This window comes from Sceloporus occidentalis, unplaced genomic scaffold (assembly GCF_023333645.1).
Source record: "Sceloporus occidentalis isolate IW3139 unplaced genomic scaffold, rSceOcc1.0.p SCAF_16, whole genome shotgun sequence".
In the NCBI taxonomy this organism is placed as follows: Eukaryota; Metazoa; Chordata; class Lepidosauria; order Squamata; family Phrynosomatidae; genus Sceloporus; species Sceloporus occidentalis.
In genome coordinates, this window is record NW_028316996.1 from 11069755 (window position 1) to 11191650 (window position 121896).

At 39.5% G+C, this 121896-nt stretch overlaps 2 protein-coding genes and 1 pseudogene across 2 annotated transcripts; 2 read left to right on the forward strand and 1 right to left on the reverse strand.

Moving 5' to 3' along the window:
• Positions 1–936: 936 nt before the first annotated feature.
• On the forward strand, positions 937–1632 carry LOC149303031 (DNA-dependent metalloprotease SPRTN pseudogene; annotated as a pseudogene).
• Positions 1633–4779: 3147 nt separating this feature from the next.
• Positions 4780–46582, forward strand: LOC149303032 (tetratricopeptide repeat protein 37-like). Its single transcript, XM_089481804.1, has 40 exons — positions 4780–4869; positions 5448–5591; positions 7039–7130; positions 7460–7535; positions 7640–7780; positions 8486–8584; positions 9564–9672; positions 12635–12775; positions 12919–13020; positions 13216–13355; positions 14365–14451; positions 15265–15368; positions 16568–16694; positions 18096–18275; positions 19552–19676; positions 21918–22171; positions 22264–22366; positions 22861–23037; positions 23266–23401; positions 24415–24493; positions 25014–25075; positions 25178–25234; positions 25728–25796; positions 25973–26047; positions 26488–26629; positions 27143–27236; positions 28031–28108; positions 29064–29188; positions 29851–29974; positions 30549–30770; positions 31317–31389; positions 31521–31574; positions 31659–31770; positions 33463–33591; positions 33968–34092; positions 35183–35341; positions 37552–37704; positions 38334–38461; positions 42263–42386; positions 46505–46582. Exons 1-40 carry the CDS (start codon positions 4780–4782, stop codon positions 46580–46582), a joined length of 4689 nt encoding a protein of 1562 aa, XP_089337930.1.
• A 2656-nt stretch (positions 46583–49238) lies between these two features.
• LOC149303033 (protein FAM81B-like) lies at positions 49239–120565 on the reverse strand. Its single transcript, XM_089481752.1, has 8 exons — positions 120249–120565; positions 63569–63806; positions 60574–60692; positions 59168–59297; positions 53514–53620; positions 52454–52589; positions 50565–50760; positions 49239–49372 (listed from the first exon to the last, which is right to left on the reverse strand). The coding sequence occupies exons 1-8, from the start codon at positions 120563–120565 to the stop codon at positions 49239–49241; spliced, it is 1377 nt and encodes a 458-aa protein (XP_089337878.1).
• Positions 120566–121896: the final 1331 nt, after the last annotated feature.

Sequence of the window (121896 nt, forward strand, 5' to 3'; positions counted from 1 at the left end):
GAAAAAAGAACAAAAACCATCACCCAGAGTAAGGAAGGACATCCCTAATCGGCGTAGGGTTAGGAGCTTTTAGGCAGGAGGTGTAGAAACCCAGATGCAGACAGTCCAAATAGTCAATAATCAGTCCAGAGTGTCAAGGCAGGAGGCACAGGATCATAATGGATTAACAAGCCAAGGTAGTGGAACAGGAGACAGAAAGGACAATCCAGGTAGCAAGTCAGAGGTCAAAAGCCAGGAGGTCAAGCAAGACACCCCCCCCCCCCCCCCGGCCGGCCGAAATCTAATCTAAACGGCCGCTGAGTGCTGATCTTTAATACTTTTTTTCTTTCTATTTAATATGGCAAGCCAATCTGATTCTGGTGATGCCACTTGGTTATAGAAAAAAAGAGGTTTGATACTCAGGAGGTACGTAAGATTGAACATTTATTTCTACGTGTGAATTTTGTTTCTTAAATCAAAAAAACATTTTATTCATAATTATTCTATCTTCGTAAATATTACTTATATTAAATGATGCCTTTTAGATACAAAAATCGCATGAAGCGAAAGCCCTATCTCTCCTTAAGGGGAAAAAAACAATATATAAATTATGTGGATACAAAAAATAGCAAAAATGGAAATTGCGATTGAACAAGGTAAAAAATGGCGGAAAAAAAGCTTTGGACAGTAGGGTGGGAAAAACCTTGGCCATGAAGGTCATAGAGTGATGCAAAGTTGGTTAAGTTGAAGCATTCAACTTTTTTGCAAAGTTTTAGTGAGTTTGTGTACGCAGCTTAGTGCTGGGCGAGATCACCACTATGCATGGACATCAATAACTCACTATGACATCATAGTATCATAAGCTTCTACTGTCATCCCATTTGCTACTTGATTTTTGTGAGAGGGAGCTGTTGCGGTGACAGACTTGATTAGTTGTGGAAGCTTTTCCCCAGTGCGATGGATTATATAGATCCTGAGTGCTTATCAGTTATCGATCCTGCTTGGGAGGTGCTGGACCCAAACCCCAACCTCCAGGAATTGTTCATGTCACTTAATCACAAGTTTTTCAAGGGAAAGTTGATGTGGGTGGAAGTAAAATGGAGCCACAGGATGACACAAAAAGCCGGGCTTTGTCGCTACAAGATAAATGAAGACCTGTGCACTATTTCTATCAGCAAGCCACTACTAAGCTTGAGATCAAGGAAAGATCTTGTTGAGGTCCTTCTCCATGAAATGATTCACGCTTACCTGTGTGTGACACACAAATACAAAGACGAAGGAGACCACGGTCCGGAGTTCTGCAAACACATGGAGCGCATAAACAACATCACTGGCGCCAACATTTCCATCTACCACAATTTCCATGCAGAGGTTGCTAAATGCAGAAAGCACTGGTGGCTCTGTGATGGACCCTGCAGGGCTTGGGGGCCAAGGTTTGGCTTCATAAGGCGGGCAATGAATCGGGCACCCTCTGCTCGGGAACGTTGGTGGTCACACCATCAGCTTACCTGTGGGGGGACATTTATTAAAGTGAATGAGCCCAAAAAATACGTTCAAAAAGGGAGGAAGAGGAGTTTCAGTTCACCAACCGCCACTCCAAATGACAACAGTGGCCATGAACTGCCCAGCAAGAGGGCCAGAATGGACAAATAATTCATTGCTATGTGATAACATCTATACATACTGATCAGCACATGGTTCTCGTGCTACTTAGTTACTTGGAGTTCTTGATTGTATTATATACCAATAAAATTGTTTAAAACCCAACATAGAACATTTCTATTGCATTCCTTACTATAGATATATAGATATATAGATAAGTGCATAAAGACAGGCATCTTTAATAATTTTGGGCTCACCAAACATTCTCAGCGCTAAGGAAAGATGAACAGGTGGTATTGGGTCAACTTAGGTCCAAAAGAGAGAGTCCCTCATAAAGAGGGACACTTGGGAGGTATGATTTATGCGATACGTTAATTCGCATAAATCATTACATTTCCATTAATTTTCAGTACTGTAAGAAAACCATCTATCTCTGACAAAATTGTATCTACAGCAATAAAACACACTTTGATACCTAAAACTACAATTCAAACGCAATTGAGATCGTTTCAAGAGTTACCGGATCATCACAGCAATACCGTCCAGAAAATACATGACAGAAATAAACATAATGCTTAGCTGTTTGGGTATCGTTAACTGACAAGCAGCTCTCGTAGACTGGCAACAAAACGATTTCGCGTTTCGAAGAAGTTTGTCCCAGCCGCCTTCCTCTAGTTCAAGCCCCGTTACGGTGTCACATGACCGGAACAGCGCGCTGAAGCTATAAGGGAAGCTGCTGACAGTTCTGAAGTAAGTTTGGCGGTAACGGGTTGGAGTCGCTGAAGGCAGTGGCGGCGCTAAGTTATTCCTTGTCCCCTGACGAATTTCTAAACTGCCGACTGCCTACCGGGAAGCTGGGAGATTTCCCGGTGGACCGGCTGATCTGGGGACCGGTGGATCATTAAGCCGTGCGGCGCGATGCCTCTGACAGTGGCTACGCTCGCTGAGGCTCTTCATCCCGCCCCCTTGAAGACGTGACGCTTGCGGGGGCGGGCTCACACGGTCATCAGAGCTCCGAGTGCAGAGCAGGCAGGCAGGCAGGCTGAGGAAGGAATCAGCAGGGAAAGAATAAATACGGTATTGATAAAATTGTTGCGGGTAGGGCTCTAATCAATGTGGAGTGGACATATGTTAAATCTAAATAACACACTAAAGGGGGCTGGGGCATAAGTGCCCAAGGCAGTGGGGTTAACAGTAAACAAGAGAGGGCTGGATGGGGCATTACATATAAAGCAATACTAAAGGGGTTAGTAACTAAAGGGGGCTGGCTAGCGATAGAGATGGGTGGAACTGAGCCCAGCAGGTGCATGACCAGACCCAGGAGGGATGTGGTTGGGGAGAGGAACACTGCCCACCTTACCTAAAGAGCCAACCAAAGGTTTCATATTCTCCCCCTACTCCCCATATACATAGTGAGAAGGGAGAGGGCGGTATATAGTCAGAAAGGGGTAGATAGTGAGAAAGGGGGTAGTAAGAATATTGAAAAAAATAAAGAGTGAGCTAAAGAATAAATGAATTAGTCTGTGGATAAATTCTGTGAATGAGGGAGAGAATGAATTAATGTGCGGATGAATTGTCTGAATTAATTAATGTGCAGATGAATTGTCTGAATGAGGGAGGATGAATTAATGTGTGGATGAATTGTCTGAATGAGGGAGAGTACTAATTAGTGTGTGGATGAATTGTCTGAATGAGGGAGAGAATAAATAATTATGTGAATGAAAGTGTGAATAAGTGAGTGACTGACTCTAAAAGTGTTTGTGTGTATCATAGATGTATAATTGCGGAAGGGTAAAGATGGCACTTGCAGGATGTTTGAGCCTTGGGGACCAAGATGGTTTATGGGACAAAGATAGCATAGGACGGACTGTTTGGGGACAAAGTTGACTTGCGCTGGGCTATTTGGGGACAAAGATGGCAAATCGTATGTGTGTTATCTGGGTGCTGGTCAGGTTCTATGTGGGCAGTGTGGATGCCAGAGCTGGCTTTGGGTGGTGCAACCTGTGATCTATGCCTGTAATTTAGGGGTTTTCAAATATACCTTTAATGCCGTGTTTTTATGTGAATTCCAATTGATCTATACCTGCAAAGCTGGGTTTTTGTTCTGTAGATCCATATCTGCTATGCTATGTTTCCAAACATTATTTATTTATACCTGCAAATACAGGGTTTGTATGTCTTATTCAGTTGATTAATACCTGCAATGCTGTTTCCATGTATTTATTTGATCTATACCTGCAATGCTACGTTTCATATATTATTATTGTATGGAGGCGATCATACAAGGGTGTGGGGACACCACATTTATCTATACTAAAAGGGTGCTGGCTGGGGCATCAATAAACAAGGGGCAAAAACACTAAGGGGGATATAAACGACAATGCAGGGTGAAAAATCCATCCTGATGTAGATTGTGTCCTGCTGTTTGTGTGTTTTTGGTTATCAGTGTAGGGTGTGTGTGTGTGTGTGTGTGTGTGTATAGGTGTTGGTGTGGCAGAGCCTGTCCTGGTGTGTGTGTTCGGGGGTGTCAGTGTGGCAGAGCCTGTCCTGGTATGTGTGTTTGGGTGTGGGTGTGGCAGAGCCTGTCCTGATGTGTGTGTTTGGGTGGTGTCGGTGTGGCAGAGCATGTCCTGGTGTGTGTTTTTGGGTGTTGGTGTGGCAGAGCCTGTCCTGGTGTGCGTGTTTTCTTTTCTCTTTTGTTGCCTGAATTGCATTTTAGGTATGTATTTCGCTAAAAGACAAGTTTGTTTTTGAATAGTTTTGTGTAATAAAAATATGTACAAGAATTTCAGAATAGATTGTATATCTATGATTGTCTGCAAAATCCTTGAATCTTCAATAAAGAAATTAAATTGGAATAAAAAGGCTCAGACAGTATAGATGCGGATGTGTTTAGAGAGGATTATTCATTTTGTTTAGTTGCGTGGATGCATTGTATATGAATGAGTAGGTGCCCTTACATGAACTTATAGCATAAACAGCTCAAGAAACGACAGGCAGTTTGCCGTGAGTATTTCTGGAATGGTCTTGTGAGATTGGATACCAAAGCAATGCTTAGTAATGTGTTTTCATCTATTTTTTGTTGGAGTGGGGGGCTTTTATTTAATATGCCTTCCAGACAAATGCTACTTTGCTTAGTAAGCCAAAAACATAACATTTTGATTTGTTTCCCCCTAAATGTAGCACTTATATATAATCATGTCGAGTAAGGAAGTGAAAGCTGTGCTGAAGACTGCAAGAGAAGCAATAAGAAATAAAGACTACAAAGAAGCACTCAAGCAATGCAAGGTAATTCCGTTATATGTCCCACAATATGAATGTCGCAAAAAGTGACACAACCAGCCTGTTCTTTCACCAGACATGCAAAACATCATCAAAAGATTTGGAAATGATACGGGTAAATCAGGCTTGCGGTCTGGTCAGGGACGCAGACACAGTCAGCAAGGTGCCTGGAGTAGAAAGAATGTTTCCAAGCTAACAGCCAACGCAGATGAATGAGAGAAGAACTCCACTCTCTTTGCTTCGGTCATTTAATGCAAAGAAATCGGGAACCAAACAGGAAAGATACAGATCGGATAAAAGCTTGACGTGTTTCATGCTTAATTAGCACTTACTCATGACATTAAATGAGCAAAGAGTGCAGAGTTTTTCTCTCATTTATTTGGCTTCCAAATGATGGCTGTACTGTACCGTGTTTCAAACTGAAGCATGAAGTATGCTTCTCACAAATGCAGGTTGGCCTTTCATTGAAAGCAATGGCTTGTGTGCCCTACTTTAGTAGGCAAAATACAAAACGCATTTTAATTAAGGTTGGCATGGTTCCATTAATAACAATTTTGCGATAATGTAATATTTTTTCAATACAGGCAGTTCTAAAACTGGAGAAGAATAATTACAATGCCTGGGTGTTCATTGGTTTGGCAGCAGCAGAACTGAAGCAGCCTGATCAAGCCCATGCCGCTTATAGAAAAGCTACGGAGATTGAACCAGAGCAGTTACTAGCATGGCAGGTAATATATTATGCATTCATGATAAATCCAAAAACGTAAAGAAGCTTCCTCTGATTTTGCTTATAGTGAAAATAAATCAGATCCTAGTACATGCAAGTAAGCAAGCCTTTGGAATGAAGGTGCGTGTAGATCCATTGCATATGTAAGGGTAAAAAGGTAACAAATGAAGATGCGTAAGTCTGTGCTTTTTATTGATTTGGGTTCTTTGAAACAATAATGTAAAGGTGATTGTCTAGTTAGAGAAACTATTAACAATTGACGTGTCAGGCAAGTCACGTAAACGCACGCCTTTGGGTTACACAAGTGTAGAAAGCAATCAACAGCCTCTCTTTGTTCACATGGTGTTTAGCATTGAGGCATCCAGCAACACCCAAAAAATTTAGCGAACCCGTTCTATCCTTCCTAGGAGTGATTGTATTCACCAAATTTTAAGGCCAGAGTCTAAAAAAGTGTCTTGGAGGCGATCAGTGATCGCTTCCTAAGCTCAGCCAGTGTTGCTGAAGTGCCTCGATATCTAGTCAGTAGTCCCTTTTGATCACTCCTAAGAGCATTAGAAAATGCCATGTAAAAGAGGGATTCTGCCTCTAACAAAATGATGATGTGTCCAGACCTTCCTCAGGACTCTAAGCTCCTCCAGCAGGTTCACTTACAGGTACTGCAGCCACCCATTGAAGGTGATTGGAGCCCAACTCACTAATTCCAAATGTAGCCCCCAAACAAACCTATGCATGGGTGGTATCACTCAACTCTACATCTTGCTGAACACATATTGGGGTGCCAATTTCCACCTAATATACATTGTGTGTGTGGGGGGGGAAAGACTAAGTTGGTGGTAGAATTAGTGTGTGGAAAGAGTTAAAATACTAGAATTTGAAATACTCGGGGGGGCTAGTTTATTATTTTTATTTTTTTAACATACATGGTGTGGTCGGTGTAATTTGAATTGACCAGCCTCAAAGATGTCCCAAATAGGACATGGGGCAGTTGTCAAAATTCCAAGCTGAAAAAGAGATGCACATGTCCTAAATGTGGCCTCCAACAAACCTATGCATGGGGTGGTATCACTGTACTCAGGAGATGTTGCTGGAAAAAACATAAACAAGTTATGTATTTCTAAACTCAGGACAAATATTAGAATCTGGTACTGATGATATGATCAGAATGTATCTAAAGGGAGCCCTTGTCCTAAGAGAGAGAAAAACAATATATAACTTGTGTGAGTACAGTAAATGAGAGATGTAGCTAGAATGAGATTTCTTGCTTAAAAATGTAAAGATCCTGTTAAGTCCATTCTAGTGCTTTTTTACCCTTTTGAAGACAATTATTTCCAACTATGGAATTTAGCAAAATTTCATAAAACCAAGTCATTGTTATGGGCCTGCATATTGTCCATTCAAGATATCGGTGAAATCTGGGGCCGATTATATAAAACACTCTACTTTTGCAGGGTTTGGGAAACTTATACGAGAAAGTCAACCAAAAAGATTTTAAGCAGGAGTTGCCAAATGTATACCAGAAGCTTTTGGAACTTTACCTGAGGTAAGATATACTTAGTCCAGTGCTTTCTAGGTGTCCTTTCATTGCAGTCCATGTGCTTTGCATATCTTTAATGGTTTATAGGTATTAATCTCCAGCAAGGCTGTAGCTACGACAGAGCCTTGTGTTGAATCTTGTGACTCCCTGGAATTTCTGTTTTAAATAGCACATTTTTCTGTTATGGATTTCGTTACACTTTGGCTATGCTGATTTCACAGCAATTGTATGCAGAAAAAACCCAAAAATACTTTGGGAAACCTTAATGCATTGTCTGCCATATTTTCATTTCTACCCTTGCTCTATAGTAATTTGTCCTCTCAAATTCATTCTAGTTCTGACAAGCAAAAGTGGTATGAGGTTTGCCAAAAGCTTGTAGAGCTTTATCACCAAGACAAGAACTATTTGAAGGTACGCACCATGTTTCTAAACATTTCATTTTAATTTGCTGCTACAGACAAATACATTAATTTGGGCTTAAAACGTGATTCACTCAATTAAATCTGTAATGGCAGGTTGCTCAAACATGGCATGAATTCATTAAGATGAAGCAAGATGAAGATGTCAAGAACAGTGAACTTTATGAGCTCTGGAAACGGATGACTCTGTTATTGGGACAGGAGGTGGAGAGCCATGACCGTGAAACACAGCAACTGGTAACTGAAGTCTCCTTTACTTTCACCCGCATACTGGCACCAAGCTGAGGACTCTTTACTGATCATCGGGAGTATGTTTAAAGAGACACTCCAGCCATCATATGTGCTTTACCTTCTGTATTGTGTTTTCAGTTTTACATTTATTTTTATTTATAATGCATATTAAAATACTCACAGAGTACTTTAATTTTCATTATTTTACAATAAACTGTAAAACTGTAAATTCAATTGTTGCAGATAGTAGTGGTTCCTGGTAACTGTTCCATTTTTTTTTTTAATACTTTACTTTATAAAGTATTAAAAAACCTCCCATACTCAAGTTCTCAAGTACCCACAAATAATATAGAGTTAGATTTGTTTAGTTTGGCAATGTCCAAATAAAATGTTGGTAAGCAGATCAACAACTAATTACAAATTATACAGTGATTTTGTTTTTGGCAAGGATACTTGGAAACAGAAAAAGAAAAACCTGTTGGCTTTGCCATTATTTTTTTCCAATCACCATGAGATCCAATATTCAAACTATTGAATTTTTGCTAAGTTTGCAGTTTTTATTAAGTTTTAGGATTTTATTCAGTAAAGGGCATGTGTTAAGCCTCATTGCTGTTATGAATTTGATAAATTGAGCACTTAGTTATCCCGTAACTACAATCACACAATCCCACCAATAATATTATTTTGTTCATATTTTAATTCTAATTTTAGCTAATAACTGCATTTGAAAATGCGATTTCCTGCATGGAAGAGGTGCCAAGTGAGGAACATAGAATGCTCTATCAACACTTCATTTGCTGTTTATCTAAGGTATAGCACTGTATGTAAACTGAAATAATACTCCATAAATTGTCATAGTAACTGTTGGTGGCCCACTGAGAATGTGTTTGTTTCTGTGGAGAATACATTCGCCATTATTTATTCCATAAATACACTCATGCATTTCATATATATATATATATCTCTTTCAACCAACTGAAGTATAGAATATGGTATATAGTATGGATTCAACTAGTTTATGAAGGTTATAGAGTGGACACTAAATATTCATATCATGGCCCGTACAGAACTGATTTTAGTGTCCAGCAGCCAGATGTCTATAGAGCCGTCCTTTTCCTTCTATGCAGCTCCTGGTGATCTCCTGCGTGTGTAGTGAACCCTTTGAGCCCAGACCTAGGGTTGTATGTTCATTGCTCGGGGTTTTTAGTATCAAGAACCATAAACATCTTTCTGCCCTCGCGAAGCACTGTTTGGTCCATGTTGTATCTGTCACCACATGTTCTTGTGCCACTCAGTGCTGGTTTACTTTCGACACATGTAATAGCTTTTAAGAATCACTTTGAAGAGAAGTTTTAGAGTTAACCTTTTTCAGTAGCAGTGTACCAAATTACCATGTATTACCATGAATTAAAAATCAATACAATTGATGAAATATCTGAAATGTTAAAGACTGACATTTTGTCTCTAATCTTTGTAAGGAAGTGCTCTTACCATGTTGTAAAACGTAAACATTGTATAATGTAAGTGTTGTAGTCTATTATCGTGGCTCAATCTACTGGACAAAAATACAAAATTATACTAAATTGTGGTAACAATAGGATGTCTGTCTTAATCATCATCAGGACCCTCTGACTAATTAAGGTCTTTAGTGAAAGGGACTTCATTGATGTAAGCAATCATTACAATAACGCTCAGTGTAGTGTTTGGATTTGGAATGTATAGGCGTATATTATATTTTTCTTAGAAATCCATCCACGGGGCTGTTCTGTATTTGTGTGTTCTCTTGCAGCTCCCTTCTGAAGAAACAAAGTTAAAGGAGATGTGTGGCGGTATGGCTTCTTTGTACCCTTCCCTCTGTTACCCTCTAGAAGTCCTTGCTTTGCTCTACATTAACTCTGGTAAGCTGTTTAACATTTCATGCAGCTTTTGTGTGTTTTTTTAAGTCTTTTTTTTTTATTAAGACCAGATAAGAACAAAAAGTCAAAGGAAGGAATAAAAACTGTAAACATTTAAATATAACTGATGACATTTAAAGTCCAACGTTTACTACCCATGCCACTAAATGTTTATTTGCTTTGCTTTTTTATGGGAAACCATGATAGTTCAGAAGAGTACCTTTCACAGAAACGTAGGTCTTGAAGTTCAACCCTTCTACCTATCCTATTTTTTGAACTTTGCCACTTAATCATCCTTGACTCCAAAAGGCAGTCAGATTTCTCTGTAGGAAGCTGTAAAATATTAATGTTTATTCCAAAAATATATAGGCATCCATTGTATTTGATAACACTGCCTCTCTTGGCAGAGAATTGCATACCTTTATTTTCTTTACTGTAAAGAATCCCTAAAACCTCTTGTTCTTCGTATAATTTATTCATGAACAGGTCACTGGAGCAATCTATATTGTCCTTACACATATTTATACAATGTTATAATTACCCTCTTAACACTCCAGTTTTTCTAGAAAATATAGATGCAACTTTTTTAGTCTTCCTCTTTGTAACAAAGATCTTCCGTATTAATTTTGAAGCCCTCCTTGGCACCTTTTCTAGTTCCACAATGTCCTTTTTGTAAGGTGCCCGAAATTGCACTGTATGTTCAATGTGAGGTCTTACCATTGAGTTATAAAGAGGCAAAGATGATATCCTTCCGTGAATTGATACCCCGTTTTATAGATGTCAATGTCTTATTGGCCTTTGCAGCTGCTGACTGACATTGTGCTCTGTAGCTAGGACTTACCTTTCCCATAACGCATAACTTTACATTTGTCTGAATTGAACCTTATTTGTTACTAGCCAGCCCAGTCCCCCACTCAGAAGAGAAGAAACATCCGAGTTTAGACTTAATTACCCTACCTAATTTTGTGTCATCAACAAACACTGAGACTTGGACTCCTTAAAGAGAACATTTTAAAGGAAAGTTGTGTTTTGTAAGTCAGTGTGTTAAAATATGATAAATTGCAGATGGAAGCGACGCGCTGCTTTATTATTGTCTTTCCTGAGCGTGTCCACGTGGATTTATTATCATATAATATTCCTCAATGTAGCTTTTGCTTTCAGTAGAATAATGTCCAATAAAGGCCTCTGAGGAGCTCATTAACCCATTCTGATACAGGAGACGCGTTTGTTTCTGTTTTGTTGCAGTAGAGGAACATGTTGTCTGGCAGTGGAACGGTTAACGTTAGTAATTTTTTTTTCCTGCTGGCATTTCCTTTTCTGTGTTTTAATATAAAAAAAAATACGGAACGATTCCCCCACCCTTTTCTCCCTGAATTTCTTTGTATTATTTCGCTTTTCTAAGACCGCTTGTGAAAAGGAACATGGTGTACCAGATCAGTGGAGGTACTACTCAGGAGAGCTATTAGTATTAGCAGGGGATTGGAAGACAATAGCGGAAAATTACACATGCGCGCCACTTTACCCTCATGTTAGTGTCTGTGATTGCAGGGCAAAGAATAGACTTCAGCCAGTCCGTTCATACAGAAGAGTGCGGTAAAGAAATCCAGGTCGCGGTGACAGAGTAATCAGACACTGAGCTTGTATTTATTGTTCCCTCTTGATTCATAAGCTACAATCACAGCTAAAATGTACATTTCTTGAGCAATTTTAAAGAACAAATTGTCATCCACATGCACTCGCGCTTATGCTGAATTACACACTATGTGAGTTATTAACATTTCATTTGGACGTTAGTGCCACGTTTCTTAATGTATTGGAGGAAATTAATTTGGTATTGAGCCACTTGGCTTCCCCTCTGCAGGCGTTCAGAATGACACTAAGCGTTGTGCAGCTAAAATAAAGTACCTGTCAGCTACTGTTTTTATGTAAATATTTTACTTTACTGTACGTTTACCATGACTGATATATTAACCCCTTAATGACAAAGCCCGTACATGTACGGGCTCAAAATGCATTGTTTTCAATGGGTTTAGGGACCGCCCATTGTCTTTAAGGGGTTTGAAAAAAATGGCACAAAGCTTTGGGTAGGCTTAGGGTCTCCTCTTGCAGAATGAATGTGCTGGCCTTGCATAAAGCATAATGTTGTTGATTCATACTGATTTAGCTATACACTATGCAGGGCCTGCAGAACCATTTTTGCAGGAGAAGACGCTCACCGTGACTGACCCTTCATAACGCCTAGCTGAAGTCAAGGAGCTCTCCAAACTCTTTGCTCAATGAATACACCCAATTGCACAGATCTAGGCTTTACTACATTGAAGTCTAAATTTGGGTATATATTTTTTTAGCTCATCCTTAATCGATGAAATGCATCAGTAATTGTGTGACGGGGACTAAGTGAGCTAGTAGAACGTTACAAGATGCTGAGACCAAGTGCTTCATATAAGTGAAGGATAATTGTTAGGTCAGGCTAATGCCGGATTGTATGATCAGAGCCTGAAATGTTCTTTAGTGTTTGTATAGGACGTGTAAAGTGGTGTGGGTTTAACTCATTGACTTCTTTATGTATAATGAAGGGTCCTCTGAGTGATTTTCTGCTGTGGGGAGAGCTTGGCTGGCTCTGGATAACATCTAGTTAAATCATTTAGGTGTCTTTAATCTCTCCTCACACATTGAATTATGCATTATGCAGGGCCAGCTGGAGAAACTTGCCACCTTGCGCGTGATATGAACCCCCTAAGTTTCCTCAACCATCACCTGGCTACTGTTTCAGTTTAATTGCTGATGCTGAATCATACTTAATGTCCCTGGCTTCTTCTTAGATGAACGTTGTTTCTGTGGTTTTGGCAAAGTGTTCCATTTTCTGTGATTAGGCGATGAAAAGGATGATGACCAAGTCTACCCCCTTAACCCAAATAATGTTCTTGCTCTCTTATGTAAAATGATATTCCTTACTCTGTTACAGAGGATGTAAGTGAAGAAGCTTGCCGGTGTTACAGCAGTCTGGTGGAACTAGAACCCTTGAATGGCGCAGGTCTCATTGGTGCCGGCATCAAAGCTCTTCATGATAAAAACTATGGAACAGCTTCTGAAAACTTGTCTCAAGGTATGTTTTTGGTACTATCTGAATATAAGCATTGTAACTGTCTGGCAGAAGAGAACCTACGCTTCCCGTTACATGGTTGATGCTTGGGATCACATTGACTGATATGGCAGCTTTGGGTAAACTCTGCTTTATTTTCTGGTCAGGATTGCAGAAAGTGAGCTCCTGTCCTTCTGCATGGTGTTATCTGGCAAAGGCCGAGCTGAAAATACATAAATCTGCCAAGGCTATATTATCCTGTGACCAAGGTAAGAAGCTTTGGAGATTTCTACTTTCCTTCAATAATCATGAGGGAGCACATCCAGCCCTTAATCTCTACTAATTTCTTTACGTTAGATTTGCGTAGCAAAGACTTAATGTTTCCTTTAGTTTTAGGAACTCTTTGTGCTTCTGATTATTATGTGATGTTTTGGGGACAGCCAATGACTTCCTTATCTCTCCAGCTATTAAAGCTTTGACACAGGCCGAACCATCATCTAGAAGCATTCTGCAGAAAAATACAGCCCTTCGGCTGAAGGCGGAAGCCCTAGTGGAAAGCAGCGATTTGCACAGTGCTGGTGAGGCAATCAAAGCAATTGAACAGGTATCTATAAAGTAGAGATTATCAGTAAATGGATTGCTTTGGTTTAAAAATATGGCCTGCCTCGGCATATACCGGCATATGCATTATGTTCTGAATGTACACATTTTCCTGTATGGCTTTCAGAACCTATTAATATCAGAAGGGGCCGTATATTGTAGAATGATATTCATGTTGATGTGAAGTGGTTAATATGGCTACTCTTACTGGCATTCTCATTAGTAGGTTATTTTAATTTGTAATCCCCATTAAGTGAGCGCATTAAATGTACCTTTTAAAAAATAAAAATAAAACAAAAGATTGGAACAAGTAGAGTAAATGTGACTTTTTTATAGTATAGTAGAATTAGAGGACGCTTTTTACTTGTCCCCTGCGTTTCCATGACTACAACTACAAAAAAGTATGAAATAGTTACCGCAGTTATACTTTTTTTGTGAACATAAAAAAAGCTTCTGTGTGACCTTCAAAATCAGTGGCTACAATGGCTTGTCACAAAAGATCTGATCCCATTTTTAGGCATCACGTTTAAAAGTTCCTTTTCTGTTTTTAGTCCGTTTTATTTTGAGTCCGTTACTAAAATATTTTGTTATTTTTTCATATCTTATTTTCTGATTAAATATGCTCCTGGCATGTATGCAGGTTGAGTTCCCACTGAAGTCAGACAGTTTAACGCGCAGCCTTGTTACATGGCAGCCACTCGTTTCATTTAGTAACCACACACTTATACCAAATCTCGCAGGCAACGAAAAAAAAAATGCAGTAAAACGTACCGGAGCTCATGCAGAGATGAACTGTGCTGTGCGTTTTATGTGGCGGTAACGCTTTAGGGCACCTGAGAGTGGAGCCTTGCATTGCAACCATCCATTATTTGCCTAGACGAATATGTAATTTATAAGTGCTAACACTCTATATTGCACTTTAGTGCTTAAATGGTCAACATTCTGTCGTGTAGGAAATAGTTTTTTTAACTAGTTATTGCTGTTTTTAATATGGAACCTTTGTGTTTTCCTAGATCTCTGATGGCGATAACGATCCCGAAATATGTGCTATAAAAGGTCAAGCGTATCTACAAGAAGGATCCGTGGATCTGGCTTCACAGGTCTTTTTCTCCTAACCTAGCTGCATTTAGTTATTACACGCCTTAATGTTTTGAATAATTGTCAATGTTAACATAATGTTTTGTTGATGAAAAAAACAAAAAAGCAGCCACTTGTAACTTTGCTACATCTCAGCTGTATGGTTTCTGTAAATGACACTTCGGTAAGTGAAGTCCTTCTGCTTCACATTACACTTCCGTTGGTTCCATATCCAAATCGATCCTTTCTACAAGAAAGGACCTGGATTATATGTAACATTTTCAGTGATTAATTACGTTGAAGACACAGCACATCATCTGTATCCAGGGTACTGGGAGCGTTGTAGATGTAACAAGGCAATAATTGCGGTAGTCTCAAAAATGACTGGATGCGTTTGATGAGAGGCTTGTCTGTCGGTTTGGGTTCATGTGCCATTTACACTGCCTTGCAAGTTTTCCCTAATTAGTTGTATTACAACATGGAACTAAAGTGGATTTTGATTTCATGTAATAGACATTTACGAAACAGTCCAAATTGGCAAAGTGAAGAAAATAATTATTTTAAAAACATCCTAAAACATAAAAAATATAAAAGTGGTGCGTGCATATGTATTCACCCCCTTTGCTATGAAGCCCCTCTATAAGATAAGTTAAAGTCCTCCTGTGTGCCATCTAAAAAACTAATTGTTCCAAAATCACAGGGGGCAACAGTGTCAGAAACCTATTGCTACTGATGCTTTTGATTTAAAAAGTATTCTTGATGCAGGCATGTTTTTTTCATATTTTGTGTGTGTTTTTGTTATTTATGTTATCTCATTTTTCTATTATGTATTGCAGATTTTAAACAAGCTTAGACACTCATACCCTCAGCTGGCAGAAACATTTTTTCTTGAAGGCCAACTTTATTATTATCAGAAGAATTATTCTGATGCAGAGAAAAGGTATGCGGTAAATCCTGTCCGTATGATACTAAATAGAGGTCATTGTCATGCCATGGCTGATATCGTAATATAAATAATGCACAATTATTATTATAATAATTATAGGGGTGTCCAACCTGCGGCCCTCCAGCTGCTGCAGGACTACATCTCCCATACTCCTCGGCCAGCCCCTTAGCTGAAAGAGAAAATGATGGGAGATGTAGTCCTGCAGCAGCTGGAGGGCCGCCGGTTGGGCACCCCTGTCCTAGAATGTAACCCCATTTTGAGTAATACGTTAATGACTGAAAAGGAAAAAATGAAAGTAGAATTAGATGTGTAATTTCTGCAGTGATGCAGGAACAGTATTAGCTTCAGTCAATCAATCCACCACCCAAAATCGCAAACACAAACAATGTTTTATTATCTAACTAGACATCCAATTTATAACTAATAATAAAAAATATATATAAATGATGTAAACGGCTCAATCACCCCCTTCGTGACAATTGACTTGCCAGGCATGTCATAGAATTGCATACAGTTGGTGGCAATTGATGTGATGGTGTTAAACCAGCATAAGAATCGATCAATAATTGAGGCAATTAGCAACACCAAAAAATCTGCAGGGGCGCCGTGTGATGGCTCTCTGGAGCCCTACTGCTGAAAAGAGATTAAGAAGCTCAGCTGGTGTATGTAGATAACTTCCACGCAAGTGTCCTTTTGTTCAAGCATCTATATTGTTTTGATACAGTAGCTTGCAGTACTATATGTAAGAACCGCATAGGTAACAGAACACCATGTAAAATACCCTGGGGTGTTTAGTTTGTAAAAATATATGATGGGGTAAATTAAATTGTCCTGGCAATTTAAATTCAAAGAAAAACTCAAATCAATATATAATTTGTGTGGGTACACTAAACGAGTAAGAAGAAAATTACAGCTAAACACAAACACAGCAGAAATGTTATGAAGGGTACAAAAAAACTGGTCACAAAGTGGTCAGTAACAGGAGCCTGTTGGAGGGTGAGATCACGTTAGGATATATTTGTTTCTTATGATTTGGCTGTTTGAAAAGCAAACATTTTGGGAGTGCAATTTACTTGATTGCCTATTTATAGTGAAATAGACAGAACTGCCTTATTTATCAATACAAATAGCCAGAATGCTGGAGCATTTGTTAAAGCTGTTAACAGATTATATTTAAATGTATTTTTCTTCAGTTTTCAGCATGCAATTGAAAGGAAGCCAGAAACTGCAGTCTATTACTACTACCTCGGGTTGACTTATTGGTATATGAGTGAAGAAACTAAGCGAGACAAGACAAAAGCAATTACACAGTTCTTGAAGGTAATTTTAATCTAGATTTTTTTTTTGAGTATACCAAGCAATTGCTTTCAAAGTTTGCCATAAAACCCCAAGATTTTCTTCGGTGTTAGTGTAAGATGTCACTTGGCAACCAAGAGCTAGTTGACGTATATAGAAACACAGAATTTGACCGCAGATAGGACCCATTTGGCCGTTTTGCCCATTTTCCATGCTGTGAAGACTCAAGCCTTAATCAGTCCTTGGTCTTGTCCTTCAACCACCGCAAATTTTGACAAAAGTGCAAAATGATTGCTACCACAAAGTTTGACAAAGACTGGTTTTAGAATTAGTGCATGGAAACAGTTAAAATACTAGCATTGGAAATACCCTGGAGTAAATTGGATGGCTTCAAAGATCTCCCAAATAGCACATGGGGGCAGAATTACTAGATTTGGAAAAAAAATGGTTTTGTACTTGTAATTATTGTTTTTTAAAAAACCACAAAACATTGGGTATTTCTAAACTCACAACAAGTAGTAGACTCTACTTAGCAGGTTTTTTCATTTTTGGATGAGTAAAAGTCAGTCAGTTTTTCTTTCACCATATTTTTTTTTTTTTTTTTATAGTAAATTATATGATACAATTAGAATAATGACATCTAAAGAGAGCCCTTCTTGTACTGAAAAAAACCGATATATGACTTGTGTGTGTTCAGTAAACGAGAAGAAAATTACAGCTAAATACGAGCACCGCAGAAAGGCTAAATTCCCTTATTGTATTAAAGTTTAACACTTCTGCTGGGTGCCCATTGAACTTATCTACCACCCTCTCGTTAGCATAAAACCTGCTTAGATTGCATGTAAGCCTCTGTCCCTCTAGTTTTAGATTATGACCCCGCGTGTTAGTAATAATATGATATGTCAGTGAAGCCTCACAACGAATAAACCTTAAGCGATCTGCTCTCACTTACAAAACAAAAGGAACCTTGTTTTTACTAAACTCTGTTACATAGAAAGCTAGTTAAAATCAATTCTGATCAGAGAGTTCTCAAATGGATGTAATGAAGGTCCAGATTGTGCTTAGCTTTTACTCCTTTGCGTTTTAAGTGCCTGGACCTAAATGGCTGCATAACGCATACATATTTTGCCAATTTAACTGTGGGTCGTGCTGGGCTACCTCACCAAATCTGGTGCGTAGCAGCATTCATTTCACCTGAACGGTGAATAGGAGTCCGTGTATTTACTGTTAGTGATAGTGTATGTTCAGGCAATAACCTTATGCTCTCTCTCTTTTTTTATCTAAAGCATCTACAATAGTGAGACTTGAAAACTTGAATTCCTTGGGAACTTGTACTTAGTAAAGCCCTATTTGTATTTAGCAACAACGCCTAAGTTTCTGAAATGCCTAAATCTACTACTTGTACTTTTATTAAATGTTTTTCAGTCTGCAAAACTAGACCCGTATTTGCCCAAAGTGTTCTGTTACTTGGGCCATTACTACAGAGAGGTGGCTAGCGATAAAGGCCGCGCTCGTGGCTGCTATAAGAAGGCGTTTGAGCTGGATGGGAACGATGGAGAATCAGGAGCTGCCGCCGTTGATATCAGCATGGAGCTCGGAGACATGGTATGTCCGTTCTTTGCCTCTCCTCTTTACAATCGTTTCGCTGCAAGATGGTGAAATAACTTTAGCAGAGCTATCATAAAACTAATTGCTTCTTACAGAGGGGGTGAGATTATGCGTCTTCATATAATCATTGCATAGAAAGCAAACATTTGGGACAGATGTTCCTACGTATTTGTAGAATAATCAAGTTTCTTCTTTGGACAAAGCAGCAATAAGCCCACCATTTCTTTTGTGAGAGAGAGAAAAAAAGAGCTTTCATGTTTCCCATTTATTGCATAAAGGCAGTCATTTTCCATTATTTTTCTTTATAGTAATGGACCTTCAGGAGTATAGAAAAGTGTTTTTAAAGTACTTGGGTGCTCTGTGTGCTGCATCTTAATCCAATAAGCCATCTTTTTTTTTTTTTTTTTTTTACATACAACAAATTGCATATTTTTTTTAAATCTTTTTGAACTCATCCATTTGCTCGCAAATTAAGCCAAGTTAAAATGTATTTTTAATGAACAGTGTATGTAGTGCATTAAAATATTTGCAATAACAACTGGCATGGTTGCATGGTTTATTTGCGGATATGTGCGTAGCATGCCCGTCCCCATTGCATGTGTATACAAGTACAAAACCCAGTGGTGTAGCAGCAGCTACCGGGGTAGTAAATGAGAAGCAAACGCTGATCCCTGTAAATGCAAAACAGATATTAATGTCCTTTTACTGCGGTGTCAACAGTAATTTCTCAGCCTTTTGGCTAAGATCAAGCGAGAACCTGTCAAAGAGGAAGAGCTTGGAGCCCCGAGGTTCGCTTAGAGCCCCCTGTCCATGCCCCAGGGCACTCAGTGGGGTTAGAACATCACCTATTTTGTTGCGCACTAAGCACTTCGGGGCCCATCCAAGAACGTTTTATCTAAACGACTGGGCATTCAGAATGGAGCATTTGTATATGGTTTTTCACAGTTATTTTTTTTACAGTTTGCACATTTGATTTTAGAACAGTATTGTCTTTTTTAGCTCTTATGTTTCCCCCCTCGATCGAAGATTCCAGTGGTCTTTCCCCTTTTCGAGAGTGACCAAGAGTTCGGCCCCAGAAGATTTGGGGATTTGGTTGCCACCATGGCTTCCTCGCGTTTTGGCACCTTTTTTCCACTTTTTTTCTTCAAAAAAAAACAAACCAAAAAAAACCCCAATCAACAGTATTTACCAACGTGTCTAGTTATTTAGTTCTCTCCATTTCACTGGCTTCATTAGAATGTACCTGAAATACTGTCTCTCTTTTACATTGCAGGACAGCGCTTTAGCAATATTATCCGGCGTGACGGGAAAGGCAAGTGCAGGGTCTGCGAAATGGGCCTGGCTCCGACGGGGTCTCTTTTACTTGAGGGTCGGTCAACACTCAAAAGCAGTATCGGAGTAAGCAAGTAAAATATGACTTTACACATTGCGCTCGTAGCGTTTGTAAATATATTCATTGGTGATATGCATGGGTTCCTCGAATTTGATTTATTGTTAATAGAACCAACGTCATTTTATTCATTATCGTTTAATGGCAAAAAAGCTTTTTTTCGTTTTGTGGGCTTCTGGTTTATGTGCCCTTATAGTGTTGGAATAATTCTCTTCGCTTAGAACATGCAGGTACACTACCATTTAAAAGTTTGGGGTCACTTAGAAATATCCTTGTTTTTGAAAGAATAGCAAATGTTGTCGATTAAAATAACATGAAATGGATCAGAAATACAGTGTAGACATTAACGTCTTCATAGGCGTACAGAGGGCCTTTGTCACTTCCATCACGCCTGTGTTCTTATGGCACGTTGTGTTCGCTGATTCAAGTTTAAGTTCAGTAGGCAAACTGATCGTTAGAAAACCCTTTTGCAATAATGTTACACAATTTGGATTTCCATGGAAACAGGAAAGTGACCCCAAACTTTTGAATTATGTGTGTATCGTGGTTCTGTGAGACGTTTGTCAGGAGGTTCTGATTTTTGAGTGCTAATCACTTGGCAATTTGGTCAGAAAAGAAAGCTTGGCCTTTTTATGGCAGAACAGAACCTTGAAATAAAAAGAATGCAGCATTTTACAGCTTTAGTAAACAGCTTTTTTTTTACTGAACTTTTACTTGGCATCGCTTCAATAAATGCCCAGCTGTTTGTGGCAGATCTTTGTAAAGGTCTTCATAACCAGTCATCTGAGGATTACGTAAATGTTCAACATATTTCTAAAGCAATGGTCTAAGCCGGAACGGTACAAATACTTAGGGCTGCATTTTAACGCAAGTCCATTAAACTGAACTAGTCTCTTTGGTCACTGCGCACGTTCACAGCCCATGGTCAAAGCCTAGAAGGTCAAAACATAGATCTGAGGCAGGACAGCCATCAGAAATACCGTACAGACACAAGGACCCCTTGATCATCTCACTGCCCTGCTTTATGCTCTCAAGGGGGCCACAAGACCCCAATCCACAGGACCCCTAAAGCTCACAAGGGACCAGACACAGGAAGCAAGCCGTGGGGGCCCAGTCCCATGCAATGGGCCACAAAGGCCAATGAGGGGGGTCATGCTTAACCAGACCTCATACTGGTTGTACTCCCTGATGGCTGCCCTTATCTGAGGTTATTGGTTCTCTGATTCAGAGGAAATCCATAACACGTCTGGCTCACTCGCGAATTGAGAAGTTTTAATAACTAACAGCACAAATGGGCCAAACAGTTCTAAGAGTGCGCTTAACATGGGGCCAGCTACAGCAAAGTGTTCCACATTCTCACTTTAGCAAGTGGTGGTCAGCGTAAACGTGGCTTCCTTGAAGCATGTAGACCCAGATGTGTGTGTCATACATATACACACGCTAACAGTGGCTCAGTGCGGCTGATTAAAGTTTCATTGCATGGATGGAATTATCGCATGGTGTTTATGGAGAGGCCAGATCTGACTTCTGTAATTTCTCAGAAGAGTGACATTCACATTTTTTTTGCCTGACAGCAGGAAATCATTGATTTTAGCGGCAGCACGCTGGCTGGTTATGATTGGGCACCAGCGGCCATTTAAAGCCTGGATTGTGTATGAAGGGGGGAGGGTTAATGCCATTAAAAATAGTCTCTCATCGAGCACTAATTGCTGCAGCTTTTGTTCTCCGTCTTACTCTGGGGCCTTGATAAAAGCAGGGTGTTTTGATCGATATACAAACATTAGCGGCTAGGCCTGTCGTCCGATTCCTTAAAGGCGCTGTCCTATTGCACTAAACGTTAATTGCGCTCTCTGGCAAGTTAAGCAAATAAACGTTAGCAGATCAGTCATTTTAATCTTCCTTTCAAAAGTTTAATCACATAAAGACAAAAGGAGTACTTTTTATGAAACCTTCTATGGTAACGACCTACAACTGGTTTTGTCCCCTAAGCATTCTCTGAAAAATATGACTGACGTAAAAAATGTTATGACTGAGCAATTCTTTCAGGGAGGGTTGTAGGCATTCAACAGTATTATGAATATTGTTTATAGTGCTGGAAGAGTGTGTAGAACGACATCTTTAAAGGTCTTAAACAATTTATGTAGACCATATTTTTCCTATCGGTAGCCCTTTTAATGGCAAGGTCCTAACGAGTCTTTGATTTCCAAGCAGGTTCTCCGTGCCTAATATCCCCTTCTCTTCAAATGTAGCTTTCACGCTGCGCTGAGAGCGGACCCCAAGGATGCAAACTGCTGGGAATGTTTGGGAGAAGCGTATTTAAGCCGAGGAGGTTATACGACGGCTCTGAAATCCTTCATGAAAGCCAGCGAACTAAGTCCAGACTCCGTGTACAGCATGTACAAGATCGCATCTATCAAGCAAATCCTGGGGACATACAGAGAGGCAATAATTGAATACCATCAAATCATAAAGACTTCTGGAGAATATGTACCAGCGCTTAAAGGTAGAGTGAAATGACGCATGGAATATTTTTTTCCCCAGCAGTGTAATATTTTGAATTGGAGATAACCTGTAGCTTTCCTTATTTGTTCTTAGGTCTAGGTGAATGCCATCTAATGCTTGCAAAAGATGCTCTTGGGGACTTTTTGGATGCAAAGGCAGTGGAGTGCATAGAAAAATCATTACAATTTCTAACTAGGTTAGTTCAGTGTATATATTTATGCATTCTGTTTATTCTGCAGCACATGTTTCTAAGATCAATGTTGAATTTCAGGACATCAGGTTGTGTAAACATTTTCAGACCCCTTGCTACAGCTTGCCTACTATGTGATATTTAGCTTTAGGCTCAACTTAGAAACATCTGTGTCCCTGTGCTAGAGACAGAAGAAAGAAGGAGAAAGGAAGAGGGGGATGAGTTTATTCACTAAAGGGGGAAGTTAGTCACAACACCCCAATCCACAAAAAGTGCCATATGGACCTCTAAAGCTCACAAGGCCCTGATTTACTAAAGGGATTCTCAGCCACAAGACCCGAAGGGCAAACTTATAGTGGACGTGAAACACAACTTTCCCTTTAGTCGGTAAACCTCAACAAAGAGAGTTAGAGAGAGAAGATGGGGGGTAAAGAGAGAAAAAATTTTCTTTTAATGATGGTCAAATAAGATGGTACATAAATGTGTGTTTGTTTTTCCAGAGCCGTCCAACAACGTCCTGACCTTTCGTGTTTGTGGAAGCTACTTGGTGACGCCTGCACTTGTTTACATAGAGTTTCACCATCCAAAGTCAAAGCGAATGTCCCTGGGGCACTGGTTGGCCAGAACGAGGGACTACAGCTCATGGGCAAATCAGGAATCCTGGAACTAGGGGGGAGGTAGGAAGGTCTTACTTTTCTTTTTAAACATAAAACCATGTGGGTGCCAGAGTATTTACGCTAAAAGAAATGTTCTGATCAGAGAAATTAGTAACATTTGAGCATCTCTACAGTCATAATTAGGACATTCTTTGGGGTAGTTGCTTTTCCGGAGTAGCTTTTGTCGCACACATAACGTTAATGCTGCAGTTCGCTGATGAGCATGTTTCTGGATGATTGTCTTTTTAGGTGTTATGGCCGTGCACTCAAACTCCAGCCCACAGCGAACCTGTGGTGTGATCTTGGCATCAATTACTACTACCAGGCACGGGACTCCGACATTATAAAGAGTAACGCTGATGGCTTATTGGAAAAATCATTGCAGGTAATTATGTTTGTGGTTCCTTAATGGGTTTTATCATACAACAAAGTGAGTTGTAGTGTGAGATTTCATATTTGGTGTGCAACTTGGAGAAAACTACAATGCTATTCCATGGAACCTCATTATGTATCACATGGATACATCTCATGGAATGCCATTATGATATTTAATCAAAGTATCAAGCGTTTGACTAGTAAGTAACCCCCTGCCTTAATTTCCCCAAGGACAGATGAACAACAGGGGATAAGGTGCACTTGCCTTAGGGCTCCTAATGGACCTGTACGGCATAGTAGTACTTGTAGTGCTGGGTCATGTGGGAGCCGATCTGGTGCATCTCTGTCTGGAGTGTGGTCAGCTATGCCAGAGGGCGTTTCTTTTTTCATGTAACAAGGTTGCCCAGTAAGACTCATTTGCAGCCCATTGTTGAGGCCCCTAGGAGCAGACAAAAGGGCCAGAGTTGCTGTGCCATGATCCTTCCCCCTACGGTCACAGGATGCAGAGGTGCTGTGCTGGTAGGAGCTTGGATTGATGTGTATAGAAGTGTGCGTTTATCTTTTATGTAAATGAAAAGTTCCATAGCTGTAGAAGGAAATATGTTATAAAAGTGTTGCCAAAGGACTCATCTTGATGGCTCCTGAATTTTTCCTCTGAAAAAACATTAATTGCACTCTGTAGTATGGTGCGCCAAATAAACCTGTTAAGGCATTTTATTATTTCACCTGAAGCCTTAATCACATAAAAGCAGCAGAAAAACTTTTAAGAAGCTTTTTGCGGTTTCTATGACAATAAGCAGTCGGTGCCTGCATGACGAAAACTATGACTGAGGGTATTCAGCAGATGCTAATGCTGCCTTTTATTTAAAAACACTGTTTATTTCAGCGCAGTAGGTGGAAAAGCACCTTTAAGGAATATTTCCATTCATCGCTGCCTTCCTTTTTTCCTTCAAGAAATTTGCTGTCGTCTGTCCAAACAATAGAATCGAGTAAGATTTTTTTTCATTTTTTTTTTTTATTCAGTGTGTTAAAAAGGCCGTGATGATGGACAGCGGTAATTACCAGTACTGGAATGTTCTGGGTGTTATTTCTTCCTCCAAAGGTAAGTGACAGTCTGGTATTTTACAGAAAATACAAAATTGCTCCTAAAATCCCTAAACTCAACTTGAGGTACTTCAAATTTTTTTATTCCCCTTTTTTTTTATGGCAGCAGCAGTAATTAGAAAAAGCCCCATAAAAATAGCTTTTACATCAGTCTCTTAAAACAAGCACCCGGAGTTGAAATTATCACAGCCTTATACATGTTTTTCAGTCTTTTTATTATTACTTTTTTTTTTTTGTACAGTTTCTGTTTAAAGTACAAGGGTAGGGCGTGATAAGATTATTTCTCTGATCTTGTCTATATATATATATATATATATATATATATATATATATATATATATATATATATATATATATGTGTGTCTGTAAACACCATGTTTCATTCATTCACACACACACACCCACACGTGCATGGGACATGTTTATGTTTAGCTGACTCTGGAATCTGGTGTTTGTTATAGAGCTCACCCAATCGAAAATGATCTGATCTTAACTTCACGTAATCCGTGTTTTTCCAGGTATCAATAACCACGCTTTAGCACAACATGCTTTCGTCAAATCCATCCAATGCGAACAGAATGTGAGTGCTCCGTTTTGTGTCCTAATTATATTGATTGCTATTTAGTTATTCAAATGGTTTTAAGGGGCAGCATTGTAAATTAGCTCTCCTTTTACTCCATAGAATGTTGCGGCGTGGACAAATCTGGGTGCCTTATACCTGGTCAATGAGAATATTGAGGTAAGGAAGCCTCCCGCATGTATGAAGAACGTAGTCGTGTTTTTTGTCATCTTTTTCAGCAATCGTGATTGCCATAAGACTCCCAGAGCTTAAGTAGGTAACAAACTATCATTTTGAAGCAACATGTATTTAGGTGAAATTTCAGAGCTAACGCCATGGCAACCAATCTTCCTGCTGCTTTCTCCACTTTATTGCTGTTCATTAGTCACTAGTGTTTCTCAGACCCGGTCCACAGGATTCATCTATAATTCCAGGTCTCATCGCATGTGCAATAGTAGGTTTTAGATCCATCTAGGTATACGGGAGGACATTCTAAAATATCAGCTCTTCCTGCTTTGAAGTGACTTCGAGAGGTGTTATCATGCCTGTGTGTTGCTTTGATGTTGGCATAAATGTATTTTTTTTGCAATAGATTGAGTCATTGAAAGCACATTTTTTATGATCTGTAAGCAATTTGTTGTATTTTAATGCTGCATGTTCATTTTGTGTTCAGCTGAGCCACCAAGCCTTCAATGTAGCTCAGTCCCTTGAGCCATCTTATGTGAGGTGCTGGATCGGGCAGGTACGTCTTTGAGACCGAACCTTGTTATTGTCCTTTGAGACTTGTAGACAGAATGAATCATTATTGATTCCCTGTAGCAGTTATTAACCTGATTAGTCGTCGGTTCAGACTATTGCTGTATGGCAGATGCTACAGGTTAGTCATTTGTTTTTAAATATCATTTTCTATTTCACTAGGCGTTGATAGCAGAGGTTGTTGGAAGCAATGAAACCATGGATCTTTTTAGACACACCACGGAGCTCCTTCTGCATGTAAGTCCTTATTGCCTCAAAATCTCACATTGCTTAGGTTAGTAACCCAGTCAATATTTTACTCTGTATTAACAATATTTTATTAATTAATAAAACCTGTCAGAGCATTGAACCAAAGATAAAAGTACCCAGGTGATACTGGAACTTCACAATATGATACATTTTGTCAAATGCGTATGAGGTTTGATTGGGCCCAACATTTGGTTCCCATGCTCTTATTAGATTATCGCCCTAGACATTTCTGCCACTTTTACTTTGATGTTACTATCCAGAGCGGTCATAAATAGAGAATTTTAAAAAGTCATTCTTTTGTCAAGAACCTTTACATATAGCATCCTGCTCCCCTCCGTATATTAGATTCAGGTCAAAGACTGGTTTTAATTCATAACGCCCAATTTGTTTCCAATTTCTCAGTTGAGATCTTTAATGTCGTTATACAGGAGGAGGGCGCGAAGGGATACGCACAGTGGGTCTGTACAACCCTTCAAGATAAAAGCAAAAGGAATACGGATCTGTATCGTTATGGCATTGTGCAGATGAATGCCGTCACTGCCGCACACCTCGCTTTATCTAAATATACAGGTAACTAGAAAATGGTACTTTCTTACTGCATTTCTTTTCTCATAGAAGACACTGGAACGTGGAACGGCAGAGTTCCCTGCGGGAAAATATATCGATACGATTTTAAGTATTGTTTTACTATTGTAATTACAACTACTACTATTCTGACTCTTGAAACACCTACCGATTTATGATAAAACTATTTTTATGACTGTAAGGGAGCAGCAATACTAACAGCTTGAGTTGTCGCGTTTAAGGTGTCCCCTGTGGGGTGACCGAGTCTCCCCTAAGGCAAGAATTGCCACGTTAGCCATTTTTCTCCTGGCAGGTATAACGCGTACATGTTGCCCACCAGTACCGGTAAAGTGCTGCCCCTCTGAGTGTGGAACGTAAAAAACTTACGATGGCATGATGCCAATAAAACACATTTTCCTTAGGTGATCTGTTCTGCTATTCCAAATTCTATGGCGTCTCCCCTTTTATGTATGGAGCTTCATGTATATGTACAACTTACGTTTGTCTCTTCCCTGGCAGAACGGATTCGGGATGACCATGCCGCTTTCTCAATGCTGGGCTATTTAAGTGAACATCTGAACTTGAGAATCCAGGCCAGGGAAGCTTACGGCAGGTATAACAAATCCAGGATTAGCTGATGAACGTTATGTCTCCTGTTTGTCATTTTGTTTAAAGTCCTACTTTGGTTATGAGAAAGAAAATCTTTAAACAAAATCTGAAATATAAAATCTGCACCTTGGTATTCATAGATACACCAAATCTCTGCTGTAATACGAGGCCGATATCTAATGTTTCCTGAATTACCTATTCTGTATTTACTTAAAAGGACATAATTATGTATTACAGAATGTCTTAGAGAAAATGCAGTCAAATAGATTGAAGAGACCTCTGAGGTCTTGAAAGTCTTGTATGGCTTTACATCATTGCCTCTCTTCATTGGGCCAGTGGAGTCAATGATGTGTAAAGCCATATAGACTTTCAAGACCTCAGAGGTCTCTTCTTCAGACATTTCTACTAAGGACTACATTTTTACTTGGGCCAATACAGTTATAGATTTATCTATAAGAAGTTTGTGAATGTTGTTATAAATAGATAAATGGTACATTGTGTGCCATAGGCAGATCTCTATATAATCTAGAGCCATAAAATATGAATTAGCTATACTTCTTTGTAGAGTTTTTTTTTTTTTTTTGGCAAGTACACAAGCAGAATGAGTTTGCTACTTACCATCAAACACGTGAATAAAATGTCAGTATTGAGCATTGATACTATTATTACTTATGTGCTTGTCAGGGTTACTACAGTAAAACCAGCTCAGATTCCATGTCAAATGATTATTATCATCGCTTTGTTTTCCAGTAAGCCTATTTCTGATTAGATTTTGTTCTCTTATTCCCGATGTTAAAGGGCCGTTTCAATTCTTCATGGCATGGAAGACCAAGTGAATTATAATGTTGCCCTTCGTAACTATGGCCGATCACTATGGTAAGAGCATATGTATCAGGGGGGAGCTGTGGATATGGAACTGATTGTATGGCATAGGAGAAGTTCTATGGGGTTTAACCACTAGGTTATGGCTGAACTGTGTGAGATACATTAACCATGCAGTAAGTGACCCCCTTTCTGGAGATACTTTGTTCGTCGTGTCATAATGCATAGTTAATGGGTCGAAATAAAACACATCAGCAGCATCTCACTGTTGAGTCGGCAGGAGTTTACAAAAATGATCCTGAACATATATACGTCCTGATCCTGACGCGGCTTATTGTTCATAAACTCTTGTGCAGAATCATCCATCCTACATCCATTGAAAGGGACCTCTCAGCCATAACCAGATAGATATCTTTCAATATTGCTGTTTTCCATATCATTTTTACTGTGATTGCAAACATAACTTACGGCTCGCAGAGATGCCGAAGGTGTCTCTTCATCTATCATGTCTTCCTAGTTTAGAGATAATCGTCATTCCGTGTCTGCCAAGCTCCATTCCAGTTTTAGGCAGGTTATATAATACAGGTCAATGGGGTTAGCTCTAAAAGACTGCGGATTTAGCATCATTTCTGGGATCTAATCAGTTGTTTTTTAACACGTATTAGAGCTAATAGCCATGTGTTAATGGAACAAATTCTTAATGGCATTTGAAGGAGACTTCATGGGTAACATATTTAATCGTAAAACCGCATTCTTCTCTTTCATTTTTTGTTTGATTTATATATTTTCTATATACATAATACATTTGAATCCTTCACTACAGATTCATTGTATGCCTTAGAAAGTTCTAATTATTCCTCCTCTCTGCACCCTCATGGTACATTAAAGGGATGTGCAGACTGTTAGTAAGCGGTCTAGTGATCGGCGTGTGACGGGGAAGTGTTTGTAGTCTGGCAGGTGGGCAATTTAAAGGTTACAGTAAATACAAAGTGAATGTGTTATTTCCCAGTGCTACGGGTCATTATGACGAGGCCATCCAAGCCCACTCGACCACCCCCCTGACTGAGTTTGATGACCTCACTGGGATTGCTCTTGCGTACTTTAAGAAAGGATTATTACAGGACAGCATGAAAGGTAACATCTTTCTTAAATCCAGTTTATTCTAAAGCGTCTTTTTATCTTTTTTTTTTTTGCCAGACTGCAAATGTTTTATATTCTTGTGGCTGTACATTAAACGTTACCTGAAATGTATGTGGCTGATGGCGATGGGAGTTGTAGTTTGCCATACCCACTAGCTCCTTAGAGGTAATTCAAGTATTTGGCTCCTCTGCAAGAGTGAGAAGCATATTTGCTGTCCAACGCCCAAAAAATATTCAGGCTTGATATTTAAAAAGTGGGCCATTAAAATACGGCATTGCATCTTTATTATCTGGCTTAATATGTTGAGTCTCCTAATTAAACGATGTTTGGAGATCGGTACCTACAAAATGTATAAATACAGTCAAATAGCGCAAGTCTATTTTTGTAAGGATTCCATTAGGGAAAAGGTCTTAAGCGACGTTGGGTTGTCTCGCACTAAACAGGATCACATTTGTCCGATGGACCTCAATAACAAAGCCAACTTTAGGATTTCTAGCTGTTTTTCTAGCAATCTAGATAAACTGTACTTCCAGCAACCAGCCGTGCCTGCCTAGTTTGCCTATATCCAAACTGAAGTAGAAGAGACAATAACTTAGAATGACATTGACCTTAATAAATCTTTCTTGCGTCCATTCTGTTTTTCTGCTTGTGAATAGCATATAGGAAGGCCTTATCCATTGCAAAGTCCGAGCAAGAAAAAGCACATATCCTCACCGCACTAGCAATAATCGAATACAGGCAAGGTGAAGCTGAATCCTCAAAGACTCTTCTCTTCAAATGGTAAATGGATTATTAAAATGCAAAACCTACATCATTTATGGACCAATGTGCACATTATCAAGTTTATGCCTTTTATAATGAAAAAATGGGGCCAAAAATAAAACAATACCTCCAATTATGAGCACCAACTGAGCCGTATCCGTATAAAGAAAACCAGACCTCCAAATACAGAAGTGTGAATTCTGGACACGAACGGAGTACGTAGGTCATGGCCGGCAATCACAATTTTATTTAACATCTATGTAGAATTATATTAATTATAAAATATGGTGTTCCCAGTAAGAAAAAAAAACGGATGTTAACAAAGTGGATGAATAATGTCCTGTTCCAGGTGACAAGATGTTACCATTCATGGCAGCTTCATTGCAATGAAAACTTATATATCATATTTCAAACTTTAAGCACAAATATTCTGCCTTCTCCAAATATTTCTTTTTCTATAAAACAAATGTATGATAAAAACTACTGTATTTTTAAGCCGTTTTTAGCCGACTGTGAATTGTTTAATAATGTTTGGCTGGCACCGCTGTGTCCTTTGCTGTCATCTAACACAACCTTTGCTTCCTTCTTCCAGCTCTGTTTTGAAGGAGCCAAGCATTGAAAGTCTCCAAGCTCTATGTGCCCTTGGAGTGGCAAAGCGGGACGTAACTCTAGCCACTGCCGCACTTAATGAGCTGCTCAAACACTCCCGGGGTAAAGACAATATCTATGAAAGATGTCTGATTACGTCTGCCATATACATTTTGCAGGGAAGATATGGTGTGGTACATAGACAAGCCTGCAAAGCAGTACACAGGTAACCTCTCTCCCTCATATCTTCTGTATATGTATATGTGCGTGTGTATGTGTGTGTTCCATCACAATGAAGTTTGTTCCCTGCCCATTAGGTTTGGCCAAAAATGTGGTGCCCGCATTGACACGCGTATTCTCGTTCACCCTAACTTACATTCCCTAATTGTTTCCCTATCTTCTCTGACGGCCACTACCGCTTCTGCCGGCTGACATCACCGGAAGCGCCGCCATATTTGCCCAAGTTAGGGCAACGTTTAATAATCACCTTATTCGTGTTTTACACAAAAAATACATAAATTCTGAAGCCACAATGAGGCATGTTCACTACAAACCTGATTAGCAGGGCGCGCATAACAATATAAAGTGTGTGTGAAATATTTACTTGAAAAAGAAATGCAAAGGTGAATAACTAAACTGTTTCCCAGCTGACCGTGCTGTCAGAATGTCTGATGAATCCATGTTTGCTCATCAGTTTTGTGCTTATTTGCTTTTGTAAACTTACATTTTGCAGTTAAATCAATACCAACTATAGCTTCTCAATCTCTTTCAGTCATCCTGGAAATCCTCAGTTGTGGTCGTTATTGTCTAGGCTGGTTCCCCGTTATGCTCCAAGAAATGCAAAGGTAAGACCTTGGTTTGTTCTAGGCTAAGCTCTTTTTTTTTTTTTTTTGCATTAACAAAAATAATTATGATCCTTAACAATATGAATGGCATTCTAGTAGGTAATATATTGATTAACATTTTTATTCTGTAGGGTGGAGCAGTTGCTGGGTCCGTAGCTCATATTCTTAACTTAAGTCAGGCGAAGGTAAGGTAATTTCCTTACTTTATGGTAGAAAAACACGGTCCGTCACATCGCTTAACCATACTCCCTTATCATTCCTTCGCTTAGGAATCCTTGTTGTATGCAGCAGTAAATGAACTAGCAGCTGGAACCCTTAGCACTGACAACGAGAAGAGAAACCCTCTGAAGATTTTGCAAAGATCAGCTCGTTACTTCCCAGGTAAATGCATTTTGTTGCCGTTGTAATTTTTTACACGGGAAAATGTGATATTAGAATTGATTGCGAGAAGTCTGTAGTGGGATGCTTTCAAGATGCTACTCATTCATGTAGGTCATGCCATAAAATATTGACGTAATATTAGCTGTTCATCTTTTATTTCAAGAAGTAAACCTCAGTCCTTCATATTTCACCTGCCTATTATACCATTTACTAGTACCAACAGCTCCAAAATATACCAGTTTGGAATCTAGAATCTAACACAGACTAACGGGCATGGCCAAAGGTGAACAAACCTGGAACAAATAAGCGCCTCTCCCGGAGATAAAGATACTGCTCTAGAGGCTAATAAATCCCTGCCCATAGCCTCAAGATATAATCTAAGGGCATCCAGGTATCATAGTAATGGAAGCTTCTGGCGGGTAGCCAGGTGGCATAAAACGCAGGTGGAAATTTTACTTGGCAAAAAAAGGAGTACAACGTTGCAATCGCAGATCGCAGACAACTTGGTATGCAAGTATGCATTAAAGAGATACATATACCTTAATTGATATCAACAGATATTGAAAGGGTTGCGTAGAAAATGGACATTACACACACATGTTGTGAGGAGCTTGAGAAGTGGTCTGCGCTGCGGGAACGGGCCTCTATTTATTAATAATAATAATAATATTATATATAACCTCCTTCGTTTGGCACGCTTCTGCCCTCTTGTGTGCATTTTTAGTATAACGATTTAACTCATGTTTGTTTTGATTTTCATTTTAACCTCTGCATATCCAAGGGCTTTGGACACATTGTATCCAAAAGAAAAGTTTACATTTCTTCTGTTTGTTTTTTTCAACAGTGAATACCGTCTTTATTTAGATGTACTTTATATATTTACCCATTAATTACTATGAAAATAAAGTAATACATCCACCTTACCAACCTATAAATAATCCTGCCAAACAATACAAAGGAACAGGGGGGAAAGCTGCCCAAAATATTGTGATCAGAACTAATATATTGTGATCAGAACAGATCAAATTAGTTTGTATCCCAAAAATGAACTACCTCTCATCAGCTAGACTGACCAGCTTCTAACCCACCCTTGGTGTCCTCCCCACTAACCTATATCATGATCAGAGTAAAGCAGGGAAAGAGATTTAATACAGGGATCTATTTCCACGGTGTCATGATGTACTTAATGTGATCTCAAAACCACAATGTAATAGAACATCATTCAAGATAAGAATGGGTTAAAGCCCTCCTAGCAGGTAACGTTTTAAGGTGGTGCTTATTGTAGACCCTCATCTTCTATATTTATATTTGTAAGTGAAATAAAAGTTCTCAAACTCTTTTCAGAATCTAGATTTATTGTTTTTATCCCATGTCATTTCGTTTTGTAACCCCAGTTCTGTGAGTTTGGGTTCGGCTAATTCTCGTTGATTGTAGAAAACGTGTTCGCTGGCATCCAGACTTGCTTTGGGCTCGCTTGCCAGCTATGGGGAACGATTGCCTCCATTAAAACCAATAGCAGTAAAGTGGAATAGCAGATATAATTACCCAGTCTACAGTTCATTGATCTGGTAAATTTGCTCAAATTTCAGCCTAATACAGGCATTTAACAAATAAACATTTTTGCATGTACAATATGTATGTTTTCTGTCAAATAACGTTAAATAAAATAAGGTTTATTGATTTTCTTTGCAGATAACCCTGCGGTATGGGCTGGATTAATGGCTGCTTGCAAAGCCGAACACGCCGCGTCCTTCCTCAGAGACGTGCCGGCCAAAGAGCGTAATATTAATACGGCCCTGCTGGTCTCCGTGAAATCAAAGAGTGAGTATTCACTGACGCAGGACAAACCTTTCAAAGGGCTGTGTGTGTCACCAAAGGTCATGTCGATAAGCCCTATCTGATAGCGGCGAAATAATATCCTCTCTTCATGCCGAAGCCCAAGTTCTGTCATTTCCATCCCGCCACGCTAAGTATCCGTATTATACAGTTCATTATACGAGTGGTTTTATCCCATGTCGCTGCTAGATTTTAGATCCATGTTGTAAATGTTCTGTCGGTTTATTTGTAGCAGTTAAACTCTATCAGTGGAAATGAGGCGGTGTAACGCTATATCGTTAACACACAATATTTTTTGGGGGTAAATATCAGCATCAGATATTGCATCCACAAAATAAGACCTATGTTTCCGCATTTTCAGCCCAAACAATAAAGAATGTGCCCATAAATTACGTCCAGGCGCTGGACAACTGGTCTTTGTGTCAAGCTGTTTCCACCTTGAAGGACCAAGACAGGATATCAGAGGCTGAAAGTCTGTGCAAAAAGGTATTTTATGGGACGTTATCCTGCTAGCTGCATAATATTTCTTTTACAAAGCTGTTCTTATCTAAAGTGATTTTACATCTCCGTATCCATTAAGTATTAATACCCATTTGTAAATGCCTCAGAGGGTATGATTAGAACAGAGGAACGTGCTGGCTGGTGCGATCAGTCGATTCAATACAGTAGATGCTCCGTATTATAATATGAAAAAGGATCATATCTGCATAAAATCACCCCATAAATAAACATGATCTTTTTTGCTGATCATATGAGTTGTTCTTAATTCTCATTGAAATTCGTAGGTAAAACAAATCTCTCACAACTGCCTGAGCGTTAGGTGTGTTCAGTAAAATATTACTACTAATATTACATCGAGACGAACGTCAAAACATTCCCAGGCACCGACAACTCCGTGAGGATCACCCTGTGTGCGAAGTCATAACCCTCTTAGACTCTCCCCGCATTATTTTAACACACTATACACGATCATCAAACTTAAATAAGTACAGCTTCCAAGGTTTTTCTGATCATTCGCAGACCTGTAAGAACCGTTTGGCCCATCTAGTCATCCCCTTTTTTGATGTAGAGACTCGGACCTTAATCAGTCATTGGCTTTGTATTGTATTCAGGATAGCGTTATGTCTATCCCATGCATTTTTTAAATTGAGTCACTGTATTACCCTTTTCAAGCTCTGCTGGGAGGCTCTTCCACTTATCTACCCCCTCTCAGTAAAGTAAAACTTCTTCACATTACGTCTATACCGCTGACCCTTAAGTTTTATATTATGACCTCTTGTTCTAACGTTGTATTAAACGTCTAATCCCGTACCCGTTCAGTACTCTGTATCATTAGGCTTTTCACAAGGTCCCCTATAGAAACTCCATGTATTGTTCCAGGGATCTTGATATATATATTTTACTAGTCAGACCCTACCCTTGACGAAGGGGGGGTCTCATGGGCTTCAGCCTATCCTGCCTATTCTGATTATCTGTGCCATGTTACCTGTATTTATAATATTTGGTGAAAGAAAAACTTTTGATATCTTTTCCGGCACTGAAAATGAATCCTGATTTATTTTCCTCCTCGTTACAGGCTTTGCAGAGCTGTCCAGACCAGCCATCTTTGTTTCTTCTCTTGAGGCAGGTGGAGGCTAAGCAGCTCTTACGCTCCCGCGCTCAACTCCCTGAACCTGTCCTAGAGGAGCTGAAGAAAACTGTGATGTCCGGCGCTACTTCGTACACAGCTTGGCATGTGAGATATATACTTTATACATTATACAGACAAGATGTATTCGCTTAATGTATTATACAGGGTCAGCCATTTTTACGAGAATGGTTTGAGAGTTTAAATGTTGCATCTCACATCCAAGATTAATAATAATTTATTGGTTTATATAGTGCTCTTATATTCTATATTCACAGTTTGAATAAACCCCTGTATTTTCTGTAATACAAGACTTAATATTTGTGCAAAATCCCATTTTTATTTTAACCGTTTATAATTAGGAGTATCTTTCATTTTGAGGAATGTGTTGGGTAATAGTACTTACGACCTTCCAGGGATTGCCAGTAATTCAGGCTCAAATTTGCAAGTCTGTTACACGGTTATTCATTTTTAGTGCACCTGATTAAATCACCTTTTTCGAAGCAGGTATTTACTTTGTGACGCTGTGTGTCGAACTTCAGTCCTTGAGGGCCACTAACCCACCCATAACACAAAGTGCCACACTATGATATTTTCTTCATTACAAATCCCAAAGCTGGCCCTGAGGACAGGGTTTTATGTGTAGCTTACTGGTAGAGATACAATGAAATGTCAAGCTCAACAAAGTTAAGTGAGAGTAGACCCCAAAAAGGTCGTCGTAAGGGGTATAATCGGTTAACTTCCCATACATCATTTTTTAACAATATAAAATGTTCTCATTCATAATCTTTGTCAGCGAGACTTAATCGTCATGTGACACAAAAGCAAGCACTGATAGATTGTTGCATTGATTACTGAAAAGTGTCTTAAAATGTTTTTTTTTTCTCAAAAAGGATGTTGTTTTGAGGTATGTAAGCAAGGTATCTACTTTAAAGCTTCACTTTTTAATGACAACTCTACTTTTTTAATTATGCATTAGGACGTGCCATCCCTGGAAGGGTTTTTAAAAGCCAGACCAAGCTGGCCCTGCATGCTGCATGGTTTATTCAGTGAGTTATTAGAAAGGTCTAACCCCAGTGGGCATCTGTTGCAGGAAGATCTGTTGGATCTGTGAGGTTCCTTTAATGCCAATGAACTATGCATTAAACAGGTCCCACTCAGCGTGCCACAAATAGCCCTTTATAATGCATTATTATGTACAACGTTAGCCGGGTGTTTCACTGAGAAGCTCTTTGCTGAGTGAATAAACCAAGGTTTCCTTGACATCTCTTATCCCATATGCGTTTTACTAACCATTCTGTTAAAAGCTGCACAGTCATCTGCAGAGTTTCAAATTCTCTAGTTCAGGGCTTGACACATTTTTTTTTTAAATCTAGGAGCCAGCTAAAAAAGTTAGGAGCCAGGACTTTTTTTTTGCCCTACACTCACACTTTGCCCCAGCACTCACTTTGCCCTGCACTTACACTTTGTGGGCGGTGACAGCCCCGTTCAGTGAGGAGGGTGGGCGGAGCCGCCGGCAGCAGCGGGGTTGTCTGCATCGCACAGACGCCCACTGCTGCCGGAAAGGAGGATCCCAGTCCCCTGCAATGCCGCGGGGGATCTGGATCCTAAACCCAATTATAGGTTTGGCTCACAAACACCTAGGCACCAGGACAAAATTATCAGTCGCCATGGCGACCTGGGATTTGTCGAGCCTTGCTCTGGTTATTTATTTTTTTCATAAGAATGTAATGGTTTTTATATAGCTTTGTTTGACTCGTTTCCATTGATACACTAAAGTACTAAAAATATATAGGGGAAGTACAGCGCTCGTAGAGGAGAGAAGAAAGCTACAAACCAAATACTCAAGGTGGTCTCCCTTAAACACACCGAAAAATAGAAAAACTAGTTAATAGAAATTAGAGTAGGTGAGCTATGGACAATATAAATGAAGAAACCTGTTTTTACACCCCGTGATTCAAAGTTAAAAAATGTATACTTATATATAAATATCAAAATTCTTCTTTCCTATAGTACTTGATGAGCTTTGCAACTAATATATGACTACGTGTGACTTTACAAAAAGCTAATAGATTGTAAGCTCACTAGAGAAATCGCCTCCTGTACCAGTATGTCTTAATGCGCGTTAATGTTACTGTCAATTTTTGTATTATCAGTCTTGTTAATATTGTTAATTTTCACTCTCCCCTATTGTAATAACATAACAGATATCTGCAGGCACTGATTTTTATTATTTATTATTGGTTTTGACCCTCTGGCGGTAGATGCGTTTAGTGAAGCGCAGTATGAAGTGACGGCGTGTGTTCCTCTAATTCCAGTGGTTAGCGGACGTGTACCAGTGCCAAGGCATGATGATGGATGCAGAGATGTGTTATAGGAAGAGTTTGCAGCTGGCATCACAACAAGGAAGCTGGAATGGGAAGCTCTCCAGCCTTCTCCGCTTAGCTCTTCTTGCACTTAGAATGTGTATGGTAAGAAATACAGTCTAGATTGTTTTATGTGATAATAATAGTAATAATAAATATTTCATTTTTAAAAATGCATGTTCACTTTACATATTCTGTGGGAAGCACTTTGTATCTAAACCTATTGCTTTTTGCTGGAGCTGACACCCAAGGGACTGCTAGTTATTGACTTCTGTGAATGCTGTACCCACTTTGAACATGACCCCGCGCCCACTTTGGACATGGCCACACACACACTTTGGACATGGCCACACACACACTTTGGACATGGCCACACACACTTTGTGACAGACATCACCCAAGTACACACAGGGTATTTGGGATTTTTTTTGCATTTATAGAAGTTAAAGCCAGTAGTAGCATAAGTGCGCCTCTTTGTTGTGTATCTAAATAATGAAGATAAAGTGTCACAAAATTACAGATAACTGTATGGAAAAATATATAAAGTAGTGTGTAAATTGCATTTTTGTTTGAAGACTAATTGAGAATAGAAACACACTAAGTATTCTTTTACATGTTGTTATTTAGACCCAGGTTCCTCTTTGCTTATGTTATAGATGTGTAGCTCTATCATATAGCAGTGATGACCCCGGTGATATGAATTATTGGAATATTTGCATTTTTCCATTATGTAGGCGCAGGATGCTGACAGTCGCTGGCCGGCACTCCTTCAGGAAGCCACGAGTGAAGCGCTGAAAATGACTGCATGTCCTCTCGCCATCCTTCTCCAAGGACTACTGCAGTTCAGTACCAAGGGCTCACGGTGAGAAACTCAATTGTTTGTCCTCTGGTCAGTAGCCAATACTAATTGGCCCCTTTCAAAAAGATGGGCCAAGCTGATGTGATGTGTGGGCTTATCAGGACAGGAGGAACATGGAGCCCAGCTTAAACATCTCCCCCCGTTCTGTCTCTGGGTCTTCGTGCATCTTAAAGAGTGCTTGTGAATACTCTGCCTATCCTGTCTGTAAGTCTGGTTCTCATATGGGGTCTGCCTTACGTCCACCACAGCTGGCGCACCTCTAAATGACCCTCGGCCGGATCATCGACAGCATATTTAGACCGAGTTGCAAAAATGAATAAAACAAGAATGCTCCTTTAAATAAAAATATGTAACCAGAGTTCTAGTTCTAGGCTGTAAACATAACTTTTGAGAGGGCAAAATCTAGCATGTTCATATTTTTATGTTGTAGTATTTCCCTACATTTATCCGTCAAGCATTATCAGTTAACCTCCTTCCCCGGCTGAGCTCTCCAACTTCTGAGAAGTACTTAACGATCAATTTGAATTACAGCAATAATACATGATATTATATAATGACACAGGTAGCTCACATTTTGCTGACAAGAACATGTAAAGTGCCCTACAGAATGTGGGATGCATTAAATGACAGAAGGGAATGCATTGTTTATGCATTTATACATCCCACATATTGCAGGGCAGCACTTGTTGGCAACCATGCATATGCATCATGTAATCATGAAAAATAACTGATAATGTGTGAAACCAAAAAACAATGTAATACCATTAGAATCTGATGCTGTAAGACCTGAATATAACTTAATATATAAGTATAATATAATATATGGAGTGTTCTGTGTCACGCCAGGTCGATTTTTTGTTGCCACTATGCTGCTTCCATTTATGGTAAATGATGATTCAGATAGAATGGATAGATACAAATATAATCTAGAATAATTAGGTTAAAGACAAACAATGAAAGTTATATAAATAAAGATAAAAATCTAGCTGATCAACACTCCCTTCCTCCTGGTGTCAATGGACGCTGAGAAGGCCTTCGACAGGGTTTCGTGGGCCTTCCTGTTCAGAGTCCTCGAGAAGCTTGCCATTGGCCCCAGGTTCATTCAACTTGTTCGGGCTCTGTACTCCTCTCCCTCTGCCTATGTCCGTGTTAATGGTACCCTCTCCGACAAAATTGCCCTGGCTAATGGCACCAGGCAGGGTTGCCCTCTCCCCCCTCCTCTTCCTCCTATCGCTAGAACCCCTGGCCAATGCCATCCAGGCAAATCCTGCTATCACTGGCCTATCGGTGGGGGGTGTGGAATACAAACTTTCCATATACGCTGTGTCTGGTCACAAATCCACTTTCCTCTCTCTCGCACCTTACCTCTGAGCTACACCAGTTCCACGACCTATCCCAATATAAAATCAATCTGTAAAAGTCAGAAATTCTGGGTGTATGTGTCGCTCCCTCCATTAAAACGCAGATACAATCTGTCTACCCTTTCCGGTGGGCGGATTCCTATCTAACTTACCTGGGAGTTCATATCCCGGAGGACGCTGGTGGAGGTAAATTTCGCCCCCCTGCTATCCTCAGTCACCAAGGATCTTAAGAAATGGTCCTTCAACCACATCTCCTGGTTCGGGACGGTCGGAGTCCTTAAAATGAATATCCTCCCGCGCCTTTTATATCTACTTCAGACTCTTCCAGTCTATCTGACGCAAGCGTATCTTAAGAAATGGACCAGGACCTTTACGGGTTACGTTTGGTCCAACCGTCCCCCTAGGTTGGCCCTCACATACTTGATTGGAACTAAGGAACAGGCTGGCTTGGGCCTCCCGGACGTCGAGGGTTATTGGGTCGCCTCCCATCTCCGGAGGGTGGCGGAGTGGATGTCTTGCACCCACAAACAATGGGTGCTTATTGAAAATTCCCTTTTCCCTTTGGATATTGCCGCCATCCCGTGGCTACCACGTCACCATAGCCGGCCTGTTATCCCTAATCACCCGACCGTCACTCCAACACTCCGCGTCCTTCAGAGGACCCTCGCCAAGTACCCCCTCGCGACTTCCCCTGGCCCCTTGTCCCCCGTTTCGTCTAACCCTGACTTCCCCCTCGGCCTTAACCAGGCAGACATACAGTTTCTCCTGCCGGCACAGGAGCGGGTGCTCCGGGCTTCCCACCTTTTCACTGGGGAATCGGTCCGCCCCATCTCGGACTTTATACTTACCACATCCAGTGCCGGCACCGGAAGTTGTATACGCGTATTGCGTAGATGTCCCCCGCTGGCCCCGCAAGACACCCGGGAGTCTGCTCCGGTAAGTGAGGAGGACAGTGGTAGCATACCTCGGGCAGGGAGGAGGACAGGGGTAGCATATCTCGGGGAGGGAGGACAGTGGCAGCATATCTCGGGCAGGGAGGACAGTGGCAGCATATCTCGGGCAGGGAGGACAGTGGCAGCATATCTCGGGGAGGGAGGACAGTGGCAGCATATCTCGGGCAGGGAGGACAGTGGCAGCATATCTCGGGGAGGGAGGACAGTGGCAGCATATCTCGGGGAGGGAGGACAGTGGCAGCATATCTCGGGGAGGGAGGACAGTGGTAGCATATCTCGGGCAGGGAGGAGGACAGGGGCAGCATATCTCGGGCAGGGAGGAGGACAGGGGTAGCATATCTCGGGGAGGGAGGACAGTGGCAGCATATCTCGGGCAGGGAGGACAGTGGCAGCATATCTCGGTGAGGGAGGACAGTGGCAGCATATCTCGGGCAGGGAGGACAGTGGCAGCATATCTCGGGCAGGGAGGACAGTGGCAGCATATCTCGGGCAGGGAGGACAGTGGCAGCATATCTCGGGCAGGGAGGACAGTGGCAGCATATCTCGGGCAGGGAGGACAGTGGCAGCATATCTCGGTGAGGGAGGACAGTGGCAGCATATCTCGGGCAGGGAGGACAGTGGCAGCATATCTCGGGCAGGGAGGACAGTGGTAGCATATCTCGGGGAGGGAGGACAGAGTGGCAGCATGTTTTTTTGGTGCTTTTTTAAAGAAATATATACGGGGGCGGCCTATATCCGAGCCAATACGGTATATAATATGGCATTTTTGGAGACTTTGGAAATTATGCTAGCTTGACTAATATTCTTTAACATGAGAGAGGGTGGTATTTACCCTTACACTTTTGTATATAAGCGTCAGCGTTGGCTGTAATCTTTTTTTCCGGAACATTTTGAGTTAATATACTTTACTACATCAGTTTTGTATCTAATTTGTTGACAGAGATTGCATAGTTTAAGCTGGTACCTCAAATAAAGGTATCTTAATCACTTAGACAATGAAGAGCAATGTAAAGGTGTAAGTCGTTGCACGCGGTACAAACCTTGCCTACCGAAAACAGCATCATCGGTAGTTAATAGCTGGCGGTTTTATGTTAATGGGATTTTGAAACTTATGTTGTATCCACAGTTGGAAGAGCACAAGCATTGCGTGTGAAGTAGTCATAGATGTACACAATGCTATAAGGATTCTCTGCCAATATTCTGAACTTGTGATATATGTATAGACAGGTAGATATATATATATATATATATATATATATGTATATATATAATGGCATATGCCTATAGAAAGCCTAGAAGCATTTTAACATATCCATTATTAATCTTGGGAAACAACGGTGGTTATATGTAAAGCAAGAATATTCCAGGATATATTGGTTGCTATGGTGAATGCTCCACTTTTGTTCCAGAATTGTTCTTTCCACATAGCCCCCAATGTTTGCAGTGTTAAAATACTGAGTAGTTAATTGACCCATTTGTCTTTTCCTCAGGAAAACACGTCAGCTTTTGGAGAAGGTGGTCTATCAGAGTGCCTGCAGTGAAACGGTTGCATCGGTTGCTCGGTGGTACCTCTTGAGGCATTTGCATGCCAAAAACGATGACATGTTAATTGATGTAAGTCTCTGTTCTTCGTGCAGTGATTGTTCCTGACATGTCACTTTTGTAAAAACATCAATTAGCTGTGTCGCTCCAATATGTCGTGCTCAAACAGCACAAGACGTTATTTCCAGGAACCTTTCAGCTGCTCGGGATGTGTTAATCATAGTTAACATTTGTCAACGGATTACTTTTTTTTAAGCTGGTCTTTACATTTTTGGTGGTTTGTTTTTGGGGGCTTTTATTTTTTTATAGCTATTGTTGGCGGTTATTAAGAGCAGTTCCAGTACAAAATTTGAAAAGATTTCTTGTCATAATGGGAACCTGGTCCAAACTCCAAGAGGATCCAATTTATACTTTCCTTTTTTTATAGATGACAGGCTTTTAGCTGGACAACCTCCGCTTACCCCAGAAATATATTTAAAACCAGGGATGCACCGATATATCGCTGGCCGAAATATATCGTCCGAAAAGGGCATTATCGGCAAAATGCCAAAAAAAATAATAAATAATCGTCTGCAGGGGGTGGGCTGCTTACCTGCGCGTTCAATAAAAGCTATGATTGAGAAAAATATTTTGTTTTTATTTCCTTTTATTTTCCAACCTGCCCCCCCCCAGTTATGCACATCTGCCCCCAGGCTTGCCACTCTGCCCCAGAAATGCCTTATACCTCCCTATATGCCACTCTGCCCCATAATATCTCTGGAGGCAGAGTGGCACATAGGGGGTCAAAATGCATATCATGGGGCACAGTGGCATATAGAGGGTTAAAAGGCATATCATGGGGCACAGTGGCATATAGGCGGTATAAGGCATTTCTGGGGCAGAGTGGCAAGCCTGGGGGCAGATGTGCATAACTGTGCAGGTTGGAAAATAAAAACAAAATATTTTTCTCAATCATAGCTTTTATTTAAAAAAATAAATTTACTGGTAAAACTTTTTTCCTATATGGTCGTCTTATATTCAGGCTTTTTCGTTTTTTTCCTAAATTAATATTCAGATTTTGGGGGGCTCGTCTTTTAATCAGGTTCGTCTTATAATCGAGCAAATACGGTGTATATATTTATATATATATATATATAATTGTTAACAGCAATCACACTGCTATCATGCACAGGCATACCTAGATTCCAGCATGTACTGGCTGTTATTGAAATCACACTCCTATCATGCCCAGGTTCTAGCATGTACTGGTTGCCTGGGCATGATAGGAGTGTGATTGTTGTTAATCATATCTATATATATATATATATATATTAATGTTGTTATTGCATCTTTTGTCTCATTTTGGTGTGTTACTTACTTTTAATAAAGTGTGGTAATTTTTCGGCAGTGGCTGCTTCCTGACCGCATTCCCCCAAACACAGCCATAAGGAGCATGCCTTCACCTGTCCCAATGCATTCTCCTCTCATGGTTGGGTTCTGGGTTGAAGTTAGCTGAAGGCCGTCTATTTGACTTGTGCACAGCAAGCAAAATCTATTTTTTGTTTCGGTTCCAACCATTTGGCTCAGACGAACTTCGGGGTTTTTTTTTAAATCAGAACATTCAGGGGGCATTCCCAAAGGGTGAGGTCCCCGACACATTCTGGACTCCCCTTTCATTATAGAAGTTAAAAGAAAGAGTTAGGACAGTTAGAGGTGCAATAGTAGTAGTCCACCGGGGCCTAGGCAGGCAGACACTGGCAGATGCTAGACACATGCAGCCCCATGGAGCAGGACTGTACTTCCCCAATATTGCATATTATAATATCTGGTTTTGTGATCAGTATTTATTTATAAATGAAGAATAATATGATGAAAAGCTAATAAATATCAATATAAATATCAACTTAAATTACAGGTTTGGCTGGCAGTGTAAATGGGCAACTGTTTTGAACTGAAACTCAGTCGCACTGTGTGCAAGCCCAGTAAAATACCTAGTTTTGTCACCAATATTTATTTATCAATAAAGCATAATAGATGATATGATAGAAAGATAATAAAAAATAACTTGTCCACAAATTACAGGTTTGGCTTCAAAATCAATCAACTAAACTCAGATACAGAGTCTCTCCCACGTTACCTCTTCAAAGAGAGCCAAAAAGGCTTGTAATGGCGGCTACGCGTGGCGACGAATCGTGACACATTTTTTTTAGAACTTTTGCAGGTCGCTGTTGTCAGTTTCATCGAGGATCGCCCTCGTGTTCTTTGGGAAAAAAATCGAATGCCATCAGAATCTGATGCTGTAAGACCTGAATATAACTTAATATATGGAGTGTTTTGAGTCACGATAGGCTGTCTTTTGTTGCCACTGTGCTGCTTCTGTTTAGGGTAAATGATGATTCAGATAGAATGGATAGATAAAAGTAATCTTTTTGTTAAAGTGTTATACAATCAGCCTCCAGCAGCACATATTTACAATAGTGCTTGACAGGCAATTTTCGTTAAAAATAAAGTTTTTTTACGAAAATAAATGTGCCAGTCTACCGCTTAGGATTTTGGAACGTCGGTTTGCATAGAATCCCTCTGAAAGGAACATGGATGGTTTAAAAAAAAACCAAAAAAAAAAAACATGAAACTGAAAATAGTAACATTTCATATGAAGACATACCTTGTGTAGTTAGTACATTAAAATATTGAATTGCATTTAAACCGCTGCATTTCAAATTAACCCTTCTCGGGGCATCCAACAGCTGTTAAAGTAACAGATATAATGCTTTTAGGGCTGCAACTAACGATTATATTAGTTGGCCGATTATTTTTCGATTAATCGGATAAAAAAATTAATGTACATTTTTCATTTATTTAAAATAATTTAATAAACAAACAGGATGTTAAAAACAAACAGCAGAATAAAAAACTGATAAAAATGCATTTCTTGCTTTTATTTCCCAACCTGCCCGTTGTCCACATTTGAGCCCAGGCTTGCCACGCTCCCTCCCAGGCTTGCCACGCTGCCTCCCAGGCTTGCCACGCTGCCTCCCAGGCTTGCCACGCTGCCTCCCCCACATATGCCTTATATACCTTTTATATGCCTTATACCCCCAGATATGCCACTGTGCCCCCAGATATGCCTTATACCCCCAGATATGCCACATACCCCCAGATATGCCACTCCGTCCTCCCCAGATATGCCTTTGACCTCCAGATATACCACTCCGTCCTCCCCAGATATGCCTTTTACCCCAGTATGCCTTTGAGCTCCAGATATGCCACTCCGTCCTCCCCAGATATGCCTTATACCCCAGTATGCCTTATACCCCCTGATACGCCACTCCGTCCTCCCCGGATATGCCTTATACCCCAGTATGCCTTATACCCCCTGATATGCCACTGCACACCCTGGTATGCCTTATACCCCCCAGATATCCCATAGTGCCCTCATAGATTCACAGACCCGTTCACAGCACACTGACACAATACTTTTATAAATAAATACATTAATAATCTTCACTGCCCCCAGGATTTAGATTCCCTTTAATTTGCCCCCCCCCCTTACCTCTAACTGCACCGTAAGTTAACTTTAATTAAATTAACCCTAAAGACCCCATCAACTGTAGCTGCCCCTAAATTAACCCTAAAGACCTCATCAACAATAGCTGCCCCTAAGTTAACCCTAACGATCCCATCAACCATAACTGCCCCTAAATTAACCGTAAACACCGCATCAACCATAACTGCCCCTAAATTAACCCTAAACACCCCATCAACCATAACTGCCCCTAAATTAACCCTAAACACCCCATTAACCATAACTGCTCCTAAATTAACCCCCACCTCCCCTAACTTTCTGCAACCCAAATATTAATTTTATACTTAGATGAGTTCCTGAGCCATGTGGACGCTATAGGAAATGGGCGGGGCCAATCATGAGTGGGACTGGAAGAAGGGCGGGGCCAATCGGCAGAGTAGTAACTGCTGTGAGTCACACTGAATGAACTGGATTATAAAATGAGGGGTATTTTTCAGCATTTGCTCTAAAAATAAAAAACCCCCCCTCATTTTATAATCGATAAAAATCGATATAACTAATCGATAATGAAATTCGTTGGCAACGATTTTCATTATCGATTTTATCGATTAGTTGTTGCAGCCCTAATTACTTTTGATTTGTATGTCTTATCCACTAAAATGATTTCTTTTTTTTTTTTTTGCAGGTACTTTTACAAAATGCCAAAGCAAAAGGAGATGACAGGGTTCTCAATCTGTACAGTCAGCTTGTCGCAGCCTCGTAATTTCAAAATCTATCCAGGCTGCACTTTATCACCCAGGACCAGATGAACACATTTTATGGGGAGCTGTCACATCCCAGATAACTCACCTATAAGCCTTAAGGGGACACTCCAGCCAACATATGCGTGTTAATGCATATAATAGCCCAGAGGTCCCTTTAAATTTCTGTCATGTCCCTTTTGGAAATGCATGGAAGATTCTGCAGAATCCCCCCACATTCAGGAGATGTATTTGGATGAATACATCAATTTACATGTATTACATTAGCTGCCAGTTAGCTCCAGTGCTTGCTCATGAATGCTGGGGGTCTATTTAATGGGAGCACCTTCCTGCCACTGATTGGCTGCTCGAAGAAACCAATCAGTGACAAGAATTGTTGGACCATGGAGGAGGGGCTGCAGCCTGTATGCTACATATTTACGATATTTGTGATAATGCAGAGCAAAACCACAATTGTGTTAAAACTTATTTTGTGCATTAACAAATTGCCCTGGCTATGGCTTTGATGTGTGTACAAGCTTGAAAATAAATATCTAAATAAATGTAAAAATGGCAGACAAAGCAATTGGTTTCCAGTTTTGGTTTTATCTAAGATGTAGCACTTCCCATTGAAGAATGGTCATCTGAGGACAAGCAGCCAAACTAGTGCTCAAAACTTGACTGGTGGGAAAGCCTGGCTGGCTTTGGAGTGTAGGATGAAGTCCATGGGGACCTAATATGGAACAATCAGCCCTACACGCAGTACATTCATTGAACACGCAACTAGGACATGTTACTTCCCCTGTCTACAATGTTATTTAGTGGTTTCTCATATGACTTCTGATATTTCATGTTGCATAGAAAAGAAGTGACACTTTTTATTTTAAACATCAGTCATTTTCCAAATCGGTAACTTGTATTTTTGCGGTAAATCTAGTGCTGTCTGGTATCCTAGTAAAGCGTAACATCACAGAGGCGTGCTGTAGAGGAGACAGATAAAGTGATGTTTTAGTTATGTAGCTGGAGGTGTTTTGGAGGAAAAAAGGTCAGACAAGAATTACTATTTTGGTAAATTTTTAATGACAGATGACAAGTTAGTTGGCAGGATGCTCGACTTCCAAAACCTTTAAATGCATATTGCAGTTCATCTTTAAATCAATCCAGATTCTTATTGCATTGCAATTCCATGTGTATGATGTTTTTTGTTATTTTTTTTTCTCCTGCTTACATTCTCTGTTTGGTTTTCAATCAGTAGAAACCCAACTCAAATTTTTCTTAGTTAAATGAGACTCAATTTATGGGTTTTCAACTTCTTCAAATATATGGAAAGTTAGTTCGAGGCAACTTGTCTTGATTGGCTTTAGAAAAGACTATAGATGCAATGTCATGTAATTACAGTATAAAGTTGAAGACGTTTTCACCTTAAAATATCAATCACATTGTAATATTCTGTTGCATATGGAATGTGAAGCAATGAAAAATATGTTGAACATCCGTGCCAATAAAAATATAACCTGTAAAGTGTGTATCTCTGCATTTCCAATCTACCTGGTTTATATGAAATATAACATAATTATAAGATAATATTATTAGATAATTAAATTGTTTAATGAAAAAGAACACAATTATTAATTTCTCCACTGCAAGCTATCGTGTTTTATTTTTGTACCTTTACGTTTAAAACAGTTTCAATTTCTTGCTTAGCTTCATGTAAATGTATTAGGAAAATTTTAAAATGTCAGATTTTTTCCCCTGTTTAGAAGTCTTCCCACTCATTTCAATTTCTCAGTGATCTAAAATTTCTTGTCACTGTTAGGCGGCTTCAAATGTCAATCCTTGACAAGGCAAACTCCCATTGATTTTATTGGAAGTACTTACTGTCACTGACTGACAACTCAAGCAGCCAATCGGCAGCAAGAAATTTAAGTACCTTGCAGAGTAACTTAATATGCAGTAAATACAGATAAATCAGATACTATAGGATGTGTTGTCTGATTCCACATAATTCTTATCCTCAAATGAAAGTTAGTACCAGAAAGTAAAACATCTCAGTATGGTTTGACTGATATTGGATATGGTTACCCCATTTTCATTTTTTTTTTCAAAAATGCATTTTAAACCAATTCTACACACACCATAGTGTTTTATTGACTAAAGTGGAAGATGTCATTTCAACGAATGGACCTCACTATATATTTTGAAGGTCCAATACGTGTGAGCTTCTGCTGCACGCCGCATCCCTGTATAATGCACGGTCAAGTTAGTGTCAATTCTTCAAAGTCCCCCCGCTTATTGATGAGCGCATTATGCAGGGATAGCTCAGCCATTGTTAGCGAAGAAACTTGTCAGAGATGATCCTTCATTGAGCTGAATGAATTCAGTTGAACCCGCAACAACTTCAAATTTCTTCTGTGAACGCCTGCTTTACTGAATAAACCTCTGTTTTCTTCCTTCAATACAATCCAGATAATATCTAGGTGACTGATTCACTTTTACAGCATCTACTATTTAGGTAACTGATCTAATTTATTTCAGCTTTAGGATCATCTTCAGCCTGGACATAATCTTCCTATACTTTTTTTTTGTATACGTATATTGATCTGGATTATTATTTAGTCTATTCCTTTCTCTCGTGTAATTTAATGCACCAGCAGCTCTAAATGAAACTGTCGGACAATCTCAAACATCCTTCAGCTCAACAATCTTGCGTCTGATCTGCTTGATGTCTTTCTGGACTTTCTTGGACTCTAATTTCACCTTTGTCTCTTGTATTTGCTGGAGGGAATTAAGAGACTCCTGTATTGCTTGAAATCCTGTTAGAAAAGAAAATATTAGAGGGAGAAAAAAAATGCAATCATTTTAACATGTTAATTTAATTGTACAAAAGGTAGCTGTATGCGTATTAAATGTTACAAGAAAGACCCGTTTTCACTCTGCAGAGCATTGTTCTTTCCTTGTAATAACAGCAATAGTTTGTTCTTCCGGACCACCTCCACAAAATTTAACGCATATATGTTATTTAAATAAATTAGAGTTACTCATTTGTGCCTGCTCACCTAGTACGATGACTGAATAATAAATAACAAAGCGGGGGAATCAGCCGTTGAATATTTATTGCATGTTAAATGTTGTTACTTAAAATCACAAAGATAATGAGTTGCTGCTCCCTTATATGTACCAATGATCGACTAAGGACCCTTTAATAAACTCAAGTAAGTAAAACTACAGACTACAGTATATCAAGCAATAGGACAGTACTTATAAAAACTATATAAAGAGACGTAATGTAAAATAAATCTTAATTCCCTGTACAAAGAATGAGTCACGTCCTACCTAGGATATTCAGCTCTTAGTCTCTACCTCTCTCTCCCTCTCCCTCGCTCAGTGTCCCTTATAACTAATGTTAAACAGTTTGTATATCACGATGTGTGCATGCAAGCTCAGCTTTTGGCTTACATTTATTTTCACTTCATGAAGTCAGTACCCAGAACTGGGCAGTTACAGGTTATGATCAGTGGGCCCAAGAAATAAATGACCCTGAGCTTTATTCGATGAACAGTCAGCCTCCGTGATGTGAAAATGTCTCTCACAAAGGCTAATTTGTTCTTTCAGAAGGCATAGTTAAACAGGGTAAGTTAAAGGTTTTCATGGCGACCCAACTGACCGTTTAGTGAACATGTCCCGCTGCGGTTGACCGTTGGGATCCAAAACATTTTGGCAAAGGAACATATACCTGACCGTTCAGTGTGGATGCAGATCTGACATATTGGTAGCTTAGCCTGCTGTACAGGCCAACAGGCTATCACGGTTTAACTAGTATTTGAGATATGTCATATACATAACAGTATATAAAGAAGCACAGTATTATTTGCTTGGTGCTGTTGAATATTCCTGGAGAAGTCACATATATGTGTATACTGGTATTTGGAGGAGGCACAGTGGGCATCATACAAGTCTTCTCATGTAACCTGGTGCGTTAAACCTGCCCTGGGCTTTATTACTTACCTGCTCTGTATTCACTTTTTATATTCTGCAACTCATCCCAGATTTCTGCTTCCATTTTGCTCATTCTTGCACTCATTTTGTCCTCTGCGTGTTTGAGCCTGTTCAGTTTAGATTCAAGTTTATGAATTTGACCCTTATTGTCTAATTTTTCAGTAAGATGATGTAAATTCTCTTGAAACCTGTTGTCTGTCGCATCCTGTAAAATACATTGAGATTTTTATTTTTTTTTAAACGAATTGTAAAATCAATTGAGGTCTATTGATTTTTTTTTTCTATTCAGGAAAAATATCCTTAAGATAGTATGCTTCTATAAAATCAACAATGTCAAATCTTTTAAAACTAGGAGATTATGCATTCTTTAAGAAATAGTGACAATATTAACTTCCTCCACTGGATTTAATATGTTTGGTAACCTTTTATTTTAGAATTACAGAGCACCAGGAGATTCTGTAGCGCTATTACACTATTACTTTAGATCCTGGAGGCAGCAATCAATAAATGCGCAGCCCATGAAAATCGTGGTCACAATAACATTTTCTGATTTTCCTTTTTTTTTTTTATTGTGTGTGCTTTAAAATTAGGTTAAGTTAATAAAATGACAGATTTCTTGTTATTTATTATTACAGCTTTGGATTCTGCGTTAGATACATTGACAGTAGATAACAACCTTTTCAATTTTTCATATTTCAAAAGTTTATCCTAATGATGCCAAGAATGACAAATAACATGTCAAAAATCAGATTTGTTTTGATATTTAGTATTTCAAGAAACACAAGTACCAATCCAGGTGAGTCACCGGCTCTGAAAGGGTATTATTTATTCTATTATATGATCCCCATCATACTAATTTACCTATTTCTCCATGGAGTGGGGGCAGCGGGTACTGGAATTTGACAAATTGTGAAGAAAATGTATTTTTAGCGAGCGCTTACTGCTTTGCCTGATGCAAAAGCAACTTTACAAGTTGATGTGCATTAGTCTTCAGGTATTAAAATATATTTAGCACCATAAAAGAAAAAGTATATAGTGTTAACTTTTTTTTTTTAAAATAAAACAGTGACCTTCCCCTAAAAGAACACATTCCTATCAGTAGATGATAATGTATACATAATATAATAAAATAGTATCCTTGCATACTAGTTTAAAGTCTTCAGTATATCCATCACAAAGCAACCAGTAGGTAGAATCAGGAAAAGCCCACATGAAACGTGTGTTGCACCCTCCAGTGCAGTGTGAGGCTGCAACACTAAATGTCTACTTCATCCTGTAGGTCTCGTCCGCTTTCCAGATCTTCTCCTGAGTCCGTAACGTCGCTTGATTCTTCAGCAGGGTTCACTGTATATCTTCTTATAACTACGAACTTTACAATGCTGCAATCTTGTATACTAAGCTCTCCTTCACATACACTTTGATTTTTTTTTTTTTTGTATTGTATTTTTTTTTTATAAAAACACTGTTACTCTATATAAGCTTTTCTCTTTAATATTGATATATATATATATATATATATATATATATATATATATATATATTGTAATAGTGGAAGACTAATGCACGTCAATGAATGTTCAGGTTGTACAGTACCTTTTGCCTCACATATAGCACTAAGCACACGTTATCACTACAAATACATTTATTTCACTATTACTGTTTCCATGTGGGGGAAACACACATGTTTAGGGCTGCTGCTGTGTGGCATAGAGGCTGAGTTACAATCACATTTGTTTGTTTTGTTCAATTGTGCTGGACGTCCTGAAAATACACTTAAGAATGTTTGAAGCCTACCATTCCTCTCTACTGGGCTAGTATGGGTGAAAGGATTTTAGGGGGATATTGTTGTCCCATTCAATGTAGTCTCGTCATTTTTAGAGAACATATTGCATTCTTACCATTTTCTCTCTCACAGAATTAAGAAGCTTTTCTATATGTTGAGCCTGCTCTTGATCAGACCTTTGTAGCTGAGATTCTGTCCACCTCCGCTGATTTAGGATTTGGTCTTCTATGTCTTTAACTAGACCTCCAATTCTAGGAACCAAGAGATGCTGTCAAATTCATTATAGGTTTTATATTCTCTAAACAGCTCAGAAGTAAGGAAGTTTTAAATATTTCACTTTTGACATGTATCCCTGCTAGAATCAGTTTGGGCTCAGATGGGGATTTTCCAGGTTTGTGACTTAAGGTGGACTTCACCACAGCTAGGGTGAATCATAAAACCATAATTCAATTCAGGACTGAAACGCCTGATACTCATATATTATTATTTAATGTTCAGCATCTAACAGAATCTGAATATATAATTCAGCTCTTATATCTACCAGTGATTTCAGCCCATGTACAAAGTTTCCGGTTTCGCTGCTGTGATCATTGTATAAGAAAAAACACTTAAAAAATACTACTCAGCACAGGCTGCACAAAGCTCTTTTTATCTTTGATTCCATGATAGATTTCCAAAAAACATGCTACAGGTGGTCTAAAAACAATGTAGTAAGGTGGGACTTGCGTAACATTACATTCGCAACTTTGATCACAAACACTGGGTGAGGAAGCATAGGATTAGGGATATACTCTAAATCCTGCTTTTGTGTAACTACTACCGGTATATATATATATTTTGATAGAGTGTGTGTGTGTGTGTGTGTGTATATATGTATATATGTATGTGTATGTATAAATATATAAAATAATGTGTCTCAAAAATTGGTTGGAAATGTCAGTTAAGTTATTTTGCAAGAACATTTTTCGAATACTATAGTGACTCAGCCATACACATAAAATATTGTTATAATACAATAAAACAATGAGTCTGGCTATAAGTTGTCAAGACTGCTAAAAAGTCCAGTTTCCTTATTTAATTGTATTGATTCAGTTTCTTGTTTTATGCCAACCAAGTCATTAGACTGAGGCTCTTATTTCTGTGCACAGCAACATTAAAGTAATTAGAATACATACTTGATTTCTAGAAGTTGGAACTCGTGGTGCTGCTTCCCTTGGGCACTCTTTACTTTGCTGCTTTGTTCAGAAATGGACGTTTCCATTCTTCCTAATAGCTGCATTACCTAAAAAAAATTCAGCAGGGAACACTGTGTTAAGCCAGTCCATCAGTTCTTACATTAACTATGCATCGCTTACTCTGAGCACTCAGGAGACAGATTGCATGGACTGAGGTTGATTCCGCATTTGCCAAGGGTATCACAAACGCTGCAGAGGTTTGATTAAATGAGGGCGACCCATTTCAGAATTGTTTTGCTCCCTATCACGTGTCCATACCTGTCCAGACATGGGGTAGCATTCTAGTGGAGAGAAGAGCATTAAAAGTGATACCTTTTATTGGGACAATAAAAGTTGTAGACACACAAGCTCTTGGGACCTCGGAGATTCCACCTCTTCGGCCCTGAAGGCTTATGTGACTCTGATCCTGGACAAGTACGACTGTATGTTCTACATGCTATGAAACTGAACGGGGAGTGAGATAAAGAACGGCAACTTACCTAGAAGGCAGCATTAAGCCTCCTGACCGGAGGGTCTGATTGTATAGGCCTACAGAACGTGGCATTTGCAAATGGATTCAATGTAAGATATCCGGCACTTCATTCATCTTAGTGTTTAAAATATATAAAAAGTCTGTTTTCTTAGCGAATTATTCATAAAAGGTCAGTGAACTAGTTCGTAAACTAAACCCAGATTATGCACGCTCGACTATCAGTTAAATCAAATTATTGGTACCAGCAATGAATGCGTGGCGTTGCATACGTTTTTAGATTGTTGCATGATAACAGGCAATTATTTAGTCCAGCATTGTTAACGTGTGTTTCCATAATAAACGTTTTCTCTAGGTATATATGGCATTTTCAGCGAGCACGCAGAAAAGACAGGAACGCAATGCTGACAACCTGTGTATTATGCTACGAGTAATAAAAAGCATAGAATCTGCTGTTAGAAATCACATGCGCAGCAATTTCTACTAACATAGGCCAAGACCTTTAAATGTGAACCCTGTTCTGCTAATTCCATTGATTAACGTGGTCACATCAAGTATCATATCCCAAATTAAAATACACAGATTTAGCACCAATAAAATAACATTTTACAATTACCGTATTTTTCGCTCCATAAGACGCAGTTTTTTTCCTCCCAAAGTAGGATGAAAAATCAGCCGCGTCTTATGGAGCGAAGATGCAGGCAGGCAGGCAGGGAGGGGGGGGCAACGATATACCGTATTTATCGGCGTATAACACGCACTTTTTTAACTAAAATCCGGAGCTTAAACCCTACCTGCGTGTTATACGCCGATAAATCCGGGGTCGCAACTGAGGCAGGCGGCGGCGGCCGCCAGCAGAGGAGTCCTGGATTTCTGCCAGTCAGGGGGGCCCAAGGGGTGCCGAGCGGTTGCTGAAGACAACCGCTCGGCAACTCTCGGGCCCCCCTGCCTGACAGATATACAGGAATCCTTTGCTGGCGGCGGCCGCCACCGCCGCCTGCCTCAGCGCTTCAACTCCTGTGTTGGAAGCGTTTGTCTCGGGTGCCGGCGCTTTACGCTGGGCGCCGGCATATGACGTCAGACGCCGGCGCTCAGCAGTGAAGCGCCGGCACCCGAGACAAACGCCTCACGCTTCCAACACAGGAGTTTAAGGTAAGTGACCGGGGCGGGGGGGGGGAGATCCTGAGAAGGGGGGGTTAGGGAGTTAGAGGGGAGATCCTGAGAAGGGGGGGTTAGGGAGTTAGAGGGGAGATCCTGAGAAGGGGGGGTTAGGGAGTTAGAGGGGAGATACTGAGAAGGGGGGTTAGGGAGGGAGGTCTTACTGTGTGTGTCTTACTGTGTGTGTGTGTCTCACTGTCTCACTGTGTCTGTGTGTGTCTTACTGTGTCTGTGTGTGTCTTACTGTGTCTGTGTGTGTCTTACTGTGTGTGTCTTACTGTGTTCATAGCTTATTCAGTTATTGTAATAAATATTTTAGCCCATTTTTTAGCTCAAAATATTTTTTCCTTTTTTTTCTCCTCTAAAATCTAGGTGCGTCTTATCAGCAGGTGCGTCTTATAGAGCGAAAAATACGGTATGTATAATACAAGAACGGCTCCAACCATCTCGCAGGAGAAACTCACCGGCTCTGTCACGCATCAGTGTGTAGTATGTTTAGCCTTTTGGAAATTGCTCTAAAAATTTTGCTCCAAGAATCAAAAATAGCTCCTACCTATTATCATTTGCTTTGACCTTTCACGTACTTAAACCCCGTCAATAAGTCTCAACAAAGAAATCCCCGTATACATCTGCATTCCCTATGTTAAAAGCACAGACGCACTAAACATCCTTTTTTTTTCTTTCTTCTAATTACACATTCTTTTTGTCTTGATCTATTCTTGGCGTAGGTTACACATAATTATTGCTAGCTTGATTTGACAGAGCTGTGTGATTGTATTCCCTGCTTTTTGTGACTTGGTGAATCATCTTCCTCCTTGGGTACATTCCTTAATAATGCCGTTTGGCTGCGTGCTTTAAATCACTTTTTCGGTTTGAAATAATATGAAATCTAGATATATGATGTTATTTTTAACTTTCTCCATTTCCCCAACTTTCACAACTGCACACATTCTGACAGATGTATTTATTCTATAAAATATTTATAGAGGAACTGCCTGCAGCTGGATCACTGAGTGACTTAACAAAAATCCCAAAGGAGATCAAAACTGTCCAATATGCCAATATGTCCAAATCTGCATATCCGATTAAAATCTTTAATGTCAAGTATCATGAAATAAAGCAAAATTTAACATGTGTCGGGTATCTGTGTATAGCTGAACTCAGAGCACTAGTGCAAGCTGACTGTTGATTTAATGTGAGGTATAGGATAATGTTCACAATTGTCCCCAAAAAATGAATCCATAGCATAACAATAGAAGGTTAGACATTTACCCCCTTCTTCTGCGGATATAGGGCATTCTTACCCGGGAATGGCGTTGTAGCTGCGTATACATGACGTTTGCACAGCGTCCTCAGGCTTGTATAAGCTTGGATGTACAACACACTGTACAGTGCAGCGGCAGAGTGACATCTACACCTGCACTAAGAGACGCAACCTCTGGAGAAGCCCCTGGTAGTGAACTCCCCCCCAAATCACTTTTAAATACCAATGCATTGTTTTCAAGCTTTTAACATGGGATTGGCAGGGCTGTACATCTTTAACAATGGAGATACTGGAGCAGGAGCAGGTGGGCCTTTTTGTGTGTCATGCAATCTGGTGGATCAACATGATGGATTACAGTTTGTCTTAAATCTATACTGGGCCCAAACAGTTTTTGACTATACTCTCAGATTCTGAAAGATCCCGAGGCTCCTGCACTGGAAAACGTCGGGTAGCGCTGTGCATGCTGTAATTTTGAGCCACTTTTTTCATGATGACATGGAACGTCATGGAGAAAGTAGCAGTGTGTGTAGCCCTGTGCACACTGCTACGCTACTACGGAACTATTTGAATGGGTTAATGCACTATGGATGGTACTGGTGGATATGGCCGTTATTAAAATGATAATTTCTCTTTATCCTTCTTCTCTCTCTCACTTTCTTCTTTTAATTCCTTAATTTAAGACTGGCATAGCATGACAAGGCTGTTATATAAATTAGATTCTTAATGTGAAAAAGATGCCTCCTTTCTAAATTAGTTTTAGTCCAACTTCCTACAAATCGATCTGTGGGTTGTGCCAGGGAAGGACTCACATCTCGCTCCAGAAATCTACTGAGTGATCATATAACGGGATAATATAGGAAGCTACAGTATGGGTGAGGGGGTTATATGTATCTGATCCGATCTGCCTGCCACTGATGGAATATTTCCTGTTGAAGTGTGTGGCTTCCTTATCTTCCCATCTCTACTGGCTTTGTGCTTCTTATCCGGTGAACATCTTTATATAATGGCTCTAGTTTGCCTGACATAATTTGGCTGACAACTTGATAGAATTGTGACATGTTTCCCTTCTGTTCCCTTTTTTCTAAGCATTGGCAGCTCTCATACATTTTAGGTGCTTAAATATGGACAGATGTCCGTTTGAAAGTGTTTCCATTTAGAATCCCAACTCACAGTTTGTCACATTAAACGTAAGGTTAAATTAGTGATTTTATTATTTTTTGGCCTCTCTATGTTACGATTTATATCAAATACAGAGCCTGAACTGTTGCATTTTTACGTGATTTATTTGCAAAGTTCCTTTTTTTGTATCTTTGTCTACATAAGAACATTAATGATCAATGTATTAGTTTGCTATTTTTTCCCGTATCAACCAGTTAACAATTGTATTTCATGGTGAATCTTTGCATTGAGTCACAATTTATAAGAAAGTACAAGTATGAATGAATACAGTGTGATAGCCATTAACTTTTGAAAGGGGGGGGCAACTGGAGCATAATGTAGGTTAGTACCGACAAAAACCTAGTGTTTTCTCCTTTTGTTCCAATAAATGTATTTTATGATGTTGTAGCAGTTGTTAGTCGTGATATTTTTTGGGTGAATTTCTCTACACCACACTGAGCTGTTTCTTTACGGCAATGCTAATGAAGTCTGTCCCTCCATACACTTTCATTAGCCATAGTGTCCTAATGGGTACCAATGAGTTATTGTATTGTTACTAAGATTGGATTAAAATAACAGAGCTAGAATACTGTATACCTAAATAATATATTATTAAAAAACCAGAATCGTTTTAAAAAAAATATATATATATATTCTTGAAAATTTATTTTTAATCTTATTGCAAAAGCCTCTGGTTATTAAATAGGAAAATAACATATATGGAAAGGTGTACTCAGAGGAACATGGTCAACTGCAGCAACTGGACAAAGGCCTGAAGTGAGTAAAAACATGACCTGAATCCTGATGCGAACACACTTCCATACAATATTAACCTTAACTAGGATAAGTAATTCATACGGCCCCTAGGGCTGTGACCTATGTTCCATTCTTTCTATTTCATACTAATTTAGTTAATAGTTAATGTGTACATAAATACATATTTGTAGCTGAATGTAATAGGTCAGAATATACTCCCCAAGGTTTGTCAAAACACCTACTATCGGTCATATTTTTTATTTGGCCATCCACTGCCTTCTCTTCTCCTGGAAATTTCATCTAGAAGATTGATGACAGCCCCATAATGACTAAGTCAGGATTGGCAGTAGATTAATGCCAAGAGAATGCTAGCTCTAAATAAGAACAAATCACGGGGAAAGGAGGTTAAGAAGGTGATCTTGCAAATAATAGTGTACATGATCCAGAATCTGCCATAGCATCAGGGCTTTACCAGGGCACCGTGAAAGTGTTCGCTATAAAATGATAATGAGATTATTAAGGCTGGGGTTCATGTAGAGGAATAATGACATGCTCAGCCCCCTCACTGTTACAGGGAAGCTCCATACACTGCAACATATGGCGGCAGAGCCTGCAAATTGTACACACATCATTAATTTGATGAACAGGGTACAAGATCTCATTTTCAGAGCTCGGCTTCAATGTAAGTAATTTGTTTTGAAGTGATAAATTTAGAACAGCAGTAGTACTTTCCAGGATTTTCATTCCCCTTTCCATCCCCAGTCATCCCTTCCCTCCTCCCGCTCGAACCTTAACATCGATCTCCTTCATATGGGCTTCTAATGCAGCCGTGATGCTTTGGACTTCCTTCTCTTGGGCTCGCAGCTCGTGTTTAGTGACGGCCAGATCTCCGGATAGTTTTGCTATGCTGCCATCACACCTGAAAGCCAAGAAATATACAGAAGAAAATATACACTTTATTTCTCCTGGGAGCCATTTTACTTTAGGCGTCCTATTAATAAAACATACCAAGGTGACGCAAAGACCATAATGGTAAAGGTGATGAAGCAATTTGTCTGCCATTTACCATTAAACAAACAATGCCAACTACAAAGCAGGTGGTAAATCTCCACATAAAGTCATTGGTTTTCACCTAATCAAAAAAGAATGAATTCCAGAAGTGATAAACATCCATTACCGTTAACCGAAAGCCTCCCTGACACAAACAAATGTCGACTGAATTAACTATCATCTTACCTCCTTATCACATTGCCCATGAGCTGCGTGCCCATCAATTACTTTAACTGCTGGAAACCATCCAACGTTTTCTTTAAAACAGAGATTATTAGCACGTTGCTCTGATCTCCACTAGGCAACTTGGAGCCCTTTGGAGGCAATTGTGCAACTCATCTATCCGTGTTGGTGTAGTGATAAATGCAGGTGCTTATCCTTTTAAGCTAGGTAGGTCGCTAAAACAGGAGGAGGCATGTATTCTGGGATTCGATATCACGGCCTGGCTTCAACAAACATTTTTTAAAAAGTGTCCGTGCTTTTAATTATGCTATTGCTCTTCTAGACTAAAATCTGGATAGGTTAGTAAGAAGATATAAATACACCAGAGGTGCCTCCATGATATGATTCTGGTAACCCATCATCCACAATGTCACCTAAATAATGTGTCAAATATGGTAGAAGGGTTTGCATCGTGTATGAGGATATGATTTACAAGAACACAAAAGAGATCAATGCAGTGGATTCTGGGTCAATAGACCCTTGACATTTTCAAAATAAATTAACTGTAAAAAAATTAAGCATTGTTGTGGATTATTATTTTTTTTTTAAATTAATCCTTGGTATTAACTAAATAAAACTGACATATATAAATAGTATATATATCGTATATACAGTATATTAAATTTATTTACTAAGCCATCATCGAGAAGAAGTAAATGACTGCTACATGAACAAATCCCTCAATGCCACTTTGGCTATCCTACCTAGTAAAATGTTAATTGATGGAAAAATGCAGTGAAATTCAACAATTCACTTTTTCTAACCAGTAGCTGCAAATTTTAGATTTACTGTAGAATACTAAACACAAATTATGCTATAAACAAGAACTTTTCTATTTTTGGAATAAAGCCCACAGTGAAAGGGAATCTGAGACGATAATGCACAATAATAAATGTAATGATGGAATTTCTGTGGTTGCCGACCTTGCCACTCGACCACGTAGATCACCGATTCCATGGAGCTGTTTTTTGTCCAGACTTTGTACAGCAAAGCTTGTTCCAGTACTCACATTATCTCTGGTGTGGATCTGACTTTCCAAAGCCTAAAAAACAAGTACGCAGAGGTCCTGAACTGCTCAACATGCAAGAAATTTTGTTTCTCAATGAATTGAAGTTAATAAAGTGTTAATATTTTATTTTTTTAAATTATCAATATTGCCGTTAGACGGTATATATATATATATATATATATATATATATATATATGTATGAATAAATCAAATTAAAAGACTCCAAACTACTTCATGGACATGGCATGTACTGCAAGGCTGCCAACTTGTTTCTCTGAGTTATCCAAACAAAGTACAGATTGATACCATGAGCTCCAAGTACATTTATTCATTACATAGTAAACCCTCTGCCCCATCCTCAATTTCTACACCTCGACATTTGGTGCGTCTGTTATCGGTGTGTATTTCTTTTGGGCGACGGTGTAAACAGGGTGGAAATAATAACTACATCTGTATTTTTTTAATATGTAATCATGCTCTGTGTTAGACTCCAATGTTTTGCAAGGAACTACTTCCATATCAATAGTTCTCTAAATGTTTTGCCCATTTGTAGCCATTAAAATGAGTGCCAAAAAAACACTCTGGAGACAGTATAATGAAACAGAAAGTAATCCTAAGTATCCAAAGTATATTTAACACATTTTGGGCATATATTCAAAAAGCGTTTTTAAAAAAGATCTTAAAAAGCAATATGCCACCCAGGCCTATTTGTGAGACTGGAGAATAAGTTGGCACATAATGAATTACTCCATAATTAAAGGGATCTTTTATTTACTTTGAAATATCACAACGTTCATAACGCTTGGGAATACATGTACACTATATGGCCAAAAGTATTGGGACACCTGACATTACACCAACAGGGAATTAATATGTAGTTGGTCCCAGCATAGCATTGTACAAAATGTCTTGGTATGCTGAAGAAAACACACCAAGATAGTTTGGACAATGCTATGCTTCCAACTTTGTGGGAACAGTTTGGGGAAGGCCCTTTTCTGTTCCAGCATGACTGTGCCCCAGGGACCACAAAGCAAAGTCCATAAAGACGTGGTTGGATGAGTAGTGTAGTAGTGACTGATCCGTACAGACCCCTGACCTCAACCCCATGAACTGGAATGGAGACTGTGAGCCAGGCCTTTTCACCCAACATCAATTTCTGACCTCACGGGTGCTCTACTGGATGAATGGGCAAAAATTCGCACAGAAACATTACAAAATCTTGTGAAAAAACCCTCCCCAGAAGAGTGGAAGCTGTTATAGCTGCAAAGGGGGGACCAACTACATGTTACTGTATTTAGAATGAAATGTCATAAAAGTCCCAGTTGGTGTAATGGCCAGGTGTCCCAATACTTTTGTCCATATAGTGTATATGTCTATATATCGGTAGCTTCAGTGTGTCATGTCATCAAATGAAATTAACAGTTTTATAAAAAGTTAGCAAATGTTATATATATATATATATATATATATATATATATATATGAATGTACACACATTTTTACAACAGCAGAAAATATAGCTGTTTTGAAAGTATTTTGACACATACCATTCTATTATATATAACCAGACATAACTTTTGATACAAAAAGTCTTTCACAATCCTGATAGCCTTATATTTCTAACTTTCTTGTTTTAAAACTTGTCTTTTACTTGCTGTTCTGTTTATAGACGTTCATCTTGGATAGAACAAAATGCAAACTGACTTATTGTTATTTTTAAAGATTGGTAAAATGATTCAAAAATAAATCATGTTCTGCCTGTCACTGCTGATGCTCCTGGTCTGAAATGTCTCTTGTGGTTCCAATACACAATTTTTGGCACAGTATATCTTAATATAGCTGGCAACCAATATAAGGATGAAAAATGGCCTCACTAAAGTACAGCAAGAAGCCTTACAATGCATTAACATATTTTGCTGCTAAAGCTTATTTTTGTTATTTATTGATGTGGCAATCTTGTTTTTAGTATAAATATTGACTACATGTTGATAACTGAGTACACCCCCTACATCTACTACTAAAAGATACCAGGCAGAGCATATCTGATGATTAGAAGAAGTGCCCACAATGACTGAATAACTAGCTTGACCCCTATTTTTTGCTTTGGTTTAGTTTGTGTCCACTAAATTACATCATCAGCAGACATTCTTCTACAATATGGAGACATTATATTTTTTAGCTCAAATGACAGACTGAGTTTAATGGCTTTCCTTGATCCCAAAGTAGGAATGAGAAGTAGCCTCATGAAAGCAAAGACCGAAACCTCACAGGCATTATTAGATAAAAAGCTTGTATAACTCAACGCAGAAACAGAAACCAGCCTTACTCTCCAAAGGCGCTGGGTTCCTGTTGGCACTGGCCAGGTGATACTGTTGATAATGGGATCTTGCAAATATTTTAAAATTACATAGTTGTTGAACGTCAAAGGCTGGGTGATAGAAACCAGAAACAGTAGATCTTTGCAGCATCCTTCGAGACGTACACTAAGACCTGTACCTGTGAAAGTCAGTTGTGATTGTGTCCGTACAGTCTGGCTAGTGTCTGGCTTGGCTTATGCCCAGCTAGTATCGCACCACAGCCACAGTTAACGCAGTAAGGTTAGTGCTAGCATGAACCCACACAACTTGCCTCTCAGAACTCCCCTAGGCAATTGATTCCCCTAGGCAAGTGACCAGTTTGTCCAATAAGAAATCCCCCACGGGCACTGTGGTGAGCACATACGCAACTCAATTCTATTTCTACCATCTGACAGATTCACCAAACAACATTGAGGTTAACTAAGAAATTTCTTTAACCGTCAACCTTTACATCAGGCCAAGCCCCCTCTTTTGTACCATAATCAGTCTCTGGTGAATGACTGTTCATTAGATATACCAGAGCCCATACCTTATACTCTCTATACTATAGTACCTCGATATCTTTGCTAAGTTGCTTGACTATTTGTGTGATGGTCTGCATGTGGTTTTCAAGTAGGCGTTGTGCCATAGCATCCCACTGACTCCCGCGGTTTCCACGCAAACTTGAAACATCTTCCTTTATCTTGAAACCCTGTTCCAAAAGCATGGAAGTGGTCTTCTCCTGGTTAAATAGCCTGTCTTCTAACACTTCCACTCGAGCGGCAGGGATTGCTGGCAAAAATGACTGTCCCCTGTAATAAACAAACACGTTAATGGAGCATACTGAAAAAGGTGCTTTGATCACTGATAATAGTCATACGTTATCACGTGATTAACTGAGAGTAGATTCATGATTTGTTCCCTCAGGGATAGACTACTCATGACAATGTTACACATTTGTGGTATTGGCCCCCACAGGCATCTAGGTGATTAGGCATGAGGCGTGAGTTTAGACATTGATACAGATTATACATGTTCAGTACATATAAATGTAGCCCACGATTAGTGAAAACTCACTCTTGAGTTTCCCAAACTGTATAGCCACTTGGCCATATGAGGTAACATATACACTGATCAGCCATAACATTATGACCACCTGCCTCATACTGCGTAGGTCCCCCTTTTCCTGCAAAAACAGCCCTGACCCATCGAGACATGGACTGCACTAGACCGTTGAAGTCCTGTAAGTTGCAAGGTGGGGCCTCCATGGATGCATCCTGGTGCCGTGTGTTCTCCATATAAGCGACGCACCCGGCCATCCACGTGATGTAAAAGAAAACGTGATTCATCAGACCAGGACACCTTCTTCCATTGCTCTGTGGTCCAGTTCTTATGCTCACGTGCCCATTGTAGGCGCTTTCGGCAGTGGACAGGGGTCAGCGTGGACACCCAGACTGGTCTGCAGCTACGCAGCTTCATACGCAACAAACTGCGATGCACTGTGTGTTCTGATAACATTATCAGTGTTGTTCACTTCACCTGTCAGCGGTCATAATGTTATGGCTGATCGGTATAGTTTTGCTAAGAAACTGCAGAATTATAAAAGTAAATGCTTCCTGTACATTTTATGTATACAGGGAGATATCATACAAATATTTAAATACGTAAAGGGATTTAAAATATACAGGCTGGAGGTATATTTCAAAAATTTTACTTTACCAAGAGCATAGCAGATAAATGGAACAGCCTCCCATGAGAAGTGGTAGAGGCTAATACAATGAGAGAATGTAAACGTGCATGGGATAGGCATAAAGCTATCCTGAATCTAAGACAAGATCAAGGACTGATTAAGGAAACATGAGCCGACTAGATCGCTTTAGTTTGAGGACATTTAGTCTGGTTAGTGTGGATAGGCCAGAGGGGCCTCCAACTGGGATTATCTGTTTGTAAATAAAGTCAATTTGCCATAAAAACTGTTCCTAAACCTTGTTGCCATAGAGGACCAAGCTTTAAGTGAGTGACTTTAGTGGCTCTAAGCTAAGAGGTTTATCACTATATATATATATATATATATATATATATATATATATATAGTGTATATATAACCATGTTTTATGGGCCCCAACTATATGCACCAACTAAAAATATGAGGGTGAATCCTAAAAGGTGGAAGCATTTGCTTTTAGGTGGGTGAAGTTATTTTGGGTATGTGTTGATTATTTATTGCATCTATTTTCCCTGCTATATATTATTGCACAGCTTTGTGTTATTGAGCAATACAACATTTTAAGTTCGCTCTGTGTCTGTGGTTATAGCTAACTTAAGAATGTTCCCAACTGGATCCAACGTCATCATCTATACCGCGGATGCCCAGCTGGGTGGAGGCACTGCCTCGCCATGTACCCCATCTCCTAGGTAGCAGATGGGATAGGCATAAAGCTATCCTGAATCTAAGACAAGATCAAGGACTGATTAAGGAAACATGAGCCGACTAGATTGGGCGAATAGATCTAATCTGTTCGAAGATTCTGTGACTCCTAACAGGAAATTAGTAGGAAAATAGCTACTAAAATGTGCACCAAACATACCTATCAGGGTAGGTTAAAAGCTGCATGGGGTTTTCTCTTGACATTTCAACGGCAACTTCACTTAAACGTATATCTGAAAGAAAAGAGCATAGAAGATGCTTCAGTTAAGCAGTTACCCGGGATCTGACTGCGGGTGGGAGTTATATTTGAGTTCATGGCATCGCTGCCTCTTAATGTACCCATAGACACGCAAATGTGTTATTAGCACATTCACAGCGGCAAACAGACGGATCCGCGGGCCACCTATTTACATGCAAAAAGATTTACTCAAACAAATGACGACCTGCACATTCACACAAACCAACCACAGAAATACACACAAGGTTACAACGACACACACGTCAAAAGCTGCCGCCGCAGACCTGCTAGTGAGACAGAAGTAAGCCAGTACTAGCAGGGCAATAACCATACATTATCGCACGGGGACCTTCTCATGCATGTTATATGGAGACTAAAGTAAAATAGAAAAGATAATAGAGTGATAATGGGTAGCAAAAAATGTACATTCAATGTGTATATATATATATATATATATATATATATATATATGTATTACCTATACATACGTACCCTATGTGTGTGTGTGTGTATATACACACACACATATATATATATATATATATATATATATATATATATATATATATATGGAGATAGATGTATAGTTGAAGTCACACATTTTATATACAACAGAATTGACATAAGTTACATTTTGACAGATTGTAAGCTTTCCTCTGGTGTTCGGGAAAAAAAGTATTTTGTAATCAATTTACTTTTAATTCTAGGATAATAAGTGCATTATTATGTAATATATATGGGATATTATGAATTCTACAATAACAAGTGCATGTTTTATTTTATTAAAATTATTTAAAACAAACAGTGTCTTACCTTCTAATCGGTATTAGCAATACTCCAGTGTGTTCCAAGATACAGATCTGGGGCAGGGTCTGCTTACAGCGTTCTTGGCCATTTTACTAAGCAATATCCTAGAGACTTAAATCTTAGTAAACAAAGTAACCAAACATACTGAGAGCGGTGAATGTACAACCTGTGCCTAATCTCAATTCTCAACACCCCATTCAGTGAGCTCCTTACTCACAGATCAACTCTTAAGACAAAAGTCTTTATATAAGTTCCTGTTTTAGGTCTTTAACTCAAACTATCCGCCACGTTAATTCAGATCCATGATTACTGCTTAGGTCTTGGGATTTTTCCATATCACGGCACGGCTTTCACACCCCCTCTTCGCACGGTATACTACTTTTGTGTACTGCCGTTACTAGGCAACAGGAATTCGTGGCACTTATTTGGTTGTGCATTCAGTAGCAGGTTAGACTGGTTAATAATTCATTCCTTAATTATTTGAACACCAGTCAAGCATTGCAAGACTATGGCATTAACTCTCTAGCCGCTGAGTCCAGGTTACTACGGCTCTAGACTTTTAATAAGTTTTAATAAATACACTTTGGAATGGATCGTTGTTACATTTACAGCAGAATTATTTTAAATAAATACCGGTATATATCACTGATTTTATCTCCTCCATAGGTTACATGTTTGTTAATATACATTATGGGTATAGAGTTAGATGTATTTCTGGTAGTAGAATAAAAACAGAACAATTCGTCCCATCTAGTCGGTTTATTATTTTCAGCCGCGAAGGCTCAAAATCTTCACCGGTCCTTGGTCTTGCCTTATATTCACAATAGCTTTATGCCTATCCCATGCATGTTTAAATTACCTCACTGTATTAAACTCTACCACTTCTGCTGGGAGACTGCTCCACCTATCCACAACCAACACAGTAAAATCAAGCTTCCTTACATTACATCTAAGCCTCTGACCCTCTAGTTTTAGACTACACCCTGCACTAGAAAAAGGGAAGAAAACTAATAATATGTCTTCATTCAAGCGGTAAATCTTTCCCGTGGGCTCCTGATCAAGGTTATAATATGGTATTTTGCGTTTGGGAAATCTAATATATAACATCAGACATATTTGGTTTTTCTTATTTTTCACATATTTTATTCTCTCCTCCGTTTACTTCATTCTAAATATCATCTATGTGCCACAAAATGTATCCAGCATTATCTCATTATTTTGTTAATTGATGCACACATCCTTATAAAAAACGCTGCATCAATAGTAGAGCTTCTTGATAGATTACACCATTTAAGTGTTAATGCGAATGGGAACGCTATTAAAAGTGTGCAGCCTTAATGGAACACAAGAAGCTGGCTTTGCTTCTTTATCTAATTAATTATTTATATTTCTATTGAAACTATATAGGTGAATAACAAAAGGATTATCACCTTACTGTGTGTGGATCAGATTCTAATCATTATCGGTTGGTAATTCTGTTTCTTTTATCTATAATTACCAAAGTATATTGAAAACCCGCATAAAATGAGCCCTATAAATGACAGTATGGAGTGTTATGTATCTACGAGAGTGAGGAGAAAATAATTAGAGGCTGTTATAAGCGCTTTACTACATTTGTGATTTTATGATGAGGTCCCCATTTTTGCCTTTTTAGAATTTCATTCAAGGCCAGGGCCGGCCCGACAATGGACCCGAGTGGGGCAACTGCTCCAGGCGGCACTTTGGAAGGGGCGGCACTCTGCTGAAAGGTAAGTACAAGGGGGGCGGCAAGGACGCAGGGAGAGGAAGGGTAGATAATAGGGGGGGGCGGCAGGGACGGAGGGAGAGGAAGGGTAGATAATGGGGGGGGTGGCAGGGACGGAGGGAGAGGAAGGGTAGATAAGGGGGGGGGGCGGCATTTTAAAATTCGCCCCAGGCGGCATTTTGCCTTGGGCCGGCCCTGTTCAAGGCAAACACACAAACTACGAAAGAATAGATCTGGCTCCAGCCTTGGTGGAGACGCCAAGCAGGTTGATACTGTAACCCAGTGAAGAATCCGACAGGGTGCTTGGAGTTTAGGGTGCTTTCAACTTAGCACCATATAGCATGATGATGAAACGATGTGGTTACAGGAGCAGATGGGTATAGGTCAACTAAGGCTTAACGAACAAACTAGTTCAGAGTCATCTTAACCTTTAACTGTGATAGGAAAAACTTAACTTAGAATAGATGTGGTGAAATTGGGCAAAGCATAAAAAACTTATTTTTTTCAAGTATTATGTCACACTTGATAAAGGGAGGTAACTTAATATTATTAAAAGCTTGTTCTAAAGTCTATTAAGAAATATATCCCCAAAACTGCAACACTTTAATTGCACTCTCCGGTCCAATTAGAGATGTTAATGAAGCCTGCAACACGTGCAAGAGATCGACACAGAATCAGAGAGACTGTTGAGGGACGGGGCCTGTATGTGTTGCCTGGAGAAGGTTTTCCAGAACCTGGCTTAGCTGGGTCTGGCAGGCTTTAGTTTGAGGACATTTAGTCTGGTTAGTGTGGATAGGCCAGAGGATCATCTGTTTGTAAACAAAGCCAATTTGCCATTAAAAATGTTCCTAAACCTTGTTACCATACCAAGCTTTAAGTGAGAAGATAAGTGACTTCAGTGGCTCTAAGCTAAGAGGTTTATATATATATATATATATATATATATATATATATAGTGTATATGTAACCATGTTTTATGGGCCCCAACTATATGCACCAACTAAAAATACAAGGGTGAAGCCTAAAAGTAGGTGGCAGGATCCAACGTCATCATCTATACCCCGGATGCCCAGCTGGGTGGAGGCACTGCCTCGCCATGTACCCCAACTACTCCTAGGTAGCGGATGCTAAGGATCGGCCTGCAGAGCGTAAGGAGGTAACCAGGGTTAGGGACCATAGAGATATTGGTGAGCCTACCCAAAACCCCATTACATATATAAAACCACAACATTGTATTTACATATGCTTACAAATCACAAATAATTCTTTCTTGTTGTGGAAGTACAGAAATCTGCCGTAGCTGGAGTTCTATTGTAAATTCTTTACATCCTAAAGCCAGACGCTTGTGTCATTTCAGGTATTAGGCTTTCCCGGTGTAATTTGTTTTTCATAACCCAGGAGTTGTGCCTCTGGGTTATAGCAGCACCTCAACAGAAAATGTTATACTACATTTCACCCCAATAATAACAGCATCTGAAAAATAAAAAGTCATCTATATTAGGTATTAACCGTCAAGTGAATCTGTAATACCAACAATAGCTTATGCGGAATTATGTGAAAAACATATTAGATTTAAGTGAAAAGCATAGAAGGATTTTAAATAATTTTCCACTCCCTTTCCGCATTCATTTAATGTGGGTCTGGACTAAGCCAGCTGGAAAATGAGAGCGTGTAGCCAAATCCCAAATGTATCAGAAGTAAAAACAACAAAGCCGTATTACGGTGTTTTATGTGCATTTTTTTCTGATAGATTTTATCTATCTACCTGTCTATTAATATTAATAGTATTTGCTATTATATAACATAATTAAAAATGGTTCAAACCATTACGTTTTGTTGCAAGACAAAGAACAGGGTTGAGCCATGTATGTGTGTGTATACAGTATATATATATATATATATATATACGTGCATAAATTACATATCTTCTTTAAAACATGTCTTATACATGCATGTAATTATATAAGCTCATAGAATGAAGTTTTGTATCAAACTACAACTTTATAAAAAAAAAATATGTATAGCTGAGTGTGTTATCCGGGCCCAAATGTGATTGGTGTGTGTGTGGTTGTGTGATCTTGGTTGAGAGTGGTGTGTTATAGAGTGGGATTTATGTGGCCGTGAGTGTGTCTCCTACCTGATACAGGTAAGAACTTTGGTTCTGGTTTCCCTGTTTTAGTTTAGCTGGCCTGACTTTTAGTTTAGGGTGAGTGTTAGGACTTGCCTGCTGTGAAGTGGGGACAAGCGTACATCTTATGGTCATTTCACATATTTGCATTCAGGTAATAGAGCGAGTCTGTATGTTTTGTGCTTGCCTGTATTCCTGTTCTGCTCTTGCCATGCCTGCTTTCTACCTAGATCTGCCTTCCCAAATCCCTGGCAACTTTACTTTTTGCCTGCAGAGCAACACGAACAAACACGCACACACACACACGTCTCGAGTCCCCTGTTTCACTATAACCATCACGGCACCACTATAGCAATATCCCTCTATTTCACCATATATCACTTAACTGGTAAAGATTTCAAAATATAATTTTTATTCAGGGTGTCAGATGTAAAAAAAATTAAATATAATGGTGGCTGTCCAGTTGAAATTAACTATATCTAACGTGAAGAAACAAAATACATAATGCATGCAAAATATTAACTGCTGCTGTCAGTGAATACGGTGATCCAGCACCCCACATTAATATACATTCTCTCAGTTCATTGTAATTTGCAATATTGATCACTGTTACTTTTTTATGTTACTTTGGAGCATATTAATATTCTTGATATTTACATATTCTTGAATGATGTGTACTTGTGTTCTTGGTGAAAATAACAACAAAGAAATATAGCCTGGGCACTTGTACAGAACAAATCAAATAATAGCTGAAGGAAACAGATGGGTGTTTGTTTGTTGTAAACAGATGGTAAATACAAATCCTATATGCATGCCCATTTTTCACAGCATATTCTATTTTATGGAAATATTTGCATGGCCTTTATTCCATTTATTCTTTGTCTTGTTCTCTTTGGCACTTCTATTTTCCTCAATATTTAGACTCCGACAGATTTACTCCTCTTCCATACATACTTCTACACCATTCTAGACAGTGCTTAGAATTATAGTCATATAACCGATATGCAAGAATTGCCCTATTATTATTACTTGCCAATGCCACTCAAGTCTCTAATGTCTGCATTGTTGTCCCACTACTATGTCAAGAAAATGAACAATAACTATGAACAAGAAAAGCAGATATTATACCCTGTTGAAATGACCACCGATATGTAACATTTTTCCTTATTATGCTAAAAATATAAGACCAGGGACATAACTAGGAACCCCCGGACTCCCAACTTCACAAGCAACATGTTCCACAGTGCCAGCTTTGCCCTCAAGCAACTTGTGTGTGCCACCTTTGTCCCCAAACATCTTGTCTGTGCCGCCTTTGTCCCCAAACAGCTTGTCTGTGTGAGCTTTGCCCGCGTTCCTCTGTGCCAATAAACAGAAGCTGCCCACTTACATGCAGGAGTGGTGTGTCTTTACTACTGTAAAAGTCTGTTGCCATTACCTATAGCGCAGATTTAATTGTGCATGTCTCTGGCTCTTTCCCAGGCTTGCTTTTTTCAGGGAGTGTATATGACCCCCTTCAAATTCCAGGAACTCAAGCTAAAAGGTAAAAAAGGATTATGCTTTACTCAAGAGTTTTTAGGCGCATTGGATATTTCCACTAACCAGCTTTATCTTCTCCTCCAAGGCTCAGGGGGCTCTGCATGATTTTAACTATAAATTATGTAGGACCACCTAAGCAGGAGTTTCAGGAGAAAGTCAGAAGGGCTGATGTATAAATTTTGCTATTTGTGATGTTTTTGCAGCTGTTCTTTCTCCTTGTTGTTCTTATCTTTCTTGGTTGTTCTTTTTTGTTTTTCTTTTCTTCCTTGCTCTACTGTCTTGTACTGTGTGTGTAGTATACTCTCGATTGTGGGACAAGAGCTTCCCCCACATTGCTCAAGTACCCCCAAGCTAAGTAAATGATCTTTTCTTGTCTTTGACATAACAAACTGCCTTTGTTCTTGAACAGAGTGTGTTGGTGTTACGTTATTTCAGGATCTGTTCTAGTTTGCTGATGTAAGGTACAATATTTTCATTTTAATTTATAGTGAAATTTAATTGTTTAATGTACAAACCTATTGCTGGTCAGGGCATAAAGAAGACCAACAGTTGGCACGTAAACTTCATACGCATCTTGTTGTAAATGGTTCTTCTGACAAACTCTGAAATTATTTTAGCAGTAAAATAATACTCTTTTTTTTATTGTCTGTGTTTACATTGTCTATGGTTTGGATATATATATTCGGTTGAATATCCAATTTGATGATAATATGAGGGTATGGAATCTATGTATATATCTTTTTTTTTCTTTGTATTTATTATTTTACGGTATTGTGTTTTCTGCCTTTATATGATAAAATGAATAAAGAATATAAAAAAACAATACTCTAAACACTACATGGTGTGTTCTATGGAACAGAATATATAGACATTCAAATTGGCTGAATGGTCGATATGCAAAACATAGCTCTTCATGCTTACCAGTACAAATTTACATTTCAAATCCACAGGCTTAAGCATGAAAAGGATTATATAGGGGGGGGGGGAAATTGGACATATTGGGGTAGGAGTCATGCCTGACATTGGGCCCCAAATTTTCTGGTGGCAGCCTTGCCTAGGGGTTTTGCGCGAATTGGTGCTTTCATAAGAAAAAATACTCTAGCCAAGCCCTCCATCTCTGGGTAGTAACATGCTGTTATCACACCTCTAATTCCACCATCACAAAACGTGTGAAGCTGCCTCTAAATGCCCACGGAGTTGTGAAATTAACATTGCATTAATGACGGAACTGTGATGATCTGCTTAAAGATTTACATTCCATGCAGAAGTGAGAGTGCTTGGAAGATGCTGAATAGCAAAAGCTGTTGCTGGCTATCGGCATGGAAACAGGATCACTTTGTGCACATTAGACTTCAGATTTTTTGGGGTTTTTTTAGGTTTTTTTTCTATTTAGGGTATCTGTCACGTTTTAACATCTTTCAGCTCATCATGGTAGCGTCCATAAAAAAAATAGTATTCATATGTTTGTGCAGGCCTTTTTTTTCTTCCGAAATTAGATTTGTATATATGGTATTTATTGCATAACTATCAATTGTCCCTCGCCGGCCCCTCTGTTCTAAGAGCTCAGTATGAGTATTTCATAACGTTGTACAGCCTTAGACATCTTATGAGACTGGCCAGCAGGCAAACTGGGAAAATGCCAGTATAAACTGAATGCATTCTTCTTCTTCTAAAAATCTATTTTTCAATATTTTGCAAAGTCATATAAAGAAGCCAACCCCCCCCCCCCAGTAAAACAGAAAATCCCTAATGCAACTGGAGAAACAATAGTACTGATGCCCACGGGGAGGCCAGCATGGGCTTTTGTGGGCCCTGACTGTTGTGCGGAGGAGGGGTAGGGTTTTTTGGTGGGAATTTCGTGGGTGGAGTTGGGGGGAAGATTATATAAGTGGCTGCTTTCCCGGGCTCAGGAACCATTCTTGTGGTTAGCTTACCTGGTTGCGTGTCCCACCCTCCTTCCCTTTTTCTTTTGTTTGTTGGTTTGTGTTGTTTTGTCACAGTCTGTGGGGCGGCAGCTTGCCTGGTATCCAGGGGGTTAATGTGGTGGTAAGTGAATGGTTGGTAACATCTGGTGGGAGGTTCTTGGCTGTCAGTGCTGGGAACCTCAGGTCAGGGTGGGGGCATCTGGGTATGTCCCTTACTTAAGTGGTATTTGGTTATGGTACCTGGATTACTTGGCAAGCTTGGTGTGTTTATTGTATATATTTACATGTTGGTGTTTTGAGTCATTGTCCTTGTTAACGCACCTATGTTTATTGTTTCAGGTTTTGGCGTGTCAATGACTCTAATAAATTAAATTGGCTGTGGCCTTTTCTTATCCATATTCTATGGTGTGGTGTCATTATTGGGGTTTAATGGGGAGTTAAGCCTAGCCCGGAAAATCGAAGCTACAACAGTCACGTCTTACCTTTTAATAACCATGGGAATAATTATTATATGTTTTATACTTAAGAGTCTTAATGCCAGACTCTTTTGTACAATAAGTATACAATATTATCTACTGAAACAAAGTATTGTATTTAAAAAGAACATGGCTGGTCCAATTTACAATCTTCCCCATCCCAGCCAGGAGAGCTGATACACAGAGACTGTATTAAGTTTTTTATTTATTTATTCTGAATTTATTGAGTCATATATTTCACAGTCAATACAATATGGATTTACACCAAGGCATAGGTGACTAGTAAACAGCACAGGTCAAGTCCCAAAAATATTTATACATTGCAAAATGAAATTGTCCAGTAAACATTAAAGCAGGCCATTTCTAACCTTTAACAATATAGCATATTGACCCGACGTGCCAAACAGCTCCACCAAATCTGAGACATTTACTCTCCGTGAGAACCTGCGTACGTCTAATGGGACCATGTACCATCTTGTCAATAATGTTTCTTGAATTTTACTGGAAATTGAGCATTTCTGCATAAATAACGTTATATTTTGCTATGGCTCCCATTTGAAGGTAATTTTGCAGTTCGGAGCCATTGTGATATGCGTCCTTCATGGATGCTTTGGAGCCACGACCCCAAGTCTGTGTTGAGTTGATATGTGGTGAAACCAGCCCAATACCCACCAGCAGGGCGCCTACTTGGAGGGGGGGGCCAGCAGCCGCAGCTCGCAGTCACTTGATGGGAGGCAGGCAGCCGCACAGGCAGTGCAGGCTGCAGCCGTGAGCCACCAGCCGCGGTCATTTGGGGGAGGGGCTTGTGGGGGTGGAGCCAGAGGGGCGGGAAAAATCCTTGCACCAGCCCTGCCTGAGAGGAACTCTTAAATGTAACTAAACTAAATGTTTAGTTAATGCTCAGAATGATAAAGGGGTTTATTTTGAAATTTGTGTTTCAACTTCTGCTGTTGCTAAGTGTCAAGCAAATAAAAACACTCAAACCTGAGCTGAATTTGTCCTTTCTATTAGACTTGTCCATTCAGATTTATAGGGATTTTAATTTAATGGAATTTGCATGTTTCGATTGCGATTTGTACGCATCCCCAAAAACTAGGAAGGATCCCCAACGGAACAAACGAAAACAAAGCAAATATAGACATTTCTCTCTATATATGTTTCTCACAGGTACAAGGTAAATGGGAAAATGTCTAGAGCGTTGCATGACTCGGAGAATATGGTCACATTAGTAACCAGATTACTATGAGTTTAATGTGAAACTGCTAAAGTAAATATTGACAACTAGCATGATACCCTAGAATTTTCCTTAATTTTCTAGAGTTATGGGGGTCTCTGTAGAAGACTGCAGCCCAGGGCTCATTAGCAAAGAGTCAAACTGATTAGATTCCTTTTTCTGATTTGCGGAAGGATCAATATGCCATGAGAGAAGAGAAACATAGGACTTCATTGTCTTAGGCAGTGTTAGTGGGTAATAACCTAGCTGGATGTTGGGAATAGCCTAGTACTAGCACAGAAAATGAGGATGACTTCCCAGATTGAGGGTAATTCTTGTATATTTTAGGTAGGTAAAATCCAACTGTAGTTGCTGCTCAAAACAGGATCCAAATTGCTATTCAGCCAGAAAATGAGCTACCTAATCTCTACTCTACTGAAGTGATCAATGACCTGATATATAGAGTGGAAAAATGACACATCTATCACTACAGGCACACCAGCCATTATATGCTCCTGATACAAAGGTTCTAATTTTTACCATAAGGGGAGATTTTGTGAGAGTAGAAAGTTTCAACTTCATGATGTCATTGAGTATCATTAAAGTACCAACCCCAGTGGGGTTGTTCTGCAAGGAAGGCTAAACTGACCAGACTTGAATAATAAAATTGTAGGAATTCGCCCCAGAATGTCCTCATCTTACAAGTCTATGCATTTTACGAAGTCCTGAGAGTTCGTACAGTGCAACCTGCAAGACCCATAGATCAGCAAAAACTATTCTTTAGTGACACGCATACAGTTACAGCCTTCGATTATACAAAAGTCATAGACAAACATTCTGGTTGGTAAATAGATTTCTAGGATCTGTGTTTTCTGAACACCATCTGCGTTCTGTTCTGGAATCTATTTCCTACAGTACTGGTAAATCACATTACCGGTTTGACTGCTGATGTACCGAATGTGAGCGCGTATTACGTCATCAGCATCATCACCATCACCATCATCTGCTGGGGAGATGCTGCGAGACACGTAACCTTTTCCCTGTAAATGATCTTACCGAGGCAGGACATCCAAAAGCACCCCATACCGAGATTAACCCTTAACACACCGCCCTGCTGCAGCTTGCAGGGTCCCTGGCAAAGATGCAGGACGTGTTGGTTGATGGGGAGGGGGTAGGAGAATGAGAAGCACTGCGGCTCTGCATGCTTTATCCGAAGAGAGAGGAGAATAACCCCTGTGCTTCACTCAGATCCCGAGCACAGTCAAGTCATGGATCGGTCTAGAGCTGTGCCAGAGACGGCTGCCATCAGCAGAGACCTCCCCCTCCACGTGTTCCCCGGATGGAAGTGTGCCAGGGGCTAGCTAGCTTCTCGGACCCTCGGACTCGTTTGGGACAGAGAGGGGGTGAGGAGGTGGAGGCATCTCTACAGTGCTTGTTACAGAAACATTGGCTGAAGTGGAAAGCTATGAGGGGGCACTGGCTGAAAGTCCTCTCCTGCATAATTTCTTTAATGCATTCCTTTAAATCAATGTCATTAGTTTAAGAGAATGATAGAAATAGGAGGCTGGCTCAACCAAATCAACAATATTACTGCGGAGACCGGACCTGCGGCTGCAGAATACGCCCTCGCTGGGTGTCGGACGCAAAGACTACTCTTTATCTGTAACTGCCCCTGGGACCCAGCCTCCATCTGTTCTCCCCCCCACCACGCCTCCGTGCTGCGGCTCTTCCTGGGCAGGGCTGAAGGTTCCAAGGGCCTTCCACTCCTGTTGCTTCCCCTCCAAACGCCGGCAGCCCAGAAGCAAAGGGTCGCGGGGGATGGAGCAGCCCCTGGGAGATGTAGGATCAGAGCCTCCGACCGCGTCCTACTTCCAGACCAGGTTTTGGAGGCATCTGCAGCCCGGGAGGTCCAAGAAAAGCGGTGGGAGAGCTGAAGGAGAGCGCCGCAGTGCAGGGACGCCCTGTCCTTCCCCACCCCCACCTGGAAGAGGGCAGTCAGGGGCAAATATGGAGGAGGTCATACCGGGTATGATCAAGTGGAGCGGGTTGAAGAGGAGGAAGCAGGTGCTGGATAGGGTATTTTCTTCTTCTCAGCCAAACCTCTGCTGCTCAGGTGTGGAGTCACTAGCCTCTAGCGCCCCCTGCAGTAGCCCCAACAGCATAGCCAGCACTCCTGAACCTGGATCTACCTTAAGGCGCTTGAGGGATCAGCTTTTGCCACACAGCAGGGCAGGACAGGTTAAAGAGAGAAATGTCGACCCTGCAACCAAAACTGGGACCTCCTCCTCCACAACCCCACCCAGAACGCACCCTAAAACTGGACACTTTTTGTCCCACCAAAAGAGCTCCTCTCTGCCTGGGACAGACTGCATAGAACATCTCCTGCGCTCAGCGGTCAGCACCATGGACAGCGAGCCAGCCCAGAGGACAAGTGGAGACTCGGTGAGTACTACTTGGCTTTAAATTACTTTCTCAATCTCAACATCCTCTGCTTCTTTAGCTGTGTATTTGGAACTCTCTGGTTTCCCGACCATGAGTGGTGTCTGGTTTGGATTTTAGAACTTTGCATATGATTTGGTTACAGTAAACAGAATGCTACATAATCACCAACCATTGAATCCAAGGGTTTAGGGAAACCCTTAACCCTGATAATTAATCAGGAATGTATCCAAGGAGTGGCCACCCATGTAAATAATTTATTGGGTGGCATTATCTTTAATAGTAAAGTACTAGAATCTTTCCACCTGTGTTATTAAAATCACAAAGTAAAAATCACACAGCTTTTAATATCAATATTTACAGAAATTATCTGATTGCCACAAATCACAGAGATTCTGTAGTGAATTTCGGTCCATGTTCATCATTGAGGATATCTGGCACTCTGGGCCAGACCCAGAAATGGTCCAACTCCCCCTTAATAACTATGATCATGTAGGAACTGATCAGCCTAAACCTAATGCTGAGTGCCTCAAGTGCAAAGAAGAATGTATCTAGACTGTACTACATCCATAAAATCATGTTCTACTACATTCCTGTGAGTCGACTTCAATGTTCTTCAGTTATATGCATTAAAACTTTCTGGAGCACTCCTTCAAAAGCGATAAAGTTTGATTAATTAACAATAATTAATTTTAATAATTAAATATATATTTAGTTGGGCTCGCGTGTCAAATACCTAGAAGATGTTTATGTTATCATTGAAATGCATTGCTTAACAACAAGAATAAAATATTACTTCTGACAACATGCCATAATTTACATGTTAGCAAAGAACTATAATATATGAAAATTTATGAACATTTCCTTATGATGCTTCCAAGAAAAAGAAGAAACTGTTTTAGTATTCTTCAACCCCAAAGGTTTTGGTATTACAAATATAATAGGGGTCTATTTAAGTTGTAAGATTACCACTGAAAAACTTTTCATCTCAGGCTCTTCACAATTGTCCCATAGAATTGCATTGTACATTTCAGTGGGTTGGGAAGCCCTGGGATGCCCATGAGTTCTTCTCAAAAATGAAGTTTTGCTTGAAATCACAAACATCACAGTTTAACCCAAAAGCAATTCTGGAACTCTCCTGCATTGAAGATGAAAAGAAGTGTGGTAGAAATCTAACATTATAGGTAAAGATGAGAAAGTCAGGTTGAGGTGCCAGCTAAAGGATGAAATTCTAATTACATTTATTATGAGCTAATTTGAAAGGGTGAGTGTTGAGGATATTCTTGAATATTGAGAAGGACGGGAGACAGCTGGATCCCAAACTCCATAGACAGTAAGTGTGCTTGTTGGTTTTGTAAAAAAATAATGATTACATTTAAAGCTATCGTTTTCAAGGATAGAATACTCTTTCCAGGTATGAGTTGTATGTGATGGAATATATTTACATTTGGACAGGGGTTAGTGATATTCTATAGCCATTCTATAGCCATTAGCACTAATTGTATAAAAAATCAAATGATCTGTAGAGTTAAGATTTGTTTTTTAAATACAGATAGGAACTGTCTTAGTCTTAGACACAAGCTGTGCTAGGCCAAAGTTGATGACCATCATATCTGATTAGGCTAAGTAGTCTAAGTAAGTGACAGTGAGTCTTACAGACTGGACGCAACTCAAGGAGGTTGCTTTCGAGGTACCAGAGCAAGACCACAGGGATGGTTTCTTCTGAGAACAATAGAAGACAAACTATTAAGAACAAGAGGAGAAATAATGAATATTTACAAGCATTTGTAAGCTTTAACCATTTGTAATATGACTCACACCTATTCCAAGAAAAGGTGGGGGTAGGTGCAGAAACAACAAGAGCCTAGAAAAGATAGGAACAACAGATGAACTACTCTAGTACCAACTAGGAATTGAAGTGTTATCAATAAGTCCGTTATTAAGTTCTAATAAGAAGATAAGAGTTTTCTACCTGTAACATAATTAAATGGAGGCGGGCTAGAGATTTGTCCTGAGTGAAAACATTCAACACAGAAGCAGGTTTATATTGATGGGCATTCACAGTATAGAAACTACAGGCTTATACAATAAGCGAGCAATATGTGAGCAACATATATTTGTTAGAAATATAACTAAAATATACTAAAAAACACATGGAAAAAATATAAAACATGATGCAAATGAAAAGTTATAAAAAATCCTTAACGTTTTTCATTCCACTGTGAAAATGGGGTTTTCCTAGGTTTTGTCTGTATGGAATAATCGCAAAATCGAATTCCTTTGTTAATTATAGCCCTGATAAAAAATACTCACTGACTTGCTTCATTACATTAAATTATCTGGATCCCTAGACACAGGGACACTAGTTACACCAGCCAGCAACATGTTTAGGACTACGGTAGCAGCCCCCCACCACAAAACTAGGGGGCATATCAGTCCCCCCTGGTGGGCTGCTGCTGCTGAATGGCCCGATTGCAAGGGAGATCTCTGATATTCCCAACCAGCCCATTCACACCATGGATTCTGTGATGACCTGACACAGCTTCTATACATTGATTTTAAAGGTGTATGACCTCATAAATATCGGTGCAACGCAGCATGCATGATGGCTGTGGATGGGGGCTGCTGGGGGCAGCGACCAAGGTAGATACGTCACTGACTCCAGTTACAAATATACATGTAAAAAGTTTGATTCACACAACTCGGCTTTAAATAAATCCACATGTACACTTAACAATGAGTAAATTCAGGTGCAAGAATTATGTCATTTAGAAATCAAAATCATTTGCCATGTTCTGCTGTTAAAGCAAAGGAGGGGTAGTCTATGAACTATTTGATCCTTTTTGGGATGCCACCCATAAGGCCCAACACCCACACAGAAGTTGGACCTGCACATCCTGATATCAGATAAACTCTTAATACTAGCGATCTGGAAAGCGTCAGAATCATCACAACTTTTGTTATTGGTATTTCTTGTCTACCCCAAGCCTGAAGTATTAAGCCAGTATCACAACATCATGCTGATGAATCCCATTAAGGACGAAACAGCTGTCCATGAGCGGTGATCTGGCTATTTTACCTCTTCTCTTCTTCTAAAGGCTGTGGTACAGCGGACATTTACTCTCAAGGGATCCATGTATAGTGGATATAGAGATGAATGGGGATCATTGTTGACCTTATTTGCATGCGCCTACCCAGAATCCCTTGTGGTTGTCGCAGCACCACAAGATTTCTGAAAAAAACAACCTTTTGGGTTGTTTGGTAGATGTAGATTAGTGCTTAATAATGCTTCCTTAATTTTAAGGGGAAGGGTTTTCCATCACCTTTACCCACCATAACTTTTGTTATTTAGAAACAGTGGCGTCGCTACAGGGGGGCAAGGGGGGGCAATTGCCCCCCCTAGGTTATTCCTTGCCCCCCCTGTTGCCCCCCCGCCGAATTTGTAACCACCCAGGACAGTCCTTGACTGCTAACGACGGCATGGTGCCGTCGCTAGCAGTCCCAGTCAGGTGCTGACAATTACGACGGCACCATGCCGTCAGTAGCACTATCTTACCATTGAAAAGGTAATCGCTTCACCTTTCCAACGGTATATAGATGTAAAAAAAGAATAAAAAATATTAAGTTTAAAAAAATAAAAATGTAAAAAAAATGATTTGGGGGTCTCTAAAGGCAGATAAAAAAAGATCAAAATTGCCTAGAGACCCCCAAATTAAATTATTTAAACATAAAGTAGTTTAACGTTAAAAAAAAAAAAAAAAGTTTAAGTATTCTAGCTAAATGATCACTGTGGTAGCCAATGTTACCACAGTGATCATATAGCTATAAAAAGTCACATTCCCTTTTTAAAAATGGCCGATACAAATTTTTAATCCTATGATCCCTTTGATCATGGGGTTAAATTTAACCAACGGTAGAGGGAGGCAATTTTTGAAATCCTGATGAACTGCAAATATTATTAAAATCAGCCATTTAGCCTGTGCGGTACGTGAGTAACCATCTCATCCCTGGAGCGCCTTGCATTTTTACTGCAAAACTTATATTTGCTGTAAAAGTGATTTTTTCTTCTCCCTTTACCATCATTTCTTTGGGATTGTAAGGGGAAAGAATGGTGTGTGTGCTACTGTGAGTAAATGTATGGAAAGAATGGCGTGTGCTTCTGTGAGTGAATGGAGATATGAAAGTCGTGTGAATGATCAGTAATTAGGGTTGAAGCCTTGACGTGGCATTACTGCTCACGTAGGAAGTTAAATTATGGCACAAAAAGTACACATTTGCAAAAATGACATCCCTTGGCACATCAAATGAGGGGCTGCATGTGTTTCTAGTACAAACCTGGAGTGCGCAAGACACAAATGAACATGTCGTTATGGTTAGAAAAAACATATTTTCAAGCCAAAGCGACATATTCCATCATTATTTGTGCACTCAACTTTTGTCCTAGAAATACATGTAGCCCCTCATTTGAAGCTCCAAGGGGTGTAGTTTCTTAAAATGGATGAATTGTCTGAATGAGGGAGAGCATGAGTTAATATGTGGATGATTTGTCTGAATGAGGGAGAGCATGAGTTAATGTGATTGTGTGTATCATAGATGTATAATTGTGGAAGGGCAAAGATGGCACTAGCAGGATGTTTAAGCCTTGGGGAACAGGATGGCACAGGCAGGGTGTATATGGGACAAAGATGGCAAATCTTATGTGTGTTATCTGGGTGCTGGCCAGGTTCTATGTGGGCAGCGTGGTTGGGGTGTGCAACCTGTGATCTATCCCTGTAATTTAGGGGGTTTTAAATATACCTTTAATGCCGTGTTTTTATGTGAATTCCAATTGATCTGTACCTGCAAAGCTTGGTTTGTGTGTTCTTCTGTAGATCCATACCTGCTATGCTATGTTTCCATACATTATTTATGTATACCTGCAAATACAGGGTTTGTATGTCTTGTTCAGTTGATTAATACCTGCAATGCTGTTTCCATGTATTGATTTGATCTATACCTGCAATGCTACATTTCATATATTATTATTGTATACCTGCAAATACAGGATTTGTATGTCTGATTCTGTTGATTTGATATATACCTTCAGTGCTGAGATCACAAGTGAATGTAAATTGATCTATACATGCAAAGCTGGGTTTGTGTGTTAATGTGTTGATCTATACCTGCTATCGGCAGCAGGGTCTAATATTTATATATATATTTATATATATATCGGCAGCAGGGACTAATATTAGGCCCTGAAATCATTTAGTGGAAAAGTTAAGGTATTGTGTGGTTTACAAGGATTAGTCGTACTAAATTGTGGCTTCAGGCTTCCCATGTTGAATGATCAAGTATTGTATTGTGTATCAGTGGTATGATTTAATGGTGGAAATTATTAATGCCCCCCCAGTTCGACTGTGGTATCTTGTGTGCCCCCCCTATATATTGTTTCTAGAGTCGCCACTGTTTAGAAACTTTTTGAAAATCAAGTAGAGTGAAAGTATTATCAGAAGATAGTTTTGTTTACAATAAGACAGACCGATCGATGCAGGAACGCAGTAGAGAATTGTTTTTCGTTGTGAACAGATGGTTAAATGGATCAGGTACTGTTAATGTCTGGCAAAAAGAAATTGGCAAGCAGTGAGTGGAAAGAGTAAAGCAGGCATGTAATGAGATGTGCGAGAATGAAAAAAAATCATTGAATAAGGAAAGAAGTAGTGTGAGAGTTTCTTTATGAAGATCATTATAAAGAATTTGCACCTATGGCATTTTGGGAAGTAATTCCACATTGGGTGGGACTGCTAGGTGCTCATGGACCAGGAGGGAGACGTACAACAAATGTGAAGTTCATCAGCTGAAACTATAACGCTACTGCAAACTTTTGCCCTCAAGTCACTGGTACCCACTTTTTTAATTTTTTAGTGTATATTAGCAAAGACTCAAACCTTAATCAGTCCTTGGCCTCATCTTAGGTTTTAGAAAATGCATGTGCTCTTCACATGTTGGCCAGTTATAGACTGTATTTTTAGTGTTAGCTAAGTCACCCTAACGGTCATGCACCATTACTATCCATTCCTATTTTTTGTCCTAAGTGTTCTTGCTTTTATATAGAAAGCATGAGTTTTTTTTGTAGTTGTCCTGCTGCGAGTATAGCTATAGTTTGGCTGCTCAAGTTACCTTTCTAACTTATACCGAGTGTCTGCTGCCTTCTGCCAAGTGTCCCTGCCTTTTCCTCAGGTATGTAACTACACTATACTCATCAGAGCTTCTCTTTCAGAGTACTAGATGTGGCCAAGGAAACAGAAAATCCGGTAGACATATTAACATCTGCTGTTTATGCGGTGTCACAGCTGGGTAGCAGCTTTAATAAATAGAATAATAAAATGTAAAGGATGAGCTGGTGCATTCAGTTTGTTTTTGATAAGAGGCATCTTTCCTTTATACGACGTTAAGCTTTGCTGTATCAGCATGTTATAGTTCACAGCAGCTATTATATCAGAACCTTCTTATCTGTGGTTGAGAAAACATTGAGTGTGACGGTAGATACGGTAGGTGATCATGTTTCATTTTTAAGTGTCACTACTTCTGTAATAAAGATAATTACATGGCCTGGATGGTGGTTTTCTAAACCTCTAATAAAGTAGATTGTTTTGCGTCCTTTTGTTTCTGTTTTAAAGCACTTTCTCTCAAGCTTAATTAAGATACTATGATATGAATATACCAACAATTTATTACATGAATATGTAATAATTAATTGTTCTTACAGGCAGCGGAGTACTTGGAAACAGAATATCTGGTTTGTCTCTTGGATTTAATGGCTAACAGATAGGTTAACTGTCTTATACATGATTAACATCACGTTTGGTTCATCAGTCTGGAAGTCTCTAGAAAAGTGTAACAATTTGGAATCAAATAATGCAAAAAAATATATTTTAAAATGTAACTTTTATTCATCATCAAGAAGTACAATGTGCTACATTTTATCAATACAGTTTATGTTGAATCCATATACCTTGAGGCACAAAAATTCTTTATAAACAGGCAAAAGGGTTACACTGTGTCTCACACAATGTCGACAGAAGAGTAGACTTCAAGGCAAAGTGTCTCTACCATCCATTACAATCACAATGAACTTACTGCATTACAGCCATTACTGCATTGGTCCTAAACTGCTGAGTGAAAATAAGAATTACATTACAAATAGGTGACCAGCTCCATGAAGGACTCCTACCCTACACAAGTTCCACTACATAAACCTAGTTTCTTCAGAGGCTACTGAAATGATTGGGCCACATGATGGGTAAGCTCACCCTCAGGTTCAGTTCTGATCACTATTCCTCTGTATTTGAAATATATCTTGCATTAATGTGCAGCAATCAGATGGTCTCAGAAGACCCACCACTAGTGATTACCTCTGGGGTGCATGTTTGTCATGGATCACATGTACAAGATAGCTGCTGACATTGATATATTAGTGTGCAGTGCCACAAAGTACACATGGGTTTGTGTACAAAATAGAAACGTGTGTTATTATTATTATTATTATCTTTTATTTATATAGCGCCAACAGTTTACGCAGCGCTTAATACAATACATAAAATCAAGGGGTATGACAAGACGAGAATTGACAGACTAAGACAAACCGATACATTTGGTGGAGAGAGCCCGGCTCGCAAGCTTACAATCTAGTGTGTTAAGCTATTGTGCCATTATTAAAGCAAAAAAACACGTTCTATAAATAATATGCTTATAATTTGTGGTATTAAGTGTAAAATGTTGTAATTCTACATCAAGAAATGCATACGCTTAGGGATTGTTTATGCAATTTGGAAGTTACTGTTACAATGATAGGTCTAATGTATGCGGTGGTGAGAGCAAGAAGACAGAGAAGGGAAAATTATGATGGCTCTTCACAATAAGTATCTGCTTTAGATTTTTATATTACATAAACAGTAGTGTGAGCACCTTACAAAGCTAGCTAAGCACTTAACAGCCACATATAAACCATATATGCTTTGTGTAAATTATACGTCAGATATATCAATTCACACATCTATTTATTTAGTTTGTAGCATAAACACTGGGATATTACGTGGAGGACTTTTCCTAACTGTGGAAATAAACTCTAAGACGTATGTTAATATATGTAGTGTCTTGCTTTGTGAGGACTGCAGGGTATAGTAATTCCTGTCCAAAATTACCAGGGTCTGCATAGAAAACCCCCAAAAGGAGCACTGAAAGTATACAGTCATGTAAATGCTGCCTAGATTTCTGGCTTCTCTATTGGTGGCCGTATGTGGAAAGGCACATAAATCACACAAAAACAGCTTCAGGTAGTAGCCCTCAATGTTTATATTAGATGCCCCTTGGTCTTCCTTGCGGGCCCTCCCCTGTAATTGTAAATTAAAAGGGGTAGGATAAAAGCACTAAAAGCAATAAAAAACTAACAATAAATCACTGAAAGCATAAAAGGCTTAAGGATATCAACTATAAACCAGTAGAAGTATCTAGCGGTCCTTATTAAAACAAGGTTATTGTGAATATAGCAGCAGAACCCCTTGCCAAGGTTTCCTCTTCTTGGCTTGGACAGGTAGCGTAGTTCACAAGGGGGTTAGTGGCCGCGTTCACACGGATGTGAATATATGAAAGAAAGAGAAACACAATAGTGCAATATGTCTCTTAAAGCGTATTTTTTACAGAATGAAGGCAGCAAGGGGCTATTCACATTTAGTGGGGGCTTCTTCAGTTAGCCCCAAAGCATGCGCTTGGGCGATATAATCCTCGCCTAAAGATTTCTTTGGCAACAATCTTTGGAGCGATATGTAGAGAGGGTTTCTTCAGTTAGCCCCATAGTGTGTACTTGGGTGATATAATCCTCGCCTTGGAATTTCTTTGGCAGCAACCTTTGGAGGTTTAAGAGACATATTTCTCTTTCTTCCACATATCCACATCCGTGTGAGCGCAGCCACTAACCCCCTTGTGAACCTCCCCTGTAATTGTCTATGATAATTGTTGTACTTTATCTTAAAATATCCTTTCTCAGTATAAAAGAAATGCATAAAAATATCATTTTTAAAAACCATTCATCTACTTATATCTACTATATCCTCATCAAACATTTACAAAGTGGGACTAGGCGATGTATTTCATACCAAATATAAAATACACATTATTTGTAATTTCTCAAGCCATCAGTTTCTAAATTCCAAGCGACGAGAAGACTGGGACTCTGCCAAGATGACAGAAGGAGATTCATTATTAGAATCTAAGTTGGATGCTATTTTGTATTGCATGTAAGACCACCTATGTTAATAAGAGGATTTAATTTTTCCTTAACCCTTTAATAATTACATATTAACAACTAATGGCATGTTCCCAGTCAGCAGAAACATTTTGGTGCTTGCTATGATGATAGGACCGCATATAACACAGTTAGTTTTCACAAAATTAAAAGACATATCAAAAAAGAGACATAAAAAGTGTCCACACAGACAAAATTAGTGGTATATCAAAAGAGAATGAACATAGGACAGACACTACATGCAATCCCCTAAAGTTCTTTTAGCCTACTGCTACCTTTATCAAAGATATTAACGATAGTGTAAGAGGAGTAGAAATGCCTCAGATACTATAATCCTATCCTCCATGCACATAGTAGGTGTGGGTGTCATCATGTCATACACCGTTTATAGCATGCATACTATGCGACAATTATTTTAATTACAGATAAAGTAAGCTTAAGCACTATGTGTATGTATATAACTGCAAACTAGCTATAGGTTCCTAAAATAGTATGTTGCATTACATCAATAATACACATTGTGATCTAAAACATATCGGCTTCGACTAAAAACTACAGGTTCTCTTGGGCTTATACTGCTATATCCATTTTCTTACCATACACTGTGGCAAGCCTCATGAATTCCCTCCGGTTGGTGCATGCACAATGAAAGGTAAATAGATTTTATACATAACCACGATTAACTCATAACCTCACCAAAAAAAGTGTTCATGTGCCTGTGTGCCAAGTGTTTTGGATCCTTTGGAACTAATAAGTGTGAAATCTAATACCATGTGTGAAAGGGTTCAGAGAAGGGCTACAATATGATTGAAAAAATGGGAAATTGTAGCTATGAAGAAAGGTTGTACAGATTGGGATTGTTTTCTCTGGAGAAAAGACATATTTGATGGATATGATAAACCTTTACAAATATGTTCAAAGTATGATTTGTTTAGAACTTACAGCTTCCAGACAACACGTGGGACCCCTTAATATTGGAAGAAAGGAGCTTTCATCCTAAACATAGAGTAGGGTTATTTACTGTTGGGTCAGTTCAGTTGTGGAACAGACCACCATCTGAAGTCAGGGTTATCAGAGTTAAAGTAAAAGTAGATATGGTAGTGTTGATCCAGGGTGAGTCCTGGTGCCTTGGAGTGAAGAAGGAATTGCTTCCCCTTAAAGATGACATTACTATTTCTTGCCTTCTTCTGGATCAACTAATTTCTTCTTTTAACCTAATTAACAATGTAACTATGTGTGTGCAAAGTTGTAGACTTTAGAGGCATAGTAAATATGACTCTAGTTTTGGGGTCAACAAATAAAGATGGAGAAAGACCAGTGCTTTGCTGTCATGTTTGTCCCTGTTTATATGCTTATAGCATACAGTGAGGATCTGATAGGGCAATAGTTTGCAGGTAAATGGCTCCTGCTAGAGAGATAGCAGAGGTTCATCTGTGCACTTTATGATTAGCATTCACTTTAAGAGAAGGTTAATGAGGGTAGGTTGGTATAACAAATTATTGATCTGATGTCATCAACGTCAGTGCTAAATATGTATGGGTCTTTAGGTTTCATTTTAAGAAGACCATGGCCTTTGATTATTATATATTCTAAAGCTGAGTCAGTGGATTATCTGCTCAGTAACATGCAACAGGATTTGATCATCAGCAGGGGAGGGCTGGCATCTTTTGGCCTGGGGTAAGTTAAGTAAAACTCACTCACATGGATAGAGCCTGTCTGCAGCCCTGCTCCCACTGATCTTCCCCCTTCCAGATCATACCAGCCTACATTGGACAGGCCAAGGCAGCAATTGCCCTCCTGCCCCACAGGCTAGCATGCCCTTGATAATCGATAAATCTGCATTGGTAAAAATACACCATAAACTATTTATTGTCTTGTATCAAAAATAAGAGTAAGCGTAGTTAGAGGTTTCAGTAAATCCCCCATACGCACCATTGACTTCCCAAGGCCTGGTCAAAGCCACCATTATGCGGGAATGAACACTTGGCCTGCCAGTGATCCAATCGGCTGTACCTGAGCTGTCAAAATAGACCGGTCTCTGCCATGTTTGGCCACATAAACTCCGCTATTGCTGATGACTTATTGATGAGGATGTCTATTCATTGCCCTAGTCACACACAGAAATAGTGATTTTGGAGGTATACACTAATGTTCAAAGGTTTGGGGTCACTTAGCTGTTTTCATGGAAAACTAGGCAATTTCTAGCTTTATAAAGTGTTTCCTAATGAACAATTAGCCTTTTAAACTGAAACTTAGATTAACGAACGCAACGTGCTATTTAAACATAGGAATGATGTTTGCTGATAAAGAGCCTCTGTACGCCTATGAAGATAATCCATTAAAAATCATTTTTCTGATTCATTTAATGTTATTTTAATGGACAACATTTTCTTTTCTTTCAAAATCAAGTAGCGTCTATCTATGTAGATACAGTATATATATATATATATATATATATATATATATATATATATATATATATAGGTATATGCACCTGAAGCAGATATACTTTCTACGATCAGTTTCCTTTCTGCTTAATTTTTAGGCCATGTCACAAAGCTGACTCATGGGTATAAAGCGAGTGAATTAAGGAGGATACTAGCTATTCCCTTTATAGCTTGCCTACTGTTAAGAGGCTCCCATGGGCAATTTATTTTATCTATTATTTATCTAAATGCGTTGCGCACCTATAGGATAAATAAACCAAATCTGTTAAGTGCTGAAAAGTATTTATATATGATTGAAAAGTATTTATATATGATAAAGCTGATGCATTGTTGTGTCTAGCATAGTCTATGGTCTAAGGAATTGATGTATACCTGTCCATAAAAACAAACATAACATTAATTATCGGAGCTGGATGCTGTTGGCACACTAAATGCTCATTTTTACGATGTGTGAAATTAAAGAGACTGGAAATATAACACGCACAAACAGGTACGTTGTTTCAGAAAAATGTTAACTTCATGCTATTTTGTACATGTGCACAATATGCCGCCACTGTCTAAGTATCCTAAAATAAGAAAATATTGTGTTACACATGATAATTTGGAAAATGTTATCGCCAACACTATAACAATTGTCATGGTGCATTTAGTGAAAATCTTTGATTGCAAATATCAAACAAATCTGTCATATTTTAACATAATGTATAAGCATTTGTTATGGTTTTTAGAAAAATGCATTATTCTTATTCTAAATAATGTACTCAGAGCAATAGATCACACAGTCACAGTGCCAGCGCCACACTTCCAATCATGCCCACTAAAGCATATCCAGCCAGCGGGCGCATTCGATCTGGGTGACCTTGGGGGCTGGCGACCAGTGTGCCAGATGGCCAGTCCGGAATGCCATACTCATATGTACAATTCTTAGTTTGAATACTTAGACAGAGATATCGTATCTGCTATATTTTATGTGTCCAGACAGGATTTAATGATTTTGTTTTAGCCCTGCAGAAGTGATATCCACTTATCAGATATAGATCTAAGTCAAGTAACGTTACCTGGCAATAGTAATCTACAGCAAATCTGTAGATCTTTCCAACTGCTTTACATTGTAAGGTTTCATGACCAGAGCCCTCTGTAAATTTGTCCTCTGTTTGAATTTTTCATTATCTATGTGTATTGTACAGGGCTGTGGTATTTACTGGGGCCATATATATGAAAGATAATAATAATGAAATCCTTTGGTTAAATAGTATATTTAATATGAAGTAATGCCTTATATTAGTAAAAAGTCACAGCATCTTAGTGCCTCTTTTGGCTCGATGCAACCACTTCAATAAACCACCTATAGAACACTTAATTTCCTAGCTCAGTATCAACACGATAGCTCTGATGACACGCAGATTATTTTGTCAATTAATGGCAAATTAAATGTTGAAAAATAATCTATTGTCAAAATGTATTATAAATATTTAAAGTTACTGTACATTTATGTTTCACGTAACAACAAATCAAGATAACATTTTATCTAAATTTTATTAGATGTACGAGCATTTGAATTTACTATATATATGTGTATTTATATATATATATATATATATATACACACACACAGTACTGTGCCAATGTTTTAGGCAGTTTCATGGGCGTGACTAGAAACCATAGGGCCCTGGTGCAAAAATCATCTTGGGGCCCCACAACTTTACCAGCAACGTGTCCCACAGCGCCACCTTTGCCCTAAACAGCTTATGAGTGCCACCTTTGCCCCCAAGCAGCTTATAAGTGCCACCCTAACCCAGAAACAGCTTGCCTTTTGCCATCTTTGCCCCAGCTTGTCAGTGCTTGCAACCAATCTGTCTGTTCCTCCCCCCCCCTCCAACATACACTCTGGTGTACATATGTAAACACACTTAGACAAATTACACATTCTAACACACGCACTCCCTCTTACAACACTCATGCTAACATGAGCTCCATTTCACACCACTTACACATACATGCTCACACACAAACACTTACACATACATGCTCACACACAAACACTTACACATACATGCTCACACACAAACACTTACACATACATGCTCACACACAAACACTTACACATACATGCTCACACACTTACACATCCAAATACATTCACACTTATACATAGACACTAGACTTGCGCATTCGTCTTCGGGCGAACATGTAAACGAGCACGAAGAGGCTGTTTGTTTGTTCGTTCCGAAGACACGCCGAAGAGAATACAGTGCCGGCAAAACGTAGGAGAAGACAAAGACTCACAACCATGAAGAATCGAAGATCGTCTTCGTTTTTGCCGCGCAGCCACCAAAATTTCAAACAGGAGTGAGCTGATCCTCGTCTGTCCAATCAGCTCACTCTTGTGACGTCACGCTAAGGGTCTCGTCCAATGTCTGTGCTGCTGTTTTTTGAATTTCTGAAGGCGCCTTTATAAGACCAGAGCTTGCCTGAGAGATCCATTCATTTTTCGCTGTGACTGCTTTGGCAACACTGCTGTGCTGCATCCGAGCGTTACAGAGAGATTGTTCTGTTCTGTGTGAGACTGGTAAGCCTCAGCCTGCCATTTCTCACAGTGTACTGTGTTCAGTTCTACATCTACTGAATTAATAATTTTATTAATTTAATCATTTTTTTATTTAATTTTTTTTCAGTGCTTTTGTTTGTCATCAACTGTGTAGTGCTGTTGAGTTGCCCTCAATGGCACTGGGGTGTCCTTTCCCTGGGCTGGCACTAGTGCCTACTGCCTGTCCTGCTTAAATAAATTAAATAATAGAATTTATAAATAATTTAATAGAATATATTATTAATAATTGAATACAGATAAAATTATATATATATTTGTCAGTTATATATACTATAGTTAGTAATAATAGTATACTAGTGTAGAGTGTACTGTAGACATTCAAGACATCTACTAGTGTCTAATCTAAAATCATTCAGTAATATCAATAATTCTATAATTCTTAATAGTTAATTAGCTATAAATAAAATTAATAATTAATTACTACTAGCGTATAGTTCAGCTAATCTTATTAGTACTGGTGCTGCAGCTCTATAGTTTGTGCTTTGTTTTAGCAACAGCAAGAGACTAAGTCAATTTTTCTTAATTAATAATCTTTCATTTTATTTCATTTGTTTTGCTCACCTCAGTCCATCAGTGAAGTGAACTTGTTGGGCTAGTGAGTGCAGCCGCATAAGTGCTGTGTGTTTTTGTTCAGCAAGCAGTGAAGCTAACTGTTTTGCTGTGACATTTTATTTTATTTCTAATTTCTTTTCAAGAAAGATTGACTGTGTAACGACAACAACTGTACTAAGCAAAGCTTCAAACTACTAGCTGTAGTACTAAAATAATTCTAATCTTTAATCTTAATCTATAATATATCTATATTCTTCTATCTATAATCCATAATATAAGTAATTCTTCTAATATTAATTATTATATAACATAATATAATAAATTCATAATATAGAATATATATAAGTAATTCTTTCTAATTCATAATCTATATTCTATCTATAATCCATAATATAAGTAATTCTAATCTATTAATAATATAATATTATATATAATTTAACCTCACTTTATCTTAGTGGGTTTGAGAGCGTCTGCCTAGAGTTAGACTAAAATACTAAGAAATATAGCTTTAGGTTTAGCATAGTAGTAGGATAGGCTCTTAGGCCCGTGTAAATTCAAAGTCTTTCATTTTTTTATCCCCCCTTTTTTTTTTTTTAAGTTTTTTTAAACACTACACTACACACACAACACAAAATTTGAAATGGATCCTCCTTTTGGGACTAAGGAGGGACAAGCTCCATCTACCACCACCACCACCAGCACCACCACCAGTTCTAAAATGCAGCCTTTGCGTCAGTCTAGTCGGCCAAGTAGGCCAAGCTCTCGCTTATCATTTGGGGAAGCATTGCTTGAAGGATCATCAAGTAAAGGAAAGGCACCTTAACCCCTTCGTGACAAAGGCTGATTTTACTTTTTGTACCCTTCGTGACAATGGCCGTTTTAACATTTCTGCGCTGCTCGTGTTTAGTTGTAATTTTCTTCTTTCCCGTTTACTGAACCCACACACATTAGATATTGTTTTTTTCAGGACAAGAAGGGCTTTCTTAAGATGACATTGTTTTGATTGTATCATATTATTTACTATTAAAAAAAGTATAAAATATGGTGAAAAATTTAGAAAAAAATGACTGTTTCTAACTTTTAGTTGGAAAATCTTTTACTCATCTATAAAAGGTAATGAAAAAACCTGCTAAATAGATTCTACTATTTGTCCTGAGTTTAGAAATACCCAATGTTTTTATGTTTTTTTGCTTTTTTCTACACATTATGGGGCAAAAAGTACAGGTAGCGTTTTGCTATTTCAAAGCCTTTTTTTCCAGATCTGGTAATTCTTCCCCCCACGTGCCATTTCGGGTATCTTTGAAGCCGGCCAATGCAATTTACCCCATCAAGTCATATATTTTTGAAAACTAGACAGCCCAGGGTATTCCAAGTGCTAACCCTTTCCAAGCACTAATTCTACCATCAGCCTTTGTCAAACTTTATGGTAGTCATTTTTTTTGCATTTGTTTTTTCACACACTTTACTTTAGGTATGAATAAACAGGTTCTGGTATATGTCACTATCATAAAACACCCCAATATGTGTTCAGCAACATCTCTTGAGTACAGCGATACCTCACATGAATGATTTTGCCTGGGTGTTTGGGGGCAAAAGGGCCACATTTGGGGCATGCGCATTTTCAATGTTGAACTTTGGCATTTGGGGATCCACTGCCCATGCCCTATTTGGTACATCTTTGAGCCGGGCCATTTCAGTGTGCCCAATAAAGCCATATATTTTTGAAAACTAGACACCCCAGGGTATTTCAAATGCTAGTATTTTAACTCTTTCCATGCACCATATCTACCACCAGTCTTTGTCAAACTTTGTGGTAGTCATTTTTTTGCATTTGTTTTGTCACACACATTTTACTTCAGGTATGAATTAAAAAGTTCTCGTATATGTCACTATCACAAAACACCCCAATATGTGTTCAGCAACATCTCCTGAGCGCAGTGATACCCCACATTAATGATTTTGCCTGGCTGTTTGGGGGCAAAAGGGCCACATTTGGAGCGTGCACATTTTTCAATGTGGAACTTTGGCATTTGGGGATCCACTGCCCATGCCCTATTTGGTACATCTTTGAGCCGGGCCATTTCAGTGTGCCCAATAAAGCCATATATTTTTGAAAACTAGACACCCCAGGGTATTTTAAATGCTGGTATTTTAACTCTTTGCATGCACACATTTTACCACCAGCATTTTTTCAAAGTTTGCAGTAGTATTTTTGTGTGTGTATTTTTCCCACACACACCTACTTTATGTATGAATTTACAGCTCCTGGTATATGCCGCTGTCACACGACACCCCAATATGTGTTCAGCAACATCTCCTGAGTACAGTGATACCCCACATGCATGGGTTTGTCATTTTTGGGGGGAACTAAAAGGCCACATTTGGTACGTGTGCATTTTTCTAATTGGAAATTAGATGTGTGGCCATCCTTCCCCCCGTGTTATTTGGGACCTTGTTGAATCCGGCCAATTCAATTTACCCCATCAAATCATACATTTTTTAAAAGTAGACACCCCATGGGCATTTGATATGCCAGTATTTTAACTCTTTCCATGCGAGAATTGTTTTAAGCTAATGTGCTAATTTTAGGACTTGCTCACAAAAATATATTTTTTATATATATATTTTAAATTTTTTTTGCCTTTTTTTGCCTTTTTTAAAACATTTTTAAGATTTTTTTTCAACTTGAAGGTTCCCCTGATAGTGACATCAGAGGGAAATTATTTTTACATTTTACTGTTTTTTTACTATTTTTTTTCTAATGATTATTAATTTTATTTTATTTTTAATTTATTTTTTTCTAATCACACTGTGATTAGAAAGCTGAGCTCCATTGACTTGCATGGGTGAATGCAGTACCTGTATTCAACCTGCAAGTGGAGCCAGAGTTCTCTAGAGGGTCAGGAGACCGTCTAGCGAACTTTTTCGTCTTTATTATTTTTTTTCCCGGGTCGCCGCCATCTTGCTGATGGCGAAGATCACCGGCAGCTGCGGCTGTGACCGCTCTCCGGAGCGGTCACAGTCCATCAAGAGGTAAGTGTTTGGTGTCGCTGGATGCCTAAAGCACCAGAAGCATGTTCAAAGTTAAAGGGTAGCACAACTAGTACTTCTACTAGCCCAGTGAGTAAAAAGAAGTGCCTTTTGCCCCAAGCAGCATCTTCCCCATCCACAAGCAGCATGCAAGGTACCAAGCGGAGCCAAGTTAGCAGGAAGACTCAGAGGGGTTTTCCCAAACCAAAGCGATCTCATTCCTTCGTAGGGAAAACCACCACCACCCCCACCTCTACCGCATCTACCACCACTAGTGATGTTCATCCACCCCGAGCAGTAGGAGCAGCACCCAAGGCACACTCCAAGGCTATGCGCGCCCCAATTTGGGAGCACTTTGAAAATGTTGAAGAAGGGCGCTATGGAAAGTGCAAACATTGTAGGAAGCTAATAAGCAGAGGGAAAGTGTCTGGCCATTTTACCAGGGCTAGCATGAAGCATCACCTCAGCACTCAACACAACGCTGTGCTATTGGGGAAAGATGCAGAAGTAAAACTTAGTGCAGGCAGCATAGCTGGTGGCCGTGGAAAAACCCCAACAGCTGCTTCTGAGCCAATAGCAGCAGCAGCAGCAGCTGCTAGTGCTGGCAGCCAGAGACCAAGGCAGGTTGGAGCACTGCATGTCCAGCCCACCCTGGAACAATTTGGGGCATTCCACTCCAAGAGAACAATGCCCAAACAGCAGGCCAATAAAGTAACGCGACTTATTGGTCAGTTCATTGCTGTTGGAGGGGCATCCTTCTCTATGATTGAGGGGGAGCCTTTCAAACAATCAGTGGCGACTCTAGAAACAATATATAGAAGGGGCACACAAGATACCACAGTCAAACTGGGGGGGCATTAATAATTTCCAAAAGTAATGTGCTATGGAATTATACTTTTGTTATTGGGCTAAAATAATACTTGATCATTCAACATGGGAAGCCTGAAGCCACAATTGAGTGCGACTAATCCTTGAAATAAATATTATAACACAATAAATAACTTTTCCACTAAATGATTTCAGGGCCTTGTAACGTTTTGTCCCCTGAAGTCACTACAACTTCAGGAGGGCATTTTATCTCTGGATAAATATAAATTAAATAATTCCTACTGTAAGTTAAGTGCCAGGAAACAGATGACCAAACACACACACCAACACAGGCTCTGTCACACCGACACCCAGACACACACACCAGGACAGGCTCTGACACACTGACACCCAAACACACACACCAGGACAGGCTCTGCCACACTGACAACTGAACACACACACCAGGACAAGCTCTGCCACACAGACACACACACACCAGGACAGGCTCTGTCACACTGACACCCAGACACACACACCAGGACAGGCTCTGTCACACTGACACCCAGACACACACCAGGACAGGGTCTGTCACACCGACACCCAGACACACACACCAGGACAGGCTCTGTGACACAGACACACACACCAGGACAGGCTCTGCCACACCGACAACCAAACACACACACACCAGGACAGGCTCTGCCACACAGACACACACACAACAGGACAGGCTCTGTCACACCGACACCCAGACACACACACCAGGACAGGCTCTGCCACACTGACAACTGAACACACACACCAGGACAGGCTCTGTCACACCGACACCCAGAAACACACACCAGGACAGGCTCTGTGACACAGACACACACACCAGGACAGGCTCTGTCACACCGACACCCAGACACACACACCAGGACAGGCTCTGTCACACCGACACCCAGACACACACACCAGGACAGGCTCTGTCACACCGACACCCAGACACACACACCAGGACAGGCTCTGTCACACCGACACTCAGACACACACACCAGGACAGGCTCTGCCACACCAACAACCAAACACACACACACACACACACCAGGACAGGCTCTGCCACACACACAACAGGACAGGCTCTGTCACACCGACACCCAGACACACACACCAGGACAGGCTCTGCCACACCAACAACCAAACACACACACACACCAGGACAGGCTCTGCCACACAGACACCCACACACATCAGGACAGGCTCTGCCACACCCACATCCAAACACACACACACACACACCAGGACAGGCTCTGCCACACCAACACCCAAACACACACCAGGACAGGCTCTGCCACACCAACACCTATACACACACACTGAGGACAGGCTCTGCTACACTGATAACCAAAAACACACAAACAGCAGGACACAATCTACGTCACAGACGTCTACATCAGGATGGATTTTTCACACTGCATTGTCGTTTATACCCCCTTAGTGTTTTTGCCCCTTGTGTATTGATGCCCCTGCTGCCCATATATATTAATATTAGCCCCAGTTGCCGATAGAAGGTATAGAGCAACACATTAACACACAAACCAAGCTTTGCATGTATAGATCAACTGAAATTCACTTGTGATCTCAAATAAACAGAATCAGACATACAAATCCTGTATTTGCAGGTATACAATAGTATATGTAGCATTGCAGGTATAGATCAAATAAATACATGGAAACAGCATTGCAGGTATTAATTAACTGAATAAGACATATTAACCCTGTATTTGCAGGTATACATAAATAATGTATGGAAACATAGCATAGCAGATATGGATCTACAGAATAACACACAACCCCAGCTTTGCAGGTATAGATCAATTGGAATTCACAAAAAAACACGTAATTAAAAGGTATATTTAAAACCCCCTAAATTACACGCATAGATCACAGGTTGCATACCCCAAAGCCAGCCCTGGCGTCCACACTGCAATCTCACTCCTATCATACCCAGGCAACCAGTAAATGCTGGTACCTAGGCATGATGGGACTGTGCTTGCTGTTAGCAATCACACTCCTATCATGCCAAGTCAGCCAGTACATGCTGGTACAGGGTGGCTGTAAGTGATGTGCAGACCCTATACTGCTGGCAGCATCAATACACAAGGGGGGCAGCTAGCTAGGTTTCAGCATGTACTGGCTGACTTGGCATGATAGGAGTGTGATTGCTAACAGCAATCACAGTCCCATCATGCCTAGGTTCCAGCATTTACTGGTCGATGTGTAAGTGCTGGAACCTAGGCATGATGGGACTTTGATTGCTGTTAGCAATCACACTCCTATCATGCCAAGTCAGCCAGTACATGCTCGAGGTGCGGCCCGCGTAAGATCGGTTGCACTGGACGCATGTTGGATGCCCCTGCCTTTCTAACCCCCTCTCCCTCCCTTATCACTTTCTAACCCCTCTCCCTACTCACTATCTACCCTCCCCCTTTGTAGTTCTCTTACCTTTAGGTCCAGCGACGGGAGCACGAGGCTTCTGTCTTCGTTCTCTGCTGCGGTGGCCGCTGCTTCACTGCTGAGCGCCGAAATATGACATCATATTTCGGCGCTCAGGATGAAATGCCGGCACCGCGACGGAGGTAGAGGCCTCGTGAAGGAGAATGGGGGGCGCCGAGCGGTTGCTAGGCGCCCCTCTCTCTCCTCCGCATTAGAATTTATTTTTAAAAAAGACGGGATTTAAATTTTCCAAATTCGGCAGGGGGGCAACAGGGGGGGCAAGGATTAACCTAGGGGCGGCTGTGGCTCCACAATATACAGTTCCGTCACGTTCCACTTTCAGCAGGAACATTGTCCCCTCATTGTATCGGTCCTGTGTTTCAGCAGTGAAAGAGGAGCTTTCCAAGGCTGCTGGTCAGTCTGTTCATTTCACAACAGATTTGTGGAGTGCACCTAGCGGCCAGCATGCCTTTCTTTCTTTGACAGCACACTGGTGGCAGCCCGGTGTGCCCAAGGAAGCTGCTGCAGCAGGCTACCGATCTTTCCTTCTCCATGCAGAAGTGATGGATGAAAAGCACACTTCCCAAAATATTCTGCATGCCATGAGGAAAATGTTTAGCCTTTGAGTGGGAGCAGAGGCAGGCACCAATGTTGAAGTTGGTTTTGTGGTAACTGACGGAGGTGCCAATATGGTGAAAGCGCTGCGAGATGGTCATATTGTTGGTGTGCGCTGTGCAGCCCACATCATCCATCTTGTAGTGAAGGCAGCAATGTCAGAAGGAACTAATGTGGCAGCAGTAGTTCTGTCCCGCTGCAGAAAGATCGCTGGGCACTTTCACCATAGTGTTAAGGCTAGCCAACTTTTGAGGGAAGAGCAAGAGAGGTCAGGTCTTCCCGTACACTGCCTACGTCAGGATGTCAGTACACGGTGGAACTCCACGTTAGACATGCTGGAGAGGATTTTGGAGCAGCAGAGGGTAATCCATAATCTTGCCTCAGAGCATAATATTGGGTTTACATCTCCATTGAATAGGGAGGATTGGACAGTGATCGCCCAGCTAGTGGCAGTCCTTAAACCATTCAGGGATGCCACTTAAAATTTTAAAACGTAGCAATTTAAGTTCTTTGAGAAGAGCAGGATATCTAGAGGTTTTGTGTTTGTCTTCAATGAGTTTAATGTTATGCATAATGTCTTGTGTCTTGGCTATTCTGCGTTTTTTTTGAGCTGATGTCAGTTTAATAAAAGTGCCCCTCAGGACAGCCTTATGTGCACACCAATTTGTAAGAATATTGGTGTCAGCTGGTGAGTTAAAATGGAAAAATTTGTTGATATCCCTTTCTATTACTGAATCTGTGACAGGGTCGTTTAAGATAGATTGGTTGAGTCTCCAGGGGGCAGTAGGCGGAGCATTAAATTGTTCTTTGATAGTGATAGATACAGGGGCATGGTCTGACCACGAGATAATGCCAATTGTGGAGGAGACAATTTTCTGTAGGAGCCATTTGTCTACCATAATCAAATCAATACGCGAATACATGTGGTGTGGGTTAGAATAAAACGTGTAGTCCCTCTCGTCGGCGTGAAGGGTCCTCCATGAATCATAGAGGTCTTCTTTAAATAGGATGTTGTATATGTCTGTATATGTGTCTGATGTATCATGTGGAGTTTTATCTATGTGGGGGGAAAGGACCTTATTAAAATCCCCAGCTAAAAGAACCGCCCCATATCTATGTTTATTGAGAGCTGATAGCAAGTGAGCAAGGAATCTTCCCTGTCGCCTGTTGGGGGCATATAGTGAAACAATAGAAAACTTCTCGTTATTAAGATCACAGTTTAGAATTATATACCGACCATTAACATCATATATAACATCAACCAAACGAAACGCCACTGAGTTCTTAATAGCTATTAGGACACCCCTTTTCTTAGTCGTATTAGGTGTAAAAAAAATATTAGGAAAGTGTTTATGTTTAACCCTAAAGGTATCAGAGTCGAGCAGGTGAGTCTCCAGTGCGCAAATAATGTCACATTGTAGATTATGACATTCCCTCCAAAATAAGTTTCTTTTAAAAGGACTATTCAAACCCTTTACATTCAAGGTAGATATCTTAAGAACCATAATAAGAAATGAGGTGATGTGTGTGAAGTAGCGCACCTACTCGACTCAGTTGAGGTAATATCATACCATCAGCAACATTTGATGCATAGGAGTAATTCCAACATATTAAGTGCAATAAAAACAAAAAACAGTTAACTTTATGTAGTAATAATAATGTTCTGGGAGAACAAGCCGAAACCAACAGGTTTACATTTTACACTGCAAATTTGATTTCCTTCTTAAACGGACTAAGACACAATTCTATTGGCAAGGCAACAAAGCTGGAAAGTTGCTGGCGAATCGTTTTAAAACGAAGGTAGCTAAGTCTAAAATTCCCTTTCTCTTTGATAAACAAGGGCATAGAGTGTTAAACCCACAAACAATCGCAAATACGTTAGCAGATTATTATAAAGACCTATACAACTTACACTTGGACCCAAACACTCCTCAACCAACACCACCCTCCATTTCGTCCTCTTTGGAATCTATTAAACTTCCTTTTATTAGTGAAGAAACCTTACTCCTCCTAAATAAACCCATTTCCAGGGACGAGATATTGTCGGCAATCTCCTCTTTGAAGCCAAATAAATCTCCGGGTCCAGACGGACTTTCAGGGGAATATTATAAAAAATATAGCCATATTTTAACTCCCCAACTCCATCTAGTCTTTAACGATATTTTTAGCAATGGAACTATCCCCCCCTGAGATGTTACATGCAATCATCATCACAATCCCTAAACCAGGTAAAACCCCTAATAGGCCAGAAAACTTTAGACCGATATCTCTGCTAAATGTTGACCTAAAGCTATACACTAAAATTGTGGCTACCAGGATTAATGACTTTCTTCCATCTTTAATTAACAACGACCAGGTTGGTTTTATTAAAGACCGCCAAACGGTTGATTGAACGAGAAGATTTATCAATTTGGTCCACTATGCGGAGGCTCGTCGGATGCCTTCTCTGCTGCTCTCCTTGGACGCGGAGAAGGCGTTCGATAGAGTGCACTGGGGATTTTTGAAATCGGTCTTAGTCAAATTCGGCTTTGCGGCACAAATCCTCTCGGCTATTAACGCCCTCTATTCTCTTCCCTCTGCTGTAGTATACTCCTCAGGATTTTTATCACAGAGATTCAACATATCAAATGGTACCCGTCAGGGATGTCCTTTGTCGCCCCTTATTTTCGCTCTTGTGATGGAGCCTCTAGCAGAGAAAATTAGAACTGATCCCACAATATTGGGTTTACAGATAGGAGGGAAAGATCATCGCATCCGATTGTTTGCCGACGATATCATCATAGCTTGTGGGAATCCCTTGTCGTCCCTTCCCTCCATACTGACTATTTTGAAAGAATTCGGAGTTGTTTCCTATTATAAAATTAATGAAAATAAATCCCAAATTCTTAATCTGGGCCTACCCCTTAAAACGGTCAATATCCTTAAATCCAGGTTTCCATTTCCTTGGGCAACGACTTCACTCCCTTATCTGGGTGTCAAACTGACATTCCCTAGCACGCGTCTCTTTGACGTCAACTATACCGAACTACTAAAGGATATGAAACACACAATCTCACATTTACCTTCCCTGGGCATTTCCTGGCTAGGTAGATTAGCTGCCATTAAAATGATGATACTACCCAAAATACTATATCTGTTCCGCACTGTCCCTATTTATCTCCCATTGGCTTACATTCAAAAGCTGCAAAATATTATAATGCAATACATTTGGCAAAAAAAGAAACCAAGGGTGAGGGCTGACACCTTATTCCTACCTTTGCGAAGTGGAGGTGTTGGCTGCCCATCTATCCTCCAATACTATAGGGCTACCTTATTAGATCAAACTAAATATTTATGGGACCAAGATATCTCTAGATTATGGGTAGGCATGGAAATGACGGAGCTGAACCCCTTAAAAATCCGTGATGTTTTAGGTGCAGCCTATCTGTTCCGAACCGCCCCGTCATACTCTCACCCCACTTTGAGAGCAATATTACAACTTTGGCATCGGTTTATAATCCCTAACAAATTGTTCCAAACTGACCCATTATCTTTACCTATTACCACTATGGAAGCAGTAATTCCCGATTTAAATTTATCAGTCTGGAGCTCCAGAGGTGTCCAGTGTCTTTCAGACATCTGGAACGGTGATAGCATGGTTTCTTTTGAAACCCTTCATGACAAATTCCTTATTAATAACGCGGATTTTTATAAATACCTACAAATATGCCATGCGCTTCAACCACTTACACTACGCCCCACCCAATCTGACTCTGACTTATTCATATGGCTGCGACGACGTAACAAACATCACAAGGGTATCTCATGGTGCTATTCCCTGTTAATCAAGACATATCTAGATCATCCGGACCCATACAAACTTAGGTGGGAATCCGAGCTTAATTCTCAATTCACTACAGATCAGTGGCAAATTGCACACACGGTCATACTGTCAGTATCTAAATGTGTCAGCCATCTAGAAACCTCAAAAAAACTGCTATATCGATGGTATCTTACCCCGTCACGATTAGCACAATTCAACCAGACTCCAAATACATGCTGGAGATGCTCAGATATAGGCACACTGTTGCACATCTGGTGGACATGCCCCAGACTACTTGCCCGGTGGAGGAGGATGGGTAGATTTCTATCAACCCTATGTGGGTTCCCAATTATTCTGAATGCCCCTTTGGCGTTACTTAATATTGACATAGACCAATACTCCTACTTTCATAGAACGATTATTATGCACACACTGATCTCAACAAGATACAATATTACTAAACGCTGGAACACGAATTCGATACCCTCTCTTAAAGCGATCATACAAGGAATTAACTCGAATTGCTGGCATGAGTATAAGATTTCTTCTGCCCAAAATAGGACCAACGACTTTTATTCAACATGGGACATATGGCTAACCAGCACACACAATACAGTTCAACTACTGTAATCCTTCACACCAAAACTCAGAGGCTACCACCCGGTCCTTCATCATACACTAAAGTATTATATGCTGATCACAAATCTGTATACTTATAAGTATTGGATATTCTTAGGAGTGCAAATTCCACTTATATCTTATCTTCATTTCTTATTTTTCTTCTGTTACCCTTTATTTTATTTTTTATGTTTTTCTGGAATTGTTTGACACATTCTCCACGATGTAAACAACTCTACTTATGTACCATGTATACCTTACTTCAGCATTGCCTATGTACATGTATAACAATATGTAACAAAAATGTATTTTTTCTTAAATGAAAAATTTAATAAAAAATGTTATAAAAAAAAAAAAAAAAAAATTTAAGCTCAAACACTGCCAGTCTGGCCCAGGTAATCCCAGTGTTCTCCCATCTAGGCAGCAAGATGGATGTGTTCCTTGAAAACCGTGAGGCTGTTCAAGGTGGCACTCTACATCCTGACGTAGCAGCCATAGTCAGGAAGCTGAAGGATCTGCTAAAAGTACACCTTCGCAAACGCATGGAAGAGAGTCCCGAAATGATGCTAGCGTGCCTTTGCGATCCAAGAATTAAGGGAAAGCTAGCTTTGAAATTCAATCTTCTCAGTAGCTACCGGGAGCAATTGGTCAACAAGGTGCGTGACTGGCAGCGTAAAATGGGAATGCTGTCCGAGGAGGGAGAGGTGCAGGAGGAGGAAGAGATGATGTGGTCTGCTACTCCTAGCAGCAGCATCAGCAGCAGTGCCACAAGCAGCACAACACAGCTGAGTGGAGCAGCTGCGTTTTGGGAAGAGGCACTTGGGAGTATAGTTGGACCATCTGACAGAGCTAGCAGCAGAAAGGAGAGTAGTGCTGCTGAAATGGTCAAACTTTACCTCTGTGAAGTTCCTTCTGCGCCTAATGTTGATCCTCTTAGCTACTGGGATGAAAAGAAGAGTGTGTGGCCTGTGTGACTGGAAACATACTGAGTCCACAGCGCTCACGCATGGCACCTCATCTGATGGAGCAGATTGCCTTTCTTAAATTCAATCTGCCCAAGTTGGCTAGGGCCTAGTGTCTGAGTTCTGGAAGTCCGCTCCCAAACGCCATGGACTGACAGACTTTCATGCTTTGCCCTGGGGTGAAACAGGTGAGTGGGTCGCCAATTGCCCACTCATTCGCCTTTCCCATTTCCTTTTCCATTTCCATTTAATTTTTTTCCGTCTGATACACAACCTACCAAACATAACACACACATGTACTATTCACAAATCACAAGGACCTTTCCTCCTGTTATTTGCCCTGGCCTTCACTTCTACACTCACTAGCATTAACGCTATAACTCACACTTCACCCTATAACATTTTTCCATTCACATACCTGCCAACAGACCCAACTTTTTCAGGGACAGTCCTGCTTTTTTCCTGTCCCATCAAATTTAGCTAAACTAGGTATGCTAGTGCACATAGGTATACCTGGGTAGGGTAGCACTACAACATTAAATAAATATAATAAAGTAAATAATAATAAATATAACTTTAAAATTAAATTAAATAAACCCATTAAAATTAAAATGAAATTATATTTAGACATAATAATAATACATCTTTAACCAAAACAGTGCACTGCTAATAATCTTAAAAATAACTGTACATAGTTCTTGTCCAACATTTCTCCATTCGCATACCTGCCAACACACCCAACATTTTCGTGGACAGTCCTGCTTTTTTCCAGTCCTGTCCAGTAAAAGTTGGGTTGTTGCAAAGTATGCCATTATAAATAGGTAGCAAATGTTAGGCATGTATTACAAGTGGTCCAAAATCAATTTAAAAATGTAAAATAATCCCTATTCTTTTATTAAACATCTATGGATGTGTGACTGTGTATGATAAAAAGGAGGCCAAGTTCCTTGGAGCATTTGTCTAGGTCTCAGACAAGACAACTGCTCGGAGGAACTTGGCCCTCAGTTTCGGGCAATGTGTATTGTGTACAGTACACCTCGGTACATGTGTGCAACTCTATTGGTCGTTTCGGCAGGGGGCTCGCCTGCCATCAACGAATGAGGTGCATTCTGCAGTTCTGCATTCATTTGTTGATGCCAGACCAGCCCCCTTCCGGCGACCAATAGAGTCGCACACACGTACCTTCACGGCGCGAACGCATCTGCTCCTGCTGCTGCTCCGATGTGTTCTTAACCCCGTATTAACCCCTGCTACGCAGCCGGGAGAAAACGAAGATGAAACGAGCACGAAGAATGTCCACGAATATTCGCCCGAAAAGAAGACAGGAACAGGAATACGAAGTTTTTTTTTTCTCCGAAGACGAGTACGAAGACGAACACGAAGAGCCCCCTGGTGCCCAAGTCTAATAGACACCCATGTAACCTTGCGGTCAAACGTGATATGACGTGACCCCAAGATATTCCTGTCTTTCCGTGCAGATTCAAAGGTTTCTGAACAATTTTGAACTGGTATGAGGCGACATGAATAAATGGTCACTTGGTTCTCCCTGAACCCCATAGAGAGATAGGTCCTGTTGCAGTTGTGACCACTGCGATCCCTGTAGTTATGTCACTGGGCAGGTGTAAAAAAAAGTTGTAACATAAGAATGTTTTCAAAAATAGTTTATTTTTAACATTTAAAAAATGTAAGGTTAGTGAACAGAAGAAAAATATAACTCAAATCAATATTTGTTGTGACCACCCTTTGGCTCGAAAACAGCAACAATTCTTTTAGGTACACTTGCACAATGTCAGGGATTTTGTAGGTATGTAGTTAGGTGTATGATTAAACAGTTATATCAAACAAATGCTACTGATCAACAATATAATAGGTAATTAAATAATTAACAATAATTAACTGAAACAGCTGTGTAGGAAGGGTGAACTGGGTGAAGGACAGCCAAACTCATAAAGTAAGGTTGCTGAAAACAGTTTAAAGTTATACACCATGGCAAGACTGAGAAGATTGAAGCATGATGGAGCTTTCTTGCATTTGTGCAGTAGAGGATTTGGTCAGACTTAATGGTCTTCTAAGTATAGGAAGATACCTATCTATCATGCAGAACCATCATGGAGGCACCTGTCTTGTCCCAACTTTATTCTGCAGCATGACAATGACCCCAAGCACATAGCCAAAGTCATTAAGAACTATCTTCAGCATAAAGAGGAACAAGAAGTCCTAGAAGTCATGGCATGGCCCGCATAGAGCCCTGATCTCAACATCATCCAGTTTGTCTGGGATCACATGAAGAGCAAGAAGCAATTGAGGCTGCCTAAATCCACAGAACTGTGATTGGTTCTCCAAGATGTTTGAAACAACATATGGAGTTCCTTAAAAAAACTTTGTGCAAGTGTACTTAGGATTGGTGCTGTTTTGAAGGCAAAGGGTGGTCACACCAAATACTGATTTAATTTAGATTGTTGTTCTAACATTTTCTATTTGTCTATTGCATATTTGTGAAAGCATTCTTACTTTACAGCATTCTCTACCAAGATTATCTCTAACCATAGAGTACTATACCTTAGTAACCACATTTTATATTATCTTACCTCACGTGTCAATTAATTATTTTTTTTATATATATTTAATAGTATGTTCTGGTTGATGAAATATCAGGATAATATGTCTTTAAACTAGATACTGTATAATTCATATTAAGGAGTTAGAAAATAATGTTTATAGCATAAACCACAGATATTTATGGGTAAAAAAACATGATAAAATTAATTTGATACACTCTAATTAGATCAGGACATCTGCACATATTCAACTAATTAGATTATTGCATTTTCCTCCCTTCAGAGAACACTAAGAGCATACTTTTGTTAAAAATCTCACCTTGGCTTCTGGCACCATTCTAAGCAGTTCTACAATAAACACATTCTGTATAGGAAGAATATTTATCTACACAAAACCAAAAAACAAAGTTCCTAGAATAGATAATGACTAGTAAAACATAACCTTTATTATATATATATTTTATATAAACAAATTGATAAAGTAAACATCCCAGTGAATTTAATATAAAAAGCCTACATACGGGGTGATATCACCAGGTTTTATTCAACTGACCTTGTGAAGGTCATGGGGTTTCTCACTACTATTAGCAAACAGTCTCTTCTGAACATACATAAGACATGCAATCTACTAAAACTGTTACAAGTACACGCCAGTATACCCTCAATGTACAGGGCTGGATTAACCACGGAGCCATTGGAGCAATTGTTCCAGGGCTCTGGAGTGGTGTCTGGGTAATCTAACTCAAGGGGGCGCCAAGCTGATGCCTTTTACTCCCAGGCTAGAACATCAAAGTGTCTTGGACTCACATCTGGGCACCGTAGTTTTGCTGTTAGAGGGAGAGGGAACAGTAAACCAATCCTTTCTGGGGCAAGTGGGAAGGGTCATCTCTCTGGTAAGTGAATCATTTCTATACTAGACTCATACAGGTTGTCCTGATTTTACCTTATGCTGCATAGAGTTATTGATCTGCTTGTTTCTGCCTGTGAATCTTTGGCATTAATGCACACCAAGTGATGCAGTAAAATTTCCTATCCTGAATTATATAATACACGTTCTCTCTTTTCCTGAATAAACTTATAAGGAGATCTCTCTTTTGTGGTTTGGATTTCAGCTCAACATTTACGTAAAAATAATGCCTGCTCTGCATCCCTTGTGTGGCTGCACTTCATTCATACACTAAACAAAAGACAAACACCATGTTGTGTAATAGAGCACATTTCACTTACTTGGGAGCCATACTGCACTTCAATTCCCTGGATTTTTTGTTTGAGCCTCTCACATTTTTGTTATTTTTTTCCCACTTAAATATGCCCTGGCGTACGGCTGGAAAGAAAAACATTTTGTTTTAGTGCCAGCCCTGAAATGTCACAGTAATCGGAGGGGACCCTAGAGGAACCGCTCCTTCCTTAACCTAGAAAACTGGAGCACCTTGTCACTTTTTCTTTTTCACTTTAGAAAGAAAAAAATCAGTTTATTTGTTTGAAGGCCAGCATAGGGCATGTTGTCCCATATATTATTAAGTTGGACAGAAACATAGATAAGAATTACTGAGTCCATCTAGTCTGCCAACACTACACTAATCTACAGTGGCATTTTGATGAATAACCTTCTACATTCTACTTTGTACTAGCAATTTGGGTCATTTATGAGCGAACAAGGAAAGAGATGGCTGATAATAGAATAAACTCCAATCCAATCCCTTCCATTCTATCAGCAACTGCAAAAGTGGCTAACAAAACAAATGTGTATAAAAAGTGACTCTGGCAGAAAGCTTCAAAATAAGCTGCTTCATTCCACTGGTTGCTTTGGCCAAAAGACCTCTTGTAAAACTTTGCATCAGAATCACTTCTCGCACATAAACCCAATTGGGAAGTCATTTAGTAGATGAGAAATTGCAGACAGAAAGATAATAATTATGTCTGACTGTAAATGCAAGGGTCAGTATAATGAACAAGACAAAGTGTGATAATGAGAGTTAATAATAATCACTCAAAAGGAAAATACCACAAAAAGCAAGAAACAATCTCTATGGCGTATCAAAAAGTGTACAAATGTACTGGAACAAAGGATATAGATCAAAGCTTTTAGAAACCTCCAAGGGCATAAATAAGATTTATGAATCCTCCGCACTACCTCATAAGTAGCTCACTTTAACTCCATTTTAACATTTATAACTGATGGTTTATTCCATTTGCTTTTATATTGAGATATGGAGCTTAACTAAAAATATTAATGTAATTTTGATCCAAGACTGAAGTGCAGAACGCTTTGCAAGCTTATGACCGACAGTCTATAAATAAGCTTCCCCTGGCTGGCCAATGGACTTGTGTACAGAAACAACACCTTTTAGATGTATTGGAGACTTCAATATGTATCCATATTCTTCAGTGTTCATTTTTTGCTTACTGAAGGTCTGTTTAGTGTTTTGATTTTGCTGTAGGTGACCCTAAAATGACATATCGCCTTCTAACTCTTTCCTGTCTTACTGCGGTTCATTCTGTTGTTCATAGATATTTTATTTTTTTACCAGTTGTGAGCTCCTCTTTTTTTGACATTTTTTGAGCCTCTTAGATGATAGATTCTACAAAATACCAAAAGTTTTGCTTTAGATGTCTTGTTGGTTATTGTAATTTACACAATTTAGTAGGACTTACTGTTACCCAACTCAATTGCACTTAGTACCACTGGTACCTTGTGGCATTGGGAGTGTGATTTTTCGAATGAAAGTTAATCTTTTGTCGGGTTTGACTTTCCAAGAACAATCTCACTATCTAGCATCATGTGGAGCCTTGAGGAAAACCAAATAGCTATCTGGTATAAACATGTTAGGCCAAGCATGTTGCATTATATTTGCACTGTCCAGGGGAGTACCTAGAGCATTTGGAACCAGGGGCAGATCCAATATTTGGCATGCCCCATCTTTAACACCCACACTCTCACTCTTGCCTCTTCTTCTTCTGTCTTCTTTCTTTGTCTGCTTCTTCCTGGTATCGGCTCCAATGACCAGACCTAAGGGAGCACCGCCTCAAAAGGGCAGAGTTTCTGTCCACACCTTTTCCCCCGGTTGGAGGAACAGGGGAGAGGCTGTTCACATTTTGTGCACTGTGTCTCCGCCCCTTTTGCTGAAGTACTCCCGGAGGCCTGGTCAACGGGGCTGATAGCAGGGATAGCTGGAAATACTGCTGATGAATACTGATGAAGCTGGGCTAATGCATTGGGCATTTAATACTAGTCACTAATTAATTGCAGACCAGTCCTTGCCAAGTGCGGTCCGGAATGATATTGAATTCATATGATGCCAGAATACCTGGTTAAGATGAGGAATCTTATATAATGCTAAGGTGCCCCTGTCAAAACCCCACATGCAGTGGGTACATTTTATATGTGCTTTTTCTTTGTATCCAATCTGACTAGCTTCAAATAGTTTTGATACTGCACAAATAAGATACCAATTTATCTGCATTTATAGAAATGTTGGAAGTCTCGCCAACAAAATTCCCGTCAGTATAACTACTGTGCAAGAATCAAGACAGAGAGGAAACATAAAAACAGACTCAAGACAAAAAGGTATAATTTATGCAATGTATAAAGCTTCTCAACAAGCAAACAAGGACACATAATATACTATACTGGGGAGAGCATTTGTTTAGTGATTTTTTAATTATCTTAATTATCTTTTAATTATCTTTTGGGCTTTTAGGCACTGTAAATGTTTAGTAATTTTTGGTTGAAAAGGGATTTTTTTTACCTTAACATATTAATGTGGTGGCATGTGGCTCAACCCCGGTAGGTTGTAGACCATAGCTTGGACTAAACAATATTGTCCCACATTTCTTGCGATCGTCTCCTTTATCCTGTGCCTGCGTTTTGAGATTTTTGGTACTTGATGTATCCATTTACCTGACTCCTTCTACAAGTCTATGATCATTTATTTTGTACCCAAGTCATACCTACATATGAAGTCCAAAGAACATGCAGAAAGCTGCTCAAAGTGATAGGCTCAACTCTTAGAAAAAAAGGGGTTCTACTTCACAATGCCCTGCATATTTTCTGTACCCTGACTCTATCCTGACCAGGAATGCCCAAAACTGGGAATTTTCCAGGGTAGGGTAAGAGCTCTCCCTCTTCTGGGGAGTGGCTTTATGAGCGGATGGGGTCAGCTATGTATAAGAGGTGGGATGAGCCACCCAAGGGGGAGGCCTAGACACAGGCAAAAAAGGGGCTAGCCCCAAATAGCCTTAAATGGGTTGGAAGTGGCAAGGGCATTGGGTGGGGGTAAGTATGGTTTAAATGCCACACCCCTCCCTTGAGGAATTGAAAAGTGACCTGGAGACCCTGGGAATCAGGGATTCACCCAGAGGCTCCAGATTAAACCCAGAGAGTTCCCAGGTATGTGAATGCCTGCTCCTGATAACTAAGCAACTTTTTTCCCTTGAAAAAATGGGTGAAAAAACATTTCTAAGTTTATTCATTCAATATTGCAGCAGAAAAAATGTACAATCAGCAGAATGCTGCTACTTAATGAATTTGTGTTCCCTTGCTCTTAAAAAAACTCTTATTATTAAGCAAGTTAGCATAAGTGGCTCATTTTACGTTGATAAACATTTTTACTCAGCCTTTAAAATTTCAGATGTATCTCACCTTTATGGTGAACCTGTTACTCAGCAGTTTTGGAGTTTATTGGTACAACAAAAATCGATATGCATTATGCATTTCCTAGCACGGTAACTTACAATGAAGTGACAAAATGACAAATATTAATTATAATCCTTTTCCAGTAAACCTAGGGGAGTGAAACAATTTACTTGCAAAATACTGATTTATAGGAAATAAAAAAAAAACTATTTTCTTAGGCATTATGAAGCTGTAGATCATAGTATTGTATACCTGCACATAAATACCAATACATTCTGCAACTGTAAATAAATTGTCCTATACTATCATTACTGCTACTTATTTTAATAAAGAACCAGTGTTAGCCTTTTTTATGATACCTGCTAAAGGCCTGGATTCATCTCACGGCCGCATGGTGGTGACACACTAAAACACTGGAATGAGCGTATGATGAAGGTAAGATGGAGGTCCCAGACCCTCAGGCAATTGCCCAATGTGCTCCATAGATGGTTCCATCCTGCCTTGTGAATGAGCTTTGCATTTACTTCCCTTGTAAATGTGCATAGGAATGGCATAAATTGTGCTTATAGATTAAATTACATAAATACAACACCTTCGCCTAATTTAGTGGCATAAACAGCTAATGATCATTTTTAAAGTCACATAAAAGGCATTAAAACTCCCCCTCCTATTCAAACTTTTACTCACATTCTTTAAAGTTTTATTGTTCTTCTTTGGCCGCTGAAATATAAAGAGGCATGCATTTTTACCCAACTAAAAAAAACACATTTAAGTTAAAAGCAAAACTGTAACTACAATTATTTAGACCAAGTTCTGACTTGGAAACTCATGCACATTTGTTGAATTCTTACAGGCGCACATGTAATATACCTTTAAGTATTAGAGTGTAAATAGTGAGTTGGTAGGAACCCCAGGTGCAGAGACTGGCAAGCGAGCAAGCCGGTGGACTCAGATTGCTAGAAGCACAGCAGCAGAGTTTGAAAAAAATGATATTGTCATGGACATGGGAAGAGATATTATGGGGCATAATGTTGATAAGTGAAATGGGGAACAAATTAAATTAAGTGTAGGATGGTTCCTATCTGCCGTCAAATTCCATGTTTCTAACAGAAAGAACCATAGACGAATTATGCCACCATAAGCTGTCCGCTCTTAGGGAAAATTGAGTATTCTACTCCCTCACTTTACTACTCTTTGTGAAAGGCAAGACTGGGAAGTTTTTCCCGCGTGATAGGCTGAGTTGGCCCTGTGTAATGCATAATTAAGTATAGCATTGAAGCTCACTGGGGTTGGCCCTTTTATGATGTATAGTGACGCCAATGAGTTGAAATAACAAATCTCCTGCAACAAGCCTTCCCTTTTGTGAATAAACCCTTAGAGCTGCATCATGCTTTATAGAGGGTGAAATGTAATATCTGTTATCTTTTCTGTTAGTTGTCGTAAGCCAGGGCTTGACAAATTTGTTGTGAATCTAGGCGCCAGGTAAAAAAGTTAGGAGCCAGGATTTTTTTAAACTAACAGTTGGTTAGGAGTGATCGGATCATCATCAGCCCACTTACTAAACTCACAGTGTTTGACCTGGAAGCACCCTGGACTTTCAGGTCAGTGCTGTTTTTTTTTTATTATTAATTAATTTTTTTTTAACCGATCGCGGCATTGAAGGGGTTAACGCTGCACTGTCGCTCTCATGGAGCGATCAGGCAGCAGGGGGGTGTTGGGTCAGGTCCCCACACTTGTGTGGGGAACCAATCAACACACAACCCCCTTCCCTGAAGCTGCCTGTGGCAGCTGAAAACACGATTGCTGGTTTTGCAGCAACCGCGGTTTCAGCCTACAGGATCACTCCGTGGGACTCCTGGGCAGACAGCAGCAGCAGCGCCCCCGTGTGGTTACTCAGCCAATTACATCCACATTTTTTTATGGATGTAAGAGGCTGACAAAACCTAGGCGCCAGGACAAAATTCTCTGTCGCCATGGCGACCTGGCGCCTGGGATTTGTCGAGCCCTGTCGTAAGCCCAAACATTTCCCATGATACAGCACACAAAAGTTTAACTTCCAATCACCCAACAAACTATAAACATGGGAGATCTTTGAATAATATAAAAAATGTCCCCTCTAAATACATTTTTCTCTGTGATTTTGTAAATGTAACAAGCCATTGTCTAGGTATTATGGTATAAAATGTCAGTATATCAGATACAACTTACTCTGATGTTTCAACATCCAATCTCATTAACTGAAATGAACTCATACTTCATGTCATCTGTCCTCTCTACCAACAGACTGTCAGTCCTTTGTTGATGTAGGTATTTAATCTTTTGTAATTAAGAGTTTAAATCCTCCTTTCCTTAATTTTACTGGAAAACAGCTGGCCAGATAGTTTGATTCCACATTGTGCATAGATTGCTTTAAAAAAAAAACTTGTAGCTGTGTTTTTAATTTAATCTTTATTATTCTTAAAACTTAAAATACCTAAAATAATGAATACAGAAAACTAAATACAAACTATATATATATCTCCATATAGTTTATTTTAAGCGTATTTTTAATATGCAATTGTTAAATATAAAATTACTCATTTTATTTGTATTTTTGAGTAAATCTGTAGTATGTTAAAACCTTTTTCATTATAGGGTGAGAGTTTTTAAACTTAAATTCTTCCCCTGTTTTAATTCAATGCTCCAGATGTCTTTAGGTGGCTAAACAAAGGACTTATGGTGTTTTTCCTGCTTATACATATATATAAATACATATACCTGGGAACTTCCCAATGCCCTCCATCTTCTGTTTGAATGACTTTGTGAGGGGCAAGGCTAATAATGTATGGGAAGGGGAGAAAAGCGCTGCTCCCCACCAAGAAAAAAAGGAGACTGACCAGGAGACATATAGAAGCAGAACTTCATCCGGGTCAGACCTGGAGAGTTCCTTCAGATGTAAATATGGCTTCTATTATATTTTAAGCTATTAACCTCTTTAGATGTCACCCATACTATTTTTATTTAGCATTGACAGTTATGCACATCTTTCTGAAATGTATAAATAGAATATTTCTGGTTTGCTGATCCAAAGCTTCCACTGTACAAGTTTTCTAATTCTTTCGGTAATAAAAAAAACTTTGCCTGTCAATCAAGAATGAAACATGTTCTGATTGATTGCACCGTTGTGGAAACAATACTGTAACAGTGGGAAAGAGTAGCGGTACTTTGCCTAAACTGGAGTTGAAGACAGTCTCTAACAAAATTAGTGCAGCACGCCCAGATCCCAAAATACTATACATACTATATACCTGAGTGTCGATCCTGTATCTGCTTGTCCTATTTTTCTTTACCTAGCATTTTGGCATTTTTAATTATATATTTATTACATATGCTCCATCCATTGAAATCTGTCAACTGCTTGGCTGTGATTTGGAATAACAGAAAACATTTTAACACATTGGAGTTTTATAAGGACACAGAAGTAAAATGAGCATCACTAATTAAGTTTAATTTTGCATTTCATGTATGTATTTACTGCTCATTGGCATCATGTACAAAGTGTATGTATTTACTGTTAATTTACTTTGTGTACACACTTTATGTACCTACTACCCCTTGGCATTATATACAATTCATTTACTGCTCATTGGCATCATAAACAAAGCTTGTGTGTTTGTTGGTGTGTGTGTGTGCCTGAGTACATTAGTGTGTGGATATGTTAGTGTGTGTGTCTGGATATGTTAGTTTGCATGTTTGTTAGTGTGTGTCTGGGTATTTTAGCGTCAGTGTTTGGGCATGTAAGTGTGGGTGTCTGTGTGTCTATGTTAGAGTGTGTATTACTGTGTATCCCCAGTTGTGTTAGTGTCAGTGTTTTGTTATTGTGAATGTTTGGGTAAGTATGTGTGAGTGTCTGATTATGTGTATGGGCATATTAGTGTCTATGAATGTATTGTGTGTATCTGGCTATGTTAGTGTGTGTGTGCATGTTGGGTGCTTCGTTGTGCCTGGTGTGAGTGTTTAAATGTTTGTGTTAGTGTGAGTCTCTGGAGAAATGTGTTAGTAAGAGTTTCTTTTGAGTGTGTGCTAGTATGGGTGTCACATAACGGATGTGGGTGTAGTTTGGGAGGGAAGCATTTCATGTCTTGGGACGGCCCTGGTGGGATGTATGCCGATATTTTAACAACTTTGTTATGCATTATGCAAGTCTGCCTAAAGGCCCTTCTAGTAGACTTGCCCTTCCTAATGTATAGTTAAGAATGTGAGCCCCTTACTGCAGTTTTTCTGAAGTAATACTGCAGTTTTTTGGACATGAAAAAACTGCAATACTGCACATTTACTGCAGTTTTACTGCATTTGTACTTCACTGTACTGCAGTTTTACTGCAGTTATTTTTGTACGGAAGTACAAATGCAATAAAGCTGCAGTACTTTGAAGTACAACTGTAGGTTTGCAATATAAAAAAAAAAGTGAGGTAAATGTGCAGTAAAACTGCAGTACAGTGAAGTACAAATGCAGTAAAACTGCAGTAAATGTGCAGTAATACTGCAGTAAAAGTGCAGTATTGCAGTTTTTTCATGTCCAAAAAACTGCAGTATTACTTCAGAAAAACTTCTGAAAAATAATTTTTTTGTAAGGGCGCAGGTAGGATTTATCATACATCCCTTCACCTATAAGTTACTGTTAATGTGAATAAGCCAAATTACTTCTCTGATAGCGTTCTGAATTATTTACGACTTTAAACCCAACATGCAACAGGTTTCAAGTATCTAACAAATAGGGTTGCCGTGTCGTATTGTTTCAGAATACATATATATATCAAATGTTGCTGACCAGCTCATGTATCCTACAGAATGTGGCATGTGTAAGCTTGCAGCATCAATTATTTAAATGGTTGGTGCAGCAAACCTACTGAAAGTGGACTTGTCAAATATAAGTAGCTTATATGAAACCGCCTATTGTGTTTGACTGTATTAGGTGTTTAATGTTTGAACTGATTACACTTCAGATATGGAAAAGGTTATAATACCATATCTACTTAATATACCAGAGGCAAAGGTGGTAACTGTGATTCATTTTCATCCATCTGTCTATCTATCTATCTATCTATCTATCTATCTATCACTCAAGATGATTCTTAAATCTAATTGTATGGGCAAAGATCACTCAGCCCTACTGACAACAAAAATAACTCAGATCGTAATGCTGTTCAAGGAGGAATTTAAATTCTAAACCACATAGAACAAACAAAACAAAGTCTAAATTTGCACTGTTGCATAAATCAAATGCGTCAAAAAAAGAATAAAAAGGCAGAGTTAATGAAACATTGTGACCATAATATAAGCATTGTTCTCTCTGCTGAGAGTGTAGTGCACATTGATCTTTTCTGAGAAGGTATAAGAAAAGTTAAGAAAAAACTATTTGTGAACTACTCCATTTCAACTTAAAGAACAGCTTTGAACCCGTGCTCCTAACCTCACTAGTCTAGGTGTTTAGAAGTCAGCAAGGTTCAGAAACCATGGCAGAGTACAATGTGGACTAGATTATGATGAGTTGGGAAGAGTTTTTTCCAGGAAGATAACATAACTCTTAAAGTTCCTCTATACTTATTTGTTAATTGTTGGAGTCTTTTGAAGAAGCCAAAGTTCCCGAGAAATAAGGGAAACATTAATTCTTGTTTCCCTTAATTATTGCAATGATATGAGGGATTTCCATTAAATTCCATCTACAAATTTAATGTTAAAAACAAGATTCCTCACTATTGGATAGCATAATAGTTTCATCTAGTGTTTTCATTAAAAAATGATATTAATCCTATTGGGCTTCCATGACAACTTTAAACCCAATGTTTAAAGGACTAGAAATAGCAAACATGTCATCAAAATAAATGTATCTTTTTTTTTTAAGTGAGTTTCCATTATTTATCTTGGCTAAATGCAAGGCTTGTGAACTTTGTTACCTTTTTCTTTTTTGTGTGTTTTTCTCAAACAGATTTATTTAGTTATTTATGATTTAACCTTAACATCATTATATTACACTTCTAATTAGCAATATCTATGTATACTGAATGCATATACATGATTTCACCACTAATCTGTCAAGAGCCTGAAAGCAATTGATTGACCACTTTAAATCTTGTTAGCGCTCAGAGGGAAAATCATCTTTGGATTAATATTTTCATGTTGATATTATTAAGGAAAAGAACATTTTTAAATAATGCATCTTATTTTGTAACTAAAACGTTAGTACCGTTCGACATTTGAGCCTGACCTTTTGCTTTTCATAAATATTGTATACATTATTCTGTGAGCTCGGAATAGGTTGTAAACAGACTACCATTTTCACAGTTTCAGAAGTCAAAAAAGATAGTACATATTTATTAAGCTACACTTAGAGTTGCACAATGGTTGCAAATTGATTGTACATGGAGAAAAAGAGTGCCCTATGACACATACTCAACACCATACACTAGCATATACACACACTAACACCATACACTAACACACACTGTCTCTCTTACCTTGTGCAGAGCAGTGTGGAGCCTAATCTCAGAGCATCTGTCACTGTACTGCCATGGGATCATGTAAAGGGTCATGTAGCGTCACTGGTAGGTTAATATATGCAACTGGATTTTAACTCCAAACATTGTGATTTTATCTTATCAGTGTTTTTTTTTTAACTCTGTGCATAGATGTGATATTATTTAAGCTAACATAGGACCCATGTCACACAGAGAACAAGAGAAGAGTTACACAGTATGTCTATGTATTCATTTACAAACCGCGTTCTACGTCCTAAATGAAAGGAAAGCATGGGTTTAGAGGCATTTGACTGCTGGTCTATTTAACGTGGGACATCCAACTGTATTATTCAATTAATTAAATAATGAAGTCAACTTACTGTTCCCTTTGCGTCCATGGCATTTAAAATGTGGTGTGTATTCAGCTTTTTCTGATAGCCGTGATTCTTCTGTGGAGATTTAAGCTGCTTTTTTGCGCTTAATTCATGTGCAAAGTACAAAACTGATAAGTAGAACATGAGATGTGTATATTGTCACAGTGTCTGTAGTTTTACTTTATAAAATATATTCATTCCTCACCAGTGACATCTAATTTCAGTGATATCTAATAAAACCCTCTCTGAATTCTGTATTTCTTGGCAGCGTCTCTTCTTTAAGGTTAACATTTGATACATTTTATGTATGATTAAAATTGTATGCCAAATAGTCAAACTATATGACTGCTTAGACAGTCAAGTGTATTGGTGTTGTGGATTTAATACAAGGTATCTTTCCGTGGATTTGATGTAAAGTAGGATCAAATGATTAATAACAATAAATCAGTATAAAACAATAAATACTACGGTAGTTTATATTTCAGCAAAATATATTGGTGTGTTATTATGAATAACACATCATTTATACTTAATATACCTCAACACATCAGTCTAGGATCCTGAAACCTGTATATTATAAGGAGTCCACATAATTTTGACGTATGTTTAGATTTCTACCACAAGAGGGCTCATCCGCACATATATGGCACAGAAATGTATTGCCTTTGATGGCACAGCTGTGCGCGAAAACCCAGGATCTTAAAAAACGATACTCATATCAAAATATTTATCGAAAATGGTTGCTCTGTATAATAATGATAAAGCCTGCAACCATAGGGCAGGCTGACATGAGGTTGTGGGGGCAAACAAAGGTCAAGGTTAACATTGACAGGTATAGGCTGTGGGGTCAAGAAAAGGTCAGTGAGTTGTTTAAAAAAAAAAAAAAATGTGAAGCTTATGTAAGTTTTTGCGCTGTTGCGCATGCGCTAGCGCTTTGCCGCGTTTTTAGAATGTCTCGCGCTGCCGCGTGCCTGCCTCGCGGGTGCCTCGCGCTGCGCTATGGGCGGGAAAAGCACCTATAAATAGAGTGCGTTTGAGGGAGCTTTTCACTTACCTGGCGAACCGCTGAGCCGATACTGCACTGACCTTTGAGTCTGGTGAGCAGTGGCGAGGCTGGTAAGCTGAAGACTTCATGGAGGAATTGATGAAAATGCTGCAGGAGCGGGTTGCTGGCGAAGGAGGAGAAGATTGGCTTCGCGGATGTCTTCTGGCTTCTTCGGTTGCAGATGAAGATGTTCTTGATCCGAGCGTTGCTGAAGACGAAGTGGCGGAGGAGGAGCCGGTGGACGTTTTTATACCGGTGAAGATCCCACAAGAGGGCGCTCTATCGCGGGATTTCCACGGTTCAACTGGATCAGGTGAAAGGGTCATGGTTGCGTCTAATAGACGTAACAGACCCGGAAGAAAGGTTTCTGATGCCGGACAGATGAAGAAAAGACCCGCTTCTCGGGTGAAGAATGTCCCTAAGCGTTCTAGGGCAATGCAGGACCCGGATGAAGGATGCAGCACACAGCTGAGCAGCCGGGGTAGGCGTCCATCACAGGCTGTCCCAGATGCTGCAGAACATCTTGGGGCTGAACAGAGTGGCTTGAGAGCTGATGGCAGAGCTGGTGAAGGTGGTGAGTCTGTGGGTTTTTCTGCTAATACTTTTAATGAAGCGGTTTCAGCATTTATGGATGTGTTAAAGGGTTTTCAGAAACAAAGTCCAGCTCAGGCTTGGGTACCATCTGGAAATGTTGGTGTAAAAAGCAGTGTAGTGAATGAAGCCTGCATGAAGGAAGTAATGTCATGTGAGGTTTCCCCTCTGGGTTTTCATTTAAGTAAAGTTATTAAAGAAAAAATTTGGAATGATGAATATTTAGATATTTTATCGTTACTGCCTGCTTCAAAAGAATTTTTGATTAAGTCTGATAAAGAGGAAGAAAGACGTAGACCGGTAGCGAGATCGTTTAATAATTGGTTGCAGGCGTTTTGTATATTTTCAAGCGTTTACTGTGAGAAACATATGGAATGCAGTGCAGGTCTTTTCCAGCATCTTGATGCGGTATTGGAAGCATATAAGAATTTTGGAGGTTTAGCGTGGTTTCATTATGATGAAACTTTCAGACAAAAAATGTCTGTGCATAAGAATTTAAAGTGGGGGATGAAGGATGTAGGCTCATGGGTAAGCATTATGTTACCTCAGAGAAATGTGTCTAGCTTCAGGTCAATGGGAAATGTTTCACATTCACAACCTAATAGACAAAAAGGTTTTTGCTGGTCTTTCAATGAGAACCAATGTAAGTGGCCTAATACGTGCAAGTTTAAACATGAATGTTCAGTTTGTTCGGGTAATCACCCAGCTTTCCGTTGTTTTCGTAAGAATTTGTTTAATGCAGGAAAAGATGTTCCCAAAGGCAGTGACGCCGGTGAGACTAGCAAGTCTGCTCCCCTTTTTAGGCAGGTATCCAAACCAACAGATGGCTAAGTTACTTTATGATGGCTTTAATGACGGTTTTAAGATTCCCATTTATAATAAGGAAGGTATGGTATGGGTGGATAATTTAAGGTCTGTTAAGGTCAATGAGGATGTGGTTCGGCTTAAAATAAGTAAAGAATTAAGTTTGGGAAGGATTGCTGGTCCGTTCAATAAGCCGCCTTTCTCTTGTTTCCGTCTTTCCCCGCTTGGTTTAGTACCCAAGAAAGAGCCTGGTTCCTTCAGG

Bases quoted from the DNA above. Each gene is read 5' to 3' on its own strand.
- LOC149303032 (XM_089481804.1), top strand. From the start codon at position 4,780: ATGTCGAGTAAGGAAGTGAAAGCTGTGCTGAAGACTGCAAGAGAAGCA. The intron at 5,592-7,038 runs GTAATATATTAT...CTACTTTTGCAG, and splicing joins AGCAGTTACTAGCATGGCAG to GGTTTGGGAAACTTATACGA. The intron at 37,705-38,333 runs GTAAGAAATACA...TCCATTATGTAG, and splicing joins TTGCACTTAGAATGTGTATG to GCGCAGGATGCTGACAGTCG.
- LOC149303033 (XM_089481752.1), bottom strand. From the start codon at position 120,565: ATGACCCTTTCACCTGATCCAGTTGAACCGTGGAAATCCCGCGATAGA. The intron at 63,807-120,248 runs GTAAGTGAAAAG...TGTTTATTACAG, and splicing joins TCGGCTCAGCGGTTCGCCAG to GGGACAGTCATTTTTGCCAG. The intron at 49,373-50,564 runs GTAAGTAATAAA...CTTTTCTAACAG, and splicing joins AAAAAGTGAATACAGAGCAG to GATTTCAAGCAATACAGGAG.